Source organism: Phyllobates terribilis, unplaced genomic scaffold, assembly GCF_046119375.1.
Source record: "Phyllobates terribilis strain yellow unplaced genomic scaffold, ASM4611937v1 Scaffold_5__5_contigs__length_657084704, whole genome shotgun sequence".
Lineage (NCBI taxonomy): Eukaryota > Metazoa > Chordata > Amphibia > Anura > Dendrobatidae > Phyllobates > Phyllobates terribilis.
The window spans coordinates 292641439-292785617 of NW_027362765.1; the positions used below are offsets into that span (position 1 = coordinate 292641439).

At 47.0% G+C, this 144179-nt stretch overlaps 1 protein-coding gene across 1 annotated transcript; it reads left to right on the forward strand.

The window, feature by feature from the left end:
* The first annotated feature begins 47760 nt into the window (after nucleotides 1-47760).
* SSRP1 (structure specific recognition protein 1) lies at nucleotides 47761-93977 on the forward strand. Its single transcript, XM_073684308.1, has 16 exons — nucleotides 47761-48166; nucleotides 51308-51493; nucleotides 51701-51806; nucleotides 52028-52218; nucleotides 52481-52711; nucleotides 54095-54198; nucleotides 62763-62891; nucleotides 67771-67992; nucleotides 68777-68849; nucleotides 87478-87610; nucleotides 91168-91213; nucleotides 91302-91431; nucleotides 92253-92423; nucleotides 92827-92918; nucleotides 93012-93177; nucleotides 93264-93977. The coding sequence occupies exons 1-16, from the start codon at nucleotides 48113-48115 to the stop codon at nucleotides 93324-93326; spliced, it is 2097 nt and encodes a 698-aa protein (XP_073540409.1). The 5' UTR covers nucleotides 47761-48112; the 3' UTR covers nucleotides 93327-93977.
* Nucleotides 93978-144179: the final 50202 nt, after the last annotated feature.

The following is a 144179-nucleotide window of genomic DNA, read 5'->3' on the forward strand; positions in this document are numbered from 1 at the left end:
TTTGGGCTTCTAGCAGCGTGTGGGACTTGTTCTATTAGTCCATCTATACTGACCTCCATCAGGTTGCAAATTAAAAATAATTTTTTTCTGCATCTAGCCCAGCCAATAGTTTTGGCCTAATACCACAGTTTGGCCACTCAGCTCTGCTCGGTTACCATCCATTGTTTTTTTGTGCAAACAACTCCAGAGTTGTGAATTAGTTAACCACCAAAATGAGTGGAAAAAGGCCTGCTGCTGGTGGAAAGGGGAATAGGCGTGTTGGGAAGGGGAAAAAAGGTTGTGTCCGTGGGGTAGGTGCAGAAGAAAGACCATCTTCCAGCCAAACTAAAATGTCTACTTCTTTTAGCGGACAATGTGATAAGATCCCTTTCTTACGGCCACGCCAATCGCTACAAATTCCAGATGAGGCACAAAAACAGCAGGTGCTTCAACGGATATCAAGTGCTCCTTTAAGTGGGCTCTCCTCCACATCAACTTCAACATCACAAATACTCCAGTCCTCAAAGGTGTCACCCAAATCGCACTTGCTTCCTCACAGCTCCCAAATCTCCAGCTGCCCGTCTGAGTATGAGGTAGAACAGATGGTTGAGTCTGCAGAGCTGTTTACTCATACTATAGCCTGGGAATCAGAGGTCGACTCCAGCGCTTCTGTGAATCCAGACGAGGAAATGATCTGCACTGATGCCCAGAATCTTTATGAGTCGGATCCAGGACCAGACGCAGAAGGTTCTGACCATAATGTAGACCCTCATTCCCAAACTGTAATTCCTGTTGGTGGAGACAATGAGGAAGACGATGATAAGACTCAAATACCTGATTGGAGCGACAACTTTAGTTTTTTGTCAGGGCAGGAACAGGTTGGCTCTGAGGACGACGGGTGTGATAACGCACAGGGTGATGATGATGAGGTCGGAGATCCCACTTACTGTCAACCCACAGTCAGCCAAGAGATGAGGTCAGCAGAGGAGGTGGAGGAAGATGCTAGTGACGACGAGGTCAGGTTGCGCCTTCCTGGACAGAGACGTAGTACTGGAAGCACGTCAACAACTGCATCCTCAAACACAACTCTGCCTCTCACCACAAGTCGTGGTGGCTCTTCAGGTCGCATGGGTGCTAAGCCTTGCATAGCCTGGGCATTTTTTCAGATCGATAAAGATGACCCAACTCGTGTTATCTGTAACATTTGTCAGCAAAAGCTAAGTAGAGGCCAAAAAATACATAGTTTGAGTACTTCATGCATGAACCGGCACATGGACATGAAGCATAAGTTGCAGTGGGAAGCTCAGTGTGCTACAATGCGGCCTAGCCGGCCGGGCCAATCACCGTCTGCCATATCTTGTGCATCCGCGGCCTCTTCATCCTCTGTGACTGGGGGGACAGCAGTCACACCTGTTTTGGGGCGCAGACCTGCCACCTCTTTACCCGCAACAGCCAGCGTGATTGGCAGGTCATCATTTTCTTTGGAGGTGGTAACACCAGCTGGTGTTGAGCGCTGTCCGACATCGATAGCACCACCTTTGGATCAAGGCAACCTAACATGTCCGCCTGCATCTTCCTCACAGACCGGCAGTTTGCCGGGGACACCCTTATCAACCCCGTCTAAGCACAATAGCCAGCCCTCGGTCCCTCAGATGTGGACAAGTAAAAGACCATTTCCTCCTAGCCATGAGAAAGCTAAGAGGTTGAATTTCACCATCTGCAAGCTCTTGGCTACAGAAATGCTGCCTTTCCGCCTGGTGGACACAGAGGATTTTCGAGACCTTATGTCCGTCGCAGTGCCCCAGTACCAGATGCCCAGTCGGCACTACTTCTCAAAGAAAGGTGTGCCTGCGCTCCACCAGCATGTCGCACACAACATCACCGCTTCTTTGAGAAACTCTGTGTGTGACAGGGTGCATTTCACCACAGACACTTGGACGAGTAGGCATGGACAGGGGCGTTACATGTCGCTGACTGGGCACTGGGTAACTATGGTGACAGCAGGACAAGGGGCTGCTGTCCAAGTCTTGCCGTCCCCACGAGTTGTGCGTCAATCCTCTTTATGTCAAAGTTCCTCCACTGCTTCTGCCTCCTCAACCTCCTCTCGGTCTTCCACCTGCACCCAAAGCCTGTCTGGTCATGCCACAAGCTTTCTAACTGCGCAGAAGGGATCCTGCACACCTCCTTACTATGCTGGCAGTAGGGCTCAACGTCATCAGGCGGTTTTTACATTGAAATGTCTGGGAAATGTGAGTCACACAGCTGAGGAGTTGTGGTCAGCTCTGGAGAACCAATTTCATGAATGGTTGTCTCCACTGGACCTGAAACCAGGGAAGGCCGTGTGCGACAATGCTGCAAACCTGGGTGCGGCCCTTCGCCGGGGCAATGTCACACACGTGCCTTGTATGGCTCATGTGTTGAACCTGGTTGTCCAGCAATTTTTAGCCCACTATCCCAGACTAGATGGCCTTCTGCAGAGGGCACGGTCGCTGTGTGCTCACTTCCGCCGTTCGCATCCCGCAGCTCAGCGACTTACATCTCTACAGAAGTCGTTGGGCCTGCCACTTCACCGGCTAAAATGCGATGTGCCTACCCGGTGGAATTCAACTCTGCACATGTTGCAGCGACTGTGGCAGCACCGACAAGCCCTGGTGCAATACGTTCTGACGTATAGCCTGGGCCAACGAGATTCAGAGGTGGGGCAAATCACGCTGGAGGAGTGGTCTCAGATCAGGAACCTATGCACCCTTCTGCACAGTTTTGAAATGGCGACGAAGATGTTTAGTGCTGACGATGCCATTATCAGCATGACTATTCCGGTGATTTACATGCTGGAGCACATGTTAAACAGAATTCGGAGTCAGGTGGTGGCACAAGAGGAGGTGGAGGAAGTAGAGGAGGAGGAGTTGTATGCGGAAGGGCTAACATCTGCAAGGTCCAGACGGTCGGCAGCACCAAGGCGGCAGGCATGTGAGGGTGGGGGAGATGGTTTTACCAGGGCGCATGGTAGCAGCCAAACTAGTGAGGAAGGTGCAGGAGCCCAGGAAGAAGTGGAGGACGAACTGATGGAAGACTCATCAGATGAGGGAGACCTTGATCACATTTCTGTTGTGCGAGGTTGGGGGGAGAGGACAGAGGAAGGAAGCATGATTGTTACCTCGCCACCAACACAACAGGGACTTGGTGCTCCTGGATGCGCAACACACATGAGTGCCTTCTTGCTGCACTACCTGCAACATGACCCTCGAATTGTGAGAATTAGAAATAATCCTGACTACTGGGTTGCCACACTGTTAGATCCCCGGTACAAAAGTAAATTTGCAGAAATTATTCCTGCCATAGAAAGGGATGCACGCATGCAGGAGTATCAGCAGAGACTGTTGCAGAATCTTACATGTGCTTTTCCACAAAATACCAGTGGTGCACGTAGTGAATCTCACAGTTCCAACTTGCCAACCGTGGGACCGTCAAGTGTTCAGCACTCAAACCGTAACAGAACCACAGTATCTGCTGGTAACATCAATTTTGCGGAATCATTTCACCACTTTTTTAGCCCATCCTTTGCAAGGCCACAGGAGACAAGAAGTCTGACACATAGTCAACGCCTAGAGACGATGGTACAGGAGTATCTCCAAGTAAACATTGAAGCCACGACTGTGTCACTGGACCCTTGCTCTTTTTGGGCTTCCAATCTGGATAAATGGCCGGAGCTAGCCACTTACGCCTTGGAGATCTTGTCATGCCCCGCAGCCAGCGTTCTGTCTGAACGTGTGTTCAGCGCTGCTGGTGGTGTGCTGACAGATAAGCGCACGCGGCTCTCCACTGATAATGTAGACAGACTCACGTTCATAAAGATGAACAAATCATGGATCCGAAACGACTTTTCTACCCCTGTGTCATCCTGGGGAGAGTAAAAGCTTGATGATTGGTTAAAATCACCCTACCAACCGTTTTAAGCTTTCAAATTACTAATCATGTTTATCTGTATCTTGACTGGAAAATAATTTGGGCTTTGTAGCAGTGTGCAGCACTGATCCTATTAGGCCATCTATAATAAGCTTCACCAGATTTAAAATTAAAAATAATTTTTAGCTGCATCTAGCCCGGAAAATAATTTTGGGGCTCCGAGATGCGCAAGACACATAAGTGCCTTCTTGCTGCACTACCTGCAGCATGACCCTCATATTGTCAGAATTCGAAGTAATCATGACTACTGGGTTGCCACACTCTTAGATCCCCCAAACTTTTCGATCAACCTTTTCATTTTAATAAAGACCAAAAAAATGGTCATTTTTGAAATTATAAGCATTAGCAGGTTGTTAGAAACTGAAATCAAACAGTTTTCAACTCAAAACTTTATTCTAGGTGATGTTACATTTTCACATAGGACCCCTTGTTCGAAAGGAGCTTCTGAACTCTCTCGTCCATTGAATTTGTCAGGTTTTGGATGGTTTCTGCTTCAATTGTTTTGCATGAGGACAGAATACCCTCCCAGAGCTGTTGCTTAGATGTGAACTGCCTCCCGCCATCATAGACACTCCTTTTAATGATGCTCCAAAGGTTCTGAATGGGGTAGAGGTCAGGGGAGCATGGGGGTCACACCATAAGTTTGTCCCCTTTTATGCCCATATCAGCCAGAGATGCAGATGTTTTATGTGCAGCATGAGATGGTGCATTATCATGCAGAAAAATGATCTTGCTGTGAAATACACGGTTCTTCTTCTTGAACCATGGCAGGAAGTGCTGTTTGAGAAAATCCACATACATTATGGAGTTCATCTTTAGCGCCTTCAGGGATCCTAAAGGGGCCGACAATCTCTCTCCCCATGATTCCAGCCCAAAACATTACTCCACCTCCTCCTTGTTGGCGCTGTAGCCGTGTTTGCGTGGGGTGTCCATCAACCAGCCATCCTCCACTCCATTCATCTGGACCATCGAGCGCTGCACGGCACTCATCCGTGAACAAAACAGTTTTGAAATCAGTCTTCATGTAATGTTTGGCCCACTGGAGCCGTTTCTGCTTGTGTGAAGTGGATAGAGGAGGTCGACAGGATGGCATATGCACAGCTGCAAACCTCTGAAGGACCCTGCATCTTGTTGTTCGGGGGACGTTGGAGGCACAAGCAGCTTCAAAAACTTGTCTGCTGCTATGACAAGGCTTTTTTGCCGCTGCTGTTTCAACCTGACGTAATTGCCTGTAGGAAAGAGTCCTCAATTTGCCCTTATCAGCACGCACACGTGTGTACTGTGAATCAGCTACATACTTCTTGATTGCCAAGACACTTCATCCTGATCATCGCACAATGTTGATTGTAGTCATGCCTTGACCTAAACACTCCACAATTTGTTGCTTCTCAGCAGCCGACACATCCTTTTTCTTTCCCATTTTGGCAGAAAATGTAGGCTGCTTAATAATGTGAGAGAGCCTTCTTAAGTAGTCTTGCCTTTCATTGGACACACCTGCCAAACTAATTAGCACAGGTGTCTGCAATTGCTTACAGTGATATAAAGAGCCCTGACACACATCACCATCAATGAGTTTAACTGACAAACAAACAAATTCTTCCCTTATCACTCCTAAACACTTTTTGCATAATAATTTGGAACGCGGTGTACATGTGCTTTTCCACAAAACACCAGTGGTTCACGTAGTGAATCTTACAGTTCTAACTTGCCAACCGTGGTCTGTATGGAATTGTTCAATAAAGGGCCCAAAATTAAGATAACATAGATGGGAGAGGTCTCTATGAATAGGAATTCCTAAGTATTTGATACCCTGTGAGGGCCAGGCAAAGGGAAAGTTGGACTGGATGGAATCCTATATGGATTTAGGGAGGGAGACATCGAGGGCCTCAGACTTCGCTGCATTGATTTTAAAATTTTACCATGTAACAAAGTGATCTATTTCAGCCATAACAGCAGGGATGGATATATGTGATTGAGTGATATATACTAGGACATCATCAGCAAATAGAGAGCACTTGTACTCGGTGCCTCCCACCTCAATCCACCTAATATTGGGGTTATGGCGAATTGATGAGAGCAGGTGCTCCGTCACTAGGATGTATAAGAGAGGGGACAGAGGACATCCCTGCCTTGTCCCATTGGTGATTGTGAAAGGTGATGAAAATGTTCTGACGCACCCCCTGGGCCTTGGGACACCCGGAGCCGGACCCTTTTTGGTGGATGCTGGTGGTTGTAGTCTTCGTGGCGGCGATCCGGTTCCGTGGCTCAGGGCGGTCAAACCAGTGGCGGAACTATTTATGTGGTTTTGATGTTTAAATGTCCGACTACGCCACCCGTGGATTGCGGTCAGAGTGAACCGCCGCTACAGGGCAGACCGCTAAGGCTGGTGTTGTGGGTGCAGCAGAGCGTAGCATAACTCCCCACGGGAGGAGTATAGCCTCAGGGCAGTGTATGCGGAGGATGGGGGTGATGGTGCAGGGCAGCAGCAGTAACGACACGGAGTCAGTGATGCAGTTCAGGGCCTTTACTCACAGTTCTTATTATCCAGACCACGTCTGCAGGTAACGGCTGCCCACGTCGTACTGTGCTCACCAGGTGAGGGGCTCAGACAACTCCCAGATAACTTTGGAGCGCTTCACAGGACCCCCTTTGTGTGTCCTTTGTCTGGCCTTTCTTACCAACACTTCTGTCCGGCTGCCTCGGGCCTCCTCTTGGTAAACTTGGCGCCAGTTTCCCTGACCCTATGTGGTGCCTTCCTAGCGGGTGGAGCAAGGGGCTGCGCCACATAAAATGTCAGAGCCTCCGGTTTCTAGCTGAGGGTCGTTTCCTGCCTCCACTAGTTCGGGGACCGGTCTCCCCCTTTGGCCTGACCCCTCCACGCAGGTGGATTCGGGCGTGCGGTGGCGACTCGCCCGTCCGCACCCCTGGGATCCCTTCATTCCTCGTTCCTGGAGCCTTCTCCGCTCCTCTTCCTTCCTTCTCCCTCTTGAAGGCCTGGGCCTCTGTTACTAGGCCCGCCTCCGGAGCAGAGCTCATGCAGAGCCCCTGCTCCCTGCCACTTCTGCTCAGACTTCTCTGCACTGAACTAAGATGGTGCCCACCTTTTATACTCCCTTCTCAATGCACCCAGGAACTGCTTCCTCCCTGCTCCTGCACTGCAGGGTTCCCCTTCCTCAGTGTTCCCTCCCCCCACTCCAGCCAGGGACAGGGACTGTCGTGCCCATCTCAGGGGCATATTGGTCGCCCTGCCCCACGGCAATGTGGTGTAATGCATGCAGGTGTCGGGTCCTGATCCACACTCCATCCTTATCTGAGAGTGAGATATCACACCTCTGGGTGAGGTGCAATACGTCTGTAGCAACCGAGCCCTCGGTGCTACAGTTCCATTTATCTTCAGCCTAGGTGACGTATTGTGATACAGGGCCGTGATTTTGGCTATAAAAGGGTCCCCTAGACCCCTACCCCAAGCTTTTTAAGAGAATCATATATGGCGTGCCAGGAGACTCTATGGAATGCTTTCTCAGCATCCAACGAGAGTATCTACTTACAAATTTTTAACTGCATCTAGCCCAGGAAATACTTTGTGCCTAGTAGCAGTGTCTGCTAGTCAGCGGATTATTCCGGCTGTTAAGCAAGCTACACCACCTGTAGTTTGGACACTTAATTTTTTCAAAGGAAATGCTTCGGGACCACGGGATACTTAGTGAAGAGCATCAGGAGGCACCCCAAGGCATAGGGGCTGGGACTGGCACTAGGATGCCTTGCGGTGGACAGCCGAGCTCGATCCTTATAAAAGCTTTTTAACTGCAGCAGCTTTAGTGGACGCTACTGGAGCTGGAATTACGCGGCTGCTGGCATGAGACTTGCCCTCCAATAGATCCTTGTAAATGGATTTAAAGTGTATTCATTCAAATTAGAGGGACAATTTAAATTAAAAAGCTTAGAGCTGCCTCCACCACAGGGGGGCTCTCTCGACCCACCAGCGGACAGGCACCAGTATTGGGAGAGGGGGGCTGGCCGTCAGGGTTCACCGCGGCTCTGGCACAAACCCGGCGACACGGAGGTGGCACGGGCAGGAGCGGACTGGCCGTCTCGGCTTCTCACTTTTTGGATTTTAGAAGGGCATGACATGCCTATATCTGTGTCTCCCCCTCCTTTTACTCCTCCACCTCTTTTCTTTTCGCATGACTATATGTACTTGTCACTTTTCCATGTGTTAGTTGTGTCTTCTGAGCAGTTTGTCAGCTTTTGGACACCTTTGAAGGTGTTTTCTATGTGTTTCTATGTGTTTTTGTTTGCCTGCCATTGGTTTTAACGGTGTTCGAAGGTGTTCGACGAACAGTTCGACAAACAGTTCGGCGAACACACGGGTGTTCGACGAACCGAACCGAACTCGAACACTACGGGTGTGGCTCAACACTACTTATGATTCCTTTTTCATGCTGTACAAGGAAAGAGCTGTGTGTTTGATATGTCAGAATATAGTGTCTGTGTTCAAAGAATACAATTTGTGTCGACACTATCAAACTCAGCATAAAGATAAACAGGATTGTTTTGTCGAAGAAAGGAGAAAGGATAAAATATTAAAACTGAAAAATACATTGACAACTCAGCAAAATACTCCATTCGTGGAGGGAGAATTTGTTAAAGAATGCCTTCTTTCTGTTGCCAAAGACATGTGTCCAGAGGCCGATTTATTTAGTACAGTGAGTCTTTCAGGACCTACAAATACACGAAGGATTGAAGAAATGGAAGACAATTTGCATCAGCATTTGCAAAGCTCCGCAAAAAAAGGTTCCTATTTTTCCTTGGCATTCGACGAAAGTAATGATATTCAAATTTTTATTCGTGGGACGAATGACTGTTTCGAAGTCACAGAAGATCTTGTTGCAATGCAAAGCATCAAAGGGACAGCTACAGGAGAGGATAGCTATGAAAAGGTTTGCCAAACTGTGAATGGTTTGGAGCTGGACTGGGCTAAACTAGCCAGTGTGACAACTGATGGTGCTCCTAGAATGGTGGGGTCTAAGAAAGGAGTAATTGCTCGCATTAACCAAGAGATGGACAAACATAACCATTCTCATCCAATAGCCATACACTGCCTCATCCACCAACAGGCGCTATGTATTAAATCACTGAAGTGGGACTCTGTTATGAAAATTGTGGTATCTTATGTTAACTTCATTAGAGCTAATGCATTAAATCACAGACAATTTCAGGAATTTCTGTCTGAGCTAAATGTTGCCTATGAAGATGTTCTATACCACACAGAACTCCATTGGCTGAGTCGAGGGAGAGTTTTGAAACATTTCTATGACTTACTTCCACAGATTACAGCTTTTCTGCTTTCAAAAAACAAAGAAGTACCAGAGTTCAATGAGCTCAATGATGCAGAATGGAAATGGCACCTTGCCTTTCTGACAGATGTAACAGAGTTACTTAACAGTTTCAATGTGCAACTTCAAGGAAAGGGGAAGCTCATCTGTGATATGCAATCACATGTGAAAGCATTTGAAGTAAAATTAGGCCTCCTTATCAAACAAGTAAAGGAGGAAAATTTCTGCCATCTCCCCACAACTCAAAATCTGTTAGCGGAAAAAACATTGGTTGCATTCCCACACAAAACATGTGTGGATTCACTGGAAAAGTTACAAAAGGTAAATGTTAGTGTTGAGCGAGCATGCTCGACCCTGCTCGGTACTTGCCCGAGCATCACGCTACTCGGGATGTTCGGCGAGCACCGAGCATTTCCGGGTTACTCAGGCGGGAGCTCGGGTCTCCGCCCTGCATGTTTGGCGCTCTTTACAGAGCCAATGAACATGCAGGGATTGCCAGCCAGTCACTGTAATGCCGCAGCCATGTTGTTTGTGGGCATTACAGTGATTGGCTGGCCGCACAGCGTCACCTCGAGTATTTAAAACCGGACGCCGCCATCTTGGACACAGTCGCTCCGGATTAGACAGTGTAGGGACAGCGCTGCTGAGCTAGGGAGAGATTTATCCTGCAAAATAGTTAGTGTAGGGTGTGTAAGGCCTGCCAGATCAAACAAACAGTCCTTCTGAGGACTAATATCCATCCCAGATATCAGGCAGACAGGCAGGCTGTATAGGAGACGCAGTGGGGTTACACCAGCAAATGCTGCATTACCGTCCTGTGTGCTCCTGTTTCTGAAATTGCTGGACTTAGCTCCAGGTCACGGGAGCCAGGAAAAATCCTTTTTTTACCTCTAAATCCTCTTTTTTTTCCTCCTTCACACTGTACAAATACCCGTCTTATTAACTTATTGGTGTCCTCCCCCCCCCCCCCAAAAAAAAAAGTGTGTCTCTAATTTTTCAGACACAAATATATCTGTTGAAAAGAGTCTGGTATAGGCCACAGAAACAGAAGTGTGGTTTTGCAGTTCCACGAGTGAAATCTCTGTATTGTCCAGTTTTGTGCCTTTTGTATCTAAATAAAACAGTTTGAGAGTGTCGCTCACTGTTCAGCCGCAAATATATATATATTTAAAAAGTCTGGTATACACCAGTAAATTATAACTGTGGTTTTGCTGTTCCACGGTAAAAAATCTCTATTATCCTGGTTTTGGCATTTTTTTCCGTAAAAAATAAATAATAGTGTCTCCTGATTGTTCAGACACAAATATATCTGTTGAAAATAGTCTGGTATACACCAGTAAATTATAACTGTGGTTTTGCTGTTCCACGGTAAAAAAATCTCTATTATTCTGCTTTTGCCATTTTTTGCCGTAAAAAATAAATAATAGTGTCTCCTGATTGTTCAGACACAAATATATCTGTTTAAAATAGTCTGGTATACACCAGTAAATTATAACTGTGGTTTTGCTGCTCCACGGTAAAAAATCTCTATTATCCTGCCTTTGGCATTTTTTGCCGTAAAAAATAAATAATAGTGTCTCCTGATTGTTCATACACAAATATATCTGTTGAAAATAGTTTGGTATACACCAGTAAATTTTAACTGTGGTTTTGCTGTTCCACGGTAAAAAATCTCTATTATCCTGCTTTTGCCATTTTTTGCCGTAAAAAATAAATAATAGTGTCTCCTGATTGTTCAGACACAAATATATCTGTTGAAAATAGTCTGGTGTAGGCCCGAGAAATACAAGTGTGGTTTTGCAGTTCCATGTGTCAAATCTCTGTATTATCCTGCTTTTCGCAATTTTTGGCCGTAAAAAAATAAATAATAGTGTCTCCTGATTGTTCAGACACAAATATATCTGTTGAAAATAGTCTCGTATACACCAGTAAATTATAACTGTGGTTTTGCTGTTCTACGGTAAAAAATCTCTATTATCCTGCTTTTGGCATTTTTTGCCGTAAAAAATAAATAGTGTCTCCTGATTGTTCAGACACAAATATATCTGTTGAAAATAGTCTGCTGTAGGCCCGAGAAATACAAGTGTGGTTTTGCAGTTCCACGGTTCAAACCTCTGTATTATCCACTTTTGGGCCATTTTTATCTAAAAAAAACAGTTTGAGTGTGTCGCTCACTGTTCAGCCACAAATATATATATTTAAAAAAGTCTCGTCTACATACACCAGTAAACTATAACTGTGGTTTTGCTGTTCCAAAGTAAGAAATCTCTATTATTCAGCTTTTGGTATTTTTTCCGTAAAGAAAAACAGTAATATTTTCTCCCTGATTCTTCAGATTGTTTAAAAGAGTCGGGTGTAGGCCAGAGAAATAGAACTCTGGTTTTCCTCTTCCAGGGTTCTAATCTACTTTTTATTACCCTTTTTCCATTGATAGTGCGAGTGTAAGATATTTTACTTACTTTACAATGGGCAAGGCGCGTGGCAAGGGACGTGGAAGTGAACGTTCTGGTGATGGTGCGTGCAGAGGACGGGGCCGTGGCCAAGGTGAAAATGTGCCACAACCAACAGCCACATTTTCTCGCTCCCACTTCTTGACCGAATTACTAGGGAAGCACAGAACAACACCAGTATTGCGAACTGATCAGTGTGAACAGGTTATTAATTGGATAGCAGATAATACTTCCAGTTACCTGGGCACCACCACCTCCGGCCTGTCTTCCACACGGTCGACTCTTATTAGCCGTGATTCTCGACCGCATACTCCTCCTCACCCTGATGCTCCTTCCTCCCAGCATGCCGAGTGTCGTCAGACAGCAACTGATCCCACACTTGGACACTCTGAAGAGCTGTTCACTGGTCCATTTCCAGATTTGTGCCCCTCGCCTGCTCCGCTTGAAGTGGTGGAAGAGGAGATCCCATGTAGCGATGCACAAATATTTGAACAGCCACGGCCACAGGAAGTCGACGCTGGAAATTTGTCACAAGAGGTGGACGATGACGAGACACAATTGCCAGGAAATGAGGAGGAGGATCGTGGTGCGCAAGTGGAAGAGGAGGAGGTGGTGGATGATATAGTAACTGACCCAACGTGGCAGGAGGACATGCAGAGTGAGGCCAGCAGCACACGGGGGGGGGAGGCAGAGTACCCCAACAGGCAGGAAGAAGCAGTGTGGTGGCCGCAGACAGAAGGCGGGCAACCGTTCCCCGTAACACCAACACGAGGGACGTTGCCAATACAACCGGTAGGTCTTCCAGACTCTGGAATTTTTTTAAAGACTCTGCTGATACCCCAAAAAGGCCATTTGTACCACCTGCCATGCCAGCATCAGCAGGGGTGACAAAACTACCAGCCTGACCACCACCAGCATGATCAGGCACATGGCAGCAAAGCACCCGACTTTGTGGGGCGAACCCCAGGGTCCACGACCAGTGTCAGCGGGTGTCACCACTGCTCCTTCCGCTGTTGTGCGTCCAATAGAACCCCCTGTTGTGTGTGCAAGGCAATCCCCTGTCCATACTGCATGCAAAGATGCCCCCTCCTCTCAGTCTTCACTTGTTATGGCAGTTTCTCAAGAAACAGCATCAACGTCCACGTCCACGACCCACCGCAGCGTTCAATTGTCCATATCCCAGACCTTTGAACGAAAGCGGAAATTCGCAGCTAACGCCCCACAGGCCACAGTCCTAAATTCTCACATTTCACGACTGCTTGCGTTGGAAATGCTGCCTTTTAGGCTGGTGGAGACGGAATCCTTCCGCAACCTTATGGCGGTGGCCGTCCCTCGGTACTCGGTCCCCAGCCGACACTATTTTGCCCGGTGTGCCATCCCCGCACTACACAAGCATGTGTCCCAAAACATCTGCCGTGCCCTCAACAACGCAGTTACTGGGAGAGTCCACCTGACAACGGACACGTGGACAAGTGCTTGTGGCCAGGGGCGGTACATCTCCCTGACGGCACACTGGGTAAACATAGTGGAAGCCGGGACCCAGTCGGACATTGGGACGGAACACATCCTCCCCTCACCGAGGATTGCGGGCCCTATGTCAGTCAGAGTTGCCCCCACAGTGTACAGCTCCTGCGCATCATCCTCCTCCTCCTCCTCATGTTCAGCCTCCATCTCAGATGTCAACACATCAGTTACAAGCTGGAAGCACTGCAGTACTGCCTCCGCCAAGCGTCAACAGGCTGTGCTGAAACTCATAAGCTTAGGTGAGAAATCTCACACTGCTTGTGAGTTGTGGACAGCTGTGAAAGAGCAGGCAGATCTGTGGCTGAGACCGCTGAACCTACATCCAGGCATGGTCGTGTGTGACAATGGCCGTAACCTGGTGGTGGCTCTGAGGCGAGGCGAGATCACACACGTACCATGCCTGGCTCATGTGCTTAACCTCGTGGTTCAGCGGTTTCTTAAATCGTACTCCGAGTTGCCAGATCTGCTCGTCAAAGTACGCCGCCTGTCAGCTCATTTTCGCAAGTCGGCTACAGCTTCCGCCGCCCTTGCTGTGTTGCAGCAGCGTTTGCAGCTTCCGTCACACCGACTGGTGTGTGATGTCCCCACACGTTGGAACTCTACCCTCCACATGTTGCAAAGGATTTGTGAGCAGAAGAGAGCAGTTGTGGAGTACCAGCTGCAACAAGGCCATCAATATTCAGGTCAGACTCCACACATAAGACCTCAGGAGTGGACCTGGATGTCTGACATCTGTACCATCTTGACAAACTTTGAGGAGTCCACCCAGATGGTGAGTGGCGATGATGCCATCATTAACATCAGCATCCCACTTGTCTGTCTTTTGCAACGCTCAAGGCAGAGAATTAAAGATGAGGCATTGCAGCCAGAGTATGATGAGATGGATCAAGAAGCCATAGCGGTCGATTACACACAGCCCAGCCTCATCTCATCCCAACGTGCATTGGGGGACAATGAGGGAGAGGAGGAGGAGGAGGAGGAAGAAGAACAGGAGCTTGTGTCATGCGCTGTAGACGGTAGTACCTGCACAACTGTCATACCGTCGGTTCAGCGTGGGTGGCCTGAGGACAGGGAGGAGGAGGAGGAGAGCATGGTCAGTCGTCATCTTGGTGAGGACACGGAAGTCTTGCCCGTTACCAGTCTGGCACGCATGGCTGACTTTATGTTACGCTGCCTTAACCATGACCCTCGCGTTGTCAAAATGTTGGGTGACAGTCATTACTGGTTGGTGACACTTTTAGACCCCCGCTACAAGGAGAACTTTTACTCTCTTATTCCTGAGGTGGAGAGGTCTACAAAAATGGGGCAGTACCAGAAGGCCCTTGCTGCAGAACTGTTAAAAAAAGTTCCCATCTGAACACGCTAGCAGCAGAGGTCACAGTTCATTGACCAACCAAGGTGTACAAGCGAGAGAGAGGCAACTCCAATCCAGCAGAGGCAGGGGAACACTGTCAATGTTCTGGGACAGTTTTCTGAGACCCACCCAGCTTACAGGCCCTGAGGCGCGGGGTACTCTCACAAGGAGTGGAAAGTTTCAAAAGATGGTGAGGGAGTACCTTGCCGACCGTACCAGCGTCCTCCTTGATTCCTCTGTGCCTTTTAATTATTGGGTATCCAAGCTAGACACTTGGAATGAACTCGCTCTGTACGCCTTGGAGGTCCTGGTCTGCCCTGCCGCTAGCGTGTTATCGGAGCGTGTTTTTAGTGCCGCTGGGGGAATTATAACTGATAAGCGCACTCGCCTGTCAACTGACAATGCTGACAAGCTGACCCTTATCAAAATGAACAAGGGCTGGATTGGGCCAGACTTCTCATCACCACCAAATGACAGCAGAGTAACATAAAGTCAAATCCACTGTGTTTTTTCGGGAGGTGTATTCACATGCACCGCTTCACACCCACACATGGGTATACACTTCCTCATTTCGGCTGTTTTATGTTCTTCTCCTTATCCTCAGCCTCCACCACCACTATACCACTAGGGTGACCGTGGTCCGTGTTGCCATTATTGAAAGTTCCGCCGTCCTTATTTTTGTCAGCTTTTGCTTGGAAGGCATAAGCTAAGACTGTGGGAGACCGACTCCCCAATAATGGGAATAATATTTTTAAGATGCTGTACTGTATGGCTCTTGTAAGGTGCATTGCAAGTTCCTCCATCCTAATTTTTGGCAGCTTTTGCTTGGAAGGCATAAGCAAATACTATGGGAGACCCACTCCCCAATCATGGGAATAATGTTTGTAATATGCTGTACTGCATGGCTCTTGTAAGGGGCATTGCAAGTTCCTCCATCCTAATTTTTGGCAGCTTTTGCTTGGAAGGTATAAGCAAATGCTATGGGAGACCCACTCCCCAATAATGGGAATAATGTTTGTTATATGCTGTACTGCATGGCTCTTGTATGAGGCATTGCAAGTTCCTCCGTCCTAATTTTTGGCAGCTTTTGTTTGGAAGGCATAAGCAAAGACTATGGGAGACACACTCCCCAATAATGGGAATGTAACGGGTCTGGGAGGTGGAACCTCTGAGCAACTATACAAAGGGGCAGTCCTTGTAAGGAAGCGGGTGGCTCCCAGGGAAGGCGGGCAGGTAGTCACGGCAAGTGACAGGGACAGTCTCTGGGTAGAAGGGGCAGGAAGTCACGGCAAGTGACAGGGACAGTCTCTTGACAGGCGGATGGTCACAGCAAGTGACAGCAGGGTAAGAGTCTCTAGACGGGCAGGTGGTCACGGCAAGTGACAGCAGGGAAAGAGTTTCTAGACGGGCATGTGGTCACGGCAAATGACAGCAGGGAAGAGTCTCTAGATAGGCTAGCAGGCAGGTAGCAGGTGAGCGCTCCCAGGTGAGCGGGCAAGAGTCTCTGGACAGGCAGGTGGTCACGGCAAGTGACGGCAGGGCCTCCAAGTAGGCTAGCAGGCAGGTAGCAAGTGAGCGCTCCCAGGTGAGCGGGCAAGAGTCTCTGGACAGGCAGGTGGTCACGGCAAGTGACGGCAGAGCCTCCAGGTAGGCTAGCAGGCAGGTAGCAGGTGAGCGCTCCCAGGTGAGCGGGCAAGAGTCTCTGGACAGGCAGGTGGTCACAGCGAGTGACGGCTAAGCCTCCAGGTAGGCTAGCAGGTAGGTAGCAGGTAAGCGCTCCCAGGTGAGCGAGTAAGAGTCTCTGGACAGGCAGGTGGTCACAGCAAGTGACGGTTAAGCCTCCAGGTAGGCTAGCAGGCAGGTAGCAGGTGAGTGCTCCCAGGTGAGCGAGTAAGAGTCTCTGGACAGGCAGGCAGGTATCAGGCAGGTATCTGGCAGGTACTTCCTGGTCCGTAGGCAGACTGATCCATAGACAGACTGGCAGGTGCTGGTAGGCAGACTGTCGGACCACAGGATAGCAAGCAGGTAAGCAGATATCAGGCAGGTATCAGGCAGGTATCAAGCAGGAATCAGGCAGGTGACTGGCAGGTAACTGGTAATGGGACCTGAGGGCTGAAGTAGAGTTGAAAGGCTTTGCAACAACATTGCTCGGGCACCTCCATTTTGGATGAGGTGCCTTATACATGGTGAGGTCCTCCGGCCATTGGCCGGGGACTCCTTAGGACGACGCGCGCGGCCCCTTTAAGAGAGGGGGAGAGCGCGCGCACCCTAAGCACAGAAGCCGGGAAGCAGCGTGCGCTGCCAGCAGAGCGGGAGGAAGACGCCGGGCACGGAGCGGAGAGGTGAGGGGAACGGCGTCCCTGCCTAACAGGAGGCAGGGACGCCGACGCTACAGGGAATAATGTTTTTAAGATGCTGTACTGTATGGCTCTTGTAAGGGGCATTAAAAGCATCTTGTTAAGCTACTGCGACCTTCACCACTTTTCCGAGGGGCATTAAAAGCGTCTTGTTAAGCTACTGGGACCTCCACGTCTCTTCTGAGGGGCATTAAAAGCGTCTTGTTAAGCTACTGGGACCTCCACCACTTTTCCGAGGGGCATTAAAAGCGTCTTGATAAGCTACTGGGACATCCACATCTCTTCTGATGGGCATTAAAAGCATGTTGTTATACCACTCTGACCTCCACGTCTCTTCCAAGGGGCATTAAAAGCGTGTTGTTATACCACTCTGACCTCCAAGTCTCTTCTGAGGGGCATTAAAAGTGTGTTGTTATACCACTCTGACCTCCACGTCTCTTCCAAGGGGCATTAAAAGCGTGTTGTTATACCACTGTGACCTCCACGTCTCTTCTGAGGGGCATTAAAAGCGTCTTGTTATACCACTCTGACCTCCACGTCTCTTCTGAGGGGCATTAAAAGCGTCTTGTTAAGCTACTGCGACCTCCACGTCTCTTCTGAGGGGCATTAAAAGCGTGTTGTTATACCACTCTGACCTCCACGTCTCTTCTGAGGGGCATTAAAAGCATGTTGTTATACCACTCCGACCTCCACGGCTCTTCTGAGGGGCATTAAAAGCATCTTGTTATACCACTCTGACCTCCACGTCTCTTCTGAGGGGCATTAGAAGTGTCTTGTTATACCACTCTGACCTCAACGTCTCTTCTGAGGGGCATTAAAACCGTCTTGTTATACCACTCTGACCTCCACGTCTCTTCTGAGGGGCATTAAAAGCGTGTTGCTATACCACTCTGACCTCCACGTCTCTTCTGAGGGGAATTAAAAGCGTCTTGTTATACCACTCGGACATCCACGACTCTTCAAACGGGCATTGCATTTCCTCATAATTTTTGGCAGCTTTTGCTTGGAAGGCATAAGCAAATACTATGGGAGACCCACTCCCTAATAATGGGAATAATGTTGGTAATATGCTGTACTGCATGGCTCTTGTATGTGGCATTGCAAGTTCCTCTGTCCTCATTTTTGGCAGCTTTTGCTTGGAAGGCATAAGCAAAGACTATGGGAGACACACTCCCCAATAATGGGAATAATGTTTTTAAGATGCTGTACTGTATGGTGTAGCGCCGGCGTCCCTGCCCTCTGCTAGGCAGGGACGCTGTTCCCCTCACCTCTCTGCTCCGTGCCCGGCGTCCTCCTCCCGCTCTGCTGGCAGCGCGCGCTCCTTCCCGGCCACTGTGCTTAGGGCGCGCGCGCGTGCGCTCCCTCCCTCTTAAAGGGGCCGCGCGCGCCGTCCTAAGGAGTCCCCGGCCAATGGCCGGAGGACTTCACCATATATAAGGCACCTCCTCCAAAATGGAGGTGCCCGAGCAATGTTGTTGCACTGTTCACTACTCTGCTTCAGCCCTCAGGTCCCGTTGCCAGTTACCTGCCAGATACCTGCCAGATTCCTGCCAGCTTGCTGTCTTATTCCTGCCTGATTATCTGCTACCTGCCTGCTAGTCTGAGGTCCGACGGTCTGCCTTACTACTCCTGTCAGTCTGTCTAAGGACCAGCCTGTCCGCTCACCTGGGAGCGCACTTCAGCCTCCTGCCTGCTTGCCTGAGGTCCGACGGTCTGCCTTCCAACTCCTGTCAGTCTGTCTATGGACCAGCTTGCCTGCTCACCTGGGAGCACACATCTGCTACCTGCCTGCTAGCCTACCTGGAGGCTCCGCCGTCACGTGCTGTGACCACCTGCCTGTCCAGTGACTCCTGCCCGCTCACCTGGGAGCGCTCATCTGCTGCCTGTCTGCTAGCCTACCTGGAGGCTCTGCCGTCACGTGCTGTGACCACCCGCCTGTCCAGAGACTTCTGCCCGCTCACCTGGGAGCGCTCATCTGCCGCCTGTCTGTTGGTCTTCCTGGAGGCTCCGCCGTCACATGCTGTGACCACCCGTTCATCCAGAGACTCTCGCCTGCTCACCTGGGAGCTCACGTCTATCATCAGCCGCCACAGGTCGTACCAACCCTTTACCCAGAGACTGCCCCGGTCACTTGCCGTGACCATCTGCCCGTTCATCCAGAGACTGCCCCGGTCACTTGCCGTGACCATCTGCCCGTTCATTCAGAGACTGCCCCGGTCACTTGCCGTGACCATCTGCCCGTTCATTCAGAGACTGCCCCGGTCACTTGCCGTGACCATCTGCCCGTTCATCCAGAGACTGCCCCGGTCACTTGCCGTGACCTCCAGCCCGTTCACTCAGAGACTGTCCCGGTCACCTGCTGTGACTTCCTGCCCGTCTTCCCTGGTCGCCACCCGCTCCCTTACAAGGACCGCCCCCTTGTATAGTAGCTCAGAGGTTCCGCCTCCCAGACCCGTTACAGTTTGCTCGGGCCATGGAACCCGGTGGCACCCAAGCTCCCTCGCTCTCGGACCTGTGTCATGAACTGTCCCGTCAAAGGTCCCAACAGGAGTCCATCCTGGGTCACCTGTGGAATGTCAATACTCGCCTGGACACTCTGACTGCTCCACCAGCAACCTCCGCCAGTGCCATGTCTCGCAATCCGGCAGCTCCGCTGCCCGCTAATACCATGGTATCCTACCCCGGACCCCGGCTTTCTGCACCTCCTCGCTTCGGAGGCGACTCCGCCCAGGCTCGGGGCTTCATAAATCAGTGCACCCTGCACTTTGAACTATTGTCCCACCAGTTTAACTCCGACCGAGCCAAAATTGCATTCATCATGTCCCATCTCACCGGGGAGGCCCTGGCCTGGCTAAATCCTCTATGGGAGAGAGGAGACCCCCTGGTGTCCAACTTGCCTGCTTTTCTCACGGCTTTCCGGAAAGTCTTCGACGAACCCGGACGGAAGACCTCATCTGCATCATCACTGCTACGCCTCCGTCAGGGAAGTCTCACCGTGGGCCAATATGCCATACGGTTCCGTACCCTTGCCTCGGAGCTGGCCTGGGATAACGACACTCTGGTATCCATCTTCTGGGAGGGTCTGTCCGGCCGTATTAAAGATGAACTTGCCGGTCGGGACATCCCTACCACTCTCGATGACCTAATAACTCTTGCCACCCGGATTGACCTACGGTTCCAGAAGCGTGCCAAAGAGGTCACCCGTGAGAGGAGGTTACCACGTCTAGCTCCTACTTTTCAGAAACCCGTCACTCCCTCCGTCTCTACCCAGGTACACTCTCCTGAGCCTATGCAGGTCGACCAGACCAAGATGGTCAAAACCCGTCAGGACTTACGCCGTGCCGAGGGGAGCTGCTTCTACTGTGGCAGTAAGGAGCACCGGATCCGTACCTGCCCGGAGAGGTCGGGAAACGCCTGTGTCTAGGTTCGCTCAGAGAGGTCGACCTAGACAAGAATAAATCCTCTCCATCTCTGCTGCTGTCAGTCTCAATTATCTGCGGGGAGAACAGTTTTTTCGAACTAGCCCAACTTGACTCTGGAGCAGCCGGGAATCTTATTTCACAGTCCCTGGTAGAGAAATACCGCATCCCCACCAAACCTCTGGCTGTACCCTTGTCTGTTGCTGCCGTGGATGGGGGTCTCTTACCATGCCCCATCCAACTCATCACCGAATCCATTACTCTGCAGGTGGGAATGCTGCATTCTGAGAGTATCTCCTTTCATGTTCTGCCTGGACTCTCCCACGCCCTCTTGCTAGGCCTACCTTGGCTCCAGAGACATGCACCCGTGCTTGACTGGCAGACCGGAGAAGTCCTTCGCTGGGGACAGGACTGCCATAAGACCTGTCTGGTTCCCGTCCATCCCGTCCGTCCTTCTCCTACCCCAGCTAATCTACCTGGACTTCCGATTCCTTATTGGTCTTATGCTGATGTCTTTAATAAAAAGGAAGCAGAGACACTACCCCCTCATAGACCATACGACTGCCCTATCGACCTGTTACCTGGTACTACTCCTCCCCGTGGGCGTATTTATCCATTATCCGCTGCTGAGACCCGGTCGATGTCCGAATATATTGAGGAGAATCTGGCCAGGGGATTCATCTAGAAATCTACCTCCCCGGCGGGAGCAGGCTTCTTTTTCGTCAAAAAGAAGGACGGCTCTCTCCGTCCCTGTATAGACTATAGAGGCCTTAACCAGATCACGGTGAAGAATAAGTACCCCCTTCCGCTCATTCCGGAGTTATTTGATCGTCTGAGGGGGGCTAGAATCTTCACCAAACTGGACCTCCGTGGGGCGTACAACCTGGTTCGTATCCGTCAGGGGGATGAATGGAAGACGGCATTCAACACCCGGGACGGCCACTATGAATATCTGGTAATGCCCTTTGGTCTCTGTAACGCTCCTGCCGTCTTTCAAGAGTTGGTCAATGACATCTTCCGGGACCTTCTCTACTCCTGCGTAGTGGTGTACCTGGACGACATCTTGGTCTTCTCTCCGGATCTCCAGACTCACCGGAGGGACGTTCGTCAGGTCCTGCTCAGGCTTAGGCAGAATCACCTCTTCGCTAAATACGAGAAGTGCCTCTTTGAGCAGACCTCGCTTCCGTTTTTGGGCTACATTATTTCTCAGACCGGCCTACGAATGGATCCAGAGAAACTGTCTGCCATCGAGAAATGGCCTCGACTGGAGGGGTTGAAGGCCATTCAGCGATTCCTGGGCTTCGCTAACTACTACCGCCTCTTCATACCACACTTCTCTTCCCGGACTGCCCCAATTTCCGCGCTCACCCGTAAGGGTACTAATCCCAAAGAGTGGCCGCCCGAAGCAGAGGAGGCCTTTCTTTCCCTAAAACAGGCCTTCTCTTCCGCCCCGGTGCTGCATCGCCCGGACGGCAACAAGCAGTTCTTCCTGGAAGTTGACGCCTCCTCCTCTGGAGCCGGAGCGGTACTTACTCAAAAATCATCTTCCGGGAGAATGGTAACTTGTGGCTTCTTCTCCAAACTCTTCTCCTCTTCTGAGCGCAACTATTCCATAGGAGACCGAGAGTTATTGGCCATCAAGCTGGCGTTGGAGGAGTGGCGTTACCTACTCGAGGGGGCTCTTCACCTGGTAATAATTTACACTGACCACAAGAACTTGGCTTACCTCCAGCATGCCCAGAGACTTAACCCGCGCCAAGCCCGGTGGTCCTTGTTTTTTGCTCGCTTTGATTTTGTTCTTCATTTTCGCCCGGCTGACAAAAACGTCAAAGCAGACGCCTTGTCCCGATCCTTTCTGGTGTCTGATCTCGAGGAGGAACCGAAACACATCATCGATCCCGCCAGAGTAATGCAGGTGGCTCCCGTGAGTCTAAATCGTCTCCCTCCCGGTAAGACGTTTGTTTCAGTACCTGATCGGAAGAAGATCCTACACTGGGGCCATTCGTCTAAACTAGCTGGCCACGCCGGTCAGAAAAAGACCCTCCAGCTTATTGCCCGGCACTACTGGTGGCCTACCCTGCACAAGGACGTAATAGACTTTGTTTCTGCCTGTGTGTCCTGCGCCCGCAACAAAGTCCCGAGACACCTGCCAGCCGGTCGCCTCCTTCCGCTTCCTGTGCCTGCTGCCCCCTGGCAGCATATTGCTATGGACTTCATAACTGATCTCCCCGTCTCCGCCGGTTGTACGGTCATTTGGGTGGTCGCTGATCGCTTTTCCAAGATGGCTCACTTTATTCCCCTGCCAGGCCTCCCGTCTGCACCCGAGCTGGCTAAAGACTTTATCCGCCACATCTTCCGTCTTCATGGCCTGCCCCTCCACATCGTGTCGGATCGTGGGGTACAGTTCACCTCACGTTTCTGGAGTGCCACTTGTAAACTGCTAGACGTCACCCTGGACTTCTCTTCCGCTTACCACCCACAGTCCAATGGTCAAGTGGAGCGGATCAATCAGAACCTAACCAGTTACCTCCGGCACTTCGTTAATGCCCATCATTCAGACTGGGTGGATCTCCTACCATGGGCCGAGTTCTCTTATAACAATCACGAGAGCGAATCCTCCTCCAAATCCCCGTTTTTTGTAGTCTTCGGTCAGCATCCTCGGATTCCTTTTCCTGTCTCCACCTCTGTGGACAACCCGGCTGCGGAATCTCTCGTTAGCAAATTTTCCTCCATTTGGGAGAGTACCCGATCCGCACTCCTTCAGTCGTCCGAACGGATGAAAAGACACGCTGACAAAAAACGCCTGGATCCTCCACAATTTCGTCCTGGAGATAAAGTCTGGCTCTCATCTAAATATGTCCGACTCAAGATACCTTCTTACAAGTTAGGGCCTCGGTTCATCGGTCCTCTGGAGGTCATCAGTCAGATCAACCCGGTGGCCTATAAATTGAAACTCCCGGCCAACTTACGGATCCCTAACTCCTTCCATGTATCTCTCCTCAAACCTGTGGTACTTAACTCTTTTTCCAAGTCTACAGGTACGCCTCCTGCTCCGGTTTCTGCTGAGGACGAGTTTGAGGTAGAGAACATTCTTGCCACCAAAAGGGTAAGAGGAAAGACCTTTTTTCTAGTAGATTGGAAGGGGTTTGGTCCTGAGGAGAGAACGTGGGAGCCCCGGGAGAACATCCATGCCCCTCTTATCCTAGCTAAATTTCTGTCTGGCCTAAAAAAGGGGGGGCCTAAAGGGGGGGTACTGTAGCGCCGGCGTCCCTGCCCTCTGCTAGGCAGGGACGCTGTTCCCCTCACCTCTCTGCTCCGTGCCCGGCGTCCTCCTCCCGCTCTGCTGGCAGCGCGCGCTCCTTCCCGGCCACTGTGCTTAGGGCGCGCGCGCGTGCGCTCCCTCCCTCTTAAAGGGGCCGCGCGCGCCGTCCTAAGGAGTCCCCGGCCAATGGCCGGAGGACTTCACCATATATAAGGCACCTCCTCCAAAATGGAGGTGCCCGAGCAATGTTGTTGCACTGTTCACTACTCTGCTTCAGCCCTCAGGTCCCGTTGCCAGTTACCTGCCAGATACCTGCCAGATTCCTGCCAGCTTGCTGTCTTATTCCTGCCTGATTATCTGCTACCTGCCTGCTAGTCTGAGGTCCGACGGTCTGCCTTACTACTCCTGTCAGTCTGTCTAAGGACCAGCCTGTCCGCTCACCTGGGAGCGCACTTCAGCCTCCTGCCTGCTTGCCTGAGGTCCGACGGTCTGCCTTCCAACTCCTGTCAGTCTGTCTATGGACCAGCTTGCCTGCTCACCTGGGAGCACACATCTGCTACCTGCCTGCTAGCCTACCTGGAGGCTCCGCCGTCACGTGCTGTGACCACCTGCCTGTCCAGTGACTCCTGCCCGCTCACCTGGGAGCGCTCATCTGCTGCCTGTCTGCTAGCCTACCTGGAGGCTCTGCCATCACGTGCTGTGACCACCCGCCTGTCCAGAGACTTCTGCCCGCTCACCTGGGAGCGCTCATCTGCCGCCTGTCTGTTGGTCTTCCTGGAGGCTCCGCCGTCACATGCTGTGACCACCCGTTCATCCAGAGACTCTCGCCTGCTCACCTGGGAGCTCACGTCTATCATCAGCCGCCACAGGTCGTACCAACCCTTTACCCAGAGACTGCCCCGGTCACTTGCCGTGACCATCTGCCCGTTCATCCAGAGACTGCCCCGGTCACTTGCCGTGACCATCTGCCCGTTCATTCAGAGACTGCCCCGGTCACTTGCCGTGACCATCTGCCCGTTCATTCAGAGACTGCCCCGGTCACTTGCCGTGACCATCTGCCCGTTCATCCAGAGACTGCCCCGGTCACTTGCCATGACCTCCAGCCCGTTCACTCAGAGACTGTCCCGGTCACCTGCTGTGACTTCCTGCCCGTCTTCCCTGGTCGCCACCCGCTCCCTTACAAGGACCGCCCCCTTGTATAGTAGCTCAGAGGTTCCCCCTCCCAGACCCGTTACATATGGCTCTTGTAAGGGGTATTAAAAGCGTCTTGTTAAGCTACTGCGACCTCCACCACTTTTCCGAGGGGCATTAAAAGCATCTTGTTAAGCTACTGGGACCTCCACGTCTCTTCTGAGGGGCATTATAACCATCTTGTTATACCACTCTGACCTCCACGTCTTTTCTGAGGGGCCTTAAAAGTGTGTTGTTATACCACTCTGATCTCCACGTCTCTTCTTTGGGGCATTAAAAGCGTCTTGTTATATCACTCTGACCTCCAGGACTCTTCGAACGGGCATTGCATTTCCTCATAATTTTTGGCAGCTTTTGCTTGGAAGGCATAAGCAAATACTATGGGAGACCCACTCCCCAATAATGGGAATAATGTTTGTAATATGCTGTACTGCATGGCTCTTGTATGGGGCATTGCAAGTTCCTCCGTCCTAATTTTTGGCAGCTTTTGCTTGGAAGGCATAAGCAAAGACTATGGGAGACACACTCCCCAATAATGGGAATAATGTTTGTAATATGCTGTACTGCATGGCTCTTGTAAGAGGCATTGCAATTTCCTCCATCCTAATTTTTGGCAGCTTTTGCTTGGAAGGCATAAGCAAATACTATGGGAGACCCACTCCCCCATCATGGGAATAATGTTTGTAATATGCTGTACTGCATGGCTCTTGTAAGGGGCATTGCAATTTCCTCCGTCTTAATTTTTGGCAGCTTTTGCTTGGAAGGCATAAGCAAAGACTATGGGAGACCCACTCCCCAATAATGGGAATAATGTTTTTAAGATGCTGTACTGCATGGCTCTTGTAAGGGGCATTAAAAGTGTCTTGTTAATCTACTGCGACCTCCACCACTTTTCCAAGGTCACTAAAAGCGTCTTGTTAAGCTACTGCGACCTCCACGTCTCTTCTGAGGGGCATTAAAAGCGTGTTGTTACACCACTCTGACCTCCACGTCTCTTCTGAGGGGCATTAAAACGGTCTTGTTAAGCTACTGGGACCTCCATGACTCTTCGAACGGGCATTGCATTTCCTCATAATTTTTGGCAGCTTTTGCTTGGAAGGCATAAGCAAATACTATGGGAGACCCACTCCCCAATAATGGGAATAATGTTTGTAATATGCTGTACTGCATGGCTTTTGTAAGGGTATTGCAAGTTCCTACGTCCTAATTTTTGGCAGCTTTTGCTTGGAAGGCATAAGCAAAGACTATGGGAGACCCACTTCCCAATAATGGGAATAATGTTTGTAATATGCTGTACTGCATGGCTCTTGTAAGGGTATTGCAAGTTCCTACGTCCTAATTTTTGGCACCTTTTGCTTGGAAGGCATAATCAAAGACTATGGGAGACCCACTTCCCAATAATGGGAATAATGTTTGCAATATGCTGTACTGTATGGCTCTTGTAAGGGGCATTAAAACCGTCTTGTTAAGCTACTGCGACCTCCATGTCTCTTCCGAGGGGCATTGAAATGTTGTTTTTAATTACCTCTAACCTCCATGACTCTTCCAACGGGCATTGCATTTCCTCCTAATTTTAGTCAGCTTTTGCTTTTCAATGCAAAGGCAAAAACTAACGGAGACCCACTCCCCAATAATGGGTAGAAGGTTTTTAGTACGCTGTAATCCACGTCTGTTTCAAGGGGCATTGCAGTTCCCCATAATTTTTGGAAAACCTTCCATTCACTGCTTAGGCCAACAGTGTACAGGAGACCCAGTTGCTATAAATGGAAAAAACGGTTTAGTTAACGCCCTCTGACCTCCATGTCACTTCCAAGGGGCATTGGAGTGCCTCGAAATGTTTGGCAGGTATTGCACTCACTGTATGCCCTATAACTGTGTAGCAGAACCGCTCCTTTTGTTACAGAAACATATCCTACAAGACATGTGTGGTTGACTGGCCTGATATTGATGTGAATGGTCCCTGTTCCTCCTGCTCTTTCTCCTTTGCCACCACCTCATCCATCATTTATCACCTGAAGCTTTGTTTTTACAGGAGTCATAGAACTGGGATAGTAGTAGGAAAACATCCAGCAATCCTCGGAGGAGGTAGAATATGCGCCAAAACGCTTACCACCTAAGGCCTAGCCGCTACTACATACATGCGCTTGCATTCCAAGAAAACAAAGCAGATGCTAACTTCTATCATCATCATGCTCCTCACTTTGGCACTCTCAACTCCCCTGATGGAGAAGCCAGGGCCCACGGAAGGAGTCTGGTTCTCTGGTGGGCTCGTCCAATGCTGCCCTAAAGCAGGCCAGTCTAAGAAAAGTGTGTGGGTCGGTGACAGGAGAAATCGGGGCGGCTGGGGACCGTTTATGGACACCCGGTCACCCCCTGGCGGCTGGGGACCGAGCGTGGACACCCGGCCGCCGGGCGGCTGGGGACTGAGTATGGATAAAAGGGCCGCCGACGCAGCCATGACATGGTGGCCGGTGTCTGCCTCCACATGCCTAAAAGGCCCAATTTCAAGTGCAAGCAAGCTAGCAGTATGGTATTGCAGCCTGGGGGTGGGTGGGTGGCAGGTTGCACACTTACGCTTGCATTCCAACAAAACAAAGCAGATGCTAACTTCTATCATCATCATCATGCTCCTCACCTTGGCACTCTCAACTCCCCTGATGGAGAAGCCAGGGCCCACCGGAGGAGTCTGGTTCTCTGGTGGGGTCGTCCAATGCTGCCCTAAAGTAGGCCGGGCTAAGAAAAGTCTGTGGGGATGTTCCGCGGAGAAATCGGGGCGGCTGGGGACCGTTTATGGACACTCGGCCACCCCCAGGCGGCTGGGGATCGTGTGTGGTCACCCGGCCTCAGGGCGGCTGGGGACTGAGCGTGGACACCCGGCCGCCGGGCGGCTGGGGACTGAGTATGGATACCTCGCTGCCGAAGCAGCCATGAGGTAGTGGCCAGTTTCGGCCTCCTCAAAACTAAAAGGCCCCATTTCAAGTGCAAGCTAGCAGTATGGTATTGCAGCCTGTGGGTGGGTGGGTGGTTGGCTGCATATTTGCGCTTGCATTGCAAGGAATGGGGGAGGTACAATTGAACACTGCCCTGTGACAAGGACTTGCACGGGGATAGTTGCAAGTCTGCATCTTCTGATGCGGCAAGGATCACTTCTGATGGGCACACTTTTAGGCAATGACCTGGGAGTCAGAGATGCTTCCAGGGGTCTTCTCCATGCTGTCCCCTTGTCTTTTCAGCACTGTATGCATGTGTCACACAGCACATGGCCAGATAAGGTTGTAAAATGTTAAAATGACATTTCCCGGTGAATGCATTTGTCACAGTTGAAAGCAATACAAAAGTGCAAAAACGCATAAAAAATGCTACTTGTGAACATAGCCCAAGGTGTGGAGGAGCATTTTTGTTTTTGGTTATTTATTTTACCTTATACACAAGTCTTTACTCTGGAAAACAAATTCCTTAACATATTTCACAGGAAAAAAGTTTCACTTTCGTTTTTGAACGTTTTATTATGAGCCTGTAAAAGTGGCTTAATACCTCTGACCACGTTGTTGACACAGTGACCTGGGGGTCAGAAATGCTTCCTGGGGCAATCCCCATGCTGTCCCCATGTCATTTGAGCACTGTCACTATCGTTTTGGGCACTTGTTAGGCTTTTAAAAGACTGCCGGGGGTGCCGTCGCAAAAATGCTCGGGTCTCCCATAGACTAACATTGAGCTCGTTGCTCGGGTCGAGCACCCGAGTATCACGGCGAGCTCGGCCCGAGCTTCGAGCACCCGAGCATTTTAGTGCTCGCTCAACACTAGTAAATATAGATTTAAAGAGCTTCATCTCCATGAACAGGACATATAGCTTTTCCGCAACCCATTTTCTATTGACATTGAAAATGTGGATACAATTTACCAAATGGAACTGGCTGAACTGCAGAATTGTGACTCTCTGAAAGACGCATTCAAGTCAAGCAGCCTTCCTAATTTCTATGCATCTCTCCCCTCTCAGGCTAAGTGCCCACGATGCAGAAATGCTCCGGATTTTTCCTGAGCGTTTCTGCATCTCCCTGGCAGAAAAAACGCATGCGGATTGTACATGCGGATTGTACATGCGGATTGTACATGCGGATTTTACATGCGTTTTTCCTGCCAGGGACAAGCGTAAGTGAAGAGTTTTTCACATGCATTTACGCATGCGGGTTGACAAGCGCTTTCCAAGCGATTTTAGCATCACTTGGAAAGTGCTCGACAACTTGGTCACACTAAATAAATCCATGCAACCGGCATGGATTTATATAGTGTGACCATAAAAGAATGGTAAAAAATAAAAAATAAATATTATACTTACCCTCTGATGGCCCCCGGTGTCCTTATCCGATGCGTCCGGTCTTCCCGGTGTCTCGCGAATGATCTAAAAGGACCTTCCATGACGTCATTTAGTCATGTGACGGGTCACGCGACCGCTGACGTCAGCAGTCGCATGACCCGTCACATGACTAAGTTACGTCATGGCAGGTCCTTTTAGACCATCGCGAGCTGTCGGGAAGCCAGGACGGATTGCTATGGAGACCGGGTGCCATCAAAAGGTAAGTATAATGTACATTTTTTATTTTAATTCTTTTTTTTTTACAGGTACTATGGTACCCGGGTCTGGAGGAGAGTCTCCTCTTCTCCAAACCCGGGTACCATCCGCTCATTGAATCGCTTAATATCCGCATGTGCACATGTAGTAATGCGGATATTATGCGATTCAATGCAAGTCAATGGCGGCGAAAACGCCGCGATTACGCAAAATAATTGGTAGTGCTACAGATTTTTCCGCAGTGATAATCCACAGCGGAAATTTCTGCAGCATGTGCACAGCACATGCGGATTATCATTGGGGAATATGGCAGACCTTCTACCAGCACATGCGGATTATCATTAGGGAACATGGCAGACCTTCGACCAAGCGTTTTTAAGCATTTCTACAGCAGAATTGACGCTGCGGAAGAGCTTAAAAAAACGCACAGTGGGCACACAGCCTCAGACATATCCTAATCTCAGGAACCATGCACTCAAAATAGCAACCATCTTTGGCAGCACTTATGTCCGTGAACAGACTTTTCCCAGAATGAAACATCTGAAATCTCCAACCAGATCCAGACTAACTGATGCACACTTGCATAACTTGTTACGACTAGCAGTGACAAATATGGAACCGGACATTGACATTCTCATTAGCCAAAAGCAGGCCCATAGTTCCCATTGAAATACAGATAAGTTTGTTGATTTAACTTTACTTGTTCTTCATTATAAATATCGTATTTGTTCCCGTTTTGTTTTTTTACTGCAAAATAAGATATGTGCTATGTGTATAGGAATTTGTTCATAGTTATATTCCGGCAATCCAATGGTCTGAGGGACAGTGAACTGGCCCCCTGTTTAAAAAGTTTGAGGACCCCTGTGTGTGGAGTTTCCAATATGAGGTTACCTAGGGGAATTTTGCTGTTTTGGAACCTCGGGGGCTCAGCTAATGGAGCCCACAATCTATTCAAACGAAATCTGCATTCTAAAAGCCAATTAGTGCTCCTTCCCATCCGACCCTTGCTGTGTGCTCAAAAAGTAGTGTATAACCACAAATGGGATATCACTGTGTTTCATAAAAATTGCATAACAAATTATGGGGCCCACTGTCTATTACTAGTATTGAGCGAGCATGCTCGACACTGCTTGTTACTCGCCCGAGCATCTCACTACTCGGGATGTTCGGCGAGCACCGAGCATTTCCGGGTTATTCGGGCGGGAGCTCGGGTCTCCGCCCTGCACGTTTGGTGCTCTTAACAGAGCCAATGAACATTCAGGGATTGCCAGCCAGTCACTGTAATGCCGCAGCCATGTTGTTTGTGGGCATTACAGTGATTGGCTGGCCGCACAGCGTCACCTCGAGTATTTAAAACCGGGCGCCGCCATCTTGGACACAGTCGCTCCGGATCAGACAGTGTAGAGAGGGTGCTGCTGAGTTAGGGAGAGATATATAGTGCGAAATAGGTAGTGTAGGGTCTGTAAAGCCTGCCAAATCAAACAAACAGTCCTTCTCAGGACTAATATACATCCCAGATATCAGGCAGGCAGGCTGTATAGGAGACGCAGTGGTTATACCAGCAAACGCTGCATTACAGTCCTGTGTGCTCCTGTTGGTCAAATTGCTAGACTTATCACCCCGGTCTCAGGGGCCAGTAAATTTTTTTATTTTTTTCATCTATATCCTGTATTTGTTTTTTTCCTCAGTCAGACTGTACAAATATGCGTCTTATTAACCTTTTGGTATCCCCCCCCCCAAAAAAAAAAAAAATTGAGTGTGTCTGTGACTGTTCATACACCAATATATCTGTTTAAAAGAGTCTTGTGTAGACCAGAGAAATAGAACTGTGGTTTTGCAGTTCCACAGGTGAAATCTCTGTATTATCCTGTTTTTGGCATTTTTTGCCGTAAAAAAAACTGTAATAATGTCTCCATGACTGGTCAGACACCAATATATCTGTTTAAAAGAGTCTGGTGTAGGCCAGAGGAATAGAACTGTGGTTTCCCTCTTCCACAGTTCTAATCTCCTTTTAATTACCCTTTTTCCATTGATAGTGCGAGTGTAAGCTATTTTACTTCATTTACAATGTGCAAGGCGCATGGCAAGGGACGTGGAACTGGACGTTCTGGTGATGGTGCGTGTAGAGGACGGGGCCGTGGCTAAGGTGAAAATGTGCCACAACCAACAGCTACATCTTCTCGCTCCCACTTCTTGACCGAATTACTAGGGAAGCACACTGCAACACCAGTATTGCGAACTGATCAGTGTGAACACGTTATTAATTGGATAGCAGATAATACTTCCAGTTACCTGGGCACCACCACCTCCGGTCTGTCTTCCACACGGTCAAGTTTTAGTAGCCGTGATTCTCGACCGCATACTCCTCCTCACCCTGATGCACCATGCCGAGTGTCGTCAGACAGCAACTGATCCCACACTTGGACACTCTGAAGAGCTGTTCACTGGTCCATTTCTAGATTTATGCCTCTCGCCTGCTCCGCTTGAAGTGGTGGAAGAGGAGATCCCATGTAGCGATGCACAAATATTTGAACAGCCACGGCCACAGGAAGTCGACGCTGGCAATTTGTCACAAGAGGTGGACGATGACGAGACACAATTGCCACAAAGTGAGGAGGAGGATCGTGGTGCGCAAGTGGAAGAGGAGGAGGTGGTGGATGATATAGTAACTGACCCAACGTGGCAGGAGGACACACAGAGCGAGGCCAGCAGCACACAGGGGGAGGGAGGCAGAGTACCCCAACAGGGAGGAAGAAGGAGTGTGGTGGCCGCACACAGAAGGCGGGCAACAGTTCCCCGTAACACCAACACGAGGGACATAGCCAGTACAACCGGTAGGTCTTCCAGAGTCTGGAATTTTTTTAAAGACTCTGCTGATAACCCCAAAAAGGCCATTTGTACCACCTGCCATGCCAGCATCAGCAGGGGTGACAAAATTACCAGCCTGACCACCACCAGCATGATCAGGCACATGGCAGCAAAGCACCCGACTTTATGGGGCAAACCCCAGGGTCCACGACCAGTGTCAGCGGGTGTCACCACTGCTTCTTCCGCTGTTGTGCTTGTAATAGAACCCCCTGTTGTGTGTGCAAGGCAATCCCCTGTCCATACTGCACGCAAAGATGCCCCCTCCTCTCAGTCTTCACTTGTTATGGCAGTTTCTCAAGAAACAGCATCAACGTCCACGTCCACGTCTCACCGCAGCGTTCAATTGTCCATATCCCAGAGCTTTGAACGAAAGCGCAAATTCGCAGCCAATGCCCCACAAGCCACAGTCCTAAATTCGCACATTTCACGACTGCTTGCGTTGGAAATGCAGCCTTTTAGGCTGGTGGAGACGGAATCCTTCCGCAACCGTATGGCGGTGGCCGTCCCTCGGTACTCGGTCCCCAGCCGACACTATTTTGCCCGGTGTGCCATCCCCGCACTACACAAGCACTTGTCCCAAAACATCCGCCGTGCCCTCAACAACGCAGTTACTGGGAGAGTCCACCTGACAATGGACACGTGGACAAGTGCTTGTGGCCAGGGACGGTACATCTCCCTGACGGCACACTGGGTAAACATAGTGGAAGCCGGGACTCAGTTGGACCTTGGGACGGAACACATCCTCCCCACACCGAGGATTGAGGGCCCTATGTCAGTCAGAGTTGCCCCCACAGTGTACAGCTCCTGCGCATCATCTGTTATGTTCTGCTACCAAAGCTAAGGAAAGAGAGGAGATCTGTCCCTACTATAAGACTCAGCTGAATCCCTACGATGTAACAGGGAAACTGATCCTGCGATCAGACCTGCTAAAGTCCTAATCTAGTCTGTACGGAGACCTATAGATTTGGGGAGGGAATCCCTACAAGTACTAAGGACTGGGAGGAATATGGGACACCTCCTAACAGAAATAGCAGCAGACAGACGAACAAACAAAATAGATAGAACCTAGAGGTCCGTAGACCAAGCAAACTAACAGAGTTAGATACAGAGCACAGGCTAGCTAGAAAGTAGATATACAATGAAGTCCAGCAAAGCCAGAAGGGCGGAGCAGGATTAAATAGGCCAACAAGGTCATGTGACCAGCAAAGGAAAAAAAAACTAACAGCAAGGTTCTAACAGTACCCCCCCTTCTAAGAGGATCCTCCGGATCCCCTAGGACCAGGCTTATCAGGAAATCTCCTGTGAAACGCTCTGATAAGTCTGGACGCGGAAACATCATCTGACCTCACCCAAGAGTTATCCTCGGGTCCGAAACCTTTCCAGGCCACAAGATACTGCAAACTACCTCTATACCGTCTAGAGTCAAGGATGCGAGAAATTTCATATTCCCCGTCCTCCACCACCGGAGGAACAGAGGCAGAGGCGTCACCATCCGACACAACAGCTTTTTTTAACAGAGAGACATGAAAGACCGGATTAATTCTCCAGGAGGTAGGAACCTCCAACCTAACAGCAGATTGGTTGACAACCTGAAGCACCTTAAAGGGCCCTACAAACTTGGGACCCAATTTCTTAGAAGGAATCCTCAACCGCAGATTCCTAGAGGACAACCAAACCATGTCACCAACAGCGAACAAAACCTCCTGTCGTTTCCTATCAAAGTAGTCTTTAGATTTTCTGTTGGCCTCCTGAAGATTACCACGCACATCCGTCCAAACTCTTTCCAAATCACCGGAAAAATTCTCCTCCTCAGGCACGGCAGATCCCAACTTGGAGAACGACCCAAACGACGGATGTCTCCCAGAACAACAAAAAAAAGGCGAACAACCAGCAGAAGAAGATGTATGATTGTTCAGAGCAAATTCGGCAAGTGGCAGAAACTCAGACCACCCCTCTTGATTGTCTGCCACAAAACAACGCAAGAACTGCTCAACATCCTGGTTTTTCCTTTCTGTCTGGCCATTAGATTCAGGATGATATCCGGACGAAAACGACAAATGAATTCCCAACCTGTCACAAAAGGCACGCCAAAAACGAGCCACGAACTGAGGACCCCTATCAGAAACAATGTCAGTAGGAACGCCATGAAGTCTGACAATTTCCTTGACAAAGGCCTTAGCGAGAGTTTTAGCGCAGGGCAGTTTGACGAAGGGAACCAAGTGACACATCTTGCTAAAACGGTCCACGACCACCCAGATGACAGTAAAACCCTCAGAGGGGGGAAGGTCAGTTATAAAGTCCATAGCCAAATGTGTCCAAGGAGCACTGGGGACCTCCAAAGGACAAAGCAACCCCGCAGCAGGAGTATGTGAGGACTTAGATCTAGCACATATAGTACATTGGCGCACCCACTTAATGACTTCCTTCTGCCATCCAGGCCACCAAAAACTGCGACCCACCAGTCTCTTGGTCTCAGAGATTCCGGGATGACCTGCCAACCGAGATTCGTGACACTCAACAAACAAATCTCTCCTAAAGGTCCCAGGCACAAACAACCTCCCATGAGGAGTGTTAGATGGGGCATTCTCCTGAGCTTTAAGAATCTCATCTTCCAAAACGGAGTCTAAAGCAGCTATCACAACACCTTCTTGTAAAATGTTTTCCTCTTTCTCAGCACCGACTATGGGAGAAAAACTGCGAGACAAGGCATCCGCCTTAACATTCTTAGTACCAGGGATGTAAGTAACGGAGAAATTAAACCGCGAGAAAAACAGTGCCCACCTAGCCTGACGGGCATTCAGGCGCTTGGCAGCGTCAAGATATATCAGATTTTTATGATCCGTAAGAACCTGAACGGGAAATTCCGCACCTTCCAAGAAGTGGCGCCAGTGTTCAAATGCGAGTTTAATAGCCAATAATTCCCGATTACCAATATCGTAATTCAATTCAGTCTCCGAAAATTTTTTTGAAAAAAATGCACAGGGATGTAATCCATCCCCGTTATCCTGAGACAATACTGCGCCAACCCCCACAGAGGAAGCATCAACCTCAACCAAAAACGGCCTAGTAACATCAGGCTGCATAAGGATGGGAGCAGAGGTGAACCTCTCCTTGAGATACACAAAAGCTTCAATGGCCTCAGAAGACCACTGAACCGCATCAGCACCTTTCCTGGTGAGATCAGTCAGAGGTTTGACAATACTAGAAAATTTTTTTATGAATTTTCTATAGTAATTGGCGAAACCCAAAAACCTCTGTATTGATTTCAAACCAATAGGCCTAGGCCATTCCTGCACAGCCTGAACCTTAACCGGATCCATCTCAAAACCTTTGCTGGAGATAATGTAGCCCAAAAAACTAATTCTCTGTACAGCGAACTCACATTTCTCCAGCTTAGCAAAAAGCGAATTGTCCATTAATAACTGTAATACCTCACGCACGCTCCGCCAATGAGACTCCAGATCTGGCGAATAAATCAAAATGTCATCCAAATACACAACCACATTTTTACCGATCAAAGGTCTAAGGATGTCATTAATCAGATTCTGAAAAAATGCAGGAGCATTAGTAAGACCAAAAGGCATAACCAGATTCTCAAAATGACCCACAGGAGTGTTAAAAGCAGTCTTCCATTCATCACCCTCCTTCATGCGCAACAGATTGTATGCCCCCTTAAGGTCAATTTTAGAGAACCACTTGGCCCCCAATAACTGGTTAAACAGATCAGGAATCAATGGCAGTGGGTAAGGATTGCGTACCGTAATTTTGTTAATCTCACGAAAATCCAGACAAGGACGTAAACCGCCGTCCTTTTTTTTTACAAAAAAAAATCCAACCGCCACAGGAGACTTAGAGGGCCTAATGTGACCGGCGGCCAAACTTGTCTGTATGTATTCCTCCAAAGCCTTCCTCTCAGGAATAGTAAGGTTAAATAAACGACTTTTAGGAAGAGTCGCTCCAGGGACAAATTCAATAGAACAATCATAGTCTCTATGGGGAGGCAAAACCTGCGATTCTTTCTCAGAAAAAACTCTCCAAAAATCCTGAATAGGAACAGGCAATTCTCCCCTATCCAAAGCTGCAATACGCCCGTTACAACACTTGTCATAACATTTATGGCTCCAGGATTTAATTTCACTGGTAGACCAATCCAGTACAGGATTGTGAAATTTTAACCAGGGCAAACCCAATATTACTGGAGAAGGCAAGTTATTCAACACTACCAAATCCAATTTCTCATGGTGAACACCATTAATAGTGAGAGGAAATTCACTGACCTTGAGAGTAATATTCTTCAAAGGGGAGCCATCCACAGAAACCACAGCAATGGGGGATGATAAAGGTTCAGGTTTTAAATTGAGTTTTTCCACGAATCCCCCATCAATAACATTCAGTGTAGACCCGCAATCAACAAACACCCGAAATTCCATTAATTTTTCCTGAGCAATCGTGGAAGCAGCTAAAAATATACCCTTGGAATTTAAACAGGCAATACGGGCGTGACTGACCATTTTTTTTTCTTTCTTCATACGAAGCTCACAGCCTTTAATCAAATGACCAGATTTTCCACAATAGAAACACAAGCCTTCTGAAAAACGACGGTGTTTTTCTTGAGAGCGAGGTGCCACCGATCCAATCTCCATCGGTTCACCACTGTTAGTACACACATTATCATAACCAGAAACTGACATAGCAGAGGATTTGCTCTCATTAACCCTAGCACGCAGTCTTCTGTCCACCCGTATAGCTAATTGCATAGCCTGTTGCAAATCCTCAGGTGTAGGATAAGCAATTAGCAGGTCTTTAACCTTTTCACTGAGCCCAGCAAGAAATAGACTTTTCAGAGCAGAATCGTTCCACCCTGTTTGAGTGGACCAACGACGAAAATGTGTACAATATTTTTCCATATTACCTGATCCTTGTTTTAAACGTCTCAACTCAGTCTCAGCTGATGCCACACGGTCAGGATCATCATATAATAGTCCTAAAGCAGAAAAAAAACTATCCACTGATCTGAAGCATGTATCACTAGGTTGCAAAGAAAAGGCCCACTCCTGAGGCTCTTTGCGCAAAAGTGACATTATGAACCCTACGCGCTGGGATTCATCCCCAGAGGACTTGGGTCTCAAACGAAAATACAATAAGCAAGCATTTTTAAATGAAAAAAATTCTCGATGTTCACCAAAAAATAAATCCGGCAAACATACCTTAGGCTCCAAGAAATATGCTCCAGGACAGTTACTCACGTGCTGACGGAGCTCGGCCACTTCCAGAGAGAGTCCCTGCAGGTGTTTAGCCAAATCCTGAACCGACACCATGATGGAACAAAAAAAAATCTTTCCTTAGAGAATTTACAGGCTGGACTTACTGTTATGTTCTGCTACCAAAGCTAAGGAAAGAGAGGAGATCTGTCCCTACTATAAGACTCAGCTGAATCCCTACGATGTAACAGGGAAACTGATCCTGCGATCAGACCTGCTAAAGTCCTAATCTAGTCTGTACGGAGACCTATAGATTTGGGGAGGGAATCCCTACAAGTACTAAGGACTGGGAGGAATATGGGACACCTCCTAACAGAAATAGCAGCAGACAGACGAACAAACAAAATAGATAGAACCTAGAGGTCCGTAGACCAAGCAAACTAACAGAGTTAGATACAGAGCACAGGCTAGCTAGAAAGTAGATATACAATGAAGTCCAGCAAAGCCAGAAGGGCGGAGCAGGATTAAATAGGCCAACAAGGTCATGTGACCAGCAAAGGAAAAAAAACCTAACAGCAAGGTTCTAACATCATCCTCCTCCTCCTCCTCATGTTCAGCCTCCATCTCAGATATCACCACATCAGTTACAAGCTGGAACACTGCAGTACTGCCTCAGCCAAGAGGCAACAGGCTGTTCTGAAACGCATAAGCTTAGGTGAGAAACCTCACACTGCTTGTGAGTTGTGGACAGCTGTGAAAGAGCAGGCAGATCTGTAGCTGAGACTGCTGAACCTACATCCAGGCATGATCGTGTGTGACAATGGCGTAACCTGGTGGCGGCTCTGAGGCGAGGCGAGATCACACACGTACCATGCCTGGCTCATGTGCTTAACCTCGTGGTTCAGCGGTTTCTTAAATCGTACCCCGAGTTGCCAGACCTGCTCGTCAAAGTACGCCGCCTGTCAGCTCATTTTCGGAAGTCGGCTACAGCTTCTGCCACCCTTGCTGTGTTGCAGCAGCATTTGCAGCTTCCGTCACACCGACTGGTGTGTGATGTCCCCATACGTTGGAACTCTACCCTCCACATGTTGCAAAGGATTTGTGAGCAGAAGAGAGCAGTTGTGGAGTACCAGCTGCAACAAGGCCGTCAATATTCAGGTCAGACTCCACACATAAAACCTCAGGAGTGGACCTGGATGTCTGACATATGTACCATCCTGACAAACTTTGAGGAGTCCACCAAGATGGTGAGTGGCGATGACGCCATCATTAGCGTCAGCATCCCACTTGTCTGTCTTTTGCAACGCTCTCTGCAGAGAATTAAAGAGGAGGCATTGCAGCCAGAGGATGATGAGATGGATCAAGAACCCGCAATAGGCGATTACACACAGCCCAGCCTCATCTCATCCCAACGTGCATTCGGGGACAATGAGGGAGAGGAGAAGGAGGAGGAGGAGGAGGGGGAGGAGGAAGAACAGGAGTTGGTATCATGCGCTGTAGAAGGTAGTACCTGTACAACTGTACAGTCGGTTCAGCGTGGGTGGCCTGAGGACAGGGGGGAGAAGGAGGAGGAGAGCATGGTCAGTCGTCATCTTGGTGAGGACATGGAAGTCTTGCCCGTTACCAGTCTGGCACGCATGGCTGACTTTATGTTACGCTGCCTTATCCGTGACCCTCACGTTGTCAAAATGTTGGGTGACAGTCATTACAGGTTGGTGACACTTTTAGACCCCCGCTACAAGGAGAACTTTCACTCTCTTATTCCTGAGGTGGAGAGGTCTACAAAAACTGGGCAGTACCAGAAGGCCCTTGCTGCAGAACTGTTAAAAAAAATTCCTATCTGAACATGCTAGCGGCAGAGGTCACAGTTCGTTGACCAACCAAGGCATACAGGCGAGAGAGATGCAACTCCAATTCAGCAGAGGCAGGAGAACACTGTCAACATTCTGGGACAGTTTTCTGAGACCCGCCCAGCTTACAGGCCCTGAGGTGCGGGGTACTCTCACAAGGAGTGGAAAGTTTCAAAAGATGGTGAGGGAGTACCTTGCCGACCGTACCAGCGTCCTCCGTGGTTCCTCTGTGCCTTTTAATTATTGGGTATCCAAGCTGGACACTTGGAATGAACTCGCTCTGTACGCCTTGGAGGTACTGGCCTGCCCTGCCGCTAGTGTGTTATAGTAGCGGGTTTTTAGTGCCGCTGGGGGAATTATAACTGATAAGCGCACTCGCCTGTCAACTGACAATGCTGACAAGCTGACCCTTATCAAAATGAACAAGGGCTGGATTGGGCCAGACTTCTCATCACCACCAAATGACAGCAGAGTAACATAAAGTCAAATCCACTGTGTTATTTCGGGAGGTGTATTCCCATGCACCGCTTCACACCCACACATGGGTATACGCTTCCTTATTTCGGCTGTTTTTTGCTCTTCTCCTTATCCTCAGCCTCCACCACCACTATACCACCAGGGTGACCGTGGTCCGTGTTGCCAGCATTGCAAGTTCCTCCGTCCTAATTTTGGCAGCTTTTGCTTGGAAGGCATAGGCAAAGACTATGGGAGACCCACTCCCCAATAATGGGAATAAAGTTTTTAATATGCTGTACTGCATGGCTCTTGTAAGGGGCATGAAAACAGTCTTGTTAAGCTACTGTGACCTCCACCACTTTTCCCAGGGGCATTGATATTGTCTTTTTATTCCACTGCTACCTCCACCATTCCTCCAAGGGGCATGAAAACCGTCTTCTTAAGCTACTGTGACCTCACCACTTTTCCCAGGGGCATTAAAACCGTCTTGTTAAGCTACTCCGACCTCCACCATTCTTCCAAGGGGCATTAAAACCGTCTTGTTAAGCTACTACGACCTCCACCATTCTTCCAAGGGGCATTAAAACCGTCTTGTTAAGCTACTACGACCTCCACCATTCTTCCAAGGGGCATTAAAACCGTCTTGTTAAGCTACTGCGACCTCCACGTCTCTTCCAAGGGGCATTAAAACCGTATTGTTAAGCTACTGCGACCTCCACATCTCTTCCAAGGGGCATTAAAACCGTCTTGTTAAGCTACTGCGACCTCCACCACTTTTCCCAGGGGCACTGATATTGTCTTTTTATTCCACTGCGACCGCCACGTCTCTTCCAAGGGGCATTAATACCGTCTTGTTAAGCTACTGTGACCTCCACCACTTTTTCAAGGGCCATTGATATTGTCTTTTTATTCCACTGTGACCTCCACCATATTTCCCAGGGGCATTAAAACCGTATTGTTAAGCTACTGCGACCTCCACCATTTTTCCCAAGGACATTAAAAACGTCTTGTTAAGCTACTGCGACCTCCACCATTCTTCCAAGGGGCATTAAAACCGTCTTGTTAAGCTACTGCGACCTCCACGTCTCTTCCAAGAGGCATTAAAACCGTCTTGTTAAGCTACTGCGACCTCCACCACTTTTCCCAGGGGCATTGATATTGTCTTTTTATTCCACTGCGAACTCCACCATTCTTCCAACGGGCATTGCATTGCCTCCTAATTTTAGTCAGCTTTTCCTTTTCAACGCATAGGCGAACACTAAGGGAGACCCACTCCCCAATAATGGGTAGAAGGTTTTTAGTATGCTGTAATCCCTGTCTGTTTCAAGGGGCATTGCAGTTCCTCATAATTTTTGGAAAGCCTTCCATTCACTGCTTAGGCAAACAGTGCACAGGAGACACATTTGCTATAAATGGAAAAAACGGTTTAGTTAAGGCCCTCTCACCTCCATGTCACTTCCAAGGGGCATTGGAGTGCCTCGAAATTTTTGGTAGGCATTGCGCTCACTGCATGCCCTATAACTGTGTAGCCAACCCGCTCCTTTTGATACAGAAACATATCCTACAAGACATGTGTGGTTGACTGGCCTGATATTGATGTGAATGGTCCCTGTTCCTCCTGCTCTTTCTCCTTTGCCACCACCTCATCCATCATTCATCACCTGAAGCTTTGTTTTAACGGGAGTCATAGAACTGGGAGAGTAGCAGGAAAACATCCAGCAATCCTCGGAGGAGGTAGGATATGCGCCAAAACGCTGACCACCTCAGGCCTAGCCGCTACTACATACATGCGCTTGCATTCCAAGAAAACAAAGCAGATGCAGGGCGTCTGGGGACCGAGTATGGACACCTGGCCGCCCCCTGGTGGCTGGGGACCGAGCGTGGACACCCGGCCGCCGGGCGGCTGGGGACTGAGTATTGATACCTGGCCGCCGACGCAGCCATGACATGGTGGCCGGTGTCTGCCTCCACATGCCTAAAAAGCCCAATTTCAAGTGCAAGCAAGCTTGCAGTATGGTATTGCAGCCTGGGGGTGGGTCGGTGGCAGGTTGCACACTTACGCTTGCATTCCAAGAAAACAAAGCAGATGCTAACTTCTATCATCATCATCATGCTCCTCACCTTGGCACTCTCAACTCCCCTGATAGAGAAGCCAGGGCCCACCAGAGGAGTCTGGTTCTCTGGTGGGCTCCTCCAATGCTGCCCTAAAGCAGGCCAGGCTAAGAAAAGTGTGGGGGGAAGTTCCAAGGAGAAATAGGGGCGGCTGGGGACCGTTTATGGACACCCGGCCGTCCCCAGGTGGCTGGGGACCGTGTGTGTACACCCGGCCGTGGGGCGGCTGGGGACCAATTTTGGACACCCGGCCACCCCCTGGCAGCAGGGGACTGAGCGTGGACACCCTGACGCCGATCGGCTGGGGACTGAGTATGGATATTTCGCTGCCAAAGCAGCCTTGAGGTAGTGGCCAGCTTTGGCCTCCTCCCAACTAAAAGGCCCCATTTCAAATGCAAGCTAGCAGTATGGTATTGCAGCCTGGGGGTGGGTGGGTGGCAGGCTGCATACTTGCGCTTGCGTTGCAAGGAATGGGGGAGGTACAATTGAACACTGCCCTGGGACAAGGACTTGCACGGGGATTGTTGCAAGTCTGCATCTTCTGATTCGGCAAGGATCACTTCTGATGGGCACACTTTTAGGCAATGACCTGCTTCCAGGGGTCTTCCCCATGCTGTTCCCATGTCTTTTCAGCACTGTATGCATGTGTCACACAGCACATGGCCAGATAAGATTGTAAAATGTTAAAATGACATTTCCCAGTGAATGTATTTGTCACGGTTGAAAGCAATACAAAATTGCAAAAACGCATAAAAAATGCTACTTGTGAACATAGCCCAAGGTGTGGAGGAGTATTTTTGTTATTTATTTTACCTTATACACAAGTCTTTACCCTGGAAAGGAAGTTCCTTAACATATTTCACAGGAAAACCGTTTCAGTTTAATTTTTGAACGTTTTATTGTGAGCCCGTAAAAGTGGCTTAATACCTCTGACCACGTTGTTGACAGCAGTGACCTGGGGGTCAGAAATGCTTCCTGGGTCGATGCCCATGCTGTCCCCATGTCTTTTGAGCACTGTCACTATCGTTTTGAGCACTTTTTAGGCTTTCTACAGACTGCCGGGGGTCCCGCCGCAAAAATGCTCGGGTCTCCCATAGACTAACATTGGGCTCGTTGCTCGGGTCGAGCACCCGAGTATCACGGTGAGCTCGGCCCGAGCTTCGAGCACCCGAGCATTTTAGTGCTCGCTCAACACTACCTATTACCCCTCGTGTAAATTATAGATTTGGTGCTAAAACAGTATTTTAGTGGAATTTAATTTTTTGTTCTCACATCTGGAAGTTATAAATTTTGTAGAAATTGCACAACAAATTTTGAGGTCCATTTTCTCCTTTCACCCTTGCAAAAGTAAAAAAAAAATAGGTCTAATGTAAAATTTTTGTGAAGAAAAGTTAAATGTTCATTGTTTTCTTCTACATTCCAAAAATTCCCGTGAAGCACCTTAAAGGTTAATAAACTTCTTAAATGCGGTTTTGAGCATCTTGAAGGGTGCAGTTTTTAGAATGGTGTCACTTTAGGGTATTTTCTGTCATAAAGGCCCCTCAAAGTCACTTCAAATGTGATATGGTCCGTAAAAAAATGGTTTTGTAAATTTTGTAGGAAAAATTAGAAATCGCTGGTCAACTTTTAACCCTTATAACTTCCTAACAAAAAAAATGTTGGTTCCAAAATTCTGCTGATGTAAAGTAGACATGTGGGAAATGTTATTTATTAACTATTTTATGTGACATATCTCTCTGATTTAAGGGCATGAAAATTCAAAGTTTGAAAATTGCTTCCTTTTTCAACATTTTCGCCAAATTTCAGCTTTATTCGCAATGACATATCAAAGAGATTTTACCACTATCATGAAGTACAATATGTCACGAAAAACATTCTCAGAATCAGTGGGATCCGTTGAAGCGTTCCAGAGTAATTACCTCATAAAATGACACTGGTCAGAATTGTAAAAATTGGCCTAGTCATTAACGCGCAAACAGCCTTCGGGGGTAAAGGGGTTAAAAATAAGGTTCCTGTGATATTGATGTAATAGAATCAACTTTAAGAAAAATAAAACTACAGAACTATCCATGGCCAGTAGGTGGTACAGTTTACAGATTCATATAGGTATGGAAACCTTTTATTCCGATTGGGTTTTGTGGTGCGTCTCTATAACTGAAGGGGGTTGTCCACTACTAGAACAACTACTTCTCAATCTCAATCAATGCTAAATGTATATTTTTGTTCAAAAAATGTGATTTTTTATTTTCACGGCTGTACGTTATAAACATCTGTGATGCACCTGGGGGTTCAAAGTGTTCACCACACATCTAGATACATTCCTTGAGGGGTTTAGTCTCCAAAATGGGGTCACTTGTGGGTGGTTTCCACTGTTTAGGCACACCAGCGGCTCACCAAAGACTACATGGCGTCTGCTCTCGATACCAGCTATTTTTACATTCAAATAGTCAAACAGTGCTCTTTCCTTTCTGAGCCCTGCCGTGCGCCGAAACTATATTTTTACCCCACATATGGAGCATCGGTGTACTCAGGAGAAATGGCACAACAAATTTGGGCGTTTATTTGTTCCTGTTACCCTTGTCAAATTAAAAAATTTGGGCCTAAAGTAAAATTTTTGTGAAAAAGTTAAATGTTCATTATTTTCTTCCACATTGCTTTAGTTCCTGTGAAGCACCTGAAGAGTTAATAAACTTCTTGAATGTGGTTTTGAGTACCTTGAGAGGTGCAGTTTTTAGAATTGTGTCACTTAGGGGTATTTTCTGTCATATAGGCCCCCAAAAATCAATTCAAAAGTGATGTGGTACCTAAAAAAATGGTTTTGTAAATTTTGTTGTAAAAATGAGAAATCGCTGGTCAACTTTTAATCCCTATAACTTCCTGTGAGGACCTGGCCACTTACTAAATACTTTTCCAGCACGGCGCACCCATTTTCGTCAATCTTATTTTTGTGTTTTGTTATAAATTTGCTTACTGTGTTTTGTTAAGGCCCCGTCACACTTAGCGACGCTACAGCGATCCCGACAACGATACGACCTGTCAGGGATCGTTGCTGCGTCGCTATGTGATCGCTGGTGAGCTGTCAAACAGGCAGGCTCACCAGCGATCAGGGGAGCAGCGACATCGTGGAAAGAATCTTTCCACGATGTCCTGCTCCTTGTTACAAGTCTGCTGAAGCAGGAGCAGTCTGGTAACCATGATAAACAGCGGGTTACTAGGGGCACACGCGCACCTAGTAACCCGCTGTTTATCATGGTTACCAGCCTGATCGCTGGTCCCGCTGGTCACACACAGCGATGTGTGCTGACCAACGGGAGGGCAAAGACCAAAAAATGGTCCAGGACATTTCGCACCGATCAGCGACCTCACAGCAGGGGCCTGATCGCTGCAAAGTGTCACACATAGGGACATCGCTGGTGAGGTCACTGTTGCGTCACCAAAACCGTGACTCAGCAGCGATCTCGCTAGCGATCTAGCTATGTGAGACGGGGGCTTTAGTGATTTGTTTGCTCATCAGTTCAACCTCGGGTATCTTTTCCATTCAGTGACCATATCTCAGAGACCTTGGGCCATTGTTCTCACCACAGGTAGTCTCACATGCAAACCCAGGGGATGGGTTCCACCTGAGAAAATATCTCCACTTAGGCACAATTAGCTGGGGGCGGGAGGGGTGAGCTCTCCTGCCGATTCAGGGGGCTGATCCCTGTGCAGGAGAAAGAGAAAATGTATTGCTTGTCCCAATGAGAGCTGGGTGGTATCACGGGCTGCGTAGTAACCAGAATCCCTGGTTACTAATCTTGGCTGCACGATTAGGGGAACTGTGAATTCCCCGAAACACGTAGGTATGCCTTTTGGTCTCTTGGACTTGCCATACATCTGACGTCACCCGCTCTCTGCTTTCCAGCATGCATCGTGCAGCCAAGATTAGTAACCAGGGACGCTACCGGCCGGAGCGCCCCTGGCACAGCTAAGCTGATTTCCTCCTTCCGTGACACAAGCATTCACCAAAGAAGCACGTGGATGTTTCCCTGCCAGCGCACATACCTACCTCCCCACGGCCAGCATCGGTTTTCACCAGCGCCATTAGGACGCCGGCGCGGAACAGGAAAAAGGAGGTAAGCCTCAAAGCAACGTCGGCATCTACCCACCTACCAGTGCACCACTAAATCCCAGTAAGCATCATTCCCATTGCCCAATACCAGCAGGATTTCCAGCTTACTGTACACTCTCTGCAACATTATCTTGTATAAAGGGAGATTTGAATGACTTGATCTTTGAATACAGAGAGCTACCTATTTCACTAAAAACCACCGGATTTCCCAGGATATTCTATTTCATTTGCCACCTAAACATCAGTTTGACATAATTGACTATGGACTATTTTTATAACAAGGACTGTTGAGTGATTTTTACCATTGTAATTTTTATCTGTATTTTAATTCTATTATCTACTGTAGGTATTTATTCCTTGGGTTATCCCCTGCCTGCTAGCACCCACACTCTCCTATTTGTGTAATTAAAATATTATTGGATCCACTATAGATATCTTCATCATATGTTGGTGGATTCATTTCAAGCACATCCTCCTTTTTTTTCCCTGGCATCATTCTACCCATCCTAGCGCGATAGATTTATTTATTTTAATGTGGTAATTGTTATTTATTAACTATTTTGGGTGACCTAACTCTGACCTAAGGGCATAAGAATTAAAAGTCTGAAAACTGCAACATTTTTGATATTTTCACAAATAAACGCAAGTCATATTGAAGAAATTTTACCACTATTATGAAGTACAATATGTCACAAATAAACAATCTCAGAATCAGGGGAATCCGTTGAAGCGTTCCAGAGTAATTACCTCATAAAGTGACAGTGGTCAGAATTGAAAAAAATGTGACCTTTTCATTTTGATCAAAATTGGCTCGGTCACTAAGGGGTTAATCAAATACCACTTTATCATTTCAAAATTAAAACAGACTCCGCCCACTTAAGCCCTGCACCAATCAGACTTCTCCCACTTGAGCCCTGAATCAGACTCCACCCACTTGAGCCCTGAATCAGACTCCACCCACTTGAGCCCTGAATCAGACTCCTCCCACTTAAGCCCTGCACCAGACTTCTCCCACTTGAGCCCTGAATCAGACTCCACCCAATTGAGCCCTGCACCAATCAGACTTCTCCCACTTGAGCCCTGAATCAGACTCCTCCCACTTAAACCCTGCACCAATCAGACTTCTACCACTTGAGCCCTGAATCAGACTCCACCCACTTGAGCCCTGCACCAATCAGACTTCTCTCACTTGAGCCCTGAATCAGACTCCTCCCACTTGAGCCCTGCACCAATCAGACTTCCCCCACTTGAGCCCTGCACCAATCAAACTTCTATCACTTGAGCCCTGAATCAGACTCCTCCCACTTGAGCCCTGCACCAATCAGACTTCCCCCACTTGAGCCCTGCACCAATCAAACTTCTACCACTTGAGCCCTGCACCAATCAAACTTCTACCACTTGAGCCCTGCACCAATCAAACTTCTACCACTTGAGCCCTGAATCAGACTCCTCCCACTTGAGCCCTGCACCAATCAGACTTCCCCCACTTGAGCCCTGCACCAATCAAACTTCTACCACTTGAGCCCTGCAACAGACACCACTCACTAGCGCCCTACACCAGACCCCACCCACTTGAGTCGTTCACCAATCATACTTTTCAGACTTGAGCCCTGCACCAATCAGACTTCTTAAGCTTGAGCCCTGCACCAATCAGACTCCTCCCACTTGAGCCCTGCATCAGACTCCACCCACTTGAGCCCTGTACCAATCAAACTTCTCCCACTTGAGCCCTGTCCTGCACCAATCAGGGCTTTTCTGCACTGCTCCTTCCCTCAGAGAGGCATCAGCTGGTATCGCAGTGTTTTTTATCTTTCTACAGCGGCCACTACAGGACAAATATGGTATCGCATGCTGCCACCAGTATTCGCTCATAGTCATTTCCATGATATAATTTCGGGCTGCTGCACAAATTCCTAAGCAGGAAATACAATTCCAACCGCAATATGGCTGTAGCTTCACGTATGCAGTGACAGTAGGCGGACCGAAGTGACGGCACTCGGCTGATGGAAGCCCCGAGGGCTCCAGGAAGTGCTCCATAGTGACTTCCGGTGGCCGAGTGTGCTCTGGCGGGAAGAGGAGTAGCGCCGGTACCGTAGGACACGTGACACAATGGCGGACACGCTGGAGTTTAACGATATCTATCAGGAGGTGAAGGGCTCTATGGTAAGAGTGGGCGCTTCTCTCCTGTCCGCCCGGCACACACTGCGCTTCTTATTACTGTCATCACTTCTGTGCACATCTGTGTGTTCCTCCGCAGGAAATAGTCCTGGACACTGGGCACATCTGTAGTGGATTGCCTCTTCCATATAGACTCATACATTGCTGTATGTGCATGTGCCTCCCTGGGTATGGGGTATTGTGTGGTGCGCCACCCTGGGTGTGGGGCATTGAGTGGTGGGCCACCCTGGGTGTGGGGTATTGAGTGGTGGGCCACCCTGGGTGTGGGGTATTGAGTGGTGGGCCACCCTGGGTGTGGGGCATTGCGTGGTGCGCCACCCTGGGTGTGGGGCACTGCGTGGTGGGCCACCCCTGGGTGTGGGGCACTGCGTGGTGGGCCACCCCTGGGTGTGGGGCACTGCGTGGTGGGCCACCCCTGGGTGTGGGGCACTGCGTGGTGGGCCACCCCTGGGTGTGGGGCACCGCGTGATGCATTACAGCCACCCCGTACACACACTGCGATGCCCTGCTGCTGTCCCACGCAGCGTGTAGATTGAAGCTCCGCACAGCAGACATAATCTAGTGACGCCATGGCACGTGCTGCTCTGAGCCTCACACACTAAATGGTGGGACAGGGAGTCGACGGTCCTTATTCCATTATTGCCTTATCAGTACAAAATCTGTATCCTGACGTCACTTGTGGGGGCGCTAGTCTCCTGCACGCAAAAACAAACATCACTGATGACAGTTTGCTTCAGAGAGGGGTCTGTGACAGTCACCGCAGCCTCTGCCCCCTACTCTGCTGACTCTTCTTTTGACTATCCCAGCATGCACTGGGGTTCTCAGACTAATCGTCATCACACAGGAAATAGGGGAAAAATAGTATAGCAGTTACATAGTATGGTTAGGTAAGGAGAGGGAATTTTTAATACAAAGTATATTAGAAAATAGCTTTGATTATGGCAGTAAATAGATAGGGATTTAGAATGAAATTTATTTTAACTTCGGATCACCCCTACATTAATAGCAGTGTGGTTTTGCAGGTGAAGCTGAGAGGGATGACTTGGGTTATACAGTCCTAAGATATCAAGGAGAAGCTTTGCCAAAGCTCCCTATTTTCTCCTTCGAGAGAGCTGCTGGACAGGAACCCTGTAAACTATCTCCTACCTGTCAGCAGCCCCAGCGCCTCTTTTCTTTAGCCGGCCTTGCGTTATGTCATTGTTGCAGTGTGATGCAAACAGTGGTTTACCAAGCCAGCTAATCAAAAGAGGAGTCAGCTATGCCATACAGACATGGCCGCCAGACCATGGTCCTGCACCTCACACACTGACTCACGATGCAGCTGCTGATGGCCATTACAAAGATTTGTTCTAAAATGTCAGCAGCTTGGGGCTCTGTATAGCTGGCAGGATTGATGATTATATCTGCCAGGAGAGATAACAGGCCATTGAACAAGCACACAGATCTGGACAGTGAGAGCCGTGATTGGGAGAACTGCTCTGAAAGCTTCCGGTGATTTTACAAGATTTATAACGGCAGCTTATCAAAATTTGAATGGGAGGGGGGAGGTGTGCAGCTAACTGCTGTATAGAAATCAATGTGATGTAGAGGTGGTTGGGGTATTAGGCGTTAACCCCTTTATTGGCATGCACACTCTTGGCCAGGGTCTGGGCAAGCACTAGTGACCAAGGAAACAAGCTGAACACTATATAAGATAAAAGCTCTCATATCAGGAGAATGACAGCAGATAGAAAACGCAAGTCAATTGCAAACTTGCTTATTTACATGCCGTATTACTAACTAAAACAATTTAATAACTTGAGTACCTTTTTAACCCCTTTAAAGCCTGGAGCGTATTAGTACGCCCCAGACCATCACCCCCGGTTCAGTGAGGGCTCCGGCCCTGAGCCCGCACTGAACCGAGCACATGTCAGCTGATTATTACAGCTGACATGTGCCCGCAACAGCCACGGGTGGAATCACAATCTCTGACAGCCTCATTTAACAGTGCCGCGCCTGAAGCTTGTCACTTACTCCGCCCATCGGTGACCCTGATCGCGGGTCACTGATGGGTGAGCATGACAACCCAGGGTCTGCAGCAGACCTCAGTGGTTGTCATGTAATGATCGCTATGAGCGCCACCTAGTGGTCGGCGCTCATAGCACAGGAGCATTTCTTCTACATAGAGGTGATCTGCTCATCACCTCTATGTAGCAGAGGCGATCAGACAGTTGCTGCTTCTAGTATCCTATGGAGACTATAGAAGCAAGCAAAAAGCGTAAAAAAAAAAAAAAAAAAAGTTTTTAAAAATATTAAAAAAATATAAAAGTTTAAATTACCCCCCTTTTGCCCCATTCAAACTAAAATAATAATAATAAAAAAAAAACACATACACATATTTGGTATCGCCGCTTTCAGAATCGCCCGATCTATCAATATAAAAAAAGAACTAATCTTAACAGTAACGAGAAAAAAAATTCTAAACGCCAGAATTAAGTTTTTTGGTCTCTGCAACATTTCATTAAAATGCAATAACGGGCGATCAAAACATCGGATCTATCCCAAAATGGTATCAATGAAAACGTCAGCACAGCGCGCAAAAAATTAGCCCTCACCCGGCCCCAAATCCCAAAAAATGGAGACGCTATGGGTCTTGGAAAATGGTGCCCTTTTTTTTTTCTTTTTTTTTTTAAGCAAACTTTGGATTTTCTTTTCACCACTTAAATAAAAAAGAACCTATACATGTTTGGTGTCTACGAACTCGTAATGACCTGGAGAATAATAATGGCAGGTCAGTTTTAGCATTCAGTGAACGTGGTAAAAAAAAAAAAATCTGTGGTATTGCACTTTTTTTGCAATTTCACCGCACTTGGAATTTTTTTCCCGTTTTTCAGTACACGATATGGTAAAACCAGTAATGTCGTTCAAAAGTACAACTCATCCCGCAAAAAATAAGCCCTCACACGGCCATATTGACCAAAAAATAAAAACGCTATGGCTCTGGGAACAAGGGGAGCAAAAAACGGAAAATCCCAGGGTCCTTAAAGGGTTAATAATAATAAATGATGTACCCATTGATTTGCCAGTCACGTCAAGTGGTGTTTTGTGTATTTTTATTAATCATTACTGTTTTTACTTCTGTGCTAGAACGATGGACGTCTACGTTTATCCAAGACTGGGCTCATGTACAAGAACAATAAAACCGGGAAAGTGGAAAATATTGCAGCCGCTGATCTGTCGGAGGGCATGTGGCGCCGGGTAGCACTTGGGCACGGCATCAAACTTTTAACACGTGCTGGCCATGTGTATAAGTATGACGGCTTCAGGGAGGCGGTGAGTGTTCTCATAGTCTTCCACGAGAGCCCTCTAAAGATTCTTTCTCCTTCAGGTGTTGACATGAGGCTAAGCTACATAGCAAATGTCGACACCTGAAGAGGAGGAGAAAGAATAGTAGTACTTATCCAGTTGTAGGTTGAACCTTTGACACTGTGAACAATACTTTTAATCTGTAAACGTAATCCTCTTTCCTTTTCTCCACAGGAGTATGAGAAGCTTTCTGACTTCTTTAAGACGCATTTCCATGTGGACTTAGTAGAAAAGGATCTGTGTGTGAAAGGATGGAATTGGGGCAACGTAAGGTTTGGAGGTGTGTCTGCTTGATCATAAGATTTACTTTATTTCCCCAGAATATTATAATGTGCTTGGATATTAGAAATTCAGATACATCTATTCCCCTCATGGCTGCAGGTGGTATGTAGGCATCAGCACTGGCACTGACTCCCCCATGCCCGTTATTCTTATAAGACCAGTGGGTGGTGGACCTTTAAAAATAGTATATCCCTGTCTTTATAACCTTGTCTTGTGTAGGACAACTACTCTCATTTGATATTGGAGAACAGCCGGCATTTGAACTCCCTCTAAGTAATGTATCTCAGTGTACCACTGGGAAGAACGAGGTTACACTGGAGTTTCACCAGAATGATGATTCGGACGTTTCACTCATGGAGATTCGTTTCTATGTTCCTCCCACACAAGAGGACGGTGGCGATCCAGTAGAGGTAATGGTTTTTAGTTTTTACTTGTGTGTGTATATGTATATGTATATATATATATATATATATATAAATATATAAATTTTTTTTTGAGAAGCCTTTCATGGTGTAGTTTTACTTCTTTAGAGGTATACAAATGATTCTAGTGCACATCTCTGGGAGGCATGCTGCAACATGCCGTATAGCTTCCTTTTGGTGTGTAATCATTTACCATGCCTGCTACTTTGTGCTTGTTGTAATCTATGTACATTTCTCCCTCTGCTTTTAGGCTTTTGCTAAAAACGTCCTCTCCAAGGCAGACGTCATCCAGGCAACGGGCGATGCAGTCTGCATATTCCGGGAGTTGCAGTGCCTTACTCCTCGTGGTCGCTATGACATACGAATCTATCCATCCTTCCTCCACCTGCACGGAAAAACCTTTGATTATAAAATACCATACACAACTGTGCTCCGGCTTTTCTTACTGCCTCATAAGGACCAGCGCCAGATGTTCTTTGTGGTAAGTCTATGTGTGTACAGTCATGGCCAAAAGAGTTGGCAGCACCCTTGAAATTGTTCCAGAAAATGAAGTATTTCTCCCAGAAAATTATTGCAGTTGCACATGTTTTGGTATACACATGTTTATTTCCATTGTGTTTATTGGAACAACCCAAAATTACAGAGAAAAAAAAAGGCAAATTGGACATAATTTCACACAATACCCCAAAAATGGGCTGGAAAACATTGTTGGCACCTTTCCAAAATTGTGGGTAAACAACTTTGTTTCAAGCATGTGATGCTCATTCAAACTCACCCCTGGCAAGTAACAGGTGTGGACAATATGAAAATCACACCTGAAACCAGATAAAAAGGGGAGAAGTTAACTCAATCTGCATTGTGTGGGTCACACTAAGCATGGAGAGCAGAAAGAGGAGAAGAGAATGTCTGAGCACTTGAGAACCAAAATTGTTAAAAAAATATCAGGAAAATATATATTCTTGTACCGTGTTAGCCAGTAGATAGAAAAATATTTAGATTTGAGAGTCCTCAGTGGTTGATACCTTTTAATGGCTAACTGAAAAGATGGTAACAAATTGCAAGCTATCCAGACTACTCAGGTCTCTTCATCAGGCATAGTATACCACAATCTGAAGAGTCACATATTTATACACGATAAGACACACAAAAAATGCAATAGATAAGACAGGTGATGAAAAGCAGAGTTATTATGGAAGAGAGAAACAGTTCTGGTTATAAATATTTTAGCAGTTAATAGATAAGGAGTGTGAGAACATCCAAGAACAATTGAGAACCAGATTACAAGAGCCATCAGCATATCTTGACTGTGTGCAGGCATCATGAAATCTGAAGATTACCTAAGGATTTTGGGTCGCAATGTAGTGCCCAGTGTCAGAAAGCTGGGTTTGCGTCCTAGGTCATGGGTCTTCCAGCAGGACAAAGCCCTCAAACATGCTTCAAGAAGCATCAAGAAATGGATGGAAACAAAGCGCAGGAGAGTTCTGAAGTGGACAGTAGTGTTCAGCGGACGTGCTTAGATAACATGTTATCGGTATTTTCGAAGTGCTCAGCTAATAAGTATTGCCTCCCTGCGGCTTCATGTTTTCTAGCGGTAGACAGATGCAACACATGAGGGGATTGCCTATCAGCTGATCCCAATTAAGACTTCTTTTTTTTTTTTTTTAAGGCCTTTTTTTTTTGCTAGGAAACTTTTCTTTTATTCCAGGGCAAATATTGGCTGCACTTGCTGGTAGAAAGTGTCTCAGGGTAGCAGGCTCATGTGCCTGCATTTGTATACTGCAAGCAGGTCTATGCAGGATCTATTCTCTAACAGCATGGTGGAAAATAATACCAGATTAATAGAGCAAGATGTCCTTTATTACAGATAAGCCTGGATCCTCCAATCAAACAGGGTCAGACACGGTATCATTTCTTAATCCTGTTATTCTCAAAAGACGAGGACATCACTTTGACACTCAACATGAGCGAGTAAGTTAGTTATGTTGTATAGTTCTGTAATGTAACATGCGTACTGTCAAGAACAAGATACAGTATTCACACATGCAGAACCTTCCACTTTAAAGTTTAATTTGTCGTAACACAATTTATATATAGATAGATAGCTATTATATATATTGTATGTAATAGACACGGCAAATAGCTGCCGATCAGTGGTTGTCTGGGTTCTGAGACCCCCACCTATCGTTCAAAGCACCCTTCTGATGTGCGCAACGCTTGCGTACAGACTGCACATAGAGATGAATATGGGCTCGATAGTAAGTCTGTGGATCTGTACACCCACCCTGTGAGATGGAGTGTACTGATGTAAAGACTACCTATTGAGCTCTTACACCACATACAAGACCTGTGCACTTCAGAGCGGAATTTTGTGCGATCGGGTAGGGAGTCAGGACCTTTACTTCCCCCACTGATCAGCAGCTATATGCAGAATTTGCACTTTACATTACCACAGCTTCTTTAACTAATTGCTTGAAGAAGCACTTCCATTTTTTTTTTCTTCCTTACCCTCGTGTAAATGTTAGCGTACTGTGTTAATATACTCGCCAATCCCTGTCTTCTCCGTTTTCTAGCGCCACTGCAGTCATCTCTTAGGTCATGTGATGGAGATTCTGACTCTCCACTCTGCGTGAGCCAATTGTCGCTATTACAATGTAAGCCTATGGAGCACCAGAATGAGGCACTATAGGTTACATTGTTATAGCGACTTTTGGCTCATACATAAACCCCAGTTTGACCTCGTGAGTCAGAAAGCCATCACATCACCTGAAAAAGGACCGGAGTGATGATGGAGAAGGCGGCGATTGAGAGTACACATTACCACACTTAGCGTAGTGTACTATAACATTTATACTGGTTTGATAATAAACATAACAGTAGTGCTTCTGTAAGAAGGTTTTAAACTGATCACAGTGGTTCTAGCTCACATTCAAATTGTTGAACATGTATTCTACAGTGCCTTGAAAAAGTATTCATACCCCGTGAACTTTTCCACATTTTCACGTTACACACACTAACTTAAATGTATTTTATTGAGATTTTATGTGATAAACCAACACAAAGTAGCAAGTATTTGTGCAGTGTAAAGGAAATGATGCATGGTTTTCTAATTATTTAAAAAATATAAATATGAAAATTGTGACAGTGCACTTGTATTTAGCCCCCTGTAATCTGATATCACTAAATAAAATCCTCAGAGCCTAATTGTTTCCAGAAGTCACATAATTAGTAAATTGAGTCCACCTGTTTGTAATTTATTATCAATATAACTACAGCTGTTCTGTGAAGGCCTCAGAAATTTGTTTGAGAACATTAGGGATCAAACAGCATCATGAAAACCAAGGACACACCAGAAAGGTCAGGGATAAAGTTGTGGAGAGGAGTAGAACAGGGATAGGTTATTAAAAATAAATAATAGCCAAGCTCTGAACATCTCACAGAGTACTGTTAAATCCATCATCCAAAAATGGAAGGATTATGGCAAACCTGCCAAAACATGGCTGATATCCCATCCCAAGCAAGAAGAGAAGGAGAACTAACTTGAGAAGCAGCCAAGAGGCCCATAGTCGCTCTGGAGGAGCTGCAGAGATCCACAGCTCAGGTGGGAGAATCTGTCCACAGGACATTTTAGTCGTATACTCCACAAATCTGGCAACAAGAAAACAATTTTTGACGGCAAGCCATAAGAAGTCCTGTTTGTAGGGGCCACAGCTAACCTGGAAGAAGGTGCTCTGGTTAGATGAGACCAAAGAAGAACTTTTTTGGGCTAAGTGCAAAGCACTATGTGTGGGGAAAACTAACACTGCACATCACCCTGTAAAACGCCATCCCCACTGTCAAACTTGGTGGCAGCATCATGTAGGGATGCTTTTCTTCAGCAGGGACAGGGAATCTGGTCAGAGTTGATGGGAAGGTGTATGGAGCTAAATATAGGACAATCCTGGAGAAAAACCTGTTAGAGCAGTGTTTCCCAAACCCCATCCTCACGGCCCCCCACAGGTCATGTTTTCAGGATCTCCTTAGTATTGCACAGGTAAGAGAAGTCCTGATGCCTTGATGATAATTCAATCACCTGTGTAATACTAAGGAGATCCTGGAAACATGACCTGTGGGGGGCTGTGAGCATGGGGTTTGGGAAACACTGTGCTAGAGGCTGCAAAAGACTTGAGACTGGGTAGTAGGTTCATCATCCAGCTGGACAATGACTATAATCATGCCAAAACTACAATGGAATGGTTTAGGTCAAAGCATATTCAAGTGTGTGAGTGGCCCAGTCACAGTCCAGACCTAAATCCTATTGAGAATCTATGGCAAGACTTGAAACTGCTGCTCACAGATGCCTCCAGGCAATCTCACTGAGCTACAGCTAGTTTACAAAGAAGAATGGGCAAAAATTTCAGCTTGTAAATGTGCAAAGCTGGTAGTGACATATATCCCAAAAGACTTGCAATGAAAGGTGGTCCTACAAAGTATTGATTCTGGAGGCTGAATACAAATGCACATCACAATTTTCATATTTATATTTTTAAAGTAATAAGAAAACCATGTATCATTTATTTTACACTTAACAAATATTTGCTACTTTGTGTTGATTTATCACATAAAATACATTTTAAGTTCGTGGGTGTAATGTGAAAAAATGTCCGAAAGTTCTCGGGATATGAATACTTTTTCAAGGCACTGTGTAGATGGACAGACTCGTCATTGTTTAAAAACAGTCAGGGAAATTTATTTTTTTGTGTAAATCAAGTTTATTGTAAGTTGAATATGGCACAGCGAAAAATCACAAATTTTACTTACTGAAAGAAATGCTAATTATGTTTAAGTAACAATTAACAGTATGGATGATATATCTTTATATGCATTGATACAACTGTGGTAAATATCTGAATATGCAAATTATACAATAAAAAACAAATGAGAGAATGGAATAGATAAAGGGGGGTAAGTTAGGTAGAAGAAGAAAGCCAAAAGAAGGGGGAGGGGAGTGAAGGGAAATGGGTTAGATCTTAGATCTCTCGCCCGGACTGCCAACCAGCAAGTGAACAGGGTCGATGATCCAAACCAAGGTCTTCCTATAAGTCCCAGTAATACAGGAATAAGATATAGGACAATCTGCTTTAGGGTGCAAATTGATGCCCAGATAGCCAGGAATCCAGGTCTGGTGTTTCCCTGAACGCGATCCAAGGAGCCCAGATGTTATAAATCTTATCAGGATCTCTGGTACCTTGACCTATCAATTGCTCCATTCTATAAATGTTATTGAGTCATGATGGTGACTTATCTTGTTTCCAGTATCGGGGAATCAAGTTATTTGTGGCCTTGAGAAAGTGTCAAAGGAGACCCTTCTTGAATTTGGAGATCGAAATGTCACTTAGAGATAATAGAGCTAATTCCATTGAGGGTTGAATCTTATGTGAGGAGAGTTTGTTATATAACTCAAAAATTGCCACCCACAGTTTCTTGATAAGTGGGCAAGCCCACCATATATGTGTGAATGAGCCTTTTTCTTCTAAGAATCTCCAGCAGGTGTCTGGAGTAGTTGGGAACATTGAGTATATGGTAGATGGGCGTCTGTACCATCTTGATAAGAGCTTGTAACTCCTCTCTTGTGATACTGAGCACAGTGAAGATCTGAACGTAAATAAAAGGATTTTCGATCAATCTTCGGGCGATAAGGATCTTCCCAAATTACTCTCCCACTTTGAGAAGAACCTAGGGAAATTATGTGGAGTTGTTTGTCCCTCTTGGTAAAGTTTATATAATAGAGAAACTGTGTGGTCTGGAGGATTCTTTGACATGCATAGTGTTTCGAAAGAAGTAAGAGGCCTAAAAATGTTGGTTTGCCTAGCTGTTGCGTTAATATAGCTTTTAAGTTGTTAATGAAAGAACCAGGAACCCGCAAGAGGTTCCTCGCCACAAAAAATTTCTTGTAGTGATCTCATTCCAGTTTGGTTTATGTAATCATATAAAATGGGCTTAGGATTTTTATGTTTATTTAAGAAGTGTGTTCAGTCAATGCCTGCAGGAAATACTGGGTTGTCATAGATTGGGGCTAGTGGACCGGGTGAGGATGATAAATGGAGGGCCCTATTCCCATTTTTAATAAATAAAATGAGATTTTTAATAAGGAAGGGGAGGGATTAGTTTCTTCCTTCCCCAGCTCTTGTAGACCATATAACTGCCTGCGGGTCCCGGCCCACAAGATGTTTTCCCAAGTTAACCCATTTTTTATTTTTCCCGTTATGGAATAAATCTAATATACGTGTTCCAAGTGATGCAAAACTGTATGAAGAGAAATCGGGGAGACTAATTCCTCCGGTTTGTTTAGATCTGCTTAATAAAAAGTAAGATAGGCGTGATCAGTTGTGGGACCATATGAATCTAATGATCGCTAATGAATATGAATCTAATGAGTCGAGAGAAGGAGGTAGGTAAAAATATTGGGATCGTTTGGAAGAAGTATAGAAGGCGTGGTAGAAGGTCCATTTTTATTGCTTGTACCTACCAAACCAAGATAGCTGTAATTTATGCCTTGTCTCTAGATCAAGTTCAGTTTTATGTAAAGCATTTTTAAAGTTAGCTTCATACAGCTGAGACCTTTTGGCGGTCAGTTTGATTCCTAAGTAGGTGATCAAATCAGAACGCCATTTAAAAGGAAAATAGGCTGCTAGCTGGGTCACCAATAAAGATTGTAGTGATATATTCATTAACTCAGATTTATGGGGGAATTTATTTTAAAGTTACTTAGGGATCCAAATTTGTGTAATTCTGAAATAATGTTCGGTAAGCTTGTTATGGGGGATGTGATATATAAAAGAACGTCGTCTGCGAATAAGGCTAATCTGTGTTCCTCCCATTTGAATCTTCACTCCATTAATCGAGGTATTGCAACTGCAAGGTGCTCTATGGTTAGAATGTAAAGGAGGGGGGAGCGGGTGCAACCTTGCCTTGTTCTGTTTTTTTACTGGGAACGGGTTTGATATAGAGCCATTAATTTTGACTTGAGCAGTGGGAGAAGTGTATAATGCTGATATTCTGCGGAGCATATTTTCCCGTAGTCCAATTCCCTCCAGAGTTTGGAATATGAATTCCAAGTGTACCCTGTCGAACACTTTCTCGGCGTCGATTGACAGGATGCACATGGGATCCCCCCTCCTGTCCCGCCCCACCCATCAACAAAATAGTTCTTATGGTGTTGTCCCTTGCCTGCAGGGAAATGTTTTACTTCACAAAAAGAATCAGCTGTGATCCCCTGCTGTAGTGTCTGTATACTCTCTTGCTTCCTCCCCTGCCCAGGAGATGTGGTATGATCAGACCATGTTCCTGCACGGTTAGACACAGCCATTAATTAACCCCTTTACAGCCTGTGACGTATTAGTACGCACAGGCTGTAATCCCCCGGTTCAGTGAGGGCTCCGGCGCTGAGCCCACACTGAACCGAGCACATGTGAGCTGATTATTACAGCTGACATGTGCCCGCAACAGCCACTGGTGGAATCGCAATCCACCCGTGGCTGTTAACATGTTAAATGTCGCTGTCAATCTCCAACAGCGGCATTTAACGTGCGGTTCCGGGAAGCGCGTCCTAAGCCCCGCCCATCAGCGACCCCGTCACGTGATTGCGGGTCATCGATGGGTGGGCATGACAACCCAGGGTCTGCAGCAGACGCCTGCAGTTGTCATTAGCCGGTCGCTATGAGCGCCACCTAGTGGCCGGCGCTCATAGCACAGGACCATTTCTGCTGCATACAGGGGATCTGCTGATCCCATGTATGTAGCAGAGGCGATTGGACAGTTGCTGCTTCTAGTCTCCTATGGAGACTATAGAAGCAAGCAAAAAGTGAAAAAAAAAAAGTTTTTAAAAATATAAAAAAAATTAAAACAATATAAAAGTTTTAAATCACCCCCCTTTCGCCCCATTCAAAATAAAATACTAAAAAAAAAAACCTACATAGACATATTTGGTATCGCCGCGTTCAGAATCGCCCGATCTATCAATATAAAAAAAATTAATTTGATCGGTAAACGGCGTAATGAGAAAAAATTCTAAACGCCAGAATTAGGTTTTTTGGTCGCCGCAAAATTGCAATAAAATGCAATAATGAGCGATCAAAACACTGGATCTAACCCAAAATGTTATCAATAAAAACGTCAGCCCGGCGCGCAAAAAATAAGCCCTCACCCAGCCCCAGATCCCGAAAAATGGAGACACTACGGGTCTCGGAAAATGGCGCTATTTTATTTTATTTTTTTTTAACCAAATTTTGGATTTTTTTTTCACCACTTAAATAAAAAAAGAACCTATACATGTTTGGTGTCTACGAACTCGTAATGACCTGGAGAATAAGAATGGCAGGTCAGTTTTAGCATTCAGTGAACGTGGTAAAAAAAATAAATAAAAAAACAACTGTGGTATTGCACTTTTTTTGCAATTTCACCGCACTTGAAATTTTTTTCCCGTTTTCCCGTACACGATATGGTAAAACCAGAGATGGCGTTGAAAAGTACAACTCGTCCCTCAAAAAATAAGCCCTCACACGGCCATATTGACCAAAAAATAAAACGCTATGGCTCTGGGAACAAGGGGAGCAAAAACGAAAATGCAAAAACGACAAAACCCAAGGTTGCGATAGGGTTAAAATGACCTTTTGTTCTTGGGAAAACCCCTTTAAAGATCCTTAGCTCTTAGGTCAGAATTCACCCCATCTCTATGACATCCATATATCTGAATAACCCCTCTTCATATTCATAAGCCTTATCAGGATGAGACTGCTCCTTGTCTCAGCCTCTGTTCCCTTCAGTTTTAACATACAGGTGCATCTCACTAAATTTATTTCAGTTCTTCAATACAAAAAGTGAAACTCCTATATTATATAGAGTCATTACAAACAGAGTGATCTGTTTCAAGTGTTTATTTCTGTTAATGTTGATGATTATGGCTTACAGCCAATGAAAACCCAAAAGTCATTATCTCAGTAAATTAGAATACTTTATAACAGCTTGAAAAAATGTTTTTAAAATCTGAAATGTTTGCCTACTGAAATGTATGTTCAGTAAATGCACTCCACACTTGGTCGGGGCTCCTTTTGCATCAATTACTGCATCAATGCGGCGTGGCATGGAGGCGATCAGCCTGTGGCACTGCTGAGGTGTTATGGAAGCCCAGGTTGCTTTGATAGCAGCCTTCAGCTCGTCTGCATTGTTGGGTCTGGTGTCTCTCATCTTCCTCTTGACAATATCCCATTGATTCTCTATGGGGTTAAGGTCAGGCGAGTTTGATGGCCAATCAAGCACAGTGATACTGTTGTTTTTAAACCAGGTATTGGTACTTTTGGCAGTGTGGACAGGTGTCAAGTCCTGCTGGAGAATGAAATTTCCATCTTCAAAATGCTTGTCGGCAGAGGGAAGCATAAAGTGCTCTAAAATTTCCTGGTAGACGGCTGCGCTGACTTTGGTCTTGATAGAACACAGTGGACCTACACCAGCAGATGACATGGCTCCCTAAACCATCACTGATTGTGGAAACTTCACACCATACCTCAAGCAGCTTGGATTGTGAGCCTCTCCACTTTTCCTCCAGACTCTGGGACCTTGATTTCCAAATGAAAATTGGAACTCTGGGATCTTGTGGAGTGTGTCAATGACTGCCTTCTGGACATCTGTCAAGTCAGCAGTCTTCCCCATGATTGTGGAAGCATTTGCAGTTGTTTTTTGCTAATTATTGTAATTTACTGAGATAATGACTTTTGTGTTTTCATTGGCTGTAAGCCATAATCATCAACATTAACAGAAATAAACACTTGAAGTAGATCACTCTGTTTGTAATGACTATATAGTTTGCGTTTCACTTTTTGTATTGAAGACCTGAAATTAACTTTTTGATGATATTCTAATTTAGTGATATACACCTGTATTACCCGTTTTGGTTTTATAATCCTAAATGTTTTTTTCCTGTTGATGCACTTGCCAGCCGGTGCCCACCTTTCTTTGTCCTACACACATTGATGTGGGATTGCTGCCATGATACCATGACCAGAGTGTTGCTAGATAAAGGCTCACTCTGCCGTCCATTTTTTTTTGCATTTGAATGCTATCTGTGTTTTTCAGTGGTAGAACTCTTAATACTTATTATAGTGAATGGGTCTGATTTTTTTTTTTTTTTCTCTGCTCTGATGCCATCCCATGCACAGTCCGTGTGCCTTCCGTGATTTAACATTGCAAATTTATTTATAGAGACATGAAAAACACTGACACGCGGACCAAAGACGGATGATATTTGGATCCAAAGCACTGATGACGTTACCATTTTTTTTTTTTTTTTTTTTGTGTGCGTAAAAAACATTAACATCTGAATGAGACCTAAGAGTTAGTGAATGGAGTAGGATTTATCACATATGTAGGTAAATTTACTCTGGATTTGTAGCTGCTCATGTTCTGGTGGGATGGCATTTTCATCCACATTTCCTCTTTCTTTCGATTTATATTTCTATTGCTTTGATTTATTTTTTTATTTTTTAATATTTTCTCCTCAGAGAAGAAGTTGAAAAGCGATTTGAAGGAAAGTTGAAGAAGAATATGTCAGGGTGTTTGTATGAGATGGTTAGTCGTGTGATGAAGGCTCTTGTAAACCGCAAAATCACAGTACCTGGAAACTTCCAAGGGTGAGACTAAGAAATATATGTGCTGCTGTCACACCAAGTTAAACTAGTTATTGTGCTTGTAAGTACAAGCAATTTTGCATTTTACTGCATATTAACCTGTTCAGGACCGCCCACTGTACATAAACGTCGGCGCTGCCTGGACTCTGTGCAGCGCCGACGTGGTGGGTGGGTGGTTCCGCAGCGCTCAGGACCCCCAGGGTCCTGCAAGCGCTGCGATTCCGGTGCAGAGCGATAGCTTTGACAGGGGACATCATCGGGACCTGATTGGATCAGGTCCCAATGATGTTAACCCTTTGCTATCTTCTATATGCCGAGATCTATAGTGATCGCGGCATGTAGAAGATAGTGAGAGGAGAGGGGGTTGTCAACTTACCTCTCCGACGGCCCCCTGATAGCTTCCAGGACATTCCGTTGTTATGGCAGCTGGAGGTCACATGGCCGCCTCCAGATCTGCCATATATGGTGTCCTGCTGAGCTCAGCCCTGCAGCTGAGTCCAACAGGAGACACTAACTGTGAAACAGTCAGAAAAGATGTCATGCAATGTAATATATGTCTATTACATTGTATGACATCAGTGATTAGAAAAATAAAAATTAATGTCCCATACAGAGACTAAGTAAAAATGTAAAAAAAAAAAGTAAAAAAAATGTTTTCAAACTGTTAAAAAAAAAAATCACAAAATAAATAAAAATAAATAAAATATTAAACTAATAAATCCTTATATTTATGCAAAAACAAAAAAGTACACACATTTGGTATCGCCGCATCCGAAACAACCCAATCTATAAAACTGTCACACTAATTAACTCCTTCTGTGCACACCGTAATAAAAAACGGAGCAAAAAACTATGCTTTTTCTTCATATCGCCAAACAAAAAGTGGAAAAAAATGCGATCAAAAAAGCAAAATGGAAATAAAAATGGTACCGCTGAAAACGTCATCTTGTTCCGCAAAAAAAAAGTCGCCATACAGTTCTATCAGCCGAAAAAAAAGTTATAGCGCTCAGAATAAAGCGATGCAAAAAAAATATTTTTTCTATAAAATTGTTTTATTGTGTAAAAGCGCCAAAACATAAAAAAAATATATAGTAAGTGTAGTATCTCTGTAAATGTACTGACCCGAAGAATAACGCTGCCTTATCACTTTTACCACACGCAGAACGGCATAAAAAAAACCTCAAAAAACAATTCCTGAATTGTTGGTTTTTGTTAATTTTACGTACCCAAAAATGGTACCAATAAAAATGTCAACTCGTCCCGCAAAAAACAAGCTGTCACATGACTCTGTCGGCCGAAATATGGAAAAATTATAGCTCTCAAAATATGGCGATGCAAAAGCTAGATTTTGCAAAAAAAAGCGTCTTAGTGTGTGACAGCTGTCAGTCATAAAAACCTGATATTAATCTAGTATCTCTGTAATCGCACCGACCCGAAGAATAAAGTAATCTCATCACTTATACCACACGAGGAACGGCGTAAAAATAAATAAAACCAATTCTTCACCTGCTACTGATTTGTTTATTATGTCTCCCAAAGATCGCAGTAAGGCTCTGCTCACATTTATCCTGCGCTGAGCACTTACACCAGAGTTTCCGTGTAAATCTCTGAAATACGTGATTCAGACGGAACCCATGACTGAAGATTCCCTGTAATGAGGCAGATATAGGCCACTGTGGACGCCGTCTAGCCTGGGATCCCACGGTGTCATTTGTTTTTAGGTGTGCATAAAAGTGCGGTTGGCCACAGTTTTGTGCACTTCTGAAAAAAAGGACACCGCTAAACAGAGGCCAGACGGAGTCCAGAGTAACTCTGCTGCCTCATTACAGTGAATGGATCCCGCAGGGGTTTCATCTGAATTACATCACTTGGAAATTTAGATGGAAACCCCGATGTAAGTGCTCAGCCTAGAGCGCCGGATAAATGTTACGTAAAATGTTCCCAATAAAAGCTTCAACTCAGTCCTCAAAAAAAGCTAGTCCCCACTCAGGTCCGTCATCTGTTAAAAATATTCCAAGTTACTGGTAGCAGAAAGGCTCTGGAAAAGCGAAATGGCCCTTGCCCCCCAAAAGAAATTCAGAAAATTTTGTGCTCCCAAATCCAAATGCCTATTCTACAATAATTTGTTCTCAAATTGTCAAATAGCACTCCGTCCCCCCCAGATCTCGCCGTATGGCTGAGCGGTACGATACAGCCACATATGGGGTATTGCCACTTTTAGAAGAAATTGTGTGACATTTCGGCACCATTTTTACCCATTGCCCTGTGTGAAAATGTAAAATCTGAGGGTAAAACATTTTTTTGTGGTAAAAATATAATTATGTTTTCTTCACTGCCCAATGGTATAAATTAAAAAATTAAAAAATACTCACTACTTCCCTAGATGAATTCCTTGAGAGGTGTAGTTTACAAAATGGGGTCAGTTGTGGGGGTTTCTGCTGTTTCGGCATGTCAGCGACTCTTCAAATGTGACATGGTGTCTGCAACCTATGCCAGCCAACATAGCGCTCCTTTCTCTTCCGAACCCTGCCGTACACCAAAGCAGTGGTTTTCCTCCACATATGGGGTATCGGCGTGTTCAGGAGAAATTGCACAACAAATTTCATGGTGCAATTTATCCTATTACCCTTATGATAATGCAAAATTAAGGGATGAAAATCGTTTTTGAGGGAAAAATGTGAAAATTTTATTTTTACAGCTCAATATTATAAACTTCTGTGAAGCAACTTGGGGTTCAAGGTGCTCACCACACATCTAGATAAGTTCCCTAAGGGGTCTAGTTTCCACAATGGTGGCACTTGTGGGGGGTTTCCACTGTTTAGGCACATCAGGGGCTCCCCAAATGCAACATGGCGTCCGCTAATTATTCAAGCAAATTTTACATTCAAAAAGTCAAATGGTGCTCCTTCCCTTCCGAACCCTGCAGTGCGCCCAAACCGTGGTTTTCCCCCACATATGGGGTATCAGCATACTCAGGAGAAATTGCACTACGAATTGTGTATTCCATTTTTTCCTGTTACCCTTGTGAAAATAAAAAAAAATTGGGTCTAAAGTAACATTTTTGTGAAAAAAAGTTAAATGTTCATTGTTTTCTTCCACATTCCAAAAATTCCCGTGAAACACCTGAAGGGTTAATAAACTTCTTGAATGTGGTTTTGAGCACCTTGAGGGGTGCAGTTTTTAGAATGGTGTCACTTTTGGGTATTTTCTGTCATAAAGACCCCTCAAAGTCACTTCAAATGTGATGTGGTCCCTAAAAAAATGTTTTTGTAAATTTTGTTGGAAAAATGAGAAATCGCTGGTCAACTTTTAACCCTTATAGCTTCCTAACAAAAAAAAATTTTGGTTCCAAAATTATGCTGATGTAAAGTAGACATGTGGGAAATGTTATTTATTAAGTATTTTGTGTGATGTATCTCTCTGATTTAAGGGCATGAAAATTCAAAGTTTGAAAATTGCAAAATTTTCAAAATTTTTGCCAAATTTCCGATTTTTTTCGCAAATAAACGCAAGTGATATCGAAGAAATGTTACCACTATCATGAAGTACAATATGTCACGAAAAAACAGTCTCAGAATTAGGGGGATCCGTTGAAGCGTTCCAGAGTAATTACTTCATAAAGTGACAGTGGTCAGAATTGAAAAAATTGGCCCGGTCACGAAGGCAAAAACAGGCTCTGGTGCGAAGTGGTTAAAGTTAGCTGTTTTTTGAGTTCTTAACACTTTTCTATTGTTTCCGCTTTTTGCTTTGGAGTCCGACCACCACTGCTAGAGAGCAGAAAATGGCCAGTATATGTAAGCGCTGTTCTGTTGAGCTAGTAAGCACTGTTTTGAAGCTGGCCAGGATCGCTGGAGTGAGCTGTCACCTCCTAATCCTGGCCAGCTTCGATGCAGTAGTGTTTACAAACTAAACAGAAGCGGTGGTCGGTCACCTAGGAAACAAACTGTAAAGAAAAGTGTTAAAATCTTAAGAACACCTGCAAATTTTAATAAGCAGTAAATTGCAATACTGCTTGTTTTTATGACCTTTATCTGACAATTTCTTCAAAGAGGAGAATAACCCTTTTAATTTATCTGTACTAATTTGTAAACTTTGGATTTATAATTGCTGCAACATCTACGCCAGATTTCTGGCTCCTGCAGGCTGAATTGACTTGCATAGGTCCCTTCCATTCATTCTGCGGCTGCCTCCTTTGTGCAATGGGCCAGAGATCCATGTTCTCCTGCGTGTTAAATATGTACTGCATATCCACAGGATTTGTTTCTGATGGTAAAGTCCCTGTAAGGCCAGGTTCACGTGAACGTTTCCAAAATCATCCATTTTATATCCAGAAAATTTCTCCTCCATATGCAATCCGGATTTCCATTTTTTCCTTCCCTCTTGGAATGCTTCCATCAGTTTTGTCCAACCATGCAACATTCATTTTTTACATGAACAATTTAATAATACAGCTTCCTTTCTTTATAATTATAATGCATCTATGAGAAACGCATGACAAATGGATGGTAACCTGTATGTGATCGTTTTTTTCCACACCCATTGATTTATAATGAGCGATCAGTAAATGGGTCAAAGAGATGCATGCCACGTCTTTTTTTTTTTAACCTGCGGACCGTGTTTATAAAAGAAAAAAACTTTCATGTGAACTAACACATTGATGTTTAGACAAACGAGCAAGGCTCAGATTGAAATCTTCATCTTTCCCTGATCTTAACGTTACCATGGTTTGGGTAAAATGGTTATCAATTCCCTTTTTGGACATTTGGGACAACCTTTAGCTATACCGCTAGTGACCAGCTGTTGGCTCAGGGGGAACCTCATCAAGGTGTTTTATTTTCTACTTTACTGGCCACCATGTTAACGTGTCTTGCTCTTTTTTCAGACACTCTGGAGCGCAGTGCATCACATGCTCGTACAAAGCCAGCTCAGGACTGCTGTATCCCCTGGAGCGGGGTTTTATATACGTGCACAAGCCACCTGTCCACATTCGTTTTGATGAAGTTAATTGCGTGAACTTTGCCCGTGGCACCACAACAACTCGATCGTTTGACTTTGAAATAGAGACGAAACAAGCATCACAATACACTTTCAGCAATATCGAAAGGTTTGTATCTGAAAATGTATGGGAATTGTACCTGGATATAACTGTTGGAGGGCTACAGGAAAATTAGACTCCCCTCATGCCATAGCATTGTTACTGGGCAGGTGGTGTTTCCATTATATCAACAGCAGCTCCACCCCTATTCATTCAAACAGTGGCGGATGTTCAGTACCTGGCCGTGGCCACTACACAGTTGATGGAGCTGTGCTATGCGGCTCCACACTCCCAACGATCTAGTATTGAGCTATCCTAAGGATATGCCCTGAAAAACCCTTTTATTCTTTCACACTGAATGACAATTATGAAGAAGCATTCTTAAAAACGCTCGTTTCACGATTACACTGAAAGATCTGCCGATTACTCCATGACTGCGCAAAATGAATCATCGCTCTCGGCGGTTTATCGTCCTGTGAAAAGAAAACACACTGTCGGGAACTATGGCAGCCTATGTGCACTGAGCAATCTACAGATCGCTCAGTGCACATAGAAAACTGCAGTCTGCCTGTGTAAACAGGCTACTAAGCAACCACTGATCGGTACCAGTTTACAGATTTTCCAAAGTTTAAGGCCACCCATGAGTCAGTGTAAACAGACCCTTAATAGCTGCAGTGCCCCAGGTCAGCACCAGGTGGCCATATTGTGACAGTCATCAGTGGTGTATCAACATTGGTGGAATCAGACGCTTCTGCGATTATCATTCCTGCATAAGACGTGTAATGGATTTACTTCTGTATTCTTTTTTTGTATAAATGGGAATCGTTCTAACTGCTGATTATTTATTATCCAGGGAGGAATATGGGAAACTCTTTGATTTTGTCAATGCAAAAAAACTAAACATCAAAAACAGAGGCTTGAAAGAGGTATGCTGGCTTTACTGCGGTTTTGCCTATTTTCAATATATTCTCATTTCATTTTTCATGGTAATCCCCTCTTCTCCCTTTTCATGTGATAGAAGTCACAGGTCAGCACCCTCTGCCCCAGGCCCAGGTTATACGTTTGCAGTGTGCATTTGCTATGTGCGTCTTTACAAGGACTTGTAAGCATGGAACGTAACAAGATGGAGGCATCACTGCCTGAAGTACCCATATCATGGCAAACAAGCCTATTGCCTGATCATGGTCCCCAACACCTATATTCTTCCATATCTACTAGATACATTCAGGCACCTTACAGCTATCAGAAATTTATGGCAACTTCTAAAGATGTGCGATGCATGTCTAAACGCTTTAACAAGGGTTACAAGATGGTTATAGCTTCTTCTTCTACTTGGAAACTGAGTTTTCCAAGTGTCTGCTAATGGCAGTCCGGGGTCATGTCCAAAACTTAAGTCCATGTGCCCTGCTTTTGCCTTAAACCCAGATATGAATGCATGGTTGCATGTTTTTTTTCCTGCAGTGTCTGTCACCTCCTGATATACACCCAGAAGGTAATTCAGTAGTAGTCATGTCCAGTGACAGGCAGCAACCTCCAGTGTGAACAGGACAAGATCAGGATAGGTGATCATCCCCTGGATGTAACCGAGCAATAATGGCAAACAGAGATCATGACATACCAGTACTTGATACACTGAGTGTATTGGAAAGTAGAAATCCATGTGTCTTGTCATACCAGTGTTACCTTTCCAATGCATATTATCATCCCAGGAGATATTCCTGGACTGTCCTTCCTGAATTTCATTGCTCCTTCCTACTTAGAAGTAAGAAATCTGTCCTTATTCCAAAAAGTTTAGGTGTTTGAAATCAGCAGACTTGGGACTTCCGTTAATTGAGAAATTGTTCCATGATATATAATGGGTTAAGTGGTAACACTGAATGCTGTAGGACATCGTGTGTGAATATACATTTCTGACTGTCTTAGAAATGTATATAGAATGTGTATGTGTAGATTTTCATGTGTATGCATGAGTGTGGTGGGTTTGTGCATCTGTTTCAGACAAAGCTGGAACTGCCTGCTAGTCTACTCTAGCTATAGTTGGGAGTCCACTGTATTCATGGAGGTAGCATCCCACTGCTCACCTATCTGCTTTACATAAGCAAGAGGGCAGCCCTGGGTAAAGAGGTGACCGGTAGCCTGCCTGCTGTTGCTACTTAAGGGAAAGGGCTCCTGCAGTTACTAGTGGGAGAAAGGTGAAGACTAGAGATGAGCGGTGTTCGACTAGAACTGTTCGCCAATCTCAAATTCGAGCTGTTTTGGGCGGTGTTCGAGTTGTTCGACGAACCCGAACGATTTGCAAAATATTCGGCTGTTCGAGGTTATGTTCGATAACTGTTCGTGCACCAAAAGCGTGTCCTGCATGTCTGGCGCTATTTAGAGCACCAATCATGCAGGAATTGTCTGCCACTCACTGTAATGCCACAGCCATGGTGGTTGTGGCATTACAGTGATTGCCCAAATCGATGGGAACAGTGCCAACAGTGAAACATGAAAAGCCGGCAATTCATCAGCGGCATACACCGGTACCCGACAATTTAGAACCGAAAGAATAGAGCTTTACACATAGATTAGATAGATAGAAACATGTCAGTCACACATATAAGAAGTACAGTGCCAGTGTTGCTTACTGTACTTGTCATTTAGTGTAAAGGATTTATCAAAAAAAATAATAGTATTTTCATGCACCGTCTCTTTAAAAAAGCCGGCCGGCAATTCAGCATATGTACCCGACAATTTATAACAGACAGAATAGAGCTTCACACATAGATTAGATAGATAGAAACATGTCAGTCACATATATATGAAGTACAGTGACAGTGTTGATTACTGTACTTGTCATTTAGTGTTAAGGATTTATTAAAAAAAATAATAGTGTTTTCATGCACCGTCTCTTTAAAAAAGCCAGCCGGCAATTCAGCATCTGTACCCAACAATTTAGAATAGAAGGAATAGAGAATCACACATAGATTAGGTAGATAGAAACATGTCAGTCACATATATATGAAGTACAGTGACAGTGTTGCTTACTGTACTTGTCATTTAGTGTTAAAATAAAGGATTTATTTAAAAAAAAATTGGCGTGGGGATCCCCATAATTTTAGGCTCTAGCGGAGGTTAACCAGACGGCTGGGGCAGATGTTTGAAGCCTGGGAAGGGGGTAATACCCACGGAGCTTCCCAGGCTACTAATATCAGCCCCCAGCGGAATACCTAGCCTTTACTAGCTATTAAAATGGGGGACCCCCCAAAAAAATGACGTGGGGTCCCCCCTATTTTAATAGCTAGCAAAGGCTAGGCAGACAGCTGGGGGCTGATATTAATAGCCCAGGAAGGGTTCCATGAATATTGGCCCCCTCCCAGGCTAGAAACACCAGCCGTCAGCCGCCCCAGAAATGGCGCATCCTTAGGATGTGCCAATTCTGGCACTTAGCCTCGCTCTTCCCACTGCCCTGTAGCGGTGGCAGTGGGGTAATAGGGTTGGGGTTGATGTCAGCTTATAATGCCAGCTGACATCAAGCCCAGGTTAGTAATGGAGAGGCGTCTATAAGACACCCCCATTACTAACCCCATAGTCAAAGTTAAAAGAAAACACAAACACCCAGAATAAAGTCCTTTAATTGAAATAAAGACACATTCCTTTATTGTTCTAAATTAAACCATACTTACCATCACGCCCATTCCAGCTGAAGCCAACGATCTCCTGCAATAAAAGAAAAATAATAAAGCAACCTCATCCTTACCTTTCCATGGTTCCCACGACAGCTTCAGCTCTGCTACATCGAGATAACAGGCTGGACCGCAGCAGAACGCTGCCATCCAGCCTGTCATCCCGCAGACACTGAGAAGCGCAGGCATGCTTGCGCTCTGCAGTGTCTGGCTGTGACGGCATAAAGATGAGACGAGTTCATGTCCAATGAACTCAGCGCACCTCATGCACGTCACTGACAGCGTGGGAGAATTCTCCTGCACTCAGCACTTCAGCGTGAGAATTCTCCCACGCTGTCAGTGACGTACATGAGGTCAGCTGAGTTCATTGGACATGAATGAGCTCACCTCATGCACGTCACTGACAGCGTGGGAGAATTCTCACGCTGTAGTGCTGAGTGCAGGAGAATTTTCCCACGCTGTCAGTGACGTGCATGAGGTGAGCTGAGATCATTGGACATGAATGAGCTCACCTCATGCACGTCACTGACAGCGTGGGAAAATTCTCCTGCACTCAGCGCTTCAGCGTGAGAATTTTCCCACGCTGTCAGTGACGTGCATGAGGTGAGCTCATTCATGTCCAATGAACTCAGCTGACTTCATGTACGTCACTGACAGCGTGGGAGAATTTTCACGCTGAAGTGCTGAGTGCAGGAGAATTCTCCCACGCTGTCAGTGACGTGCATGAGGTGCGCCGAGTTCATTGGACATGAACTTGTCTCATCTTTATGCCGTCACAGCGAGACACTGAGGAGCGCAAGCATGCCTGCGCTTCTCAGTGTCCGCGGGATGACAGGCTGGATGGCAGCTTTCTGCTGCGGTCCAGCCTGTCATCTCGATGTAGCAGAGCTGAAGCTGTCGTGGGAACCATGGAAAGGTAAGGATGAGGTTGCTTTATTATTTTACTTTTATTGCAGAAGACATTGGCTTCAGCTGGAATGGGCGTGACGGTAAGTATGGTTTAATTTAGAACAATAAAGAATTGTGTGTTTATTTCAATTAAAGGACTTTATTCTGGGTGTTGTGTGTTTTTTTAAATACTTTACTAGAAATTCATGGTGGTCATGTCTAATATTGGCGTGACCCCATGAATTTCGGGCTTAGGGCCAGCTGATAATGCCAAGCTGGCCTTAACCCCTTTATTACCCAGTGAGCCACCGCACCAGGGCCCTGGATGAGTTGGGTACAGCGCCAGAAGATGGCGCTTCTATGAACGCGCCATTTTCTGGGGCGGCTGCGGACTGCAATTTGCAGCGGGTGGGGCCCAGAAAGCTTGGGCCTCCCTGCGCTGCGGATTTCAGCTCCCAGCTGCCTAGTTGTACCTGGTTGGGCACAAAAATAGGGCGAAGCCCCACGCATTTTTTTTTTAAATTATTTCATGAAATTCATGGAATAATTAAGAAAAAAAGGGCTTCCCTATATTGTTGTGTCCAACCAGGTACAAATAGGCAGCTGGTGGTTGGGGGCAGCCCGTCCCTGGCTGGACACAAATATAGTGCGAAGCCCCACGTCAATTTTTTTTTAATAGCTAGTAAAGGCTAGGTATTCAGCTGGGGGCTGATATTAGTAGCCTGGGAAGCTCCGTGGGTATTACCCCCTTCCCAGGCTTCAAACATCTGCCCCAGCCGTCTGCTTAACCTCCGCTAGAGACTAAAATTACGGGGAACCCCACGCCAATTTTTTTTAATAATAAATCCTTTATTTTAATACTAAATGACAAGTACAGTAACCAACACTATCACTGTACTTATTATATATGTGACTGACATGTTTCTATCTATCTAATCTATGTGTGAAGCTCTATTCTGTCTGTTATAAATTGTCGGGTACAGATGCTGAATTGCCGGCCGGCTTTTTTAAAGAGACGGTGCATGAAAACACTATTATTTTTTTTGATAAATCCTTTATTTTAACACTAAATGACAATTACAGTAAGCAACACTGTCACTGTACTTCATATATATGTGGCTGACATGTTTCTATCTATCTAATCTATGTGTGATTCTCTATTCCTTCTATTCTAAATTGTCGGGTACAGATGCTGAATTGCCAGCCGGCTTTTTTAAAGAGACGGTGCATGAAAACACTATTATTTTTTTTAATAAATCCTTTGCAGTAAATGACAAGTACAGTAAGCAACACTGTCACTGTACTTCATATATATGTGACTGACATGTTTCTATCTATCTAATCTATGTGTGAAGCTCTATTCTGTCTGTTATAAATTGTCGGGTACCGCTGCTGAATTGCCGGCCGGCTTTTTTAAAGAGACGGTGCACGAAAACACTATTATATTTTTTAATAAATCCTGTACACTAAATGACAAGTACAGTAAGCAACACTGTCACTGTACTTCATATATATGTGACTAACATGTTTCTATCTATCTAATCTATGTGTGATGCTCTTTTCCTTCATGTCTAAATTGTCGGGTACCGGTGTATGCCGCTGCTGAATTGCCGGCCGGCTTTTTTAAAGAAAGCGTCTTCTGAGCAGTTTGTGAGCTTTTGGACACCTTTGAAGGTGTTTTCTATGTGTTCCTATGTGTTTTTGTTTGCCTGCCATTGGTTTTAACGGTGTTCGACGGTGTTCTAAGGTGTTCGACGAACAGTTCCTCGAACATCCCGGTGTTCGACGAACCGAACCGAACCCGAACACTACGGGGGTGGCTCAACACTAGTGAAGACTACTGGGGAGTCACTGCTTGGTGAGAAATTCGTCATGCACCACCTTGATTACTGAGGATTGCAGTTACTACTGTGCAAAATGACACCCGGTCATAGCTTATTTTTTAGATTTTTTTTTTTTAATACCCCTTTTATATTCCCTAACCTCTGCCTGGTTTATGGACCCAATAAATATATTGAGTATATTTTGCAAAGAGCTTTTTTTATAGTACTAGGGAGTCATATGGTGTCATAAAGTAACGTACGTTATAGATGTTTAATACTGATGCGTTAGCATGTTCACTACTGCTCGGTGCTCGCCCGAGCATCTCACTACTCGAGATGCTCGGCGCTTGCCGTGTATTTCCGAGGTCGCTCGGCAGGAGCTCGGGTCTCCTCCCTGCTTGTTTGGTGCTCTTTAGAGAGCTAGTGAACATGCAGGGATTGTCTGCCACACACTGTAATGCCGCAGCCATGTTGGTTGTGGCATTACAGTGATTGGCTGGCCGCACAGAATCATCAGCTCTATATCAGACCTGGCGCCCCCATGCTCGTTACAGTCTACTCCGGAATCAGACAGTGTAGGGAGAGCTGCTGCTCAGCTAGGGAGAGATTTGCTTGTTTCTTAGTTAGTGTAGGGAGAAAAAACATACATTACACATATCCATCTTAACAAACAGTCCTGGGGACTAATCCATCTGCAGAAATATCAGTGCTAGGCAGGCAGTGTATATAGGCAGGCAGGCAGTGTATGTGGCAGACCGCAGTGCATATAGCAAAAGGGTCCATTCCAGTTCTGTCTGCTGGTGCTTTTACAGATATTTGTAGAAATAGGCCCAGGTATCGGGCCAGGAATAATTTTTTTTTGGATCTTAATCTTGATTATTTGCTTAAAAAGCAATCCAGAAAACACAGTTTTTCTGCTCCATTTGCTTGTTGGCACTGCAGAATACAGCCAGATCCTTTCCATATTACAGCGTTTAAAATCCAGCTATGTAAAACTGTGGTTTGTCCATCACATGGATCACGTATAAGTGCGTTGAAAATTCTGCCATTTCTGGCCTCCATTGAAATTTTGTTAGTGTGTCAGTGAAGTTATTGACATGAGGTTGCTGTGAAAAATAGTAACTTACAGGCCAGTTATTTAAAACTGTGGTTTTCCGTCACACGTATCACATATCACTGTGGTTCAAATCCAGCCATTTGTAGTGAACGTGGAAAATATTGTCCTCCATTTAAAATGGGCAAAGGACGGGGAAGTGGACGTGATCCTCCTTCCTCCCACCATGCCGAGTGCCCGGAGACAACTGATCCCACACTTGGACACTCCGAAGAGCTGTTCACTTTTCCATTTATAGATTCGGGCTTCTCGTCCTGTCCACTTGAAGCGGGGCAAGAGGAGATCGCATGTAGCGATGTCCAAATATTTGAGCAGCCACGGTCACACGCAGGCAACGGTGGGAAACTGTCACAAGAGGTGGACGATGATGAGACACAATTGCCAGAAAGTCAGGAGGAGGGCCAGGGTGCGGAAGTGCAAGATGAGGTGGTGGATGATACAGTAACTGACCCAACCTGGCAGGAGGACATAGAGAGCGAAGACAGCAGCACACAGGGGGAGAGAGGCGTAGCACCACAACAGACAGGAAGAAGCAGTGTGGTGGCCGCAGACAGAAGGCGGGCAACCGTTCCCCGTAACATCAATACAACTTAAGTTGCTAGTACAACTGTTAAGTCTTCCCAAGTCTTGTTGTTTTTTAAAGACTCTGCCGATGACCCCAAAAAGGCCATTTGCACCACCTGCCAAGCCAGTATCAGCAGGGGTAGCAAAACTACCAGCCTGGCTACCACCAGCATGATCAGGCACATGGCAGCAAAGCACCCGACTTTGTGGGCCTAACCCCAGGGTCGAGGAACAGTGTCTGCGGGTGGCACCACTGCTTCTTCGGCTGTTGTGCGTGCAAGCCAATCCTCTGTCCATGGCGCATGCGAAGATGCCTCCTGCCCTGCACCTTTCTGCAACCTGATGGTGGCGGCCATCCCTCGGTCACCAGCTGCCACTATTTCTCCCAGTGTGCCGTCCCCGCATTACACGAGCACGTGTCCCACAACATTAGCCGTGCCCTCAACAACGCAGTTACCGGGAAAGTCCACCTAACCACAGACGTGTGGACAAGTGCTTGTGGGCAGGGACGGTACATCTCGCTGACGGCACACTGGGTTAACATAGTGGAAGCCGGGACCCAGTCGGACCTTGGGACGGAACACATCATCCCGACGCTGAGGATTGCGGGCCTGGGTCAATCAGGGTTGCCCCCACATTCTACAGTTCCTGCACCTTCTCTTCAGCATCCATCTCTGAAATGACCACATCAGTTGCAAGCTGGAAGCACTGCAGCACTGCCTCGGCCAAGCGGCTGTTATTATCTGCAACAAATACTAAGGAAAGAAAGGGGAAAGCTGTCCCTACAGTAAGACTAAGCTGAATCCCTACGATGTAGCGGGCTGCCTGTTCCTTGCGAACAGACCCGCCTAAGTCCTCGGCTAGTCTGAACGAAGACCTATAGCGTAAAGGAAGGGGTCCCTAAAAGAACTAAGGACTGGAACAAAAATGGGACACCACCTAAACAGAGAAGTTGTTGCAGAGCACAAAACACAAGATGGAAAAAACAAACAGGAAGGTACTAACAGTACCCCCTCTTTTATGAGGATCCTCCAGGCCCAGGCCTATCTGGAAAGCTCTAACAAGCCTATTAGCAGAGACATCATCCGCCCTTACCTAGGAGTTGTCTTCGGGACCGAAACCCTTCCAGGAGACAAGATACTGTAATCTCCCTCTATGCCATCTAGAATTCAAGATACAAGAAATTTCATATTCGCCGTCTTCCACCACAGGAGGAACTGTGACAGTGGCATCCCTATCTGATATATCAGCTTTTTTCAACAAGGAAACATGAAACACAGGATTAATCTTCCAGGAAGTAGAGACATCCAACCTAACAGCAGACGGGTTAATAACCTGAAGCACTTTAAATGGACCCACAAACTTAGGACCCAGTTTTTTAGAGGGAATCCTCAACCGCAATTTCCTTGAGGACAACCAAACCAAGTCACCCTCAGTAAACAATAGGTCCTTACGTTTCCTGTCAAAATACTTCTTGGACTTCTTGTTAGCCTCTTGAAGGTTGCATCGTACATTAGTCCAAACTCTCTCCAAATCACTGGAAAAATTCTCCTCCTCCGGCACCGCCGACCCCAATTTGGAGAACGAACCAAAAGACCGATGTCTCCCAGTACAACAACAAAAAGAACACCCAGCAGAGGAGGATGTATGATTGTTAAGAGCAAATTCTGCGAGAGGCAGAAACTCAGACCACACCTCTTGATTGTCCGCCACAAAACAATGCAAAAACTGTTCTACATACTGGTTCTTTCTTTCAGTCTGTCCATTAGACTCAGGATGATACCCAGACGATAAATGACAAATGGACTCCCAACCTGTCACAAAAAGCACGCCAAAAGCGAGCCACAAACTGAGGTCCTCTATCAGAAGCAATATCCGTGGGAACGCCATGAAGCTTGACTATCTCCTTAACAACCGCCTTAGCGAGAGTTTTGGCGCAGGGCAACTTGATAAATGGAACCAAATGACACATCTTACTAAAACGGTCCATGACCACCCAGATAACAGTAAAACCCTAGGACACAGGCAGATCAGTAATAAAATCCATTGTGAGATGCGTCCAAGGCGCACTAGGAACCTCCAGAGGCCAAAACAACCCCGCAGCTGGAGTATGTGAAGCCTTTGACCTAGCACACACAGTACATTGACACACCCACTTGATGACTTATTTCTGACATCCAGGCCACCAAAAACTGCGACTGCTAAGTCTTAGTCTCAAATTCCTGGATGACCTGCCAACCGAGACTCATGACACTCCACAAACAAATCTCTCCTAAAGGTTCTAGGCATGAACAACCTCCCATGGGGAGTGTTAGATGGAGCATCATCTTGAGCTTTCAGAATCCCATTCTCCAAAACGGAGTCCAATGCCGCCACCACAACTCCTTTCTGTAAAATGTTCTCCTCCTCCTCTGCACCTACCATAGGAGAGAAGCTGCAAGATAAAGCATCGGCTTTAACATTCTTAGTACCAGGGATATAGGTAACAGAAAAATGAAACCGAAAAAAAAAAAGTGCCCACCTAGCTTGATGGGCATTCAAGCGCTTGGCAGCATCCAGATAGATCAAATTCTTATGATCTGTGAAAACCTGAATAGGAAATCTAGCGCCTTCCAAAAAATTACGCCAAACGCGATTTTAATAGCCAGCAACTCACGATTTCCAACATCATAATTCAGTTCGGTTTCTGAAAATTTTTTCGAAAAGCAGGTACAAGGATGTACTCCACCCTTGTTCTCCTGAGACAAAACTGCTCCGACCCCCACCGATGAAGCATCGACCTCGACCAAAAAAGGCTTGGTCTCATCAGGCTGCATAAGGATAGGGGCAGAACTGAACCTCTCTTTGAGATACTCAAACGTTTCAATGGCCTCAGTAGTCCACTGGGCCGTATTCGCACCTTTCCTGGTGAGATCGGTTAGAGGTTTAACAATTACAGAAAAATTCTTAATGAATTTCCTGTAATAATTGGCAAAACCCAAAAATCTCTGTATAGATTTCAAACCAATAGGCCTAGGCCATTCCTGCACAGCCTGAACCTTCACCGGGTCCTTCTCAAAGCCCTCGCTGGAGACGATGTAGCCCAAAAAACTAATTTTCTGCACAGCTAACTCACATTTCTCCAGCTTAGCAAAGAGTGAATTATCATTCAATAACTGCAAAACTTCACGTACACTCTGCTAATGGGACTCCAGATCTGGCGAATAAATCAAAATGTGATCCAAATACACAACCACATTCTTACCAATCAAAGGTCTCAGGATGTCATTAATAAGGTTCTGAAAAAATGCAGGTGCATTGGTAAGACCAAAAGGCATCACCAGATTCTCAAAATGACCTACCGGAGTGTTAAAAGCAGTTTTCCATTCATCACCCTCCTTCACTCATAACAAATTGTATGCCCCCCGGAGATCAATTTTAGAGAACCACTTGGCCCCCACTATCTGGTTAAACAAGTCAGGAATTAACGGCAATGGGTAGGAATTGCGTACGGTAATCTTATTAATGTCACAAAAATCCAGACATGGACGTAAACCCCCATCCTTTTTTTTAACAAAGAAAAATCCAACTGCCACAGGCGACTTTGAAGGTCTAATGTGACCAGCAGCCAGGCTAGTCTGTATGTACTCCTCCAAGGCCTTTCTTTCAGGATTATCAGATTAAACAAGCGACTCTTGGGAAGAGTAGCTCCCGGAACTAACTCAATGGTGCAATCATAATCCATATGAGGAGGTAAAACCTCCTCCGAAAAAACCCTCCAAAAATCTTGAATAGGTACAGGTAATTCCCCTTTTTCCACAGCCGCAATGCGACCATTACAACATTTATCATAGCACTTCGGACTCCAAGACTTTATCATATTAGTAGACCAGTCCAGCAAGGATTGTGCAGTTTTAACCAAGGGAATCCTAGAACGACCGGAGAGGGTAAATTATTTAATACAACCGAGTCCAAAATTTCTTGAAGTCCATTGATAATGAGAGGAAATGCAGCAACCTTGTGAGTAATACATTTCAAGGGAGTTTTATCAATTGCAATCACAGAAATAGGTGATGACAAAGGTTTGGATTTCAATTTAAGGTTTTCCAAAAACCCTTTATCAATCACATTAAGTGTTGAACCACAATCCACAAATACCTGAAATTCAATCAAATCTCCCTGCAAAGTAGTACTCCCAGAAAGAAATACTACTGCAGAGCGTAAACAAGCAATACAGGCGTACCTGACCTTTTTTTTTTCTTTACTTAAACGAAGCTCACAATACTTAATCAAATGGTCAGCTTTACCACAATAAAGACACAACCCTCGGCGAACCTCCGGTCTCTTTCCTGAGAGCGGAGCGACATCGCCCCAACCTCCATCAGTTCTCCGCCGTCTGAGCAGATTTTCTGGGGACTAGGACCTGGCATTACAGGAATCTTTACCTCATTCTGCCTAGATCTCAGCCTCCTATCCACATGAACAGCTAATTGCATGGCATCCTGCAGAGTCTCAGGTGCGGGGAATGCAATTAGCAAATCCTTAACCTACCTTGGGTTCCACAAAATGTGCTCCAGAACAGCTACTCACGTGTTGCTGGAGCTTGGCCACCTCCAGAGACAATCCCTGCAAGCATTGAGCCAAATCCTGGACGGAAACCATACTGATCCCCGAATTTCTTTCCTTTTAGTTTTTTTAGGCTAGACTTACTGTTATGATCTGCAACAAGTACTAAGGAAAGAAAGGGGAAAGCTGTCCCTACAGTAAGACTAAGCTGAATCCCTACGATGTAGCGGGCTGCCTGTTCCTTGTGAACAGACCCGCCTAAGTCCTCGGCTAGTCTAAAGAAAGGGGTCCCTAAAAGAACTAAGGACTGGAACAAAAATGGGACACCTCCTAAACAGAGAAGTTGTTACAGAACACAAAAAGATAAACTGACAAAAGGTACTAGAGGTCCCAGAAGGACCAAGCGAACTGACAGAGAAAGGCACCGAAGCACTTGGCTAGCAAAACAGTCAAACACTGAAGTCCTGCACAGCCAAAAGGGCGGAGCTGGAATATAAAGGCAGATGGTCACGTGACCGCAAAACACAAGATGGAAAAAACAAACAGGAGGGTTCTAACCGCGGCAACAGGCTGTGCTGAAGCTAATATGCTTAGGTGACAAACCACACAACGCTAAAGAGTTGTGGACCGCTCTGAAAGAGCTGGCTGATCTGTGGCTGACACCGCTGAACCTACAGCCAGGTTTGGTCGTGTGTGACAAGGGCCGCAACCTGGTGGCTGCTCTGGGGCGAGCTCGCACTTTTTACCATGCCTGGCCTATGTGCTTAAGCTCGTGGTTCAGCGATTTTTCAAAAACTACCCGGAGCTGCCGGATTTGCTTGTCAATGTACGCCGCCTGTGTGCCCATTTTAGAAAGTCACAGCTTCCTCCGCCCTTGCCTTGTTTCAGCAGCGTTTGCAGCTTCCAGCTCACCGACTGGTGTGTGATGTCCCCACGCATTGGAACTCTACATTGCAGATGTTGGGAAGGATTTGTGAGCAGAAGAGGGCAGTTGTTGACTACTAGCTTCAACAAGGCCGTCGGTATTCAGTTCAGACTCCACACGTAAGACCTCAGAAGTGAACATGGATTTCAGACATATGTACCATCCTCCAAAACTTTGAGGACTCCACCAAGATGGTGAGCGGCGATGACGCCATATTTAGCGTCACCATCCCGCTTCTCTGTCTTCTGAAACTCTCTCTGCTCACAATCAAAGAGGATGCATTGCAGGCTGAGCACGATGAGATGGAGCAAGGAACCATACAGGGTGATTACACACAGCCCCGCCTCACCTTATCCCAACGTTGATTGGGTGATAATGAGGAGGAAGAACAGGAGCTAGTTTCATGCGTTATAGACTTTACTACCTGCACAACTGTCATACTGTCTGTTCAGCGTGGATGGCCTGAGGACAGGGAGGAGGAGAGCATGGTCAGTCATCCTCTTGGTGAGGACACAGAAGTCTTGTCTGTTAGCAGTCTGGCATGCATGACTGAGTTTTTACACTGCTTTTCCTGTGACCCTCGCGTTCTCCAATTTTTGGGTGACAGTCATTACTTGTTGGTGACACTTCTAGACCCACGCTACAAGGAGAACTTTCTATCTCTTATTCCCAAGTCCGACAGGTCTACTAAAATGGGGCAGTACCAGAAGGCCCTTGTTGCGGAACTATTAAAAAAATTCCCATCTGAAAATGCTGGCGGCAGAGGTCACAGTTTGTTGGACAACGAAGGAGTACAGGCGAGAGAGACACACAACTCCAATCCAGCAGAGGAAGGGGAACACTGTCAAAGTTCTGGGACTGTTTTCTTAGACCCTCCCATCTTACAGACCCTGAGGCGCGGGGTACTCTCACAAGGAGTGCAAAGTTTGGGAAGATGTTGAGGGAGTACCTTGCCGACCGTACCAATGTCCTCCGTGATTCCTCTGTGCCTTATAATTACTGGGTATCCAAGCTGGATATGTGGAATGAACTGACTCTACGCCTTGGAGGTCCTGGCCTGCCCTGCCGCTAGCATTTTATCAGAGCGGGTTTTTAGTGCCGCCAGTGGAATTATTACAGATAGGCGCATCCGCCTGTCAACTGAAAATGCTGACAGGCTAACTCTTATAAAAATGAACAAGGGCTGGATTGGGCCAGACTTCTCAACACCACCGAATGATAGCAGTGTAACCTAAACTCAAAAACAGTCTTTTTTTTGGGAGGTCTAATTCTATTCCCATGCACCTCTGTCTTCACACCCAGACATGAGTATACGCTTCCTGATTTTGTCTATTTGTTCTTGCCCTCCTCCTCATCCTCCATCACCATATCATTCACTACCATATCACCTCCTCTACGTTTCTTGCAAGGGGCATTGGAGTGCCTCCAAATTTTTGGCAGCCTTGCAGTCACTGCATACACAATAACAGTATAGGAGACTCACTCTTTAATAATGGGAACAACAAAGCATAGCCGGCTGATGGCTCTCTAACAATAGCGAGGGCCGACTGCTGGCCCTTTAAGAATAGTAAGGGCCGCCTGATGGCCCTATAAAAATAGGCTTTGCGCCTTTCAGAGTCCCTCCATCATAAATGAAAAAGGATGTGTCTGATGACTAGTCACACACCACATGGCCAGATAAGGTTGTAAAATGTTAAAATTACATTTCCCAGTGAATGCATTTGTCTTGGTTGAAAGCAATACAAGTGTGCTTCAAAAACACTACGTGTGAACATAGCCCAAGGTGTGGAGGAGCATTTTTGTTTTTGGATATTTATTTTGCCTTATATACAAGTCACTACCCAGGAAAGGATGTTCCTTAACATATTTCCTAGGAAAATCTATTTTGGTTTCTTTTTTGTATGTTTTATTGTGAGTCCGTAAAAGTGGCGTAATACCTCTGACAACGTTGTTGACTGCAGTGACCTGGGAGTCAGAGATGCTTCAAGGGGTCTTCCCCATGCTGTTCCCGTGTTATTTGAGCACTGTTCCAATCGATTTTTGTAATTTCTAGGCCCTCTGCAGACCGCCGGGGGGAGCCGCCTGAAAAATGCTCAAGTTTCCCCATAGACTTACATTGGGTTCGTTGCTCGGGTCGAGCACCCGAGCATTTTAGTGCTCGCCCATCACTAGTGTTTAAGTGGTTAAGATTCTGCGTGTGAATATATATCTGATTCCCTAACTGAAGTGCTTAGTTAAAGGAGCATTAATCCTAGAAATAATTCATTAAAGTATGCAAGAAATATAGTTGTTGTGACTGGTTGCTAATCTGCAGCATTTTCTATATAATCCTGAACTCAGCCTTGTAGCAATCCTGTAGAGCAGATCTGGGCAACGTGCGGCCCGCGGGCCACATCTGGCCCTCTGGCTGTTCCAGTCCGGCCCGCGGACCGAGACAGCCGAAGGGCTGATAACAGTGGCCCACGGGCCGCACTGCACCGCACGCCGTCACCGCTCGCCGTCACTGCCCGCCTGCACACCGTCACCGCTGTCTCAATCCGTGGTCTCAATCCGTGGTGAATGCATTGGTGGAGGAGGGGCCGCCACTTCCCTCTTCCACCAATCAGCGTTAGAAACAGCTGACACAATGGCATCAGCCTGCACACTGTGGAGAGTCAGTGCATCAGAGACAGGAGCGTAGGGAAACGGGGAGTGAAGTAAGTATATGCTGGACACAGGGGGGGCTTTAATGCTGGACACAGCGACGGCTTTGCTTTGATGCTGGACACAGGGGGGCTTTAATGCTGGACACAGGGGGGGCTCTCATGCTGTACATAGTGGGGCTCTCATGCTGGACAAAGTGGGGGGCTCTCATGCTGGACACAGGGAGGGCTGTCATGCTGGACACAGGGGGGTCTCATGCTGGACACAGGGGGGGCTCTCATGCTGGACGCAGGGGGGCTCTCATGCTGGACGCAGGGGGGCTCTCATGCTGGACACAGGGGGGGCTCTCATGCTGGACACTAGGGAGGGCTGTCATGCTGGACACATGGGGGCTCTCATGCTGGACATAGGGGGGCTCTCATGCTGGACACTAGGGAGGGCTCTCATGCTGGACACAGAGGGGCTCTCATGCTGGACACAGGGGGGGCTCTCATGCTGGACACTAGGGAGGGTTGTCAGGCTGGACACAGGGGGGGCTCTCATGCTGGACATGGGGGGCTTTAATGCTAGACACTGGGGGCTTTAATGCTGGACACTGGGGGCTTTAATGCTGGACACTGGGGGCTTTAATGCTGGACACTGGGGGGCTTTAATGCTGGACACTGGGGGGCTTTAATGCTGGACACTGGGGGGCTTTAATGCTGGACACTGGGGGGCTTTAATGCTGGACACTGGGGGGCTGTCATGCTGGACACTTGGAAGGGCTGTCATGCTGGACATGAGGAGGCTCTCGAGCTCTCATACTGGACATGGGGGGGTGGGTGGTGCACATGCTGGACTTGGGAGGGCTGTGTGGGGCTCATGCTGGACATGGGGGGGCTGTGTATGGCTCATGCTGGACACGGGAGGGATGTGTGGGGCTCATGCTGGACATAGGGGGCTGTGTGGGGCTCATGGTGGACACAGGAGAGCTGTGTGGTGCTCATGCTGGACACGGGAGGACTCTGTGGGGCACATACTGGACATGGGAGGGCTGTGTGGGGCTCATGCTGGACATGGGAGGCTGTGTGGGGCTGATGCTAGACATGGGGGGCTGTGTATGGCTCATGCTGGACACTGGAGGGCTGTGTGGGGCTCATGCTGGACATGGGGGGCTGTGTGGAGCTCATGGTGGACACAGGAGAGCTGTGTGGTGCTCATGCTGGACACGGGAGGACTGTGTGTGGCTCATACTGGACATGGGGGGGGCTGTGTGTGGCTCATACTGGACATGGGGGGGGCTGTGTGGGGCTCATGCTGGACATGGGGGGGCTGTGTGGGGCTCATGCTGGACATGGGGGGCTGTGTGGGGCTCATGCTGGACATGGGGGGCTGTGTGGGGCTCATGCTGGACATGGGGGGGCTGTGTGGGGCTCATGCTGGACATGGGGGGGCTTTGTGGGGCTCATGCTGGACATTGGGAGGCTGTGTGGGGCTCATGCTCATGTTAATATTAATATTGAGCAGAATTAATTTCAGCCTATTGGTTCGGCCCTCCCCAACAGTCACGGTCTCTCATGTGGCCCCTCGGGAAAATTAATTGCCCACCCCTGCTGTAGAGGACACTGAGCTCTGAATTTCCATGTGGATGGCTGTCCCTAGGGTAAATAGGACAGCACTCACTCTAAACATTGACCCATTAAAGTCAATGGGCCAATTCAGTGCTTCGGGTCAGAGAGAATCACAGCTTGCACAACTTTGTCCACTTCTCGGATGAGTCTCACCTTGACCCTATGCAATGAGTTTATCAAATACGGACAGCGCACTGGCATAAAATGGATTCGTCTCTGATATAAAACACATCCATTTTCGCTGATTAAACAGACAAGATTTTCATTGTTTGCTTATATTATGCCTTATCTCTTGCTGATGACTGGCAACAGCCCCGTCCCATTAGCCTTTAGGGCTAGTAATTTCCAGTCTTTTGTCCTACGGCAGAAGTGGACGGCAGGGAAGCTGCAGCTAGTTGTCTCACAGCTACACACCAGATAGTGAGGAGAACAGGTGACATGTCTGAGCTCATCAGACACTGAGAGATTGCTTTATACTTCTCAATTTTAACACCAGACAAAATAGGTTGAAAGGTGCCGAAGAAAAAGAAAAACCTCAACAATTCCCCTTTATTTTTTTTTGTGCAATTTTTTTTTTTATTATTTTTTATTTTTTTTTTTGATCTTTTAAAAAAGGTTGGCAGATAAAGGAAGCAGCGTGATTTTGGGACAGATGGCTTGATTCCAGTGATGTGTCACTTACTGGGCTGCTTGATGCAGTTTTGATAGAATCATTGTTTTCTCTGCTGTAGATGTAGCAGTGGTCAACTTGCTGAGTTGCGTATAACCCTGCCCAAACATCTGACTGGCAGCTTCCTCCTATGTATACTGCGCATTGTCAGCAAGCTGCCAATTAATTGTGAGGACGGGGTTACACGAATTAGCCTGACTGGCTTTCACATGAAACCTTGTCCTCCAGTGATAATCTCCTGCTGATAAAACACTGCATTGAAACTACAGCACATTGCCTAATAAGTGACACTTCACTGGAATCGGGGTCTCTGCCCCTACATTATTCTGCTCTCAGATTAAATAGTAAAACCCTTCTGACAGATTCCATTTAATACACGTCTGTACTTAAAAGTTCTCCACCATTCTCTCCCTTTGTGAAGCAAATCGCCTTGCTAGCAAAGTGTTTTTGTCCAACTGCACGATGTTCCCTTCTAGGAAATGGCCATAGATCCAGGGGCATGTGACAAGACACGTCCAATTTCGTCATTAAATCAAACTGTGCTTTCACAGGACCAACTTTTCTGCTGTGTATCTAGAACCAGCGCCTCTCTTGTCAGTGTGTGGTGTCTGGTAATTCCGCTAATCCTCATTCTTGTGAGTAAACTACAATAACCGACAGCTACTACAGAGAAGTGTGCTACTGTTTCTCGAAACAAAGCAATACCTTTTTTTTTTCTTCTCCAACCATATGAATTATTTCTCTTCGTTTAAAGGAATTGTTCCACAATGAAATATTTAGTTTCTCTGTTCATCTACCAGACATTATTTAATGAACCTGCAGGAAATCAGACGACAAGTTTATCATTCATTTCTAGGTTTAACGTTCTTTCTAGTTGAGTATGCCCCTGTCCACACCTAGTTATGGTGAAAGCACGCCACGGCAGTGGCATAATGTGTATATCTGTGCATGTGAAGGACGCTAGGGTCAGGGATTTGCATGTCCTGCTCATACATGTAGCTCTGGAAAGTCGATCACTGTGATAATGCGCTGCTGTAATTGTGATGATTGTGTGTGTGTGCTCTTTAACTCTTCGTGCTGCCTTGTCCTTCCTCATGCCTCCTTTAGGGTGTTAAGCAGCCATATGATGATTATGCTGACTCCGATGATGATCAGCAGCATGACGCTTACTTGGAAAGGATGAAAGAAGAAGGGAAGATTCGAGAGAACGCAGACAGTGATGATTCAGGAGATGAGACTGGTGAGATTAAAATGTGCTTCACAGTGCAGATGATAAAACTGTCGTACATTGCAGTATTTTTTTTTCTAGGCATTGTGTCGTAGAAATTTGCTTACGGTCTGTGTATGAGCTGAAAATATGCTATAGCTGACGTCCGAGCACTCATTCAGCTGTCAGCTATCTCCCGCACTTTTGGTCTGGCCGAAAGTTTTTTTTTTTTAGAGGTGAGATTGGAGGAGAACACCATTGATAGACTATTTTAACAGCGACTTGTCTCCTGCAAAACAAAAAGGTCGAGCAAGTTTGGACTACCCGATCCTTATCTCTCTCATGGGAGAGTCAGGAGGCCTCCATACACATTATACTGTTGGCTGATCTTGCCAATATTGGTGGATTTAGCCGAATTTAGTCTAGTTTGTATGAGGGCCTTAAAGATGTTGTCAAGGCTTGGCACAGAGTGACTGCAGACTTCATGTGGCAGACTTGTGAACCCTCATATCGCGTGCTGTCAGGATTCTCGGGTGCCAGACGAGACTGGGCGGTCATGTGACTGCTAGTATGCAATATGCGTACTTATACGATATGCGTACTTCCCGCCACATTCCGACTAGACGTGTGCAGCCTCGCTCAAATCACTTGTATGAGCGAGGCTGCATATATCACATCTATTAGGAATGTGGCAGGAAATATGCGTTTCGCCTACTTGTGGTCACATGACCGCTTTATCAGCCATTTGGTAATTTGTAGACTACTTTCTCTGCTCGCTTAGTCACCCCTGTAGTTATGCCCTCTTAACCCTTACAATCATGATGATTTGTCTACTTAGGTCATATTAATTTGAAACTCTGGATTTTTAATATTCGGCTTTCAAGTGTGGTGGGGCTCAAAACAGTGATGGTCAAATCTTCTTGATTATTTTTACAAATGGTAGTTTAGGGGGTAAGTTAAGGGCGGCACGGTGGCTCAGTGGTTAGCACTGCAGCCTTGCAGCGCTGGGGTCCTGGATTCAATCCCACCAAGGACAACATCTGCAAGGAGTTTGTATGTTCTCCCCGTGTTTGCGTGGGTTTCCTCCGGGTTCTCCGGTTTCCTCCCGCACTCCAAAGACAGGAAATTTAGATTGTGAGCCCCAATGGGGACAGTGCCCATAATGTCTGTAAAGCGCTGTAGAATTAATGGCGCTATATAAGTGAGTAAAATAAATAAGTTCTAGTTTTTGGAGCTTTATCAGTTTTATACATTTTTGTGGTTTTGGGTGATGAGCCAATGTCCATACACCTTACACACTGGACTTTAGGATATTTATGGGTTTATATGCAATAGCCCTGAAGGTGTAGGGTATTCTTGCAGAAGTATGTGCTTACTAATCTACTTCAGTTTGCAAAGCTCCACATGCCCTCCTTCCACCATCGGTCGTGACCGTTCCACTTGAGCTAGTCGCTGGAGGGAGAGCGTTTCTTGTTTTGGCACCTCACCCATATCGTTTGTGAAGGACTCTGGCTGACTGCTCATTTTCGTTGGTAAGCCAGCCACCCAGCTTTTCTGCCTGTGCATTGGCCATGATATAGAAGTGGCTTCACTTTGCTTTTGAAATGAGTAGTCGGATCAAGATTGGCTATTTACTGATTGGCAGACTGTGAACGCAATCTGTAAGATTCAGATATACGTCACTCCGGGTTTTTATGGTGCATGGAAAGGAAACCACTCCTTACTAATGTAAATATAGAATCCGGCACTCTTAATTTGCAGTAAATGTATTTTTAATAAAGCAAATAAAGTTCCATAAAGAGTTATGCAATCCACAAAACTTAACGTTTCGGCCATTCAACCACAAACTTCATCAGGGGGTGTTTATCGTGGCCCCCCACTCCACCAGCAATCCGTCTGATGAAGGTCGTGGTTGAACGACCGAAACGTTACGTTTTGTGGATTGCATTTCATTAACCCTTTATGTAACTTTATTTGCTTTATTAAAATTACATTTACTGCAAATTAAGAGTGCCGGATCCTATATTTACTTTAGTAGTGAATGTAATCTGAGCTCACATCCACTGACAGCAAAGATCTGGAATATGGTGAAATTGAAACACTGAGGTTGATTCATCTGAGATAGATACAGCAAGACCTTATACTCCAGTCTTGAAAAGTTTGCAGAGTAAGATTTATTGAATTTCTTAAGGGGAACCTGTCACCCACGATAAAATGCTATTAACCTTCGGATATAGGGTTAATCTATTGCTAAATGGTGTTTAAATCGACAGGGAGAAAATGAAGTTTTATTTTCCCTGCTGCTGATCATTTCTAATCATCAGGGTGGTCCTAGGGGCTGTACCAGTCACTGCTCACTATACAGTAGTAATTACTTCAGGGCACTTTAATTGACAGCCCATTCTTCAACATATGTGTACAGAACAAATTGTCAATCAATGTGCCGGGATTTATTACTGCTGTGTAGAGAGCGCTGACTGTTCACTGCCATAATAACTTCTAGTAAGCATCGGTAGGAAGAATAATACTTCATTCTCTGCAGCTCTTCCGGTCAGAAGGCTATAAAGGGTTTAAAATGCCATTTACGTGCAAATTAATCATATGAAAGCAGGTAAATATTATTTCTCAAAGTGGTAGGATCCCTTTAAGATTAGCACACATCACAATGAATTTGGCACATATTTCAGCGAACTAGAATCCGAAATCGAATGCAGCCGTGTGTTGGAAAAGATTGCTATAATTTACACCACTTTTTTTTTTTTTTTCTTTATTTTTGAGTAAAATGGTTTCAGTAACCTCCAGGCGACGTTTTTTTATGAATACTTGCTCTGCTCTCTTAATCCATTGCATCTTACTCACATGTAAAAGCCACAAGAGCTTCTCAGTAGCTAGTGGATGAGTAAATAGTAGCAGACTTGGAATATTGTAAATGTCCTTGAAATGGCAAATAACCACTGCGCTTCACACAGAACCAAAGATTTGCACGCACCTGAAGAAGCTGTTATTTGTAGTGCGAAACCCTGGCTGCACACTCTGAGTCTGCCATGCTTTTGTTTTTATGACACAAAGAACTGCTTTTAACCACTTTTTGTGAGTATAATTAAGTTTTTATTGTGGATCTATACTATATGCGTTCTTATTGGCAAAGGTACCTTGTCACTTGGATTTATTCACTATATTTCATCTGAACTGTGACATTTCTGTGGATACCGGCTGCTCTGTTAGGGATTTTCTACTAGACTAATTCTTCAGAAGCTAAGGGCCTTGGTCACATTATCTATCATTTGTATTAGGTGGTGAACCTTAATTTTTCTCTGCCCTATACTGTAGTGCAGTGGTTATTTGCTATTGCATTTGTGTACTTTCTGGGATTGAAGTTCTGATTCCTGAAACCGCAGCAGTTCCATTGGGAGGTCTGTCAGGAATGGTGCAATAGCACAATTTTCTTGTTTCCACTGTTATTGCCCCTGTTATCTTCATCTACATTATTCCCATGTATTGCTCAGGATCAGTGGTAGTCGGCCATTGCTGTATGTAGTATATAATTTTTATGTCTTTGCTTCAAATTTGCTGCATTTGTTTTCTTGTAGATGAGTCCTTTAATCCCGGAGAAGAAGAAGATGAAGTTGCAGAAGAGTAAGTACCATACATCAAGTCTTGCCCTCATTTATGCAGGGCATGCTCATAATCCACTTTATTTTCATGCTTGTTTCCTCCATTGCAGATTTGACAGTAATCCCTCTGTCAGTTCGTCAAGTGCTGGAAGTGACGATGATGAGGGAGAAAAGGAAAAGAAGAAAAAAGCCAAGAAGCCAAAAATCGTTAAAGAAAAGAAACCAAGGAAAAAAGCAGAGGTAACACTTGGCGAGTGATAAAACTATGTTCTAATTCTCATGCCATAGATTGTAGTAGGATAATAGGCAGCTGTGTCATGTTTTAGGATGGGCCATCCGTGTCTGATCAACGTGGGTCTGACTACTGTGACCCCCAAAGTTTGGTAAAACTGAGTGGCAGCAGCACTTTGAAAGCAGCGTTCCACTTCCATTTCCATTCGGCCACATGGTTGTCATTTAAAGTGCACCTGTCACCTGTGCTGTAAGCACACTTTGGCATTTTGATTGACAGATGCGCTGTACCGCAAGCTGTCAAAGTGGCGGGGTGTGCTTGCAGCTGCTGCTCACTGTGTACTGAGTGATGACTGTAATCTCTCCCTGCACTGCCCCTACACTATGACTGAAAGCCGGCAGCTCCTGAGAGGAATGTAGTTGATTTTCTCCCAGTAGCTGAACTTTCAGTAAAGCAACCTGGCAACATTGGAACACTATTTACTGGCAGATTAATAATACACAGAGAAAACAAGCTCCATTTAACTGCAGTCTCCAGAGAACAGCTCTTTCCTATTGTCGTGTGACTATCCTAGTGACATGCCTCCAATGTCCTTTTAAGTGAAAAAAGTACTATACTGTAAATGTAGTGCCTATTTATGGTAAGACCTACGTATACACTTTAATGCTTGATGAACAGACCGTACACTGTGTTCTCCAGCAACACCTTGACTTCTTTTTAAAGAAAGAATAGAAAATGTCCCTCAAGTGCTGGAGTGAGGTTTTTTTTTTGGGGGGGGGGGGGGTGATATGAGTCAGTTCTGTTACCAATTTTTGTTTGTCACTTATAGGGTAAAAAAGTCAAAGATCCTGCTGCACCCAAACGCCCAATGTCTGCATACATGTTGTGGCTGAATGCCAGTCGGGAGAAGATAAAGAGTGAGAATCCGGGGATCAGTATCACTGACCTGTCCAAAAAAGCAGGAGAGATATGGAAAGGCATGACCAAGGATAAAAAAGAGGTAAGGAAGCCTTAATATAGCTAAAAGGCAGATTTGACTAGATTCTAGCTTGCACCCCTAATAGTGGGTGACAGGTTCCCCTTAAGAAATTCAATGAATCTTACTCTGCAAACTTTTCTTCAAGACTGGAGTATAAGGTCTTGATGTATCTATCTCAGATGAATCAACCTCAGTGTTTCAATTTCACCATTTTCCAGATCTTTGCTGTCAGTGGATGTGAGCTCAGATTACATTCACTACTAAAGTAAATATAGGATCCGGCACTCTTAATTTGCAATAAATGTAATTTTAATAAAGTTACATAAAGAGTTAATGAAATGCAATCCACAAAACGTAACGTTTCGATCATTCAACCACGACCTTCATCAGACAGTTTGCTATTAAATGTTGTTTGTTTTTCAAGGAATGGGATCGTAAAGCAGAGGAAGCAAAGCGGGACTACGAGAAAGCCATGAAAGAATACAACGAGAATGCTCCATCTGATGCCCCCAAAAAGTGAGCAAGCAAGCCAGTCATAGGTCACCTATGATGAGCAGTCACCTTTTGTCTTAGCTTCAAGGTTCCTACTCACTGTGTGCTTAATTCAAGGGATAAGAAGATAAAAACTGAGAAGAAGCCAGCAGGAAAGCCCGAGAAGAGGAAGTCAACGAAAGCCGCTTCTCCTGCAAGAACTCCAGTTAAGACCAATACAGTTAAAAGCAAGGAATTTGTGTCCAGTGATGAAAGCTCCTCGGATGAAAGCACACGTAAAAAGGTACATTCACAGCCTCGCTTTGCTCAACCACTAATGTACTGTGTTTGTTTCTTATTATCTTTCAATTTTTTTTTCTTTTTGTTCAGGCTTCAGAAGATGAAGAGATGGCAAGTAACCCACCAAGTTCAAATGAGTCGGGTTCTGACTAACCAGCTCCTGCATTTAAAGAAGCCCTCCCATGAAGTATTTTATTTACCAAGTCTGTGTATATGTGCATGTAGTGTATGTGTTAAAATACTCTCCGATTGCCGTCTTCTCCGGGATCCAACACCGTTCTGCTCCTCTTGTAAGTGACGTCTCGACTTTTCAGTCTGTCCAGGTTACACTGCACTCTATTTGACCCGGAATTGGCGTTACAATGTAAGGTTATGGAGCATCAGAAAAAGGCTTCATAAAATTACATTATAAAAGACTCTTCAGCTAGTGTAAAGTGCTGTGATGTCACTGAGAAAAGGACCAGAACAACGCTGGATCCCGGAGATATACTCGCACTTGTTACACATATGCACAGATTTAATGAAAAAAACTTTATAGAAGGGCTACTTTAACCTCTCTGTATAGAATGTTAGATTGTGTGTCTGTATAAGTGTTTGGTTGGAAAAATCCTGCCCCCCACCCCAAAAAAAAAATCATTGGCCCCAGGACTAGATGAGAAATGTGTACTTTTTCAGGACACAGTTGACGCTTCTGATAAATGCATGTTCCTGGAGTAGAAATCGCGGCAGCTCTAAATATCAGATTTGTGGTTTGTTTTGTTTTTTTTCCTCTCTGTTTTGTAATAAAATATTTTCTTGAGCTTCCTTCCTGTTTCTTGGATGTATCATTTTGTCTGTTTTTAGAAGTAATTTAATTGTGCTGCCTTCACGTACCACCTTCCCTTCTAGCACTTACAAGACGCCTCTTGGACACTAATGTATATAATCTAGTTAAAGAGCCTTAAGCAGAGTCTCTAGTGTGCAAGGAAAGTGCAAGGATCAATCTCAAGGCTTGGGCATGAAAGTAAAATAATTCTCCTTCATTCATCCACTTCCCCAGTCATAGCCGGTGACTCTCGGCATATCTACATTGACACACATGGCATCTCCAAGCTTCTGACCTCTCCTGTGAAGCGGTCATTGCTCGCTTTCCGGAATGCCTATCATTTGTGTTGCATTTTTTCATGAAATTGTTACTAATTCGGCTGCCATTCGAGAACACTTGCAGTAAACAAATTTGTGAGAGTGTTCAGTTACTAGAAGATGGGATGAGAAAATGCTGATGTGTTAATAATTATAAGTGGATTAGACCATAGGAAAGTATTGATGTGTTAATGATAGTGCTGGGGTTTCCCTCTGGGCAGGAAACATTTTGTGCTAATTGAGGATTGAGAAGGAATGTGCGAGTCCGGAGACAAAGCGAGAAAAGTGAAGGCGAGTGTAAAGATGGATGCAGACAAATGGCCTCATGCAGACTGAAACCACAAAGAAGAAGAAAGACATAGTCTGAATGCTTATACTCTGCGCTCTTAGTGCAGAATATGATATTAAAGAAAAAAAGGTGTGAATTTTAGCAATAAACACAATTTTTTTCTGACTTTTTTTATATACAAAATTTGAACGCTTGCAAAATTGAGAGAAACGTGGTGAGTGCATAGGGTATAATATGGTTCTTTCTTAATTGTATAAAACGGGTAATATTTTTTCTAAAAAAAAATTGAAAATTGGCCTGACAGCTAAAGGGTTAAATATTGCCTTTTTATGGTACAGGTTTAAGCCAGCAGTTAGAGAAAGTGCGTTTCACAATTTCTGTACATTCTAAGTTCATATACCCAGCACTTAATGCAGCTCTATTTGTCCTGGTAGTCAGGAAAAAAGACCGTGTGATTGGAAAGAAACTGGTACAATGAGCGAACTGCTTAAGCCAATTAAATCCCAGTTGATTTTTTTTTTTTTTTTTTTTTAAGTAATTTTTTAATTGTTTAGATTGGCAATGGACAATTAATTTTCCCAATGAGCCACATGAGAGACCGTAACTGTAGTGGAGGGCCAAACCATAAAGCCAAAGTTAATTTTGCTCGTTATTATTGTGAAGATCAGAGGTTGTGGGTTGTAAATAATCACTTAGGCATGTTGGCAATGCAACAATATTTTATTCCTCACATCCATGGTTATACAAGAACTCCAGGTAAATGGCCAAAATACCGTTCTCTCAGTCCTCAAGTTTCCAACTTGGGATCAGTAGTTCCACTGACTTTGTATCAGGCGATGCTCGCTGTCTCTCAGCTTTTGGTTGGGCCAGAGATTTGGTATCTCCTGCCAGTATAGTCTGTAGCCACAGTCCGCAATCCTCCAGACGACAGGTAAAACGATGGAAGCACGGGTATCCAGTAGCAACCGTCCTTTAAGAAAGTTTAAATCCCAACGACATATCCCACAACTGTATATCCAGTCGGTATTGATCTCCAAGACTCCATATGCCATCGATCCATCCATGGTCCAAGTCCTCAGATTAGATCTTACCCCTTCTAAATCATTCAACCAACTCCTCACTAAACATGTGGCTTCTTTTCTCCTTCACTGGGATCAGCCCCCTGAATGGGCAGAGCTGCTCTCACCCACCTCCTCCCCCAAAGCTAAGTGTGCATTAGTAGAGGTATTTTTTCTCAGGTGGAACCCATCACCTGGGTCTGCATGTAAAGCCCCCGTCTCACATAGAGAGATCGCTGCTGTGTCACGGTTTTGGTGACGCAACAGCGACCTCACCAGCGATGTCGCTATGTGTGACACTTTGCAGCGATCAGGCCCCTGCTGTGAGGTCGCTGATCGCTGCAGTGTCCTGGACCATTTTTTGGTCGTTGCCCTCCCGCTGGTCGGCACACATCGCTGTGTGTGACCAGCGGGAGCAGCGATCAGGCTGGTAACCATGATAAACATCGGGTTACTAGGGGCACACGCGCACCTAGTAACCCTTTGTTTATCATGGTTACCACTCTGCTACAGTGAGCGGGAGGTTACCGCTCACTTTAGCAGGCTCGTAACAATGATAAACATCGGGTTACTAGGGGCACACGCGCACTTAGTAACCCGCTGTTTATCATGGTTACGAGCCTGCTAAAGTGAGCGGTAACCTCCCGCTCACTGTAGCAGAGTGGTAACCATGATAAACAACGGGTTACTAGGTGCGCGTGTGCCCCTAGTAACCCGATGTTTACCATGGTTACCAGCCTGCTCCTGCTTCAGCAGGCTGGCAACCAGGAGCAGGACATCGTGGAAAGATTCTTTCCACGATGTCGCTGCTCCCCTGATCGTTGGTGAGCCTGCCTGTTTTGACAGCTCACCAGCGACCACATAGCGATGCAGCAACTATCCCTGACAGGTCGTATCGTTGTCGGGATCGTTGCAGCGTCGCTAAGTGTGACGGGGCCTTTAGACTCCCACTGCTCCTCTGGATCTACTTTGAACACTCACACAATGGGCCTAGTTGCTGTTTGAACAATGGCTTAAGGCTCCTGAGATACTAATGAGATTACTGGAATGCTGGACACTTTACAAGTAAAATTAGTGTACATAAACTGACGAGCAAGCAGAACATTAATGAAACAGCAAGCAAATCTCTAATCAAACAATAATATGGATGGAAACAGCTCTGTGCTGGAAAAGTCTCAGTCTTCAGTAAGTGGGCAGCTCCTCAATTATTATGTCAGATTCATTGTTATAACTTAATATTGAGCAGAATGCTAATACATGTTACAATAGGGTTTTTTAAACATGTATTCTTACGTGTAGCAGCTAATAAACACCATATAATTTCCTGCTTTTATAACGTTAATATTAAGCAACCAATCATATTGTGCGTGTTATTCAGCCCTTAATGCCATGATCTGCATTTTCCCTCACACAGTATGATGCCCCTCACATCATCACGCTCACAGTATGATGTCCCACAGCTCCCCACACACAGTATGGTGGACCAAATAGCCCCCATAGGCCCCCACACAGTATGGATGCCCTCACAGTCCCGTCATGGTATAATGCACCCACAGCCCCACACACACAGTATGATTCCCCTCCTCCCCACACAGTGTAATGGCCCACATATACTATGCTGGCTCCCCCAGCTCCCCCACAGTTTGATTGCTCCCACACTATATAATCTGACGTAACCCCATTCTCGCCCAAGCTGCTCTGGTCTATGTAACATGTGGACTGAGGCTCCGCACAGAAGGCGTGATCTAGTGACATCATCATGCCTGCTGCGCTGAGACACTCAGTTGCACAAACTAGAGAAAACCCTGAAAAATATGTAATATATACGAAACTAAAAAAGTGGACTATAGATGGGTTAGTTATACCAGGAACACTAATACAAAAGGAAGCTAGAGGTCCCTAATGGGCCCTATAGAGATGTTCACCTACCTGACCCCGGAGGTTAGCACCCTAAACAGTTGACATGACGCCCCCGCTCAACGTCCGCAGTCCTTGAAAACGATACTGCCCCCTATGCTGAACAACATAAATATACACATTCAAATCACAGTTGCTAAATAAGTTCTCCTCGGAACCTTAGCAAATAGGTAGCGTAGTTGACAAGGTAATTTGTGTATCATTCATCAATTTGTATACCCTTTAATGTGCAAATTATCCTGTCTGAAAGTAGCAATGAATACAGTGCTACTATACATGCATAATCTCCAGGATACCACCAGGATGTCACAATGTATAATCTGCAATGAACTATTCAGTGAATCTTCTGATATAGTAATTTAAAGTGCACCTGTGGATGCATCCCAAAATGCTGTCACCCTGGCCCCCTGGCCGGTCACCCACATCAAATGAACATAGACCCAGGAGGTAACTTATCTTAATCTTGACATTTGACTGTCCGATCCCTTTGTCCCAGTCAAATGTCAAGATTAAGATAAAATACCTCCTTAAAAACAACACACAGATAACAAACCAACTTCACCATGAAGGCCCAAAACCTGAACTAGTTAGGTAATGTATACCTTGTATGCAATACAACAGAACCCAAGGTACAACTTGACATCTTTTGTATTTCACATACAGTACAGACCAAAAGTTTGGACACACCTCATTTAAAGATTTTTCTGTATTTTCATGACTATGAAAATTGTACATTCACACTGAAGGCATCAAAACTATGAATTACCACATGTGGAATTATATACTTAACAAAAAAGTGTGAAACAACTGAAAATATGTCTTATATTCTAGGTTCTTCAAAGTAGCCACCTTTTGCTTTGATGACTGCTTTGCACACTCTTGGCATTCTCTTGATGAGCTTCAAGAGGTAGTCACCGGAAATGGTCTTCCAACAATCTTGAAGGAGTTACCAGAGATGCTTAGCACTTGTTGGCCCTTTTGCCTTCACTCTGCGGTCCTGCTCACCCCAAACCATCTCGATTGGGTTCAGGTCTGGTGACTGTGGAGGCCAGGTCATCTGGCGTAGCACCCCATCACTCTCCTTCTTGGTCAAATAGCCCTTACACAGCCTGGAGGTGTGTTTGGGGTCATTGTCCTGTTGAAAAATAAATGATAGTCCAACGAAACGCAAACCGGATGGAATAGCATGCCGCTGCATGATGCTGTGGTAGTGGTTCATTATGCCTTCAATTTTGAATAAATCTCCAACAGTGTCATCAGCAAAGCACCCCTACACCATCACACCTCCTCCTCCATGCTTCACGGTGGGAACCAGGCATGTAGAGTCCATCCGTTCACCTTTTCTGCGTCGCACAAAGACACGGTGGTTGGAACCAAAGATCTCAAATTTGGACTCATCAGACCAAAGCACAGATTTCCACTGGTCTAATGTCCATTCCTTGTGTTCTTTAGCCCAAACAAGTCTCTTCTGCTTGTTGCCTGTCCTTAGCAGTGGTTTCCTAGCAGCTATTTTACCATGAAGGCCTGCTGCACAAAGTCTCCTCTTAACGGTAGTTGAAGAGATGTGTCTGCTGCTAGAACTCTGTGTGGCATTGACCTGGTCTCTAATCTGAGCTGCTGTTAACCTGCAATTTCTGAGGCTGGTGACTCGGATAAACTTATCCTCAGAAGCAGAGGTGACTCTTGGTCTTCCTTTCCTGGGGCGGTCCTCGTGAGCCAGTTTCTTTGTAGCGCTTGATGGTTTTTGCAACTGCACTTGGGGACACTTTCAAAGTTTTCCCAATTTTTCACACGGACTTACCTTCATTTCTTAAAGTAATGATGGCCACTTGTTTTTCTTTACTTAGCTGCTTTTTTTTTGCCATAATACAAATTCTAACAGTCTATTCAGTAGGACTATCAGCTGTGTATCCACCAGACTTATGCACAACACAACTGATGGTCCCAACCCCATTTATAAGGCAAGAAATCCCACTTATTAAACCTGACAGGGCACACCTGTGAAGTGAAAACCATTTCCGGTGACTACCTCTTGAAGCTCATCAAGAGAATGCCAAGAGTGTGCAAAGCAGTCATCAAAGCAAAAGGTGGCTACTTTGAAGAACCTAGAATATAAGACATATTTTCAGTTGTTTCACACTTTTTTGTTAAGTATATAATTCCACATGTTAATAAATAGTTTTGATGCCTTCAGTGTGAATGTACAATTTTCATAGTCATGAAAATACAGAAAAATCTTTAAATGAGAAGGTGTATCCAAACTTTTGGTCTGTACTGTATATAGTGCCCATGCAGTTAGAATATTCATTCTGAACAAATATTTTAAATTTTTTGTAACTTGAAGCCATAACTTTTGAAATGTAGTAAATGGTTAAAAAAACTTTACCTTATCAGCCAAAATGAAGAAAAAGTTACGGACCCGGCCATTTACAGTGTTTCTGATAAGAGCCATTTTAGTTTTTTTTTGCTTTGAGGGTTTTTAAGAGGACCTGTCAAGCAATTCATGCTACCCAAACCACGACAAGCATGAATCGGATCCAGGCTGCCCAATTGCTGGCAGGTATATTATCTGACTTCTTTAGCAATGACCTTTTGTGGCTTTCGCTCCTTGTGGAGTGTGTCAATTACTGCCTTCTGGACCTCTGTCAAGTCCGACGTCTTCCCCATGATTGTGGAGCCTACTGAAACAGACTAAGGGACCTTTTTAAACGCTTTGGAAGCCTTTCAGATGTTTTTTGTTAATTATTCTAATTTACTGAGATAATGACTTTGGTGTTTTCATTGGCTGTAAGCCATAATCATCAACATTAACAGAAATAAACACTTGAAATAGATCACTCTGTTTGTAATGACTCTATATATGAGTTTCACTTTTGTATACTATATTAATCACCTGCAACAGTGCTGAGAAGAGTAAACTGGGGAGGAGCCGGAGTAGTCTTGCTTCTGGTTATGGTCCCCAGCCATATCTTCAAAGTATATTTTCTAGAGCTTTTCAAAGTAATATACCTGGACGCAATTGTGCAACCAGGCTGCGATTCATGCTTGCCGTGGTTTGGGCAGCAGTTGCATTTCTATTCACTGACTGAGAATATCACTCCTATTTTCAGTCTGGTACATCAGCATTGCCTGATGGTTCCCTTCAATAGCTGTAAGGCTATGTGCCCACGATGCAGAAATGCTCCGGATTTTTTTCTGAGCGTTTCTGCATCTCCCTGGCAGAAAAAACGCATGCGGATTGTACATGTGGATTGTACATGCGGATTGTAAATGCGGATTTTACATGCGTTTTTCCTGCCAGGGACAAGCGGAAGTGAAGCGTTCTTCACATGTATTTCCGCATGCGGGTTGTCAAGCGCTTTCCAAGCGATTTTAGCATCACTTGGAAAGTGTTTGACAACTTGGTCACACTATATAAATCCATGCAAACGGCATGGATTTATATAGTGTGACTTTAAAGAATGGTAAAAAATAAAAAAATAAATCTATTCTTACCTTCTGATGGCCCCCGCAGTCTTTATTCGCTCCGTCCTGGCTTGCCGGCAGCTCGCGGTACACTGAAGGACCTGCCGACGTCAGCGTCGCGTGACCCGTCACATGACTAAATGACGTCAGCGCAGGTCCTTCAGTCCACTGCAAAGACAAGCGCACCGCGGACCATCGGAAGGTAAGTATAATATTTATTTTTTATTTTATTCTTTTTTTTACAGGTACTATGGTACCCGGGTCCGGAGCAGAGTCTCCTCTCCTCCACACCCGGGTACCATCCGCACATTGAAACGCTTGGATTCCGCATGTACAGATCCAGTGATGTGGAATCCAAGCGTTCCAATGCAAGTCAATGGCGGCAAAAACGCAGCGCTTCCGCAAAATAATTGGTAGCGCTGCGTTTTTTTCCGCAATGATAATCCGCAGCAGAAATTTCCGCAGCATGTGCACAGCACATGCGGATTATCATTGGGGAACATGGCAGACCTTCTACCATGCATTTTTTAAGCGTTTCTGCAGTGTTTTTGCCGCTGCGGAAACGCTTAAAAAACGCATCGTGGGCACACAGCCTAAATGATTTTCTCTTTCAGTTATTCAAGTTATTTTTGCCTCTTTTTTTCCATTAAACCTATGACTTATATACTGCTCAAAAAAATAAAGGAAACACTTAAATACCACATCCTAGATATCACTGAATGAAATATTCCAGTTGCAAATGTTTTTTTCATTACATAGGGGAATGCGTTGAGAATAATAAGGCATAAAAATGATCAATGTAAATCAAAATTAATATCCCTTGGAGGTCTGGATTTGGAATGATACTCAAAATCAAAGTGGAAAATCAAATTACAGGCTGATCCGACATCAGTGGGAATGGCTCCAGACAAGGAAATGATGCTCAGTAGTGTGTGTGGCCTCCACATACCTGTATGACCTCCCTATAACACCTGGGCATGCTCCTGATGAGGTGATGGATGTTCTCCTGAGGGATCTTCTCCCAGACCTGGATTAAAGCATCAGTCAACTCCTGGACAGTCTGTGGTGCAACATGGCATTGGTGGGTGGAATGAGACATGATGTCCCAGATATTCTCGATTGGATTCAGGTCTGGGGAGCGGGCAGGACAGTCCAAAGCAACAATGCCTTCATAATGCAGGAACTACTGACACATTTCAGACACATGAGGCCTAGCATTGTCTTGCATCAGAAGGAACCCAGGGCCCGCTGCACCTGCATATGGTCTCACAATGAGTCTTAGGATCTCATCCCAGTACCTAATGGCAGTTTTGGGTACCTCTGGCTAACACATGGAGTGCTGTGCGGCCCTCCAAAGAAATGCCTCCCCCACCCTTTCTGACCCACTGCCAAACCGGTCATGCTGGAGGATATTGCTGGCAGCAGAATGTTCTCCACATCGTCTCCAGACTGTCACATGTGCTTAGTGTGAACCTGCTCTCATGCTTGAAGAGCACAGGGCACCAATGTCGAATCTGCCAATCTTGGTGTTCTCTGGAAAATGGCAATCGCCCTGCATGGTGTTGGGCTGTAAGCGCAACACCCACTTGTGAACGTCAGACCCTCATACCACCCCCATAGAGTCTGTTTCTGACAGTTTGAGCAGACACATGGATGTTAGTGACCTGCTGGAGGTCATTTTGCAGGGCTCTGGCACTGCTCCTCATGTTCCTCCTTGCACAAAGGAGGAGATAGTGGTCCTGCTGCTGGTTTGTTGCCCTCCTATTGCCCCCTCCACGTCTGCTGGTGTACTGGCCCGTCTCCTGGTATCTGCTCCATGCTCTGGACAGTGCTGACAGACACAACTACCGTTCTTGCGACAGCTTGCATTGATGTGCCATCCTGGATGAGCTGCACTACCTGAGCAACTTCTGTGGGTTGTACCTCATGCTACTGTACCTCTAGGGGTGAAAGCAATGACAAAATGCAAAAGTGACCAAAACAGCCAAAAAGGATGAGAACAGAGAAATGGTCTGTGGTCACCACCTGCAGAACCACTGATTTATAGCGGAGCAGAGTAGAGCGGAACCGCAGGCGCTGAGGACAAGCAGAGCAGAGCGGAACCGCAGGCACGGAGGACAAGCGGAGCAGAGCAGAGCGGAACCGCAGGCGCGGAGGACAAGCGGAGCAGAGCAGAACCGCAGGTGCGGAGGACAAGCGGAGCAGAGCGGAACCGTAGGTGCGGAGAACAAGCGGAGCAGAGCAGAGCGGAACTGCAGATGCGGGCAGACAAGACAGGGCTCTGTTCACATGGAACAGACTGGGAAATACAGAAAGATAGCTAGAACACAGGAGGTAGATACGGAGGCAGGGAAACGGGACAAGCAGAACCAGATACACACAAGGTACTTGCAATGAAGTAGCGAATGGACACAAAACTCACAAACAGAAGTACAGAGACAACGAGTTGGAGTTAGGTACAGGTTCAGACACTGCAGGAAAAGGGAAGGAACGGGCATAAAGACAAACAGGTAACGGGCTAGGACACAGTTCAGACAGGAACTGACACTGGAACGAGATACAGGAATGAGCCTGGGTACTCAGCCCCCAGGGTGGCGGAAAAACTAGAAGTCACAGATACAGGTAAGGGCCTGGGTACTCAGCCCCCAGGGTGGCAGAAACAGAGAAGACACAGGACAGGACCTGGCAACTCAGTTGTACAGAACACACTGAAAGAAAATGTTGCTCAGGCACCTCCCACTGGGTGTGGGAGGTTTAAGTATCCAGTGACACACAGCAATAGGCAGGGGATGCATTAGGACTGCGCACGCTGTAACTTTAAGAATCAGGAAGTGCCAGCACCGCCACCCTAAGCCAGCAGACAACAGACATGCACACAGCAAGTAAAGGAGTATAGTGCACAGCCTGGGCTGATAGGTAAGTTGGCGGTCTTGCATGGTGGGAGATGGTAAGCCATGCCAGCACGCCGCCAGGGATGTTACAGGAACATCATTGCAGAGTAAAATGTGGATAATCTATGGGCAGTTTGTAAGTAGTTACTTATATTACCTTGTCAGGGGGGGGCATTTTTTTAATATATTAATTAATGACCTTGTACAGGCCATACAGTGCAGAATTTCAATATTTGCACATAGCTCTGCAAAGTAATCAACACCAAGGGGGATAATTTAATTCTATAGAAGGATTTGAGGAAGCTGAAGGCTTGAGCTAAGAAATAACAATTGAAGTTTAATGTACAGTGGTGTGAAAAAGTGTTCGCCCCTTCCTGATTTCCTATTCTTTTGTATGTTTGTCACACTTAATGTTTCAGTTCACAAAACAAATTTAAACACAAGAAAAATATAACACAAGTTAACAATGCAGTTTTTAAATGAAGGTCTTTATTATTAAGGGAAAAAGAAATCCAAACCTACAGGGCCCTGTGTGAAAAAGTGATTGTGTCCCCCCCCCCAGCACTTAAAACATAAATTAACTGTGGTTTATCACATATTTGGGAAGCTGAGTTAAATTTCCCTAGCCACACACAGGCCTGATTACTGCCATATCTGTTCTCAATCAAGATATCACTTAAATAGGACCTGCCTGACAAAGTGAAGTAGACCAAAAGATCCTCAAAAGCTAGACATCATGCTGCGATCCAAAGAAATTCAGGAACCAATGAGAAACAAAGTAATTGAGATCTATCAGTCTGGAAAAGGTTATAAAACCATTTCTAAAGCTTTGGGACTCCAGCGAACTTCAGTGAGAGTCATTATCCACAAATGGCGAAAACATGTTAACAGTGGTGAACCTTCCCAGGAGTGGCCAGCCGACCAAAATTACCCCAAGAGTGCAGCAACGACTCATCTAAGAGGTCACAAAAGACCCTACAACAACATCCAAAGAACTGCAGGCTTCACTTGCCTCAGTTAAGGTCAGTGTTCATGGCTCCACCATAAGAAAGAGACTGGGCAAAAATGGCACGCATGGCAGAGTTCCAACACGAAAACCACTGCTGAGCAAAAAGAACATAAAGGCTCTTCTCACAAAAGTTGAACTTTTTGGAAGGTGTATATCCCATTACATCTGGTGTAGAAGTAGCACAGCATTTCAGAAAAAGAACATCATACCAACAGTAAAATTTGGTGGTGGTAGTGTGATGGTCTCAGGCTGTTTTGCTACTTCAGGATCTGGAAAAGTTGCTGTGATAAATGGAACCATGAATTCTGTCTACCAAAAAATCCTGAAGGAGAATGTCCGGCCATATGTTCGTGACCTCAAGGCACACTATGGTTATGCAGCAGGACAATGATCCAAAACACACCAGCAAGTCCACCTCTGATTGGCTTAAGAAAAACAAAATTAAGACTTTGGAGTTGCCTAGTCAAAGTCCGGACCTTAATCCGATTGAGATGCTGTAGCATCACCTTGAAAAAGCGGTTCATGCTCGGAAACCCCCCAAAGTGGCTGAATTGCAACAATTTTGCCAAGATGAGTGGCCAAAATTCAGAGTGTTGTAAAAGACTCATTGCTAGTTATCGCAAACGCTTGATTGCAGTTGTTACTGCTAAGGGAGGCCCAACCAGTTATTAGGTTTAAGGGGCAATTACTTTTTCACACAGGGCCCTGTAGGTTTCAATTTATTTTTCCCTTAATAATAAAATCCTTTGTTGAGACACAGGGGGTCAGTGGGTGCTCTCGTCTGCTGGCCCGAGATCGCATGGCCCAGGACTCAGCCAACTGAACGCCTGCTCTCCCTTTCCCGTGGGCATAATACTACTCAGACAACACAGGGTGAGGGTAAAACAGTGTGGCAATACTTTATTGAACCACCAAATAGACAATAATGTATAGAACTGTCCCAGCAAATATCCAAGATGGTGCAAATTACGAAGTCTCACCCTTCTGCTGACTCGCAGGGATTAAAGCAGCTGTGAGTTCGGCGCTTCCAGGGCCGACTACCCCCACCAGTGGCGGACACCCAGAGTTTGTGGCGGAAACTCAGAGAGAGGAGGTAACAACAAGCTTAGGTAGCTGACAATCCATTGAGTCATGTGGCCAGGTGACCGGATGATCCCATCCTGGCTTCTACGAACGTCTCCATGGGGCCAGGCGACCAGATGGTCCCAACCTGACTTCTCCGACCGTCTCCATTGGGCCAGGTGAACGGATGGTCCCAACCTGGCTTCTCTGAACATATCCATGGGACCAGGTGACCTCAGAGTCCCAATCCTGACTTCCCCAAATGTCTCCATGGGGCCAGGTGACCGGATGGTCCCAATGTGGCTTCTCCGATCGTCTCCATGGGGTCAGTGATGGTCAATGGAGCAGATCTCTGTTCTTCCAGATTGGGCCGTAGTCCTCTAAGCAGACATCCTGTAGAGTCTCTCTTGGCTGTGATTTTGTAAAAGTTCCTCTGGATGGAGTCGTGGTGTCCTGGCTGTTTTTGTAGAGACTCCCTCTCAGAAGGATAGGGATCCTTTTTTTATTCACATCTGTGGTTCATGTCATCATCCACCGGTCAGGGAGGAGTTGGGATGAGTTTAACTCTCATTGTTTGAGTATTTAATCAACTTGCATATTTTGTCCACCACTGCTCTGCAGGTCCACATGCCACACAGACTTATACAATGGTAATCAACATATTAGCAAACATCATTGTTCAATGACTCCGCATCTCTGTCTTGCAAAGATTGCAAACAATAACCTTTAGGAGCTGATATAAGAGGCAAGCATCAGCCATTCATCAATTCTGAAACAACAATTCAATAGACAAACGTTCAAGCAATAGTCTATGTTTCTTGCCCTACTGAAAAACTGGATAATTAAGATTAAATGCTGTGTCGTCACAACCTTCATTTAAAAACTGCATTTTTTGTCTACTTGTGTTATCTTTGTCTAATATTTAAATTTGTTTTGTGATCTGAAATATTTGAAATATTTAAGTGTGAGAAACATGCAAAAGAATAAGAAGTCAGGAATGGGGCAAACACTTTTTCACACCACCGTATATACAGTAAATATAAAGCCATACATTTGGGGTTAGGAAACAAAAGTCCAATTACGTAATGAATGGTTAAACTGGGTAAAACTCGAGACTTCAGTGTATGGGTGCACAGTCAACTCCTCTTTAGTGACCAATGCCAAGCAACTTCTGCCAAGGCAATTAAAATCATGGCATGCATTAAAACAAGTTTGGTTTTACCTCTTTACAAGGCACTAGTGTGACCACACTTAGAATACTGAGTACAATTTTGAGCTCCAGTGTATTAGAAGGACATAGCTGAAAAAGAGCAGGTGCAAAGAGCGGCCAAGGTTATTATGATATGCTTTAACGACAGTAACAAGATGTGTTAACTTGGTGTTATTCAGTTTCGAAAAACAAAGGCTTAGGGGCAATTTTATTACAATGGACAAATATATGAAGCAACAGTACAGAGATGTTTCTAATGATCTTTTTTTGCACTTAGGCCTGTGACGGTGACAAGGGGGCATCTTGTAGAGGAGAGAAGATTTAATCATAATCATAGACGGTGATTCTTTATTATAACAGCAGTGAGTTTCTGGAACTCTCTGCCACACGATATTGTAATAAGAGTTGAGCAGATCTTTTGAAAATTAAATTCACCTTTGCCGAATTTTCCCAAAAAAATGTATTCGCTGTGAATAAATTCGTGTGAATCTCATAATTAGAAAGCCTCTAATTGCCTCCAAAATATGCTTAGAAAACTATGAGGTTCTTTTGGAGTCAATTTAACAGGTTTTGAGCACTGTAATGCAAGCACAGCCTTTTTAATGTCCAAATGACTTCCACCTATAGGGGAAAATGAATGGCAACCACTAGCTAATTAAGAATTGATAACATTTTTATAATCCATTCAAAAATTATCCTTCTAATAGGGAGACAATACAGGTGTACCGTACTGTTTGAATGTGAAACCAGAAGTGGGAAAAAAAACTTTTTTATGGTTTCAAAATGGTTTGCTAATCACAAAATCATTAGGCAATTGCAAAGGTTTTTTTTGTTATCAAGCAGTGCAAAAATTATCCCCTCATTTCAGGAGACAAATCAGTGGCACTGTTTTGAATGTGAAGAAGTTCTGACTTTTTGGTCATTAAGCCTTTTCAATAACTAGCCCTATTTCCAGAGCTGTTTCTTGAGGATGCAAAAGCGGGAGTACATTTCCCAGCATCACTAGTGCAGTCAAGCATTATGAAAAACAAAGGCAGCAGTACTACAGTAGAGATGACAAATTGGATAGTGAGTAGATGCTCGGCAAAGTGTGGTTCATTGGCACTGGTGGCTGCAGTACAGTGTAGATGACAGTCGATGGAAGGCAGACAGATAGTATGTCTGATTTAATCATTAGCATCAGCCATCAGTGCTTGAAAGTCTACACTGATCCTTGCCTGATTCATTTAGACAAATGTTAGATTTCCAATGCTGGTGGCAGATAACCTGATCCGCTTTGGTGTGACAAATCCACTGGCCTTGCTGAACACCCTCTCTGACATGAGGCTGGACATGACAGTACTCCCATAGAAAACAGTTCTTGCCACTGATCCTACTTGTTGACCCAGGAATCCATGGGATCGGGATTCAGGAAATACACTGTCTATGTACAGCTGAACCTGCTTGTTCAGGCAGAGCCAAGTTCTTGCAATGGCAGAAAAACAACAGGCTCATCAAATCAAATACTATATACTGTAGGTGTTGCCTTTGCTGCCTTGTTTTAATCCTAATGCTGGCAGAGGTGGGATAGTGTTATAATGTTGTGTCTACATGGATCACAAAGAGATTTGCTGGTCCATCGTGCAAGCGTTTGATTGTCCCAAAGCTTCGGATAGTCGGTAACAGAGCTTATCCTGTAGTAAGCCAATATGGACTCCCTTTTGGAAACTGGAAAAAATTCCCCCATCTTGCTTTTACAGCGAGGGTCTAAAAGTGAGGCTATCCAATTGTCATGACTTTGCTTCATGTTAACAATATGCCTGTTCTCCCAAAAGCATTGCAGCATACAGCTTGCCATGCCCACCAGCATGACAGAGAGCCTTGTTGGTTCATTATCATAACTGCACTGGAACAGTTAGTTGTCATGACCAGCATTGTAGTCAGTCATATTTGCTGACTGTCTGCCTCGTACACTATCTGTGCTAAGTCTAAGTCTTCCTCCACTTTTACCTGATCCTCTTCCTCTCCCATATTCTGCAGCATGAGACACGGACATTGAGGATACAGGGAGACGCTGAGCAGGTGCAAATTGGTGTTCTTCCTCCATCCCCTCTGGCATGCTGGTGGGTGTTTTATCAAAATAAATATTAGTGGGATTACATGGCTGATTCCACACATATCCCTATTGACAAATGTTTAATTAATGGAAAACAAATGGGTTGATTCTGTGCTGCAATAGGAAGAGGAATACCAGATGCCAGTCTAATAGTTAGTGGTTTATTTGTCAATGCGTTTCGACGCATATAGATTCTTCATCAGGACAACCACATGGTTGTCTTACAGACTCCTCTCCATTACTAACCTGTGGGCTTGATGTCAGTTGACATTACAAAGCTGACATAAACCCCACAAATATTACCCTACTTGCCACCGCACCAGGGCAAGTGGGAAGAGCGGAGGCTAAGCACCAGAATTGGTGCATCTAATGGATGTGCCATTTCTGGGGTGGCTGAGAGCTGAAGTTCTTAGTCTGGGAGTGGGCCAATTTCCATGGCCCTTTCCTAGGCTATTAATATCAGCCTACAGCTGTCTGTTTAGCCTTTGCTGGTTATTGAGTATAGAGGGACCCCACTTCATTTTCTTGGGGGGGGGTCTCTCCTATATTAACCAGTAAAGGCTAAGCAAACAGCTGTGAGCTAATATTAATAGCCTGGAAACCTTTATGGCTATTGGCTCCTTCCCAGAACACACCGAGCACTGCGTGAGACCTGCTGCTTGTGGCTGGCGGTAACCTTAACGATGTCACCGCTGGTCACAGGCAGGCAGCGCTTCTGCACTGTTCAGTGTGAACCAGCTGGCGTGGAGAGCGGTCTCATCACTAATGTGACTGCTCTCCAGGGTGGGACTGGGGCACCGGGACACCGGATGCATGGGGGCCCACTAGTTAACATGGCCACCTGTGCACCTGCATCTTGGCCCGGAGGTGGATGGGGGCCCTTGCAGTGCGGCTGATAATGAGGTCAATCTGGCCTGCTTCTCGGACCCCCAAGTTCCGGGGAGCACATGGCCAGATCGCCTTCATCGTGTGCGGCGGGCTGGGAGTGATCCCTCCAGCTCCACTGCTGACAGGAGGAAAATGGCAGCGTAGCCGAGGGATCCATCTTCTGCTTTCTGCCCGGCGCTTTCTCCCTGAAATAGGCCTGCGCCGCTTGATGACATCATCATGAAGCACGGGCCTGTGTCAGGGAGAAAGCTGCCGGCAATGAGGATGCTGTTTGGGAATGAGCAAAGAGGTAAGTGTTTTTTTTTTTTAACTAATATACTGGGGATGAGGGAGAGCAATAATTATGGAGGAGGTGGGGGGCGATATGGCAATGATGAAGGAGGAGGTGGGGGGAGATATGGCAATGATGATGGAGGAGGTGGCGGGGAGATATGGCAATGATGAAGGAGGAGGTGGGGGAGATATGGCAATGATGATGGAGGAGGTGGGGGAGATATGGCAATGATGATGGAGGAGGTGGGGGGAGATATGGCAATGATGATGGAGGAGGTCGGGGGAGATATGGCAATGATGATGGAGAAGGTGGGGGGAGATATGGCAATGATGATGCAGGAGGTGGGGGGAGATAAGGCCATGATGATGCAGGAAGTGGGGGGAGATAAGGCAATGATGATGGAGGAGGTGGGGGGAGATATGGCAATGATGATGCAGGAGGTGGGGGGAGATAAGGCAATGATGATGCAGGAGGTGGGGGGAGATAAGGCAATGATGATGGAGGAGGTGGGGGGAGATAAGGCAATGATGATGGAGGAGGTGGGGGGAGATAAGGCAATGATGGAGGAGGTGGGGGGAGATAAGGCAATGATGATAGAGGAGGTGGGGGAGATATGGCAATGATGATAGAGGAGGTGGGGGGAGATATGGCAACAATGATGGAGGAGGTGGGGGGAGATATAGCAATGATGATGGAGGAGGTGGGGGGAGATATGGCAATGATGATGGAGGAGGTGGGGGGAGATATGGCAATGATGATGGAGGAGGTGGGGGGAGATATAGCAATGATGGAGGAGGTGGGAGGAGATATGGCAATGATGGAGGAGGTAGGGGGAAATATGGCAATGATGGAGGAGGTGGGGGAGATATGGCATTATGATGGAGGAGGTGGGGGAGATATGGCAATGATGATGGAGGAGGTGGGGGAGATATGGCAATGATGATGGAGGAGGTGGGGGGAGATATGGCCATGATGGAGGAGGTGGGGGGAGATATTGCAATGATGGAGGAGGTGGGTGGAGATATGGCAATGATGGAGGAGGTGGGGGGAGATATGGCAATGATGGAGGAGGTGGGGAGATATGGCAATGATGGAGGAGGTGGGGGAGATATGACAATGATGGAGGAGGTGGGGGAGATATGGCAATGATGATGGAGGAGGTTGGGGAGATATGGCAATGATGATGGAGGAGGTGGGGGAGATATGGCAATGATGATGGAGGAGGTGGGGGAGATATGGCAATGATGATGGAGGAGGTGGGGGGAGATATGACCATGATGGAGGAGGTGCAGGAGATATGGCAATGATGATGAAGAAGGTGGGGGGAGATATGGCAATGATGATGGAGGAGGTGGGGGAGATATGGCAATGATGATGGAGGAGGTGTGGGGAGATATGGCAATGATGATGGAGGAGGTGGGGGGAGATATGGTCATGAAGGAGGAGGTAGGGGGAGATATGGCAATGATGGAGGAGGTGGGAGGAGATATGGCAATGATGGAGGAGGTGGGGGGAGATATGGTAATGATGGAGGAGGTGGGGAGATATGGCAATGATGGAGGAGGTGGGGGAGATATGACAATGATGGAGGGGGAGATATGGCAATGATGATGGAGGAGGTTGGGGAGATATGGCAATGATGATGGAGGAGGTGGGGGAGATATGGCAATGATGATGGAGCAGGTGGAGGAGATATGGCAATGATGATGAAGAAGGTGGGGGAGATATGACAATGATGATGGAGGAGGTGGGGGGAGATATGGCAATGATGATGGAGGAGGTGGGGGGAGATATGGCAATGATGATAGAGGAGGTGGGGGGAGATATGGCAACGATGATGGAGGAGGTGGGGGGAGATATAGCGATGATGGAGGAGGTGGGAGGAGATATGGCAATGATGGAGGAGGTGGGGGGAGATATTGAAATGATGGAGGAGGTGGGAGGAGATATGGCAATGATGGAGGAGGTGGGGGGAGATATGGCAATGATGGAGGAGGTGGGGAGATATGGCAATGATGGAGGAGGTGGGGGAGATATGACAATGATGGAGGAGGTGGGGGAGATATGGCAATGATGATGGAGGAGGTTGGGGAGATATGGCAATGATGATGGAGGAGGTGGGGGAGATATGGCCATGATGATGGAGGAGGTGGGGGAGATATGGCAATGATGATGGAGGAGGTGGGGGGAGATATGGCCATGATGGAGGAGGTGCGGGAGATATGGCAATGATGATGAAGAAGGTGGGGGGAGATATGGCAATGATGATGGAGGAGGTGGGGGGAGATATGGCAATGATGATGGAGGAGGTGGAGGGAGATATGGCAATGATGATGGAGGAGGTGGGGGGAGATATGGCCATGATGGAGGAGGTGGGGGGAGATATGGCAATGATGATGGAGGAGGTGGGGGGAGATATGGCAATGATGGAGAATGTGGGAGAGAGCAATGATGGAGAATGTGGGTGAGAGCAATGAGGTGGGGGGACAGCAATGGGGAAATATTTGGACTCTATATGCTGTTAATATGTGGTCTGGTCATTGTGTGGTGGTATTTCTCCCTTGTATGTGGAATTTTTCAGTCACTATGTGGTGGTAATATGTGGTCTGGTCATGGATGTTACTGTATTTCTCCATTGTATGTAATATTATTCAGTCACTGTGTGGTGGTAATATGTGGTCTGGTCATGTTGTGGCAGTATTTCTCCCTTGTATATGGTACTATTGGTGTTGGTATAGTGGATTGTGTTGTGTATGGCGGTCATTTGTTCTCTCTGATATTAATTAGGAGAAGATTCTTTATTTCCATTAGTGATTAAATACTTGGAACAAAATGCACTTACAGGGGTTCTCCGGGGAAAACAAGTAATCACCTCTCCACAGGATAAGTGATAAATTATTGATTAGTGGGGGTCTGAGTTCTGGGACCTGCACCGATTGGTAGAATGTGGAGCTTTTATCGCTATTAGACTGGAGCTCATGTGCAACTTGACCACTGATCCATTCATTTCCTCATACAGGCTGGTGCAGCATGCCCATAATACAGGCTGGTGTGGTGTGCCCGTAGCCCATAATACAGAGCCTGGTGTAGCGTGCCCGTAATACAGCCTGGTGTAGCATTACCGTAATAGAGGCTTGTGTAGCGTGACCGTAATAGAAGCTGGTGTAGCGTGCCCGTAATACAGCCTGGTGGAGCGTGACCGTAATACAGGCTGGTATAGCATACCCATAATACAGCCTGGTGCAGTCTGCCCTAATTCAGCCTCTTCTTTACTGGGAATTTTTTTAGGGGGGAAAAAACTGAGGAGAGTATCAAATAGGGGACATGGTCGTGGTGCTGCTAGTGGTGATGGTGTAGCTTCTGCAGGGAGAGGACGTGGTCGTTCTTTTCCTTTTACGTGTCCAAACGCAACACCTCCCTCAGGTGCACGCTATCAACAGGACATTCTGCATCAAGTACCGCTGGCCGAATGGTGAGACCAGAACATGTTGAGGCGATATTAGATTGGATGACTGTAAGTACCTCCAGTTCCTTTTCATTGTCTTCCACCCGGTCCCCTGCAATTGAGGACCATGGTCATCCGGCTTCCACCTCACCCGTTTGCAAATCAACCAAGCAGTCTGAGCCCCAAGTCATGCAGCAGTCTCTTCTGCTTTTTGATGACTCCGCTGGCTGGGGTTCCATGACCCAGCCACCTGGCCCTGCCCCAGAAGTGGAAGAGAATGAATTCACTAGTGCCCAACCCCTTGTTATGTTGGAGGATGAGTATGTGGGAGGACTATTGCACACGGTCAGCCGACCACTGAAGCACATCTCAGAGGATGACGAAACACAGTTGCCAACTGCAGCGTCTTTCTGCAGTGAGCAGACTGGCAAGGAGGGCAGGGGTGAGGAGTGGGTGAAGATGAGGCAGGGATGATGAAGTCCTAGACCCTATATGGAGTGAAGGCCATACTAGTGACGTGCGCAGTTTGGAGGAAGAGGAGGTGGTCACACTGTCCTAGCAGCACAGCAAAAGAGGGAGCAGGTTGCTAAAGCACAGCAAATGTGTGACGCTCGCAAGCCCTGCCCTGGGAAGATGAGAGGTTACTCGGAGCCGGGTCCGATGTTTGGTGGGGTTGTAGCCGTGGCCTGGACCCGTTCCATGCTCAGGGCCGTCACACTAAAAAAGGATGTAAGGGCTATCAGGGTTGAGTAGTTGTTATCGACTATGCCACCTGTGGTACCTGGTGAAGGCCACCAGCGCTGCTGCAGTCCTCTGAGGCGGGATGTTGTGGCAGCTGACGTTGACACTACTCCCCACAGGCGGAGCAGGGCCTCAGGGCAGAAGACGAGGATGGACGGGGTCGTAGTATAGGATTTCTGGTGCCGCGCGGTGTGGTGCCGAATAAAGAGTCCGGAGGCCATAGGGGTCGACTTCCAGGGTTGTTTACTCACGGTGGAGAGTGCAGCTGCAAGGCTTTTCCCTGCTCCTCACGGAGTTCTGCGGTCACCAGGGACGGGGCTCTGACAACCTCCGAATAATTCAAGTGCTTAATCAGGACCCCGCACCAGAGTGTTCCTAGACTTCAGACCGGGTCCTTTACTGTCTGTGTGTGTAGATAGGCCGGGTCTCCCTCTTGACTAAGCTCAGAAACAGGGTACGGGTGGCAGCTCCGCTCCGTCCGTTACCCAGTGGCATCCTCAGGGCCTGCCGGGCTTTCCTGACTAGGACATGGAGTAGCAAAGTCAGGTGTTGGGGGCCGGTACCCCTCTTGCAGCCGGAATCCCTCTGAATAGATCAGAATAGAGAGGACAGGTGGCGTATACCGCTCCGTCTGCATCCCTCCCTGGGATCCTTTTGCGGTGGAGCTACACTCCTGAGCTCCGGGCCTTCTTGGTCATGGTCCTTGACCGGGCTGAGACATACATTATCTGCAACCTGCCCCTCAATCCAAGGCCAGGGTACGAGGGCCGTGTCTCCATCCTCTGCAGGTCCACACAGGATCCACGCTCAGGGAGGGAGATCACGATCAAAGAACCCAGAACCAAAATGGTTGTGTATTAAATATGAAATATTAAGTGTCACTAAAATGTGAGTCCTCCACCCTCACCCACTAATTGGTTCCCCCCATCTCTTGGTTCCCCAGTCTCCCAATCCCCAGCAGGGGCAGCACAGTAGTGCCTACTAGCCCCCTCTGGTGGGAGAAGTGTGGTGTTGAATGTGGAGGTGAGGTCCTGACCATTGCACCGTTCTTACCTCGAAGGAGGGATACCACACCCCATTAGAGAGGTGCAGCATCCCTGTGCCGGTCGAACCCTCAGGGGCGCCACACAAACAGCCTGTAGCCAGTATGTCAGCGTCTACTGCCCACCGCGCCAAGGAAATGAGCAAACCAAAGCCAGCTCAAAGGAGCTCCCTGGTGTGTCATTTCTTCAGCCAATGTGCTGACGACAATGACGCGTGGTTTGCACGTTGTGTCGACAGAGCCTGATACAAGACATAAATGTTCTGAACCTTAGCACCACCTGCATGATGAGGCATCGGAATTTCAAGCACGAGGTGCAGTGGAGTACATGCTTTAAAAAGCATGACAGATCTGAGCCTCTTCCTGCTCCCTCTCCTGCTGCTGTCTCAGCCTCTTCCTCCCGCTCACGATCAACAGGGCCACCTGCCTCCCCACAAAGAGAGGATGTGACAACACCACCCCCACCAGCAGTGTCACCGAGCATCTGCACACTGTCCCATGGAAGTGTTCAGCTCTCCATCCCCCAAACCCTCGAGAGAAAGAGGAAATACCCCCTTACCCACCCACGAACCATGGTTCTGAATGACAGCATTTCAAAATTCCTGGCCTTTGAAATGCTGCCATTCCGGCTGGTGGAGATTGTCAGCTTTAAAAACCTGATGGTGGTGGCTGTCCCGCAGTAAGTTGCTCCCAGTCTCCACTATTTTTCCAAGGCGGGCCATCCCTGCACTGCACGCAAATGTTGCAGACTAAATCAGGTGTGCACTGTGCAATTCCATCAGTGGAAATGGCTACATAATTACCAATATATGAACCAGTAAGCACGGCCAGGGACATTACATCTCCCTAATTGCCTACTGGATAAATGTAGTGGTGGCTGGGACAGAGGCGGATGGCGTTCCAGCGCATGTCCTACCACCACCAAGGATTGCTGGACGTTTCTTTGCCCATGTTTCCTGCTCCTACTCCGCTTCCTTCACCGCTACCTCATCCGGTCACTATAAGACCTGCACCACCAACTTCAGCAAAGCCTGGGGGAAACGACAGCATGCTGTTATGAAACTCATCTGTTTGGGGGACAAATCCCACAATGTACAGGAGCTGTCAACAAGGAATAAACAGCAGAGAGAGGAGTGGTTAGTGCCGGTGAACCTCAAGCCTGGCCTGGTGGTGTGCGATAACGGGCGAAATCTCGAAGCAGCTCTACTGTAGGCCAGCCAATTTGATGCACATCCCTTGCCTGGTGCATGTGCTGAATTTGGTGGTGCAGAGCTTCCTTAAAAATGACCCACATATGTCAGAGCTGCTACTGCTCGCCTGTCTGCGCTGCAGCGCCACTTCTGCCTTCCTGCTCAATGCCTCATATGGGACATACCAACAAGGTGGACCTCCACCTTGCATATGCTGGAGTTGCTCTGCAGATAAACACTACTTAACAACCAATGAGTGGGCCTTCATGCAGGACGTGTGTGCTGTGTTGCGCTGCTTTGACTACTCCACCAACATGGCCAGCGCTGATGACGCCATCATGAGCGTTACTTAACCACTTCTATGCCTGTTGGAAAAAAACACTTCAGGCGATCATGGATGAGGTCCTCCCACCGAGGACAGCTTGTTGTTGCCTCTGGGCAGCCTGGCACACATGAGCCAATACATGCTGCTGTGCCTGTGCAACAAGTTTCCTGGATTGTTACCACTGCTGATTATTGGGTGACTACCCTGCTGGATCCCCTCTACAAGGACAACGAACCATCATTACTTATGTCACTCGAGCAGGATCGCAAAATGCTTGAATACAAGCGCACGCTGGTAGAGGCACTACTGATTGCGTTCCCACCTAACAGAGGGGGCTCAGTGAAAGAACAAGGCAAAGGAGGAAGAAGTCACCAACGCAGATGGGGCACCCCCACCACCTCGGAAGGCAGGGCTAGCATGGTCGAAATGTGGCAAAACTTTCTCAGCACGCCACAACATCCAGTTCTACCATCTGATACAGTCTGTATTAGCAGGAGGCAAAGTTACAACATCATGGTGGAAGAGTACATGTCCACATGTCCCCACATACTAAGTGATGAATATGCCCCGTTTAACTTTTGGGTCTCCAAATTGGACACATGGCTTGAACTTGCCCTTTTTGCCTTGGAGGTGCTGGCCTGCCCTGCAGCAAGCGTACTGTTGGAACGTGTGTTTAGCATGGTAGGGGGTGTCATCATAAACAGGTGCACCCGCCTGTCCACAGCCAGCGTGGGGAAGCTAACATTCATTAAAATTAACCAGACATGGATCCCACAGGACTTGTAAATACCTTTGGCTAACTAGACAACTATACCAGTCGCACCCAGTCATTGTTATACTCTAATTTGCCATTCGTTTAATTTTAGGGTCTCCCCGAATAAAAAAGAAAAACAAAAAACAAAACTAAAAAAACCTCACAAAAGCAGTGTTGGATACCTCCTCCCATGCCTCTTCCACCTACACCGCCCGCCATGTTCACCTCTACCTACTCTACCTCCGCCTCCTGGTTCTAGATTGTTATTTTTTTTTAGTCAATTCTTTTAAGTCAGTTCCCTAGAAAAGCAAAAAACCCCACAAATAACAGTGTTCGATACCTCCTCCCCTGCCTTATCCACCTACACCGCCACGTCCACCTCCACTTCCTTCTCCCCTTGGACCTCTGCCTCCTGGTTCTAGATTTTTTTTATTATTCTAGCAGACCTCTTCTATGGATAGAAAAGTAAATCTATACATCTATACTTACCTGTATGGCCCATAGATCTGGTTTTGTAAAGTCTGTTTTCCAGAGGCTTGGCGTCCGGGGGACGCCAAGCAAACCCCTCCTATCTGCTTACTATTCCCCTAAATTGCCACCTCTGTGCTAAATTACCATATTTCCCCCCTCCCCTGCACTTCACAGGGCCCTGTGAGAGGCCCTTTGACGTGCCCTGCTCTGCCTCCCCTCCCACGCATGCGCAAAGCGTCGCTCCCATGGAGCGCGCTTTGTTTCCCTCCGGCCCCATTTGGCTGCGTACTGCCAGCGGAGCGGAAGTCTCAGTGACTCACCATCGCTTGCGCAATACAAGGCTGTGGCGCAGTATGCAGCCAAATGGGGCCTGAGGGAAACAAAGTGCGCTGCATGGGAGCGTGCTTTGCGCATGCGCGGGAGGGGATGCAGAGCAGGGCCTGTCACTGGGTCCTGTGACGTGCAGGGGAGGGGGGAATATGGTAATTTAGCACAGAGGCGCCTATTTAGGGCTATAGTAAGCAGATAGGAGGGGTTTGCTTGTCGTCCCCCGGATGCCAAGCCTCTGGAAAACAGACTTTATAAAACCAGATTTCTCTGCAATCAGACCTCTGCTATGGGCCATGCAGTATAGATTTACTTTTCTATCACCTGTATGCCCATAGTAGAGGTCTGATATCACCCAGGGGGGTGACAGATTCCCTTTAAGTCAGTTCCCTGAAAAAAAAACAACACAAAAACAGTGTTGAATACCTCCTCCCCTGCCTCTTCCACCGCCACGTCCACCTCCACCTACTCCACCTCCTCCACTTGTTCCTCCGCCTCTTAGTTCTAGATTGTTATTTATTTCTTTTATTCTATGTTATTTTAAAGGGGTTTTCCCACGAAAGTTCATTTTAATCAATAGATCTTGGAATGATAATAATTTACACAATTGGATGTATTTAAATAAAATGTTCCTGTGCTGAGATAATCTTATAAATGTGCCCCTGCTGTGTACTGTGTAATGGCTGTGTCTGACTGTACAGGGACATGGTCTGATCATACCACATCTCCTGGGCAGGGGAGGAAGCAAAAGAGTATACAGACAGGACAGCAGGGGATCACAGCTGATTCTTTCTTTGAAGTAAAACATTGTTTAAAAACAGACAGTGAAAAGTTTTACCTTACAAAAAATAATCAGCTGTGACCCCGTGCTGTAATATCTGTGTATTCTCTTTTTCTTCCTTCCCTGCCGAGGAGATGTGGTATGATCAGACCGTGTTCCATACACAGTCAGACACCGCCATTACACAGGGGAACATTTATAAGATTATCTCAGCACACAAACATTTTTTTTAAAAATCTATTGATAAAAATGAACTTTCATTCGTCGGAAAACCCCTTTAAGTAATTTCCCTATCCACATTTGTTTGCAGGGCAATTATCCTGCTCTTACCTCCATTTTTATTCCTTTTGCAGCTCCCCAGCCCTTACTATGACCATATTGCAGCTATTTTAAAGCACCGAAGTTCAGGTCTCCATTGACTTCTTTTGGATTTGGGTCAAGTTTGGGGTCAATTTCGGATGCCAAACTGAATTTTGAACTACAGTTCAGCTGAACTCGACGAACCCGAACATTCACAGGTCCTCTCATCCCTATATGCGAGTGATCAAGCACTAAAATTGTCAGATGACCTGACTTTTCAAGAACATTTGTGGGGTCCACATTCTGGAGTACACAGACGTGGGCATGTGGACGAGAATTTGTTTGGATAATAGTTTGGTATATGAGTGATCAATTTCTGGAATTAATTGTGAAATGGTGTAAAATGTGTTATACTGATAAAAGTATTCTTTTCATTACTTGTCCATATAACGCTCGATACAGGATACTGATCCCCATATAACGCTCCATACAGGATACTGGTCCCCATATAACGCTCCATACAGAATACTGGTCCCTATAAAACGCTTCATACAGGATACTGGTCCCCATATAACGCTCCATACAGGATAATGGTCCCCATATAATACTCCATACAGAACACTGGCCCCCTCATAATGCCCCATGCAGGATGTCACCCCCCCTTAAAATGCCCCATGAAGGATGTCACCACTCCCCCCCAATATGATGCCCCATGCAGGATGTCACCCCCCCATATAATGCCCCATGCAGGATGTCACCTCTCCCCCAAAATAATGCCCCAAGCAGGATGTCACCTCTCCCCCCCCATATAATGCCCCATGCAGGATGTCACCTCTCCCCCCATATAATGCCCCATGCAGGATGTCACCTCTTCCCCAATTAATGCCCCATGCAGGATGTCACCTCTCCCCCCATATAATGCCCCATGCCGGATGTCACCCCCCCTTATAATGCCCTATGTTGAATGTCACCTCTCCCTCCCCCATATAATGCCCCATGCAGGTTGTTACCTCTCCCCCCATATAATGCCCCATGCAGGATGTCACCTCTCCCCCCATATAATGCCCCATGCAGGATGTCACCCCCATATAATGCCCCATGCAGGATGTCACCTCCCCCCCATATAATGCCCCATGCAGAATGTCACCCCCCCATATAATACCCAATGCAGGATATCACCTCTCCCCCCATATAATGCCCCATGCAGGATGTCACCCCCTCTTATAATGCCCTATGCAGGATGTCACCTCTCCCCACCCACATAATGCCCCATGGAGAATGTCACCTCTCCCCCCATATAATGCCCCATGCAGGATGTCACCTCTCCCCCCATATAATGCCCCATGCAGGATGTCACCCCCCCATAATAATACCCCATGCAGGATGTCACCTCTCCCCCCCATATAATGCCCCATGCAGGATGCCACTTCCCCCCCATATAATGCCCCATGCAGGAAGCCACTTGTCCCTCCCCCATATAATGCCCCATGCAGGATGTCACCTCTCCACCCCATATAATGCCCCATGCAGGATGTCACTTGTTCCCCTTCATATAATGCCCCATGCAGGATGTCACTTCCCCCCATATAATGCCCCATGCAGGATGTCACCTCTCCCACCCATATAATGCCCCGTGCAGGATGTCATCCCCCGTATAATGCCCCATGCAGGATGTCACCTCTCCCCCCATATAATTCTCCATGCTGGATATCACCTCTCCCCCCCATATAATGCCCCATGCAGGATGTCACCTCTCCCCCCCAGATAATGCCCCATGCGGTATGTCACCCCCCCAATATAATGCACCATGCAGGATGTCACCACCCAATATAATGCCCCATGCAGGATGTCACCTCTACCCCCCATATAATGCCCCAAGCAGGATGTCACCTCTCCCCCCATTATAATGCCCCATGCATGATGTCACCTCTCCCCCCATATAATGCCCCATGCAGGATGTCACCTCTCCCCCCATATAATGCCCCATGCAGGATGTCACCTCTCCCCCCATATAATGCCCCATGCAGGATGTCACCTCTCCCCCCATATAATGCCCCAAGCAGGATGTCACCTCCCCCCATATAATGCCCCATGCAGGATGTCACCTCTGCCCCCATATAATGCCCCATGCAGGATGTCACCTCTCCCCCCATATAATGCTCCATGCAGGATCTCACCTCTCCCCCCGTATAATGCCCCATGCAGCATGTCACCCCCCCATATAATGCCGCATGCAGGATGCCACTTCCCCCCCATATAATGCCCCATGCAGGAAGCCACTTGTCCCTCCCCCATATAATGCCCCATGCAGGATGTCACCTCTCCACCCCATATAATGCCCCATGCAGGATGTCACTTGTTCCCCTTCATATAGTGCCCCATGCAGGATGTCACTTCCCCCCATATAATGCCTCATGCAGGATGTCACCTCTCCCACCCATATAATGCCCCATGCAGGATGTCACCCCCCATATAATGCCCCATGCAGAATGTCACCTCTCCCCCATATAATTCCCCATGCTGGATGTCACCTCTCCCCCCCATATAATGCCCCATGCAGGATGTCACCTCTCCCCCCCATATAATGCCCCATGCAGGATGTCACCCCCCCTTATAATGCCCTATGCAGGATGTCACCTCTCCCCCATATAATGCCCCATGCAGGATGTCACCTCTCCCCCCCATATAATGCCCCATGCAGGATGTCACCTCTCCCCCCCCATATAATGCCCCATGCAGGATGTCACCTCTCCCCCCATATAATGCCCCATGCAGGATGTCACCCCCATATAATGCCCCATGCAGGATGTCACCTCCCCCCCATATAATGCCCCATGCAGGATGTCACCCCCCATATAATACCCCATGCAGGATATCACCTCTCCCCCCATATAATGCCCCATGCAGGATGTCACCCCCCCTTATAATGCCCTATGCAGGATGTCACCTTTCCCCACCCATATAATGCCCCATGGAGAATGTCACCTCTCCCCCCATTATAATGCCCCATGCAGGTTGTCACCTCTCCCCCCATATAATGCCCCATGCAGGATGTCACCCCCCTTTGTAATTCCGTATGCAGGATATCACCTTTCCCCCCCATATAATGCCCCATGCAGGATGTCACCTCTCCCCCCATATAATGCCCCATGCAGGATGTCACCTCTCCCCCCATATAATGCCCTATGCAGGATGTCACCCCCCCATATATTGCCCCATGCAGGATGTCACCTCTCCCCCCCATATAATGCCCCATGCAGGATGTCACCTCCCCCCATATAATGCCCCATGCAGGATGTTACCTTCCCATATAACGCCCCATGCAGGATGTCACCTCTCCCCCCATATAATGCCCCATGCAGGATGTCACCCCCCCATATAATGCCCCATGCAGGATGTCACCTCTCCCCCACATGTAATGCCCCATGCAGGATGTCACCTCTCCCCCCATATAATGCCCCATGCAGGTTGTCACCTCTCCCCCCATATAATGCCCCATGCAGGATGTCACCCCCCTTTGTAATTCCGTATGCAGGATATCACCTTTCCCCCATATAATGCCCCATGCAGGATGTCACCTCTCCCCCCATATAATACCCCATGCAGGATGTGACCTCTCCCCCCATATAATGCCTCATGCAGGATGTCACCCCCCCATATAATGCCCCATGCAGGATGTCACCTCTCCCCCCCATATAATGCCCCATGCAGGATGTCACCCCCCCATATAATTCCCCATGCAGGATGTCACCCCCCCATATAACGCCCCATGCAGGATGTCACCTCTCCCCCCATATAATGCCCCATGCAGGATGTCACCCCCCATATAATGCCCCATGCAGGATGTCACCTCTCCCCCACATGTAATGCCCCATGCAGGATGTCACCCCCCCCTTATAATGCCCCATGCAGGATGTCACCCCCCCATATCATGCCCCATGCAGGATGTCACCTCTCCCCCCATATAATGCCCCATGCAGGATGTCACCTCTCCCCACCATATAATGCCCCGTGCAGGATATCACCTCTCCCCCCATATAATGCCCAATGCAGGATGTCACCTCTCCCCCCCATATAATGCCTCATGCAGGATGTCACCTCTCCCCCCCATATAATGCCCCATGCAGGATGTCACCTCTCCCCCCCAGATAATGCCCCATGCGGTATGTCACCCCCCCAATATAATGCACCATGCAGGATGTCACCACCCCATATAATGCCCCATGCAAGATGTCACCTCTACCCCCCATATAGTGCCCCAAGCAGGATGTCACCTCCCCCCATATAATGCCCCATGCAGGATGTCACCTCTGCCCCCATATAATACCCCATGCAGGATGTTACCTCTCCCCCCATATAATGCCCCATGCAGGATGTCACCCCCCCATATAATGCCCCATGCAGGATGTCACCCCCCCATATAACACCCCATGCAGGATGTCACCTCTCCCCCCATATAATGCCCCATGCAGGATGTCACCCCCCATATAATGCTCCATGCAGGATGTCACCTCTCCCCCACATGTAATGCCCCATGCAGGATGTCACCCCCCCTTATAATGCCCCATGCAGGATGTCACCCCCCCATATAACGCCCCATGCAGGATGTCACCTCTCCCCCCATATAATGCCCCATGCAGGATGTCACCTCTCCCCACCATATAATGCCCCGTGCAGGATATCACCTCTCCCCCCATATAATGCCCAATGCAGGATGTCACCTCTCCCCCCCATATAATGCCTCATGCAGGATGTCACCCCCCCCCCATATAATGCCCCATGCAGGATGTCACCTCTCCCCCCCAGATAATGCCCCATGCGGTATGTCACCCCCCCAATATAATGCACCATGCAGGATGTCACCACCCCATATAATGCCCCATGCAAGATGTCACCTCTACCCCCCATATAATGCCCCAAGCAGGATGTCACCTCTCCCCCCATTATAATGCCCCATGCATGATGTCACCTCTCCCCCCATATAATGCCCCATGCAGGATGTCACCTCTCCCCCCATATAATGCCCCAAGCAGGATGTCACCTCCCCCCATATAATGCCCCATGCAGGATGTCACCTCTGCCCCCATATAATGCCCCATGCAGGATGTCACCTCTCCCCCCATATAATGCTCCATGCAGGATCTCACCTCTCCCCCCGTATAATGCCCCATGCAGGATGTCACCCCCCCAATATAATGCCCCATGCAGGATGTCACCTCTCCCCCCCATATAATGCCCCATGCAGGATGCCACTTCCCCCCCATATAATGCCCCATGCAGGAAGCCACTTGTCCCTCCCCCATATAATGCCCCATGCAGGATGTCACTTGTTCCCCTTCATATAATGCCCCATGCAGGATGTCACTTCCCCCCATATAATGCCCCATGCAGGATGTCACCTCTCCCACCCATATAATGCCCCATGCAGGATGTCATCCCCCGTATAATGCCCCATGCAGGATGTCACCTCTCCCCCCATATAATTCCCCATGCTAGATGTCACCTCTCCCCCCCCCCATATAATGCCCCATGCAGGATGTCACCTCTCCCCCCCAGATAATGCCCCATGCGGTATGTCACCCCCCCAATATAATGCACCATGCAGGTTGTCACCACCCAATATAATGCCCCATGCAGGATGTCACCTCTACCCCCCATATAATGCCCCAAGCAGGATGTCACCTCTCCCCCCATATAATGCCCCAAGCAGGATGTCACCTCCCCCCATATAATGCCCCATGCAGGATGTCACCTCTGCCCCCATATAATGCCCCATGCAGGATGTCACCTCTCCCCCCATATAATGCTCCATGCAGGATCTCACCTCTCCCCCCGTATAATGCCCCATGCAGGATGTCACCCCCCCAATATAATGCCCCATGCAGGATGTCACCTCTCCCCCCCATATAATGCCCCATGCAGGATGCCACTTCCCCCCCATATAATGCCCCATGCAGGAAGCCACTTGTCCCTCCCCCATATAATGCCCCATGCAGGATGTCACCTCTCCACCCCATATAATGCCCCATGCAGGATGTCACTTGTTCCCCTTCATATAATGCCCCATGCAGGATGTCACTTCCCCCCATATAATGCCCCATGCAGGATGTCACCTCTCCCACCCATATAATGCCCCATGCAGGATGTCATCCCCCGTATAATGCCCCATGCAGGATGTCACCTCTCCCCCCATATAATTCCCCATGCTAGATGTCACCTCTCCCCCCCCATATAATGCCCCATGCAGGATGTCACCTCTCCCCCCTAGATAATGCCCCATGCGGTATGTCACCCCCCCCAATATAATGCACCATGCAGGTTGTCACCACCCAATATAATGCCCCATGCAGGATGTCACCTCTACCCCCCATATAATGCCCCAAGCAGGATGTCACCTCTCCCCCCATTATAATGCCCCATGCATGATGTCACCTCTCCCCTCATATAATGCCCCATGCAGGATGTCACCTCTCCCCCCATATAATGCCCCATGCAGGATGTCACCTCTCCCCCCATATAATGCCCCAAGCAGGATGTCACCTCCCCCCATATAATGCCCCATGCAGGATGTCACCTCTGCCCCCATATAATGCCCCATGCAGGATGTCACCTCTCCCCCCATATAATGCTCCATGCAGGATCTCACCTCTCCCCCCGTATAATGTCCCATGCAGGATGTCACCCCCCCATATAATGCCCCATGCAGGATGTCACCTCTCCCCCCCATATAATGCCCCATGCAGGATGTCACCCCCCCTTATAATGCCCTATGCAGGATGTCACCTCTCCCCCATATAATGCCCCATGCAGGATGTTACCTCTCCCCCCCATATAATGCCCCATGCAGGATGTCACCTCTTCCCCTGTGATGCCCAAACGCAGCGCGCACGCTCGCTGGAAGCCCTGCCCTGGGAGATGGGGGACTCGGAACCGGGTCCTGTGATGTCGATGGAGGTGCAGCCGTGGCCCGGACCCGCTCCGTGCCCAGGGCCGTCACATTAATAAAAGGATGGTATGGGCTTATCCGGGTTGAGTGGCTGATCTCGACTACGTCACCTGTGGCACCTGGTGAAGACCACCAACGCTGCTGCAGTCCTCTGAGGCGGGATGTTATGGCAGCCGTCGTTCTTACTACTCCCCTCAGGCGGAGCAGGGCCTCAGGGCAGAGAGGCAGGACGGAGGGGGGTAGTAGTCTAGGAGTTCTGGTGCCGTGTAGTGCGGTGTTGTGCAGAATAAAGAGACCGGAGGCCATAGGGGTTGACTTCCAGGGTTGTTTACTCACGGTGGAGAATATAGCTGCAAGGCTTCTCCCTGCTCCTCGCGGAGTTCTGCGGTCACCAGGGACGAGGGTCCAACAAACTCCGAGTAAGTCCAGTGTTAAACCAGGACCCCGCACCATAGTGTTCCTCGATTTCAGACCGCGTCCTTTCCTGTCTGTGCGTCTGTAGATAGGCTGGGTCTCCCTCTGAACTTCTCTCAGAAACAGGGTACGGGTGGCAACTCTGCTCTTTCCGTTATCCGGTGGGATCCTCAGGGCCTACCGGGCTTTCCCGACCAGGACGTGGAGTAGCAAGGTCGGGTGTCGGGGGCCGGTACCCCTCTTGCAGCCGGAATCCCTCTGAATAGATCAGAATAGCGAGGACAGGTGGCGTATGCCGCTTCCTCTGCATCCTCCCTGGGATCCATTTACGGGGGAGCTACAGTCTTAAGCTCCGGGCCTTTTTGGTAATGGTCTTTGACCGGGTTGAGACATATGTTAACTCGAACCTGCCCCTCGGCCCAAGGCCAGGGCACGAGGGCCGTGTCTCCATCTGCTGCAGGTCCACACAGGATCCACGTTTAGGGTGGGAGATCACAATCAAAAGACGACCAATGACCAAGATGGCTGTGTATTAAATATGAATTATTAAGTGTCACTAAAAAGTGAGTCCTTCACCCTCACCCACTAAATGGTTCCCCTATCTCTTGGTTCCTCAGTCTCCCTGTAACCAGGAGGGCAGCACCTAGTGCATACTAGCCCCCTCTGGTGGGAGAAGTGTGGTGTTGGATGTGGAGGTTGGGTCCTGACCATCACACTGTTCTTACCTCAGAGGAGGAACACTACACTCCATTAAAGAAGTGCAGCATCCCTGTGGCGGTCGAACCCTCAGGGGCGCCACCCCCCCATATAATGCCCCACGCAGGATGTCACCCCCCCATATAATGCCCCATGCAGGATGTCACTTCTCCCCCCCATACAATGCCCCATGCAGGATGTCACCTCTCCCCCCATATAATGCCCCATGCAGGATATCACCTTCCCCCCCATATAATGCCCCATGCAGGATGTGGCCCCCCTTATATTGCCCTATGCAGGTTTTCACCTCTCCCCCCCATATAATGCCCCATGCAGGATGTCACTTCTCCCCCCCCATATAATGCTCCATGCAGGATGTCACCTCTCCCCCCCATATAATGCCCCATGCAGGATGTCACCCCCCCTTATAATGCCCAATGCAGGTTGTCACCTCCACCCTTATATTGCCCTATGCAGGATGTCACCTCTCCCCTCCAATATAATGTACCATGCAGAATGTCACCTCTCCCCCCATATAATGCCCCATGCAGGATGTCACCTCTCCCCCCATATAATGCCCCATGCAGGATGTCACCCCTCCATATAATGCCCTATGCAGGATGTCACCTCTCTCCCCCATATAATGCTCCATGCAGGATGTCACCTCTCCCCCCCATATAATGCCCCATGCAGGATGTCACCTCTCCCCCCAATATAATGCCCCACGCAGGATGTCACCTCTCCCCCCATATAATGCCCCATGCAGGATGTCACCTCTCCCCCCCTCATATAAATCCCCATGCAGGATGTCACCTCTCCCCCCCATATAATGCCCCATACAGGATGTCACCACCCCATATAATGCCCCATGCAGGATGTCACCCCCCCCCATATAATGCCCCATGCAGGATGTCACCTCTCCCCCCATATAATGCCCCATGCAGGATGTCACCCCCCCATATAATGCCCCATGTAGGATGTCACCTCTCCCCCCATATAATGCCCCAAGTAGGATGTCACCTCTCCCCCCCCCATATAATGCCCCATGCAGGATGTCACCTCTCCCCCCATATAATGCCCCATGCAGGATGTCACCTCTCCCCCATATAATGCCCCATGCAGGATGTCACCTCTCCCCCCATATAATGCCCCATGCAGGATGTCACCTCTCCCCCCATATAATGCCCCATGTAGGATGTCACCCCCCTTATAATGCCCTATGCAGGATGTCACCTCCCCCCCCATATAATGCCCCATGCAGAATGTCACCTCTCCCCCCATATAATGCCCCATGCAGGATGTCACCTCTCCCCCCATATAATGCCCCATGCAGGATGTCACCCCCCCTTATAATGCCATATGCAGAATGTCACCTCTCGTTCCCCCATATAATGCCCCATGCAGGATGTCACCTATCCCTCCCCCCATATAATGCCCCATGCATTATGTCACCCCCCCCATATAATGCCCCATGCAGGATGCCACTTGTCCCTCCCCCATATAATGCCCCATGCAGGATGTCACCTCTCCCCACCCCCATATAATGCCCCATGCACGATGTCACCTCCCCCCCATATAATGCCCCATGTAGGATGTCACTTGTTCCCCCTCATATAATGCCCCATGCAGGATGTCACTTGTTGCCCCCACTATATAATGCTCCATGCAGGATGTCACTTGTTCCACTCCCACCATATAATGCCCCATGCCTCCATACATATAACAAAAAAATCAAATACACCTCACTTCTCACCTGCTGCCGCTACTCCGTATTCCTCACCCGCGCCGGCGTCTTCCCGCTCTGCGCTGCCTGTGACGGTTCAGGAGAGAGCGTGGTGTAAAGACATCACCGCGCCCTTTGACCTAAGACATCACAGTGCAGCAGCCGCGTAAGAGACCGGAGCTGCTGCGGAAGTACGGGGAGAGGTAAGTATTGTGCCAGGGCCCTGAGCAAGCGGGGGAAGCGGGCACTGACACCGGCACCGCATCGCTCAAGGGTCCCATAGTGCGCCTGGGTGCCCGATGGTGAGTGGCCCCCGGCACTTGCCCGGGTACTGACGCCGGCCCTGATCTTCCACCTCACCAGGTATAGTTGAAGCAGCTGGTTTGACAGGTCAACACCTCCCATAAATGTATTACAGTATGCTATGCAGACCCGTTTTTCCTGCTCCCTGGTGGCGCCCCTGTATCTGACCCTCACAGTGGTGTCCACATGCAGCGTGGTCAGCGTGTAGACTTCTTTCCTGTTGTTCCACTTCACTGCAAGAAGTTGGTCACTTGCAAGTGAGAATGACGCCCCTTCTCCAAAGGTCTGGAAACCAACTGCGACCAAAAATCTACTCGTTTTTCTGACTGTCCCACAGGTCCCTGTATTTTCAGCATGAAGGTATTTATATAAGGAGATACTTGTGTTGTAATTATCGGTGTCTTTTGTCTAGGTCGTCCTTCACCGAGATGGGGCGTAATGGTGGCCAACTGCCACGGAGGCCTTCCTCAGCAGAATAAAAAGGGGAAAATTGTGGAAGGGATGCTGGATCAGCCCATCTCAATAAGCAATGTACAGACTTCACAATAGCCCTTAAAGTAATTATATGTGTGTATATAAAAATGGCTGAAGAGCTGACTTCTCACACCATCAGAGTTCAGAGATATTTGTGACGCCTGTCTTTGTAGGCCGCCATTCTCCCTGGTCCTTAAAGGTGTTTTCCCAAGAATGAAAGTGGGACGTAGGCTGCTGCATCTGAGTGTCTGACTCCTGTGGTCGTACACTCCCGAAAAAAGTGCATGGCAGAGTTCACGTTCGCTCTGCCTTCACCATTGCAGTCTATGACCCCCGTCAGACTATACGTCCAGACCCCGTTTTGCGGGGAATTTGGAACAAATGCCCCGACGGGGACACAGTATGCAATGTGAAAGCACTAGTGATGAGCGAGCACTAAAATGCTCGGGTACTCGTTGCTCAGGTCGAGCAAATTGGAATACTCGGGTGCTTGACCCGAGCAATGAGCCCAATGTAAGTCTATGGGAAATGCGAGTATTTGTCAGGCGGCTCCCCTCAGCGGTCTGCAGAGGGCCTCAAAATTGCCCAAATCGACGGGAACAGTGCTCAAATGACATGGAAACAGCATGGGGAAGACCCCTGGAAGCATTTCTGACTCCCAGGTCACTGCTATCAACAATATTGTCAGAGTATTACGCCACTTTTACGGACTCACAATAAAACATACAAAAACGAAACCAAAATGGATTTTCCTGGGAAATATGTTAAGGAACATCCTTTCCAGGGTAATGACTTGTATATAAGGCAAAATAAATAACCAAAACCAAGAATACTCCTCCACACCTTGGACAATGTTCACACGTAGCGTTTTTGATGCGTTTTTCCACTTTTGCATTGCTTTCAACAAAGACAAATGCATTCACTGAGAAATGTCATTTTAACATTTTACAACCTTATCTGGCCATGTGGTGTGTGACATCATCAGACACATGCATACAGTGCTGAAAAGACATGGGAACAGCATGGGGAAGATCTCTGGAAGCATCTCTGATTCCCAGGTCACTGCCTAAAAGTATGCCCATCATAAGTGATCCTTGGCGAAGATGCCTCCCGCCATGCACCTGTCATTGCAGACTTGCAACAATCACCGTCCACGTCCTTGTCCCAGTGCAGCGTTCAGTTGTCCCTACCCCATTCCTTGGAATGCAAGCGCAAGTATGCAGCCAGCCACCCACCCTCCCACAGGCTGCAATACTATACTGCCAAATTTTTTGACAGCTGCTTGCACTTGAAATGTGGCCTTTTAGACTCGTGGAGGCGGAAGCTGTCCACAATCTTATGGAGGCGGCGACCGAGTGTTCATACTCGGTCCCCAGCCGCCACTATTTTTCCCGGTGTCGTCTCTGCCTTCCACAAGCACGGGTCCCACAACATTACCTGTGCCCTCCCCAGTACACTTACTGGGAAGGACCGCCTAACCACAAACACGTGGACAGGTGAATGTGGCCAGGGACGGTCCGGAGCCAGTCCACAGCTTTTTTTGCTGAGTTGTATTTAGCTCGGTGAAAGGACTGGCATAGAGGGAAACTGTATCTACTCTGGGTGTCATTTCTCCCAGGAAGTCCTCTAATGCTGCTTGTTGCAGAAGCAATGGCAGCCTGTCCAACATCAACTCGCACTTGTCGGTGGTGCTTTGACGCACAAACATCTTTCTTTGCGCATTTAATTTCATGACTACAGAGTTGGGCAATGATTAGAAGAATAGCCCAAATATCAAAAAATGGGTGTAAATGGGGGAGCGAATTCCCCCCAAACACCCTTCTATACCAACTCAATAAGAACATTTTTTTATCACGAGAAAAACAGAGTCATCATGGCTTAGAAAAGAATACATATTTTATTGAAACATTCATTTAAAAATAATACCCAAAACATCAAAGCGAAAAGCAAGGTAGACAATGAGATATCCGATCTGGCCGAGCACAGCCTGCTAGAGTACTAGATACTTAATCAAGTTCATATAAATTTGCAAATAGAAAGAAACAAAACACCATAAAGATGAAAAACAATGCACCCATAATACCTGACAAATGAGGCAAAAGTTATAATAAAATATATAATGAGCCTATGATTTATTAAGAAAACACATAATAGTGTCAGGGTTAACAGGCTATTACTAGACTGGCCATGTGGTGGCACACTAAGTAGTGCACTGCTGAGGAGCAGTCAGACAGAGCCTGTTATATAAGGTGCTGCGTGCATGTTTTCAATTAGTGTAAAATTTGCAAATCACAAAACATTTAGATAGACTCCCCCTATAAGAGAGAAGAGAGTGCCCTCTATTCCCTTGTTGACCGAGTAGCAGGGGAAATGTGTCTTTGAGAATTATCATAACTGGGGTGGTACTCTTACCAGGGGCTGCGGGTCGTGGACCGGCTAGTCGGATGGGAGTCCCAAATACGTCCCCCGACGCGCGTTTCGCGGCAGCTGGGGCCACTTCCTCAAGGGGCAGTGGTGTTGATGGGAATGAAGGACCTTTTTAAATAACTCGCGCCGGTCACGTGAACACTCACGTGATCGGTCACATGATGTGGGAGGGGCGGGTGCAGGTGTCCCGGAGACACAGAAGTGGCGCATGCGCCCGCCGAGTCCCATGTCAGGCACCACCCCCAGGCTGTCAAGACCTGTCGCGCACGCGCGGGCACGCCGCATTGATTACGGAAGTGCTCGATCGTGCGCGGACGTCATAAAGACAGCCGGGGGCGCGCCCAACTACAGGAGGGCCAGCGCATGCGCGCCACGTCACAGGGCAGCAGCACTCACTGAAACAAGGAGACACGTAGGGGAAAGGAGGAGGGGTCCCAGGTGTCACCAGGTACATATCAGAAAAAAGGAAAGAATTAACAAGGAAATAAATAAGTACATAGTCCAGCATCTATTACAGTTCGTCCATAAATAGTCCTTTTCTTTTCCTTTTTCATCAAGTTATCATTCCATCCTCCGTTTCTTCTGAGCCATTTGACATCACATAAATCATTTTAAATAGATAAAGATTGGTCCAGTAAAGTGCAAAGAGAGAATTTGTTACATTATCTAGAAAAAAACTGAAGAAATAACCAGATTAAAAAACAATGAAAACATAGAAATTTTAAAAACAGGAGTAAACCCAAAAACATTTACGTCCCAAACGGGCGCAGTAGGGGCAATTAAGGGGGGGTCACCACATGATGTGAGGTCAACTACAGGTATAGTGATGTTATAGAAAAGAAGAGAACGAAAGAGACTCATTTAGTCCGTGGGGTGACAATGTCCCGAGTGTCACGATCCACTTGGCTTCTACTTGTACCAAGATCTTTCTAACATTGCCACCCCGCGCACCCAAATCTATTACATCTATCCCCCGCACTCTGAGACAGCTAGGGTCGCAGTTGTGAACAGCCCTAAAGTGCCTGGGGATACTTTTGAGTTCATTTGTGTCGGCCACCGTCTTGGCCGCACCAATGTCTCGCACATGCTCACGCACCCGTATTCTCAGCTCCCTGGATGTTAATCCAATATAGATTAGAGGGCAAATCACAGGTGGCATAATAGATAACGTTGGGCAATGGCCTGATCTGCAATGCGGTTTGAGAAATAACATGCATAAGCATGTCCGATCCACATTAAAAAAGCAGCCATAGAGTGTCCGGGAACCTTCCCCCACACTTTTCTTAGCCAGGACTGCTTCTCGGCAGGCTTGGACGGTCCCACCAGAGAATCCTCTGGTGTGCCCTGGCTTCTACCTCAGGAGAGTTCATGATAGAGCTAACTTTACAGCTGCTATGGGACTCTTGAGCGGGGGAGAAAGGTGAGCCCTCAGAATCAAATCCTCTGGGCACAAAGTTTTTCAATCTGAAACAGATTCTCAGTGGGAGTTGTATTTCACCACAGCCATATTCTTTAGCTCGGTGAAAGGACTGGCATAGAGGGAAACCGTATCTACTCCGGCTGTCATTTCTCCGTCACCAGGTTCCGCCCATTGTCAAACACGACCATGCCTGGCAGTATGTTCAGCGGTGAGAGCCACAGATCAAGCTGCTGTGTTACAGCTTTCAACAACTCTGCAGCGCTGGGCGGTTTGTCACCTAAGCATTAAGTTATCTTCAGCACAGCCTGTTGCCGCTTGGCCAAGGCAGTGCTGCAGTGCTGTCAGCTTGTGACTGATGTGGTCATTTCGGAGATGGAGGAGGAGGTGCAGGAGCTGAACAATGTGATTACATTGAGGTTAAATTGGTGATGCAGTTTTTTACACTAAAGAAAGATCCTATTGTTTTGGTTTTTTACATTATTTTTTAAGACAAATGCATTCACCGGGAAATGTCATTTTAACATTTTACAACCTTATCTGGCAATGTGGTGTGTGACACATCATCAGACACATCCTGTTTTATTCATGATGGAGGGACTCTGAAAGTCATAAAGCCTATTTTCATAGGGCCATCAGGCAGCCCTTACTATTCTTAAAAGGCCAGCAGTCGGCCCTCGCTATTGTTAGAGAGTCATCAGCCGGCTATGCTTTGTTGTTCCCATTATTAACAAGTGTGTCTCCTATACTGTTATTTCATATGCAGTGACTGCAAGGGCTGCCAAAAATTTGGACGCAACCCTATACCCCTTTGAAGAGACATAGAGGAGGGTCTCAGTAAAAAAAAATGTTCCCATTATAAAGGAGTGGGTCTCCTATAGTGGTAATGCCCATGCTGTGACTGCAAGGGCTGACCAAATTTAGGAAAAATCCCACTAAGAATTTTTAGACACATAGAGCAGGGCCACAATAACAAGTACGACATGTTCCCATTAGAAAGGAGAGGGTCTGCTATACCGTTATAGGGTATGCAGTGAGTCCAACGGCTGACCAATTTTAGGAAAAACTCCACTTAGAATTTAAAGACATATAGAGCAGGGCCACAGTAACGACAAATTCTCATTAGAAAGGAGAGGGTCTCCCATAGTGTTGGCCTATGCAGTGAATGCAAGGACTGCCAAAAATTGGGAGGCACTCCAATGCCCCTTGGAAGAGACGTGGAGGAGGGCCTCATAAAAAAAATGTTTCCATTAGAAAGGAGCGGGTCTCCTATACTTGTAATGCCCATGCACGAAGTGTATGGGCTGACAAACATTTACCCCTGGGGGGTACACATGAACATACTGTATAATTTTTTTTTCTTACGGGCATCATAAACACCCTTTAAAAAAATTATGTGGGTGTTGCATCACGGACCACGGTCATCCTAGTGATATGGTGGTGGAGGATGAGTATGAGGTGAAGGAGGAGGACAATAGCAAATAGCCAAAATCAGGAAGCGTATACCCATGTGTGGGTGTGAAGAGGTGCATGGGAATACACCTCCCAAAAAAAGACACTGGATTTGAGTTCATGTTACGCTGCTATCATTCAGTGGTGTTGAGAAGTCTGGCCCAATCCAGCCCTAGTTCATTTTTATAAGAGTGAGCCTGTCAGCATTTTCAGTTGACAGGCGGATGCGCTTATCTCCACTCTGATAAAACGCTAGCAGGAGGGCAGCCCAGGACCTCCAAGGCGTAGAGAGCCAGTTCATTCCACGTATCCAGCTTGGATACCCAATAATTAAAAGGCACAGAGGAATTACGGAGGACGTTGGTATGGTCGGCAAGGTACTCGCTCAGCATCTTCCCAAACTTTGCACTCCTTGTGAGAGTACCCCGCACCTCAGGGCCTGTGCGATGGGAGGGTCTGAGAAAACTGTCCCAGAACTTTGACAGTGTTCCCCTGCTTCTGCTGGATTGACCTCTGCCGCCAACGTTTTCAGATGGGAATTTTTTTTAATAGTTCCGCAACAAGGGCCTTCTGGTACTGCCCCATTTTTGTAGACCTGTCCTCCTCAGGAATAAGAGATATAAAGTTCTCCTTGTAACGTGCGTCTAGAAGTATCACCAACCAGTAATGACTGTCACCCAAAATTTTGAGAATGCGAGGGTCATGGGAAAAGCAGCGTAACAAACTCAGCCATGCATGCCAGACTGCTAACAGGCAAGACTTCCGTGTCCTCATCAAGAGGATGACTGACCATGCTCTCCTCCTCCTCCTCCTCTCTGTCCTCTGGCCATCCATGCTGAACAGACGGTATGACAGTTGTGCAGGTAGTACCGTCTATAGCGTATGAAACTAGATCCTGTTTTTCCTCCTCCTCTTCCTCATTGTCACCCAATCCACGTTGAGATGAGATGAGGCTGGGTTGTGTGTAATCACTCTGTATGGTTCCTTGCTCCATCTCATCGTGCTCCGCCTGCATGCATGGCTGAGGTTTGCTAAGCATATTAGCTTCAGTACAGCCTGTTACCGCTTGGCCGAGGCAGTGCTGTAGTGCTTCCAGCTTGTGACTGATGTGGTCATTTCGGTGATGGAGGCTGAAGAGGAGGAGGAGGCTGAGGAGGATGAGGTGCAGGAGCTGTAGACCGTGGGGGCAACCCTGATTGACCTAGGGCCCACAATCCTGGGCGTCGGGAAGACGTGTTCCATCCCAAGGTCCGACTGGGTCCCATCTTCCACTATGTTAACCCAGTGTGCCATCAGCGAGACTGCCCACAAGCACTTGTCCACGTGTTTGTGGTTAGGGGGACTTTCCCGGTAACTGCGTTATTGAGGGCATGGCTAATGTTTTGGGACACGTGCTTGTGTAATGCGGGGATGGCACACCAGGAGAAATATTGGCGGCTGGGGACCGAGTACCGTGGGATGGCATCCGCCATCAGGTCGCAGAATGCTTCCCTCTCCACGAGCCTAAAAGGCAACATTTCGAGCGCAAGAAGTCTTGAAATGTGGGAATTTAGTACTGCGGTCTGTGGGGCGTTGGCTGCGTATTTGCACTTGCATTCCAGGGTTGGGGTATGGACAACTGAATGCTGCGCTGGCACAAGGACGTGAACTTGCTTCCTGATGCTGCTACTTGAGAGTGTGCAGCGACAGGTGCAGGGCAGGAGGCATCTTCGCATGCATCATGGACAGGTGATTGGCTTGCATGCACAACAGCGGAAGAAGCAATGGTGCCATCCGCAGACACTGTTCCTGGACCCTAGGGTTCGGCCCACAAAGTTGGTTGCTTTGCTGCCATGTGCCTGATCATGCTGGTGGTGGTCAGGCTGCTAGTTTTGCCAACCCTGCTGATACTGGCCTGGCAGGTGATGCAAATGGCCTTTTTGGGGTTATCGGCAGAGTCTTTAAAAAACAACCAGACTCGGGAAGACCTAACAGTTGTACTGGCAACTTCCTTCATGTTGGTGTTATGGGGAATGGTTGCCTGCCTTCTGTCTGCGGCCACCACACTGCTTCTTCCTGCCTGTTGGGGTGCTCTGCCTCCCTCCCCCTGTGTGCTGCTGTCCTCGCTCTGCATGTCCTCCTGCCAGGTTGGGTCAGTTACTATATCATCCACCACCTCGTCTTCCACTTCCGCACTCTGGTCCTCCTCCTGACTTTCTGGCAATTGTGTCTCATCATCATCCACCTCTTGTAACACTTTCCCACCTTCGCCTTCGTGTGACCGTGTCTGCTCAAATATTTGGGCATTGCTACAAGCGATCTCCTCTTGCCCCGCTTCAAGTGGACTGGGTGAGAGGCCCGAATCTATAAATGGGAAAGTGAACAGCTCTTTGGAGTGTCCAAGTGTGGGATCAGTTATCTCTGGGCACTCGGCATGGTGGGAGGAAGGACTCACAGCTACTGAGACTTGACCGTGTGGAAGACAAGGTGGTGGTGGTGGTGGTGGCTAAGTGACTGGAAGCATTATCTGCTATCCAATCAATAACCTTTTCACACTGCTCTGTGTTCAATAGTGGTGTTCTGCGGTCCCCTATTAATTGGGACAGGAAGGTCGAGCGAGAAAATGTGGGTTTTCGTTGTGGCACAATTTCAGCTTGCCCACGGCCTCGGCTTCTGCACGTACCATCATCACCATCACGTCCAGTTCCCCGTCCCTTGCTCATTTTAAATGGAGGACAATATTTTCCACGCTCACAGCAAATTACTGAATTTGGAGCGAACTTATATGTGATCTGTGTGACGGACAAACCATAGGTTTAAATACCTGGCCTGTAGGTAACTAATTTGGACAGCAATCTGGTGTCAATTACTTCACTAACACACTGAAACAAATTTTTAATGGAGGCCAGAAATGGCAGTATTTTCCGAAAACGTATATGTGATCCGTGTGACAGAGAAAACACAGTTTTAAATACCTGGCCTGTAGGTAATTATTTTGAACAGCAATCTGGTGTCAATTGTTTCACTGACACACGGAAACAAATTTTTAATGGAGGCCAGAAATGGCAGTATTTTCTGAAAACATATGTGTGATCCGTGTGATGGAGAAAACACAGTTTTAAATAGCTGGATTTTTAGCGCTGTAATATGGAAAGGACCTTGCTGTATTCTGCAGTCCCAACAAGCAAATGGCGCAGAAAAACTGTGTTATCTGGATTGCTTTTTAAGAAAATAATGAGGATTAAGATCCAAAAAAGTATTCCTGGCCCCTGAGACTTGGGCCTATTTCTAGAAATATCTAACAGCAGCAGCAGACAGAACTGGAATGGAACCTCTTGTGCTATATGCACTGCAGTCTGCTATATACACTGCCTGCCTGCCTATATACACTGCCTGCCTGATATCTCTGCAGATGGATTAGTCCTCAGAAGGACTGTTTGTTGAGATGGATATGTGTCTCTAATATAGTTTGGTACACCTACACTAACTAGAAAAAAGCAAATATCTCCCTAGCTCAGCAGCAGCTCTCCCTACACTGTCTGATTCTGGGGTGACTGTGACGAGCATGGCGGCGCCAGGTCTGATATAGACCTGATGACTCTGTGTGGCCAGCCAATCACTGTAATGCCACAACCAACATGGCTACGGCATTACAGTGAGTGGCAGGCAATCCCTGCATGTTCATTGGCGCTCTAAAGAGCCCCAAACATGCAGGGAGGAGACCCGAGCTTCTGCCAAGCAACCCCGAAAATACTAGGCGAGCGCCGACCATGTCGAGCAGTGAGATGATCGGGCGAGCACTGAGCAGTAGTGAACATGCTCGCTCATCACTAATACTGATGTCCGGATTGACTGGGTATCAGTTTCACATGATCCAGGGCTACCATCTCCAATGGCTGTCTGGTGATGATCAATTGTAGAGGAGCCCTCTGGCTTGTCATATCTTTTCTTTTTAGTGCACACGGACCACACTCGCTGCACGATTTCACAACGGAGCTTCGCATGCTGGGCCAATAGAAGTGATCGCGAAGCAGCATCTCAAGTTTCTTCCAGCCGAAGTGCCACTCTGAACATAGTAGGCTGTTAGGACCATGGGGACATCTGCTTTCGGTACCCTCACTTGCCATGCGACTTCATGGGTCTGTTGGTTGCCTTCATGAAAGAAAAATCTTTTACTCTCTTTCCAGAGTTAGTAGACCTCTGGAGGTTCTTATTTTCCTCTCATCCATCTCATTACTCTCATGCATCAAAAGCAGCTTCACGCGGCACAGCACTGGATCTTTGTCTTGTGCTTCCTTCCACCCGAAATGGAGCTGGGGGTCAGCAGGCAGTCTTCTGGACCTTGGAGGCTTTTCATTCATTTGACAGGAGTCTTGCTGCATAGCCTGGTGATAGTAAGCTCGCACTTCTACCTCTTCCATGAAGTCAGGGGGAGCTTCTTCAGATGTAGTAGGATTCGCATCGCCATTACTGTTCTTCTTACCAGCCCGATACTTTATCACAAACTGATAATTAATCTCGCCATCCATCTCTGTTCCAGAGCACCTAGTTGAGCTGTATTCAAATGGGTAAGCGAATTATTGTCAGTGCACACAGTGAATTTGGACTTAGCTAGGTAATGCTTGAATCTTTCGGTTATAGCCCAAACAACAGCCAGTAATGCCAGCTTGAATGAGCTGTAGTTTGAGGGGTTTCATTCTGATGGTCAGAGTGATCTGCCAGCATAGGAGATTACTTTTTCTTGTCCATTCCATACTTGGAATAGAACAGCTCCTAGTGCCTTGTCTTTCCGGACTGACCCACCAGTAATTCTTGGAGTGGAGCCTCCAACTTTGTGAAGTCGGAAATTAAGCTGTGGTAGTAGCCTACAACACCAAGAAACAGACGCACTTCCCAGATGGTGGTTGGCGCTGTCCAGTTGCGGATAACTGTCACCTTGCCTGGATCTGGAGACACTCATGTGCTGACAACATGCCCCAGATACTGAACCTTGGGTTTCAGCAAATGGCACTTTCATGGCTTCACTTTCAATCCAAACTTTGCCAGGGATTCAAATACCTTGGCAAGATGTTGCAAGTGTTTCTCGTAGGTCCTGGAATAGATGATTATATCATTCAGATACATGAGGACAGTTTTTTTATGCCCCAAGCAGCACTCCATTAATCTTTGAAAAGTTTCACAGTCCAAATGGCATAAAGTTGTACTCAAAAAGTTCCACTGGCATTGGGAAGGCCGTTTTCTCCTTGACAGCTTCAGCAACCGGAACCTGCCAATACCCACTGGTCAAGTCCAGGGTAGAGAAATACCCAGCTTCCCTAAGAGCAGCCGGATACTCCTCAATAAGGGCTATTGGTTATCCATCTTTATGGGTTACATTGTTAATTCTACGGTAGTCCACACACATGTGGATGCTCCCATCCTTCTTTCTAACCAACACTAAAGGGGCAGCCAAAGGACTATAGCTTTCCCTAATCACTCCTGCCTGTTTCATCTCCCGTAACATATCTTTTAACTGTTGGTAATTTGCAGGGCGAATTGGTCTATACTTTTCTTTTGTCGGCAGTTTGGTCTCTGTGGGTATGTGATGTTGGATGGAGCTTACCGTACCAAAGTCAAGAGGGTGTTTGCTGAATACATGACCATACTCGTGCTACCCTCAGAACACAATTTTTATCATGCTGACAAGTAGTGTCGGTACCAATGTGCAACTCCTGACACTATTTCTCTAAGGGCCCTGGATCATCGTTGACACTGACTGCATTAGTGCCCAACCTATATAACTTGGCTAACGTGGAGTACCGGGGCAGGTGGACCTCCTCCTTCCTACAATTCAATACGTGTACCGGGACTCTTCCCTTGCGTATGTTTACAAGTTGGCATGCTGCAAGGATGGTGGGTGTACTAATCGAATACACTGGCTTGAGTAGGGTGTCATTATCTCTACCTCCTATACCTACAGCAGTCCTGCACCACAGGATTGGGCCAGAAAGAGCAGGTGCTCCAGTGGATGGCAAGTGCGGCTTCAAGTGGCCTCTCCTCTTCTTCCTCCACCTCAACATCACACGCAGTACAGTCCACAGAGGTGTCACCCCAATTACCCTTGCTTCCCCTTGCTTCACAACTGTACAACTGACTGTAGTGAAGCACAGATGGGCGATTCTGTAGAACTGTTCACCCATTCTATACCATGGGCATCAGAAGTGTACTCCAAACATTCACAGAGTCAAGAGGAGGAAAGCATCTGCACCGATGCCTCAAATTTTTTTTTAGGTTGGATTCGGGGCAGGATGAAGTAGGGTCCGAGCAGGTTCCTGAACCTCGTCACCAGATGTTAACCACCGGGGAGGGAGGTGATCTTGATGAGACTCAGATACCTGAGGCTCATGCAGACTGTGCTGTGCTGTCAGGGCAACAAGAGGAGAAGGGGCACTCTGAGGGCGAGGAATGGGATAACACATTGGATAATGACGAGGTTTAAGATCCTACTTGGTGTGAACCCAGAGACACGCAGCCAAGTAGCTCATCTGAGGAGGTGGAGGAGGAAGACAAGGAGGTTACCTTTCACCCTAAGGCGCAGACACGGAGTGATGAAAGCACGAGGAGCACAGCATCCTTAGCCACAACTGTAACTGTGGCTGTGGCCAACAGCATTCTAGGGTCTGCAGATCGCAGGGGCGGCAAGGGTTGCCTAGCCTAGGTCTTTTTTGTCACCGCAAAGGATGAACCAACTTACGTTATCTGCAAACTTTGTGATAAAAAACTCAGTTGAGGGAAAAAGTGCAATAAATTGACTACTACATGCATGAACCTTCATATGCGCAATCAACATATGTTATGCTGGGAATCTCACTGTGCTGAAATGCGGACCAGTGGACCTCAACAACCATCAGCTGCTCTATCAACTGCATCCACTGCTTCTTCCACTGTTACCGTGCCAAGTATTGTCATGCAGGTCTCCCACCGCAGAATCTCCGGTTCTCTACCTGCTCCAGTCAGACTGAGTGAGAGCCCGTCAACTGTAACGGAAGCGGACGTGCCTGCTGTGTTTGTTTCACAGAACACAATACATGTTTCTCAATCCACCATAACATCTGCACCTGTACCTCACTCCCGGTCTGCCAGTTTGACCGGTTCACTGTACTCTGCCCTCTCTCAGCACTGCCGCCAGCCCTCCGTCCTGCAGTTGTGGTCACGTAAAAGATTGTTTCATCCTACACATGACAATGCTAAGAGGTTGAACTCCACCATCTCCAATCTGTTGGCCACGGAAATGCTGCCTTTACACCTGGAAGATACAGATGGTTTCCGAAAGCTGATGGCCGTCACAGTCCCCCAGTACGAGTTGCCCAGCCGCCATTACTAATGTAAGAAAGCCGTGCCTGTGCTACACCAGCATGGCGCAGACAACATCACCCGTTCCTTGACTAAATCTATGTCTGCCAAGGTGCATTTCACCACAAACACCTGGACGAATAAGCATGGCCAAGGGCATCTCATCTCGCTGACTGGGCACTGGGTGACTCTAGTGGCTGCGGCGGCAGGCGGGAAAGGGGCTGCTTCACAAATCTTGGAATTCCCAAGGCTTGCAGAACAAACCTCTGTATTTGACACTTCCTCCACCTCCTCTAGGGCCTCTACCTGCGCACTCACCCTCTGCCTTAACCAGATATGCGTTCCAACAGTGCAGAGCGAATACACACCACCTCTGTACTGCACAGTCAGGGCTCACCGCAATCAGGCAGTCTTCAAATTAATATGCCTTGGAGATCGCAGTCATACAGCTGAAGAGTTGTAGACAGCTCTCCAGGCTCAGTTTGAGCAATGGCTGTTTCCACTGAACCTGGAGCCAGGGAAGGCAGAACCTGTTGGCGGCCTTACGCCAAGGCGAGCTTACAAACGTGCCTTGCATGGCTCATGTCCTCAACCTGGTGGTACAGCAATTTCTCCAGCACTATCTCGGCCTGGAGAAGCTGCTTCAGAAAGCACGGAAGCTGTGTGCTCACTTCTGCTGTTTGCACACCTCATGTCATTGACTTGCATCAATACAGAGGTCTTTGTCCATGCCAGCTAACAGGTTGATATGCAATGTGCCAATACGGTGAAATTCCACTCTGTACATGTTGCAGCGACTGTGGCAGCAGCAACGAGCCCTGATGCAGTATGTCATGTCGTACAGCCTGGGCCAGCACAGTACGGACGTGGAGCATATCACGTTTATGGAGTGCGGATAGATTAAGGACCTCTGCACCCTTCTGCACAGTTTTGCAATGGCTATTAAAATGGTTAGCGCTGACAATGCCGTCATCAGCATCACTATTCCAGTCATCTACATGCTGGAGCAGACTTTGAATAGCCTGCGGCAGGAGGTGGTTGTCCCGAAAGAAGAAGAGGATGCGGAAGGGATAAGAATGTCTCAAAGTTCCAGACTGTCATCACACTGGCGGATGCCAAGTGATGGTGGATTACTGCGATCGAGAGGGGTTGGTAATACCAGACAAACTGTTAGTGAAGGCGCAAGA

Excerpts from the sequence above, each read along its gene's own strand:
- SSRP1 (XM_073684308.1), top strand. The coding sequence starts at position 48,113 with ATGGCGGACACGCTGGAGTTTAACGATATCTATCAGGAGGTGAAGGGC. Across the intron at positions 91,214-91,301 it reads GAAGATGAAGTTGCAGAAGA|ATTTGACAGTAATCCCTCTG; the intron begins GTAAGTACCATA and ends CCTCCATTGCAG. Across the intron at positions 92,919-93,011 it reads CCATCTGATGCCCCCAAAAA|GGATAAGAAGATAAAAACTG; the intron begins GTGAGCAAGCAA and ends GCTTAATTCAAG.